The following is a 144,179-nucleotide window of genomic DNA, read 5'->3' as shown; positions in this document are numbered from 1 at the left end:
ATTATTTTTGAGACAGGGCTTCTCTGTCTTTGGAACCTGTCCTGGAAATAGCTGTGTAAACCAGGCTGGCCTCAAACTCACAGAGCTCTTCTTGCCTCTGCCTTCCAATTGCTGGGACTAAAGGCATTCATCAGCAACACCCAGCTTACTCCTAGGAAATTTCAATATGAAGTTTCTGCTTCAGGTATAGGTGGCCTTGCATTCTTGTTATTGTTTTTCTGTGCTCTTGTTTTCAGTGCTAAGGGCATTCTGAAGAAAGCTTTGTTCAGAATGTGCCTAGTTACTGCTCCCCCTTTTACCTGAAAAAAAAAATGCCCTTCTTTCAACTCTGTATCCACACCAAAGAAAAGAGAGTGCAAGTTATATAAATCTCCAGTTCCATACTGGTCAGAAACAGAAATCCAGATTCCTTTCTTTGACTATAAAGAATTTCTACACTCTAACCCAAAAGCTTTTTATATCATTTCTCCACCACCTGTACTTCCTTTCCTGATAAAATCTATTTTCATTGACTTCATGAGCTTTATTATTTTCTAGTTGTAAGGTTTTGTACAAATATATTTCAGTGTCCTGCTATGACTTACCATTCTTCCAGGAACTCTTGTTTTCATATGCATATTGTATTTAGAAGATTTTCAATTGACATTGGCTTTGCTGTTACTTTCTTCAGTTCAGTTTGTTTTCTTGAATTTGTTTTTTCATTACAATTAATGTATAATAACAATAGCTACTTCCACATATATCTTCCTTCAAAAGCAAAATCAGCATGCAATGTAGGTTGTTGTTTGTTACTTCCTTAATGTTCAAGCAATGTAGTATCTGAAAAGAATATTTTCTCAGTCACCATTAAGTTCCTTTTTCCACAAAAATGCCTCATGATGAATCACAGACTTTACACCTGCATCTGTGGACTTGGGGGGGGTCACATAAACTTTCTGAATTTATTTTCATAGAAAGTTTTGGAAATAGTAATTGGCATATAATGTTTTTTCAAGAAAAAAATTAATAACTTAATAACATACTAATTAAGTAAAATATTCAATGTTAATTATGTGATACAGTGTTAAGGTGAACACATTGTTTACTTTCAATTCTTTCATTGTAACTGAAAAGCACTTCATTTGGTTACCACATTCTCCTAAAATTTTATTTTTCTTTATTTGTCTCTTTCATTCCAAATGAAAATCATTTCCAAAGTTACTGTGTGACTAGTCTAAAAATCTGTTTCAAATTAACTTAGAAAATAAGGGTCTATGCCATTTTCTCTTCATTACAATTTTAAATACAGACTTTTATGAGAAGAGTGGAAACCTATACATTCTCCAAGAGAGTAACAGTATTAAAACCCAAAAGCAACCTATAGAAGGAGTCAGTGTCTATATTGTTCTGAACACAGAGTTAGAATGGCGCTTTTGTGATTATCAGTTCCCTCGAGGTTATGGTCAAGAGCTGAATGTGCTTTCTCATTGAGTAGCATTACAAAATACCCAACGACTTTGTATTCCTCTTCAAGTTTACCAATCGATAATGATAGGTAAACTTTCCGGATGTCCAGTCTGCAGTTTCGACAATAGACACCAAAAATCTCTTGTACTTTTGTGTCAAGTTCATCCTGTTCCTTGTTATTGCCTGCTTCAGGCGGAAGGATTTGACAAACTGGCCAGCCACAAAGGAACCTGGCAACACTACCACTGCATCAATCTCAATTTTGGTTTGGCGCCTGTTGTGGCTTCAGCATCACCTACACTTATAGGCCAAATAGTCCTGGAAACTCTAAGGGATGTGGGCAGCTGGTTGTTTTTCACATTTTAGCGGTTGTTGTGGGCAAACATTATCTAATGTATTTCTAAACTAAGCTTTTTTTGTCAACAATATCTCATGGATACTGAAAAACCTTTGAACTGTACCTTTTGTCTGTTCAAGGTCACCCAAATCTAGAAATGTATATGGCTATAAACATAAAAGTTTGAGAAGACTATATGGAAAATGTTATTACAACTGGAAACTGATTAACATAAGGTCAAATCCAAGTCAAGGTTATTTCAAGCTCACAAACAGATTTGACTTCACTTCTCCCTGAGATATGTCTTTACAACCACACACACACACACACACACACACCAAACACATGAAACCACAACCAAAAAAAAAAAAAAAAAAAAAAAAAAAAAAGGGAAGATTCACAAGTTTTATTTTTACTTATTGTGGTTTTCTATATTGGTCTCTGTTGCAACAATAAGATTCCTAAATAGGAGTGAGGATAAAATTGTTTATGGGTATAATGACAAATGTTTATGGATTTTTTGGTATTATTCTGGTTTAAATAAATTAGTGATTATACATTCTCCCCCAATAACCAAGATTTCACTATCACTTATTAGCTAGTGAAATTAAATAATCCAGTACTAGGCATCATCTTTTCCTTGTTGTGAGTCTTAATTTCAGAGGAAATTACTCAGCCCTGAAAATATACGTACAAGTAATATTATACAGAATAATATTAAAAAGATTTAAAATAATGCAATTAGGAATATATATGTGTATACAAATATATGCAGGCATGCAATAACATTAAAAAATATCTGCCATGAATTTGAAGGAAAATGGGATCGGGGGATTGGGAGTGGGTAGTTACATGGAGGGTTTGGAGGACAGAAAGGGATGGGCTTAATTTCATAATCAAATTATAATCTCAAACATAAACAAAAGCAAATAAATAATTAAGTAAAAAACAACAAAATTTGCATTTAAATACATTCAGTTAAACAAATTAATAGGAATTGTCAATACTAATATTAGAAAAATTAAAATAGCTATTATAGTATTAATTTAAATTTGTCCCTGAATGCAATTCATCTGAATAAGGCTCTATTATTGTCTTGACAACTATATCTACTTATCAGTCCTACTATTATCTCTAGTTGTAGCTACACTAAATTTCCTTTACATTGATATTCCTAACGGCAAGAATCACCAATAGGTCGTTAATTAAATCACATAATGTCTTCTTGCTCTCCTCCAAAAAACTATAAAACTTTTTATAATTTTACCAGATCTTTTTAAATAGAATTTCTATTCTATTACCTGTTCATTTTCTACTTTGATTTTCAGATGCTAAAGGCATGCTTTTGCAGAAAAATCCTTCCTGGCTTATAGAGTACTCTCTCCTCTTTTAGAATCTTGATTTTATAAATTTCAACCTTTCTCACACCATGTCACTGCTCTTTTATTTCTTGGGTACCCTTATTTGTTAGCTTTTAGGAATATTCCATTATACTTGATGGCACTCAGTATGTATAATTGCTATTAAAAATGATTAAGTCATGATCGCACCTGCTAAATCAACCTTAAGTGCCTTAAATTATTTCTGTCTAAATTTTTCCTTCCTTCAAATATATTGAAATCATGCAGAGAACATTTTAATTTTGTTCACGCTTTAAATATGGTTCTGTATATTCATTACACAAATACTTTGAAGATATTAGTTTGTCCCAGAAGAAAGTCAAAAGATATCAATAGTGAAGTCATTGTCATCAAACAGTCATAAATAAATAAATTGGTCCCTGATTGCCTATTTATAATTAAATGATTTTATTTAGCGAATGCACTGTCTAGGTTAGAATTCTTGTAATATGCTCTTAGTATTTTTCTCAAGAATTAGCACTCACAGTAATTATTTTGGAAATTTAATGTTTCCTCTATTTTATAAAGTATGCAGAGATTAAGTAAATTCTCCAAAAATATGACAAAACGACTAAAGGTAAAGTCAAGCTATAGATGCAGAAAGTCTTTTTAGCATTGTATCATCCTGACTTTTAAATTATTTATTTAATTGTGTGGACACATTAAGAATATTTCATAAGATTTTAAAACACACATTGAAATCATATTTAAAGAGACAGCTGACCTGATCAAGGAGGAGATAATGGGCCCCCAGACTGATAGCTGGGAATCCAGCATTGAACAGACTCACACTCCCTGAACGTGGGTCTCCGTTAGAAGGCCTGGGCAGACAAAGGGACCTCTGACAGTGGAACCAGGATTTATCTGTCTTGCACAAAAGGACTTTGGGAACACATTCTCCATGGAGCCATACTCCCTTAACCTAGAGGCAGGAGGAAGGGCCTACTTCCTACTCCAACTGACTTGACAGATTTAGATGACCCCCTCCTGGAAGGCATCACCTTACATGTGGAATGGAGGGAGAACGGGATGGGAAGTTGGAAGAGAGGGATGGAGCAAGAGAGGGAGAGGGGACTGGGATCTTTACATAAAATATGAAAAATTAATACATAAAAGAATTTTAAAAAATATTTTTAAAATCCCATCTGGCACCTGGAGAGATGGCTCAGAATTTCTGAGAGCTGGGTATTCCTGCAAATGACCCATGTTCAATTAACAGCATCCAAAAGATAGTGTACAGTTCTTTGAAATATATTCTCAGGGGATTTGATACCTTATTCTAATCCCTAAATGTGACACACATGCATGTTATATGACATATATGCAGGCAAAGCATTGACACAAATAACCATAAATAAGATTTTTAAAAATCTCAACCCTGTTTTCTAATGTTGTCAGAGTAAGTATATGAGATTACTTTTAAATATTTATACCCACAGTATTTAGAAACAGCCAAATAATCACACACTCTAATATAGATATGGAAATTATTTTCATGAATTGTTTTATTATCTTCTATAAAAATATAACACTTGTAATTGTTTAACTCCTATAACAACAATAAATAAAAAAAGATATCCATGGGTTTAACAGAGAGAAAGGTGGGTTATAGTGGAGGATTTGGAGGAGGAAAAAAAAACCAGGGAAATGACATTTATAATTTCCAAAGCATTTTTTAAAGTTGGGTATTATTTTTAACTTTTTTTTATGAATACAGTGCATTATGTTTCTGCTAAGCTTCAATGTTGCTTAAAAGATGCTCTCTAATAAAATGGCTTCTGTTTGCTTATTTATAAATTTTGAGGTAGGCTCTTTCTGTGTAGCCCTGTTGTCCTGGAACTCACTCTGTAGACCATGTTGGCCTAAAATTTAGAGATCACCCTAATTCTGCTTCCCAAGTGTTGGGATAAATGGCATTGCCATTGCTGATCAGCTTTAATGACCTGTATTTAGAGGAACAATCACTGTCAATAGATTACTTATGATGAGAACCCCAGCTCACACCACTCCATTAAAATACATACTCAGTTTCATAAAATACTTTTAAAAATATAATGTTCAGCATAGTCTGCACTGATAAAAAAACAACAGAAAGAAACAAAAGAAGAAAAACACAGATCTATGAAAACCTGGCAGATATTATCAGTAAATTCTCAGACATTGTGCAAGGCAAACCTTGACAAGACAGGACAGAGGATAAAATGGCTTAGAGACATATTGATTGATGGAGATGCAGCTTCTTATACTGATACCTACAAACTAAAATGTTAAATGCAGAGGACAGGAAAGGAGATGGGAATTAACTTCTAAGTGCTCAATAATGATCAAACTTAGCTTAGCCAACTGGCCAGCTTGGACATTTTACTTTTTCTTTTCAATTTGATAGCTTTAAAATGCTGAAATTCAGACCCTTTAAAAATATTTTAGATGTGTCTGAATCTTAAACTTAGCAATTATTTGATACCCATCCTTAATGTATGATAGAGCCTTTTTTTCCATTGTTGTTCTGTCAGCAAAGTCAGTCGGGCAGGCAAGTTACTGTGAGCTATTGATGTAGTAGCTGGATTTATACTGAGATACCTCTGATAGATTTAGGTTTTGTAATCACCATGTGAAAGAGAATTTTATGGAACATTCATAGTGCCTCAAAGCGATACTTCAATCCATATCAGTAGAATGCAGATAAAGAACTTCAGTATGCAAAGAATGTATTTCTACTTTCATTAAATATCCAAGTGTGATTTCAGTTCTTTGGACTCAAAATTTATTGCTATGACTACTTCCTTGAACAAAAGTGTCATTATGTATATAGAGAAAACAATTGTTTTGTTTCTAAAGAATGCATACATAACATGAATACCTACAATATGGGATTAGATGATTTTCTGTGTTTCCGTTCACTTACCATTTCCATCTTCATCAAATTAACAGGGACTAGAAAGGGCAATCCATGCTACTACATACAATATATTTGATTAATTTTCAAATAGAGTGACTTACATTTCCACAGTAAGTAATGGTGGAAAATATTTATTAAATTGACTTCCTACTTTTAAAAGAGAAAATTTTTCCCAATGTCTAAATGTCAAGAAAAAATTTGTGGCATGGATATTGTACTAAGATGCACTTTATGTAAGTGATTGAATGAAAGGAAAGGAAATATGGTCTGCAATGTTTACCCACTGAAAAGAAGTTTATCATTTTTGCATTTTAGTACTGGATAAATCAATATTGAATAGAATTCTAAGATATATGTTACTGGATTGTCTTTTATTGATTCTGGGGTGTCCTGGGGACTGTGCTTATATATATGGAACATGAACCTAGATGCCCCTCAATTGAATAATGGATAACGAAGATGTGGCACATTTACACAATGGAATATTACTCTGCAGAAAAACACAATAGAATCTTGAAATTCGCAGGCAGAGAGATGGAACTTGAATTACCTACTGAATGAGGTAACTCAATCACAAAAAGAGGAACATGGTATGTACTCACTCATATATGGATTTTAGACTTACAGCAAAGGATCACCATCCTGCAATTCACACTGACAGATAAAATAGCATACAAGGAGGTTTCTAAGAGATCTGTACAAGGATCTCCTGAGAACATTGGAAGTGGGGGGGGCAGTGAGTGGAGAGGGAGTTAAGAGAAAAGAAGGGGAGGAGAGTAGAACACATGGGACTAGGAAGATTGAGTTAGGGGAGGAATAGATGAGAGAGAGAGACAGTGACTCAGAGAGACAGACAGAAACAGAGAGAGACAGAGAGAGAGATACCATAAAAGAGGGAGTCATTGTAGGTTGAAGAGACTTACAAGACTGACCACAACTAAAAATTTGAGCAACAGTGGAAAGGCTACCATAAATGCCCTTTCCTGATAATGAGACTGATGACTAACTTATCGATCATCATAGTGACATGGAAACAGAAGCAGACACCCACAGCTAAATACTGAGCCAAACTAGAATCCAAATGAAGAGAGGGAGGCCAAGACCAGGCTACAGAAACACACAGAGACAGGTGAACTGAACAAGGAAAAGTTAATGGACTCCCAGACTGATAGGTGGGAATCCAGCATTGGACTGACTCAGACCCCCTGAACATTGGTCTCAGTTAGATGTCCTGGACAGTCTAAGGGAACTCTGACAGTGGTACCAGGATGTATCCCTGCTGCACAAAGAACTTTGGGAGCACATTTCCCATGGAGTGATACTCCCTTAACCTAGAGGCAAGAGGGAGGACCTAGTTCCTACTCCAAATGACTTGACAGATTTGGATGCATCCTGCTGGAAGGCATCACCTTATATGTGGAATAGGGCAGGGAGGGAATGGGATAGGAGGGTTGTTGGGGGGGGGCATGAGAGGGAGGGAGAGAAGAATGGAGAAAGAGGCAACTGGGATCTTTATATAAAATAAGAAAAATAAAATAAAAATGAGATGTCTGTTCAATGTGAGTACACAAGGAAGTAGTCATGGACTACTTCTTTTCTTTTCTTTTTTCTCTTATTTTACATATCCATCTCAGTTCACTCTCCCTTCCTGTCATGGTCTCTGGCTCTCCTCCTGTCCCATTCCTCTCCCACTCCACAGGGAGGGTGAGGCCTTCCAGAAAGTATCATCATAATATGTCAAATCATTTGGAATAGGGTCTAGGCCCTCCCTCCTTCTCTAGGCTAAGAGAGTATCCCTGCATGGAGAATGTGCTCCCAAATTATATGCATTACTTCTTAAGTCTGTTTTTTTTTTTTTTTTTTTTTTTTTTTTTTTTTGTGGATACTAACAAGAGCTTCAGGATCACATAAAGCAAGGGCAAAAAAGGTAGGAGAGTCTCTGTGGTCAATCAGTGCTGATCAAACTGAAAACTGAGATCATTTTCTCATATCTGGTTCAATGAGATCCTATCATCTCCAATGATATTACCAGTGTGAGAAAGGATAATTTAGTTCATGGGTTGAGGTTTATGCTCCAGGTCCGATGTTACCTTAGGTTCAAATCAAAAGTGACATGTTCCTAAGTATTCTAATGCTTGAAAATATTTTGATTTTATTTTATGTCCTCTGACTTCATGTGGAACAAGATATCATAGATAAATATTGACTTGTTGACCTTGAATTATCTATGAGTTCCCAAAGAGGGACCTCGAAAATTTTCACAAACATGATTAGGCAGGAAACTTCTCCTTTTATCAACATAGCACAAGACAGCTGCAGGCACAGATAGAATCAATGTTTTCAGTCAGGGGAACCCCTGAGTATGGCAAGATTTCATATTTCAGGTAACTTGACACTTGGTGTACCTGCCTCTACAATTTGAACATGTACACAATTTTAAATAGAGCATAAATTGACAGCATGGTACTAGTGAAATATCAGAAGTCTCAAGTATCTAAATCAATCAGGTTAATTAATCATTCATAAAAATAAGGTAATAATTCTGTCCTAAACTTTCTAATACTGAATTATATACAAGCTGAATACCAGAGATATATTAAAAAATAATTTGAAAATTGAATCTAAGGTATTTTTGTGCTCATTTTTTCTTCCTGGTCCTACAACAATGTTGCTACTTATAAACCAATAAAAATATTGAAAATTCATGATGCCATCTGAACTTTACAAAAACTGAAGCACAGTTTTTGATAGACCTTGAAGAAGTGTCTACACTCCACAATATAATGAATCTAACCCCATTCCCACTGATAATATCTGCTTGTTGAACACTTCTAATAAAAGTCTATGGTTTTCATAACAGTTTACATTCCTGAAATTTGGGGACTCAGTTTAGGACATTCCATCAAAAAGGCAAGTTTTACATGGAGGAGTTTGGGTTATCAACATCTTCTTGGACAATCTGAACATTGGGAATCCAAGGAACTATTAATAGGACAGATATATTTGACTAAACTGAAATGTCATATAGTATTCACAATATAAGAAATTCCTTTGAGTTATATTAGAGATATCTTTTCCAAGAAGAATAATTAAGTTGAACTTAAAACTGTCTGGTGTTCACTATTCACATGTAGACTCAGGTTAATTAATGACAAAAATAAACAAAACTCTGAATCTCTTCCCTGGTGCATTATTTAAATATAGAATCTACTAACATTGAGAAATAAATCCTCTGATTAATCTAAAATTACAACTGAAGTAAGACTATTTTTATTCCTTTGGCTCATATCATGGTTAGGCGAGATAACTCTGGAGGGAAGAAGTGATAAAGAGAAGATACATAAAGAAATATTAAGATAAAATATTTATTTCTTTTTTTAATATTTGAAACATGCTTGTCTTACATGTCTCTCTCAGTTCCCTCATCATCACCTCCCCATCCCCCACAATCCCTACCTTATCCCCTTTCTTCTCCACAGGTAGGATGAAGCCTTCCATGGGGAGTCTTCAAAGTCTGTCATATCATTCAGAGCAGGGCCTAGGCCCTCCCCCATGTGTCTAGTATGAGAAAGTATCCCTCTATGTAGAATGGGCTCCCAAAGACTATTCGTATACTAGGGTTAAATACTGAACCACTACCAGAGGCCCCATACCCAGTCCTCATTGCTAACAACCACATTCAGGGAGTCTGGGTTGGTCCTATTCTGCTTTTCCAGCTATTAGACTGATGTCCATGAGCTCCTCCTTATTAAGGTTGGCTGTTTCTGTGGGTTTCACCAGTTTGGTCTTGACCCCTTTGCTCATTACTCCTCCCACTCTGCAATCTTTTTAAAGCATTCTTGTAATAAGATAATATAAAACCAGTGCTTCAGTAATAGCAGAGTGTGAAAAGAATTGAGAGGAAAAATAGATGCAAATGAAAAACCCTATATGTATTTGCACTAATTTTTTTTATCTATGATATATCTTTTTAAGAGAATATCAATACCAGTTATATTTGTTTGAATTAGCTCTATAGGTATTACAAAAATTTTAGAAGTCCTAACAAGCATGAACATGTTACAAAGTGTCAACAACATCCCAAGGGTTCACAAATCATCAGAGAAATCATTCCACAATACAGGTAATCAGGTATAGCTCCTCTCATTAACAGAGTTGTTTCAGATATAAACATAATGTATACTATTATTAAATAAATATGATAACGATGAATTAGATTGAAGTGCTGTCCTTGTAATGTGAAACTCTGCAATCAGTGAAGCTAGATTCCGCTTTCATAGCTATATTGAGAAAGTGGCAATTTGAGACAGTTGATTAACCTCATCATATCTATTTTCTTTTTCTAAAAGACATGATGGTTACACAGTCATGGCGGCATGACTGCAGGAATTAAAAACAAAACAGTTTCCATTCTCTATACTGTATCTAAACATTCTAGTTATTATGTGAAGACATTATTATTATAATAGCCATTTCTCTGCTTTAGTTCAATGTCCTGGAGAATTGATAACACTCCCTACACTTTATATTTACAGACTACTGCTCAAATCCCAGAAGCAAATAGACACTACTTTAATTATTTGCTGATTTTAATAGAACTAGGTCAAACAAAATTAGGACTTAATGTCTGTAAACTAGGAGAGGTTTATGCTAATAGTCATGCTGGAGAAGAGCAGCCACAAATTAAAAAAAAAAACACTATGTTCTTGAAATTAATACAGACAAATAGAATTTGCATTTGAGGTTGAAGAACATGTGAAAATATGGGAAGATATAAGCTTGCATCAAGAATGTCATAGCAGATAACAGATAACTGTCACAGACTAATAACTGCCCTTATAGAATATGAGTTAATCCTGACAACATAGGGTAGATAATTTAGAAATTGCCCTAATTTTCTCTGTAAGCAAACCAGATAACTGAATAAATTTGAATTTTAAGTAGTAATTACTTAAGTATACATAGGTTCTCTAGAATGAATACATTCTCCCTCAATTTTTATCTTAACTTTCCCCTACATGTGCAAATGAAAAGCATATGTTAATTTAGAAAAAAATATATTTTAAATTAGAGGAAAGTATTTTAATTTAGAGTCACAGGAATTTTCTATGTATTATTTTAGACACAACCCCGAAGGAAAAAATGCTTGCTGCTTCTCCACAATTTGAGTTTATATTATTTGTTAATCTGGTAGACTGAATTTTCTGTATGAAAGCTGGAGAATTAGGCTAAACAACACACACGGAACAAAATAATTCCAGAGTCACACAATAAACACAAGACCAACAAGTGACCTAAAGGGATGGACCCATGCTGTACTTCAAGCTTGATCACAGAACTAAGACCAAGCAGAATTTCTGGGATTTTTCATGACTTACATCATGAAGAAAAAACCTGGGCACCACTGCTTTAAAAATTTTAGGTTCCTCCATTTCCCTCTAGGGAGATACTGATTGTCAGTCTGGAATAAACCTGAAAGTGTGAATACAAGAAGGAAACTGAACAGAGATCCATGTATATTCTAAAAATTTGTTTCAATCTAGTTCCCTTAACACTGTCTCCCTCAGAATATATTTTTTCTTTCTTTATTTATTTTTTTATTTTTATTTTTGTATTATTATTTTATTTTACATGTCCATCCCAGTATCCCAGGTCACCCTCCTTCCCTACCTTCCTCCCTCCCTCTCTCCTTCCCTCCCTCTCTCCTTCCCTTCCTTCCTCCAATCCTCTCTCTTTCCCTCCCTCTTACCCTCTCCACCCCCCAACATGCACCCTGACCACCTTTCCCTCACATTGCCCCACTCCCATTCCACTTGTAGGGCTATGCTATCCAGGTGGGATCATATAAATCTGCCAAGTCATTTGAAGTAGGGACTAGGACTACTCTCCTCTCTCTAGGTTAAGGGAGTATCCTTCCATGGGGGATATGTCTGCATGGTCCTTTTGTACACCAGGAATACATCCTGGTTCCACTGTCTGAGGTCCCTTAGACTGCTCAGTACTTCTAGCTGAGACCCATATTCAGGGGGTCTGAATCAGTCTCATGCTGGATTCCCAGCTATCAGTCTGGAGGGCCCTTTAGCTCCTCCTTGTTCAGGTCAGCTGTTTCTATGTGTTTCTGCAACCTAGTCTGTCCTCCCTCTCTCTGCATCTGGATTCTAGTTCGACTCAGTGTTTAGTTATGGGTGTTTGCTTCTGTTTCCAACAGGTACCATCTAGTCATCTTTTGTTTATAAATCAGCCCCATATCTATGCAGTGCTACCTATATGTTCATAGGAGTGGGCACATCCAGGTATGTAGGGACATTTTTTTTTTTACCTTACTTCTTATATTATTCTTTTTTAATGTATATATATATTTTTATTTCATTTTATATAACCAAGTCCATTTAAATGAAAACAAAATGTTATAGACAATATTTGGGAATTTGGGCATTGTTCTTTCCAAGCTACTTCCTGCTGGTAAGGGACTCTGTCATGGGGGATTCAAAGAAGATTCAGAAATCCTGGCTGTAATCTGTCAGGCTGCTTTGTCCAACTGTTTTGAATGTAGGATCACCTGGAACTCTGTTTCAGGTGGTCTGGCTTGATCAAACCACATTAGTCTGGAAGAAATCCACATCTTTTCATTTTCTGTGGAAACAAAAATAGAAATCCTTTTTCTCAGTAACTTGTCCTTAAACTTAAATGCTGGAGACAAGCATTTTTTAAATTTAATTTATTATTTTACATGTCGATCCCAGTTCCCTCTCCCTCCCTCCCAACCTCCCTCACTCCCTCCTTTCCTCCCTCCTACCCTCTCTACCCTCTCATATGCACTCTAACCACACTTGCATTCCCCTACCCCAATTCCATATGTAGGGGAATGTCATCAATTAGGGGTCAGGTAGGTCTGACGGGTAACCTAAGGACTAAGGCTTCTCTCCTGTCTCTAGATTAAGGCAGTTATCCCTCCATGGGGGAAGTGTTCACAGTCATTTTGTGCTCCAGGGATACATCCTGGCTCCACTGTCTGAGGTTCCTTAGATTGCTCAGTCCTTCTGGCTGAGACCCATAATCAGGGGGGCCTGAGTCAGTCCCATGCTGGCTTCCCAGCTATCAGTCTGGTGGTCAGTTAGCTCCTCCTTGTTCAGGTAAGCTGTCTCTATGTGTTTCTGCCACCTGGTCTTGTGCTCTCCCTCTGCATCTGAGTTCTATTTCGACTCAGTGTTTATGTATGGGTGTTTGCTCCTGTTTCCAACAGGCATTAGTTGAGGGATAAATTAGTTGTTGATCTCACTCTCCGGGAAGGGTATTTATGATGGCCTTTCCACGGAAGCTCAAATTGTTATTTGGCAGCAGTCTTGTAGTTCTCTGGACCTTTCTTTGTGTTCAATTTTATCTTCAAACCAATATTGGCTCCCTCTTTTATGTTCTCTCTCTCTCTGTGTCTCTGTCTCTCTGACTCTCTGTCTCTCTGTCTCTGTCTCTCTGTCTCTGTCTCTCTCTCTCTTCCCTGTCTTCTATTCCTAACCAGGCTAAATCGTCCTGGTCTCACATGTTTTCCTTTCCTCCCCCTCATTTTCTCCTACTTCTCTCTCCATTGCTGTCCCCCCCACTTCCCCTGAGCTCTGGGGGACTTGTCCATTACCAGTTCTGTGAAGGACTTCATATGAATCTCTTAGAATACACCATGTATCCTAGTTCCTCTGGTGGTGTGAATTATAGGCTGATGATCCTTTGATCTAGGTCTAAAATCCATATATGAGTGAATACATACTGTGTTCCTCTTTTTGTGACTGGGTTACCTTATTCAGGATGGTTTCTTCAAGTGCCATTCACTTGCCTGCAAATTTCACGATACCATTATTTATTCTGCAGAGTAGTATTCCATGGTGTAGATGTGCCACATCTTCATTAACCATTCTTCAATTGAGGGGCATCTAGGTTGCTTCCAGGTTCTTGCTTTTACAAATAGTGCTGCCCCCCCAGGATAGCCAAAACAACCCTAAACAATAAAAGAACTTAAGGAGGCATCACCATTCTTGACTTTAAGTTCTACTACAGAGCTATAGTTCTGAAAACAGCCTGGTATTGGCATAAAAATAGACAGGTAGACCAATGGAATCGAATTGAAAATCCTGATATTAACCCACACACCTATGAACACCTGATTTTCGACAAAACAGCTAAAATTATGCAATGGGGAGAGGACAGCAACTTCAACAAATGGTGCTGGCACAATTGGATGAGGGTGTGTAGAAGACTGCAGATAGACCCATGTCTGTCACCATGCGCAAAACTCAAGTCCAAATGGATCAAAAAACTCAACATCAATCCAGCCACATTGAACCTCTTAGAAGAGAAAGTAGGAGGTACCCTTGAACAAATTGGTATAGGAGACTGCTTCCTGAACATAACTCCAGGGGCACAGACACTGATAGAAAAAATAAACGGGATCTCTTCAAACTTAGAAGCTTCTGTCAGTCAAAGGACACAGTCGACAAGACCAAAGGCAACCCACTAACTGGGAAAAGATTTTCACTAATCCTATATCCGACAAAGGGCTGATCTCCAAAATACACAACGAACTTGGGAAAATAGTCAACAAAACACCAAATAACACTATTAAAAAATGGGGTAGAGAACTGAAGAAAGAATTCTCAATGGAGGAAATAAAAGTGGCTGAAATACACTTAAGAAAATGCTCCACATCCTTAGCTATCAGGGAAATGCAAATCAAAACAACTTTTAGATACCATCTTACCCCTGCCAGAATGGCTAAAATTAGAAACACCAGTGATGACTTATGTTGGAGAGAATGTGGAGAAAATGGAACACTCCTCCACTGCTGGTGGGAGTGCAAACTCATACAGCCATTTTGGAGATCAGTATGGAGGTTCCTCAGCAAAATGGGAATTAGTTTACCACAGGACCCCACAATCCCCCTCTTAGGCATATACCCAAAGGATTCACATCCATGCAACAAAGACATCTGTTCAACTATGTTCATAGCAGCACTATTTGTAATAGCAACAACCTGGAAGCAACCTAGATTAACCTCAATCGAAGCATGGTTAATGAAGATGTGGCACATCTACACAATAGAATACTACTCTGTAGAAAAAAATAATGATATCTTGAAATTCGCAGGCAAGTGGATGGCACTTGAAGAAACCATCCTTAATGAGGTAACCCAGTCACAAAAAGAGGAACACAGTATTTATTCACTCATATATGGATTTTAGAACTAGATCAAATGATCACCAGCCTATTATTCACATCACCAGAGGAACTAGGATACAAGGTGTATTCTCAGAGATTCATATAAAGTCCCTCACAGAACTGGGAAGGCACAAGTCCCCCAGAGCTCAGGTGAAGTGGGGGAGGACAGCGAATGGAGAGAGAAGTAGGAGAAAATGAGGGGAGGAGAGGAAGGCATGTGCAACCAGGAGGATTGAGCCTGGTTAGGAATAGAAGATAGGAAAGAGAGATAGATAGATAGATAGATAGAGAGAGAGAGAGAGAGAGAGAGAGAGAGAGAGAGAGAGAGAGAGAACATAAAAGAGGGGCCAATATTGGTTTGAAGATAAAATTGAACACAAAGAAAGGTCTAGAGAACTACAAGTCTGCTCCCAACTAACATTCTCAGCTTCCGTGGAAAGGCTATTATAAATGCCCTTCCCGGAGAGTAAGATCAACAACTAACTTCTCCATGGAGCCCTCAACTAATGCCTGTTGAAAATAGGGGCAAACACCCATACATAAACACTGAGTCGAACTAGAACCCAGATGCAGATGGAGAGGACAAGCCCATGCGGTAGAAGCACATAGAGACAGCTTACCTGAACAAGGAGGAGCTAAGGGCCACTAGACTGATAGCTGGGAAGCCAACATGGGACTGACTCAGGCCCCCCTGAATATGTGTCTCAGCCAGAAGGGCTGAGCAGTCTAAGGGACCTCAAACAGTGGAGCCAGGATGTATCCCTGGAGCAGAAAAGGACTTTGCAAACATATCCTTTCACATAATCATCAATCAGTAACTTATTAATATGCTTAATATGCTTATATTAAAGACAGTGATAAAGCAGAGGAAACAGAACAGAGTTACAACCATTAATGCCATAGATATCTCTATTTCCTCCTGAGTTCCCAGATTACATACAATGAGATTTTCAAAAATGGTAAAAAAAAAAAGAACAAAAACAAAAAAAAACACATATTGTTTGATTATGTGATTTTCCTATTGTCTTGACATGCTTAGTTGTGTGAAATGAATGGAGCTATCTTTGCCAAAAATGAATAATGTTCACTATGTAGTATTGATTCCATAGAGTGTACAAAACCAGCATCTGGTCAATAAAAATGCACACATGCCCTAATATATCTATTAAACTTCCAATGAATGAGCAAGAGTAGAATTTAGAATATATTTCCATCCAATAAAATAACTGCATCAAGTACTAGTGAGAAAACAGTACCATTTACTCCCAAAGAAATGATTCTTTATAGCTACAGTATATGTCCCTTTAAAACCTAAGTCAATATACACTTCTGCATATGATACATCCTACAAAACAAAAATCTAATCTATCATTAAAGCCTGTAAATGTAATAGAGAGGGAAAAATAGGTATACATAAAATAAATCTAAAGTTAGCTCTTAATGGACATAAAGTGTGTCACACAACCACCATGCTCACCAGTGTATGTTTCAAGTCAAATATCTAAAATATAATGCTGAATTTAATAGAATACTTTCAGTGTTGTGTGGAATTAATTGATATGTAACTAATTTTTTATTGATAACTCATACAACAGATGGCCAGAAAGCTGACTTCATTCTTTTTTTTTTAATGATTCGTTTATTTACGGTGTATACAGTGTTCTGATTCTGTCTGCCTGTAAAAATAGGGCTCTAGATCACATTACAGATGGTTATAAACCACCATTTGATTGCCGGGAATTGAACTCAGGCCATCCTCTGTAGAAGCAACCAATGCCCTTAACTTCAGAGCCATCCCTCCAGGCCCCTGATCTGCTTTCTAAATGTGTTTAAGGCAGAATAAATATACCTGTTTTGGAAGAAAATACCAAGTAGAGACATCAAGAGGAATCTCTTTCCCCATTTGGCCTTGTACCTTGCATCATCTAGCAAACTGAAACACAACCCAAGAGCCCTCATTCTTTCAGAATCTTCCTCAACTCTTGGACTCATTGAGCACATTCTCTTTTCATTTTTTTTTCTTTCATATCAAATGGTTTTCTTCATGCAAAAAAAAAATGCTGGATAGGTATAATAGTGATATTTTTGAAAGCTTAGTGTGGTTATTTTACATGCAATTAAAAAGACTTATAAAAACAATGACCAATAGTTCTTGCCCTGATTACCTTCACTAAAGCATGTAACAACTTGAAGGTAATCTTTAGGAAAGTTAACACACTGAAAATTACATGAATTTCTATCAAATTCTCAGGCTTAAAACAATGAAAAAAATTCTTTGACTTGGAATTTTAATTGCCTAAAATTTATATGAAAATAAAAGCACAAACTAAGCATGCCAAATCTGTGTCTGTGATCCTCGAGTAGCTTAAGCAGAATGACTGAGTCTCAGTTTTATGGTAGCCTGAACAATGTGCTCACTCCCAATATAACTTAATAAAAATATGAGGTTGTGCTTCAAAAACTAAACTAAGCAAACATGAAAATGCTCAAGGGACCTGTAGAGTAGAAGCAGAATGGAGATTAAGGGAGATAGTTAAGAGAAGTGTCTGAAAGTGCCTAAAATAAATGCTGGCATTCAAAAACAAAATTGTGATTACAATTCCCTAAAGAAAAATAAATGTCTACAAAATGTGATGAGTTCATTGAGTAAAACAGATTCTTTAAAAAAGAATTACAATTTTGGGTAAAATATTAAAATGTATTAATTTACAAAATTGTTTAAAATACATTTTGTGTCTGTATATGTCTTTGTGTGGTGAGTAGTGACATGAGTTGAAGTGCTCAGGAAGGCCAGACGTGGAGGTGTCCCTTGGAACATGAGGAGCAATTGTTTATGAGCCATAGATATGGTTCTGTTATGTGAACTCAGTCCTCTGAAAGAGTAGTATGTACTTCTTAATGCTGAGTTATCTCTCTAGCCCCAGAAGTTCTGTTTTACCTTGTGGTCATTAAAATTACCCTATTCTTGGAAACTACTTTCCCCATTTGTATTTATAAGCCACCATGGACATACATTAAATTTATGTATAAGATGATTTAATGACCTATATCCACACTACAATACACTAAAAAATAAGATTAAATTTATTGTCCACTTTTTGAAGCTTTGGAAGTGGACTAAATTCTTATTAGCGAAGTTTATCAGGTCAGAATGAAGTTCAGTGTTTTATTCTTTTTGGAAAGTGAAGGTAGTAGGATTTTCTATAGCTTCTTCTTTGTAAACAGCCATAGGTACTTGCCTAGGTTTGTATTACCAGGCATGAATTTATTCCAAAAGAATGATCTCAGGGACAACTAGGTAACTGCTGTTATAAATACCCCTGTTGCATCATTGGGGATTTCTTACCATGCTAGTCTTCGTTGTGGGTGTAGTGTTCATAGCTTGTTCTGACTACTGATTACTTTTCTTTCTTGGCACCTTAGAATCCTAAAGCTATTCTTAAGGAAAGAGGTTTCCAGGTTGGTTCCAGATCAATTCCTCCAAATTTTGTGACCAGAGCGTATGACATTTTCACCATTTGAATTTCACTTTCAAGTTGTGGGAAGATTATACACATAGATGTTTGCAGTTCTTTTCCATGACCAGAGAAGTCTTGTATTTTGGGAGGTAGTGACTACTACAAAGGCCCAGAAAATGCAGAGAACTACAACTGTGGAACAACTAGTCCTAACTGATATTTCTACCACACCATGTCTACAACTATGGCTCTGGGAACATTGTGGAAGAGAGTGAGGAATGATTGTAAGAGCAAAGATGAAAATGCATTTTATTAGATCATGCCTACTATCTATTTCGAGGCAATTGCTCCTATGAAATTTAAAATATATGCTCTCTCAATTAGAGTAATATCAACTCCAATGCAGATCAGGAAATTATCAGTCACTGGACCCTCTCTCCATTTACACCAGCAACATCACTAATAATAATTCAGTCCTGGATGAAAATTTCCCAAACAGCCAAGTATTAAATTTATTTTCAATTTCACCTTAGTTTATCACATCTTGGTTCATTTTAATGAAATATTCACATAATATAATAGTCTAATTACATCTATATCAGAACATAGTCACATTCAAGACTTAAAAAAGAAGGTTGCAAAATGAATGAGGAATATTTCTTCAAAAATATTAATTTTTAGGCAAAAATATTTTTAATTTTTGAATGTTTTTATAAGGTAAAATAATTTTAAAAACCACAAGAGATATAGACGTTGGATGTAATGCCCACCTATGATACTTCTCTTCAATATGTATAGAAAATATGCTTTGCATATACAAATTTTTCATCTACATCTGAAAACAGCCTATATGTTTAGTAAAAAGGACACTGTGAGCAGGACAAGATCATATTGTATCTGTCATTGCTCTTCATCTTCCTTCCCCCAACTCGATCTTTCTGATATCTCATCTTCTCTTCTCCCCTCCCCTATTCTCCTCTTCTTTTTCTACCTCCCTCCCCACCTTCCCCTATGATCCAAATTTGCTCAGGAGATCTTGTCTATTTTGCCTTCTCTGGGAGTCCATGCATGTCTCTCTTAGGGTCCTCCTTGTTTCCTAGCTTCTCTGTTGATTGTAGGCTGGTTATCCTTTGTTCTATGTCGAATATCCAGTTATGAGTGAGTATATACCATGTTTGTCTTTTTGTGTCTGGGTTACCTCACTCAGGATGGTTTCTTATAGTTCTATCCACTTGCCTGTGAATTTCAAGATTCCATTGTTTTTTTTTTTCTGAGTAATGCTCCATTACATAAATGTACTACATTTTCTTTAACCATTGTTCAGTTGAGAAGCATATAGGTTGCTTCCAGGTTCTAGCTATCACACACACACAAAATGTTGCTATGAACATAGTTGAACAGATGTAATTGTGGTATGAATATGCATCCTTTGGGTATATACCTAAGAGTGGAATACCTGGATCTTGAGGTAGACTGATTCCCATATTCCTGAGATTCTACCATAGTGATTTCCAAAGTGGCTATACAAGTTTGCATTCCTACCAGCAATGGAGGAGTATCTGTCTTTCTCCATATCCTCTCCAGAATAAACTGTCATTTTTGTTTATTTATTTTAGCAAGTTTAATGTGTTCTTATACTGTATTCTTCCTCTCTCTTCTCCCAGTAGGTGATGTGTCAAGACTCTGATGGAGGCAGAGGTTTACATTAAGTTACTTTGTCAAACATGCCTGTTTAGATTATTTTAAGTGAAGTTAGAATATAAACTTAAACTCTAAGCTAAAAATTTCAAGGGCTGGAGTGCTAGACAGAATAGAGAAGAAAGCTGGGCACAAACCTTCACTTTTTTTCTTGTTTTGATTATATATACAATGAAATTTGCAGTCACTGACTCCTACTGTCATGTTTTCCCCAGCAGTCATGAACTATAACAGTTTGAATTGAAAACTTTAAGGAATTGTTTGTCCTTTAACAAACAATGTAACTAATGCACTCTTTCTAAGATCCAGTTCAATACCTGCATGTTGATTTGTTGTAAAACCCTCAATGCTCAGAGGCTTAACAATGGTTTTTGGCCCTTCATAATATGTCTGAGTTAAAGATAATTTGTTCACACAGCCACTTCAAGATTTCTTGCTACTTCTAAATTCCAAGCTACATCAAATTAAAATGTCTTCAAAGATCATAAATATTTGAGAAAAGCCTGTGTTTGATTTTCAGCTAAGGGCTCTTCCTAAGGAAACTCAGTTCAAACATTTGAAGTTAAAATTTTGCTTTTACAAGTCTCTTAGGTTTTAAGAGGTCAATATAGTTTTAAGAAATATATTTGGCTTAAAAGGTAAATCTATTATTATATGTTTCTGAATATAGTCTTGCTATAATTGCTTATGAGACAGAAACACAGTTTTAGTTAACATATGAAAATGGAATACAATGCCAATATTATTCATAGTCATCATCACATGCAGCCTTTCTCTCTCACTGCAACACACATATAAGAATGTCTGAATAGGGTACAGTTAAATTATTGGTTATTCTCTTATACGTCATTGTTATGAGAAGGGAAATGCTGATGTGCTTTGAAACTGCTTATATTTCCAGACTCAGTTTCATGAATCTGGAGCACTTTCTTAGACAAGTTGTCCCCCACCCCCTTTTGTGCTGAGTACTTCTATCAGAGAGATCTGTGCAATGTTGGGAGTGGACTCAGCTTTAGGTTTGTTTATGTATTCCATCCCTCTGTGAGATTGGTATTGAAGGTTACAGGTTCTAACCGCAGAATTCTTTCAATAGTCCACTAATATCTGTGCTAATAGTCTCATGTGTAATGTGCTATTATGCTAATAGAATGGTAAGTACACTCCTGTCTTGTTCTTCCATCAGTGGCTTCCTGATAATGGCTTTCAACTGCCCTACATTTAGCCAACTCTGGTTTGATCCTCTTTTGCTAGCTAGTACATCTGTTGTAAGTTTCCACCGAGTTGGACATCTTATTGGCTTCCTTGTATCAAAGAATTTGGTGGTGGATTTGGAAATTATTTGTGTTTTTCTGTATTGCTCCAATTTTGACTATCTTTCCTGGGTTCACATCTCTACTAGAACAAACTAAAGGTATATGTGCCCTTACACAGGTGTGATCTCCAAACTAGGGATAAGATTTGTGATGAAACTTCTCACCTTTTGCCTTTGCCTTTTAGTGTCCTCAGGATCTGTCCATGTTGTGATTTTTAAACAAAAAGAAAACACACCAAGTTTGTGATATATTGATTATCTCTCCCTATCAAAGCAACACACTATATATGTTTCTCTTTTTGAATAACAATGGGCAAAAACACTAAAACATTGCTAAATAAGCTTATATAAAATTAGTAAGAAATAATAAAGACTAAAATATATTTCCTATAAGCTGTTATCTTTCCATAAATTTTAAATATTGAATTATATTACAAACTGTACTTTTGATACTGTAACAATATTATACGCAAAAAATTGTACTGGGCTCTCTCAGGGAATTCAAAACAGAGTGCATTAGGGTTAATTTCTTGTTGAGTAGTGTTTGAAGACTGTAATGAAAGTTCAGGAAGAGCAGGCACTATTTCTGTCATGTGGTTCTCAAAGGTAGATAAATGTTGCTTCTGAGTATAAAGGATGTTAATTTTATGATTTAATAAGGATTAAAATCAATTGAAAATTAACATGTCATGGAGAAAACATAATCTTACCAAATATATCTTAAATATTTTCATTACATTAATGTTAGTGTTTTCCCCACTTCTACTACTCTAATAGAAAATTAAATTCTTAATACCTAGTCATAGTAGCAACAGATACATTTTCACCCTAGTGGCTAGCAGGGTTAACATCCAACTGTATATCACAAACCTTTTGATTCTTGCTTATGAGCCTAGCTTTTAATGACTGAGTCATCACTTCTGCCCCAAACTTTCTGAATTTTAAAGAAGGTACAAGCCAGCATTGATGTGCTATAATACCAGGCTAATGAGTTGATAGCCACTAAGATGATTTGGTATGGATATCTCATTAAAATATACTTAATGTTTACATAAAAAACCATAGAAAAACTATATTTAAGGACTTAAAAATTCAAAGATGGGTAAGTAAACATTTTAAAGCACAAAATATTTACTCAACTGTATTCTTTGTTGTTGTTGTTGTTGTTAAGGGATCAGGGCTAATAGAACTTTAATTCTCTGGTAGTTTCAACTTATGACCTTGCACAATTTATTGGTTTTTTGAACATAAGATTACTGCCATATTAGTAATAAAATGTGCACATTAGTTATTTCAACTCTAGAAATTACAGCAACTACATTCTTAAGGTAATACTTTACTAAAGAGTGATGGGTCAAACTCCAATGATGCATCATTGAGTGTGGACTTCTGCACTTATTAGGTCTGTCTTCCATCTTGAATTATCTTTACTCTGATTATAGTGGTCCTAGGTTCCATAAACATACATAGTTCTGAGATCACATATTAAAACTTCAAATACCAGAGTCACTGGGAGTGATCTCTAAAGTAGTCACACTCCTTGTGTGTTCCCACTCAAAGATAAATACTTTTATAGATTTCTCATTAGTCACTTGGGTTTCCTTCAATTTAATTAGATAAATGGGCAATATTCAGCATTGGGTCTCAATAAACTACCTACTACTCCATTACCTCATAGTTTGCATATTGCTAATTCTTTCTTATGAGTCCTTCTTCCCATATCCTTTTCTATTGTTATAAATGATCATCTAGACATGCCAAACACTTGACTTTCAAAACTAGTTTTTGTCATTATTATTTTTGCATTTGAAATATTCTAGATATATCATTTAAAAATTTTAGAATGTCATGTCCAGGACTAAAAATCAAATAAGTGATAATGAGAATGACCATTTCACAAATATCAGGCATAGTACTGAATAATTGAGTTATGTTGTTATATTGAAACTTAAACTTTGGTTTAACCAGGACTAACACAGCATATATATGTTTGAAGCAATCAAGAGAAGTGGATAATGAACAAAAGAGTTCATGTCACCATTTTCAGCACTTATAGATTCTTCCTTGGAAAGCATGATTTTAAATGGTTAACTTGTGGGTAAAGGAAATCTACTTCATCAATATTTGAGATCATTATCAACAAGAGGCTCAGTAACTTCCAATTGCTGATTCAAGAAAAACATGCAAATTTAGGATACTACTGTAGTAAATGTTAGCATATACTTTCCATATTAGATATGAAATTGCTTAGTTATCGAAAGATCACGTTTTTAGAATTATTTCATCCAGTGAAGAAAAATACATCTCTTCTGTTCATCAACATATAAGAATCAGCAAGTAGCTTCAGAGTCTAAGATCATTAAGCATTAATAGCTAATCTCAAGATTTAAACATTTTCTCCTAATGAAAAATAAAATACAATTGAAATATAAGGAATGCTACAGGAGCAATTGTATTACTTTTACTTAATTCAGTTACAAATGTATAAACTAATCAATAAAAGACTGAGATGGTCTTATTTTTCTATTATTTTTTTAGACAAATGTATTTATTTATATGTCATGATTCCAGGCATACATTGTTATTTCACTGGTCAAATTAGCTTTCATTGGCTACTTGTGTTTCTGTATGACATGCAATCATCTTTTGAAAAACTCCTATGTTAGACACCTTTCCTCTTTCTTTAATACTTGTATGCAATATCTGCAAATATGTATGTGTTAGGAGTAAGATTTTTCCTGCCGCTAATCCCACCATGGTAACACTGCCATGCCAGCCCCAATTAACAAACAGAGACTCTGTATTTGATATGATTCTGTTGACCAGTTACTAGTTTCTTATTAGCCAGATCTGTCTTAATTATTAACCCATTTATATTAATCTAAGTATTTCCACGTGGTCTCATCTTAACTGAGAGAGGGAGCCGGCTGTTCTCCTTCTCCAGACTCCATGCTGACTCCTCCTTAATACTTCCTCAAATCCTCCTTATCTCCTAGTCCCACCTATCTTGCTTTCCCATTGGCCAGCAGTGCTTTATTCATTAACTAGTATGAGAAATATATTTACAGAATGACATCTCCCACTATCTCCTCTTTTCTGTCTAAATAAAAAGAAGGGTTTTAACCTTAACATAGCAAAATATATCACACAACAGTTATCAAATATGAATCACATTTAACAATATTTAGTCCGTTAACATTTAGTAAGATTTCAGAAAATATTCTATCATCTGTTTACTATAAGCATGTGGGTGCCTTTGGAGACTAGAAGAGGGAACCATATGCCCCAGTACTACTAGAGGAACAGACACTGTAAGCAGCTTGATGTGGTTGCTGTGAACTAACCCAGGATCCTCTGTAGGAGACACAAATACTATTAACCACTGAGTCAACTCTCCAGCCCTGGATAGTAAGTCTTCTGACCTCCTCTGTATGTTGGACAATCTGATGTCTTAAATACAAACCTGAAGTGAACTCACGTCTTGTATATCATGTAAGCTGCACCATTTCTAGGCTCCTTTCTTGCTTATTCTCCTAAACAAGGTAACTAGTTCAGTTCTAATTTCTTGGTGGATGGTTTTATTTCATTTCTACAAGGTCCTAAATAGGTATGGAATTACTGGTATATTAATGAGAAGAAATATGTGGTTTAAAAAGTGCAAACCTGTGGTCAAGGTCACCTTGGAAACACAAAGCTAGTTCAGATATTAGTACAGCAGCCATAATTTAAATGCTTTCCTGTTTTTTTTCTTTCTATCTCATTGTAGTATAGCAGTGTATGTTTGTCATTGACATTGCACAGTCCATTACTTATTCTAGGGTAACTGTTAGAGCAAAATATTACAACAAAATGATTTATGTTCTCTTTTAAAATTAACTCTATGTAAACAATCATTACAATTTGTTTTCACCTAGAGATCAAACTAAAGGTAAAAGATGAAAACAGCTTCAAACTTTGTCTCTTAAAGGTGATGTTTACTTTGCCTACATGAAATTCTAAATAAAACTTTAAATCATGCTTAGCTATGCTCAGAGCAAAAATATACCTTACCAACAAAATACAGCAAAATTAATTAATTAAGTTGTTTTTGTTTGTTTGTTTGTTTGTTTGTTTTTAAGAAAACGTGATCTGTCAGTGTCTGTGCCCCTGGAGTTATGTTCAGGAAGCAGTCTCCTATACCAATTTGTTCAAGGGTACCTCCTACTTTCTCTTCTAAGAGGTTCAATGTGGCTGGATTGATGTTGAGGTCTTTGATCCATTTGGACTTGAGTTTTGTGCATGGTGACAGACATGGGTCTATCTGCAGTCTTCTACACACCTTCATCCAATCGTTACAACACCATTTGTTGAGGATGCTGTCCTCACCCCATTGTATAATTTTAGCTGTTTTGTCGAAAATCAGGTGTTCATAGGTGTGTGGGTTAATATCAGGATTTTCAATTCGATTCCATTGGTCTACCTGTCTATTTTTATGCCAATACCAGGCTGTTTTCAGAACTAAAGCTCTGTAGTAGAGTTTAAAGTCAGGAATGGTGATGCCTCTTGAAGTTCTTTTATGGTATAGGGTTGTTTTGGCTATCCTGGGTCTTTTGTTTTTCCATATAAAGTTGATTATTATCCTTTCAAGGTCGGTGAAGAATTGTGGTGGGATTTTAATGGGGATTGCATTGAATCTGTAGATTGCTTTTGGCAAGATTGCCATTTTTACTATGTTTATCCTATTCAAGGGCATGGGAGATCTTTCCATTTTCTGGTATCTTCTTAATTTCTTCCTTTAGAGCCACAAAGTTCTTATTATATAGGTCTTTCACTTGTTTGGTAAGCGTTACACCAAGATACTTTATGTTGCTTGTAGCTATTGTAAAGGGTGATGTTTCTCTGATTTCTTTCTCTGCCTGTTTGTCATCTGAAAAAAGTAGGCCTACTGATTTTTTTTTTTTTTTGAGTTTATCTTGTATCCTGCTAGTTTGCTGAAGGTGTTTATCAGCTGTAGGAGTTCCCTGGTAGAGTTTATTGGGTCGCTTATGTAAACTATCATATCATCTGCAAATAGAGACAGTTTGACTTCTTCCTTTCCAATTTGGATCCCCTTGATCTCCTTTTGTTGTCTTATAGCATTAGCTAGAACTTCTAGTACGATATAGAAGAGATATGGAGAGAGAGGTTCTGCAGGGGATTCTTTGCTTTGGTGGAAGTTCCAGGCAGGTTTTGGTGTTCCCAGCAATGTTGGAGCTGTAACTGGTGGTGCTCCCAGGCAGAGCTGCCCTGGGACATGTGAAAGCTTAATCCATTCACCCAGAATAAAGTGCCTGCTGAGCTGATCAATTCCAGCTTGTTTACAGTTACTAATAATAGCAATTATCTGCTACCTGTTTTCTATTGAATACAAGTTAATTGCTACCACAGGAAATTGTATTGTTAATATTTTTATAATATTTGATTCAGTTTCTTAATGTATACATGATAATGTGATCATTGCGTCATTTTGAAAAATGTGGAATTCTACAGCAAGTGTTAACATTTTTATTAATGATACCCATTATATAGTTCATTTTCATGGAGTCACTAATGAAAAATTTTAGTCTTTGAGAAACTAGATTTATCTGTTCTAACATTTAAATTTACTTAGTTTTATTTATACCTTTTATTGATAAATTTGCAGACAGTGTTTTGCAATTTTCAAGAACAATTTCTTAAAAATAATTCAAGGGAAATAATAATGAATTGAGTAAATTGAAATAAAGAATTTAAAAGAGAAGTATTATATTTAACATAGACTTAAATTTCTTTTCCTACAGTCAGTGGCAATAATTTTATTTGGCTCGAGTGATTAAGAATAGAATAGTTTGTTTTCTTAAACATTAGTTGCCTAAGTCTATAACATTTCACAGAACTTCAAGCACAGTGGTTCATAAGTGTTCTGAATTCAAAATAGATCATATAATGTTCATTAATGCATTCAATACAAATTTTACTTCTTAAGCCTACAGACATGAGAAATTTCATTTCATTTTTTTTTCTTTTCTTCCAGCTTACTAAGCTGCTCTGAATGCTGTATAAAAATGTGGTGCCACCCTGAGAAGCACAAGTGTCTCTGTCCCGTTGATAAGTCTTGAAGCAGAAATAATCTACCTTACTCCTTTTCTGAAGAGTCATTTCAGTATATTACATAGGATATTTTCTGAACTATTCAAAGCCTGGAATAAATCAAAATAATATGAGACAAGAATGAATTATACATAGCAATGTAGTTATCCACACAGTTTTCATGAAAGTTGTCAATGTGAACTTCTCTGTAGATTGTGAAGTAGCTCTCAAGCCTAAAGGGATTTTCCTCAAGGAAAATATGTCAGAAGCTCTCGTGTACAAAGTTTAGCATCGATTTGAAAAATCTCATGAAGTGTCAAACTTACAGATTTTGTTTCAAGGAATGAATCAATTTTGTCAGGTTTTCTTCAACCTGTCATTTTTTTTTACACTATCATAAATATATGATTGACAAAATATACGTACACAGACATAGACATAATATATTTTTAAACTGTGTTTGAGGCAGAAATTTTTTATAATTTTATTTAGTTATAAAAATACATTGATTTTTAAACTATACAAAACAGCACTTTTATTTCTTAATCTTAAGAAAGTTACTGCATACAATGTGATTATTAATTAGCAGCTTACCTAATCTCTTCTCCAACTTCCTAAGATTATAAATGGCTAGAAATTCAAAATTGTAGTAATTTTGTTCATAAAATTTGATTTCAGATGATGATTTTAATTTCTAAGAATTGTTCTAAGAAAAGTTTTTAAAAGATAAAACTCTTTTGTGTGAAAATGGCTAAATTCTTAAGGTTCTTCAATATTATAGAGCTATTCCCTAAAGTTTTGCAAATAAAGATGATGAGGGCTTTCCCTGGTGGTCACTTTGGACTCTGCTCCTCACCATTAACTATCTCTTTCACAATAATGTAGATATACATCTATTGAGAATTCATCACTGAACCTTGCTTTTGTACTTTTTTTTTTTTTTTTTTTTTTTTTTTTTTTTTTTTCCTTGCTTTTATAGTAAGGCAGAATGTAGGGAATTTAACTGAGATTGCATGATTTGTCATGTTTCAAGATTAAATGAATGTATTATACTTGAAATTTTCTCTTTTCCACAGATTTACTGTTTGTGATACTATTTGTATAAAGACAACCAATGTTCAAGAATGACATAAAAGTGTGAAAAGAGTGCTTTTTTTTTTTTTGGCTATGCTGTGTTGTTGTACCTAGCTACAAAAAAAAAAAAAAAAAAAAAAAAAAAAAAAAACTGGCAGCAAATCAAACCAAAGCAGAAGGGAAATGTACTAATTGCTTCTAATAAGTTAGTACTATATTATATTTCTTTTTATGTTGCTGTAAAAAATGTTCAAACCAAATGTGCAACTTGATATAAATATAATATAATGTCTTTGCTATTTTATTCAGTCATGAAAAAAGTGATAACACTTTCATTTATCGGAAACATTATTCATAATATTATTGTTAGTCAATGTCAATCTAGTCTCAATATGAATGACATGAAGAAATAATAACAGAATGATATCTACAAAAAGACATTATTGTGTGTTATTCTAAGTTTTGGACTGAAATCATCCTTAACCCATCTTCTTCGTAATATTTTAAAATGTGTAAAAATTTCAGAAAAATAAAACGTTTTAGTTCTGAGCCAGATAGTATCTCAACATGGAGATTGGTGTTAGATACACAATTCTAGCCTAGCCATGGAGGTACTTCTAATTGCTAGCTATTGAAGATTATTATATTACCAGGTAAAAACTACATTACATCATTCATATGCAGGTTTTAGCCACATTAGATGGTGAAGATATTCCTTAAGTAATATACTCTACTTTCAGATATTGAAGGATGAATTGTAAAATTATTCCAAAGAGGATATAGTCACAGATACAATACAACCTGCTGTGGATCAGTAATTAACAAATTTACAGAGTGTGTAATATTTTACTTCCAGGTTAAGAAGTTTAAAAATAAAGTATTAGTTCATTGAAGTTCAAAGTACACAAATACCAATTGGTATCTAAAAATCACTAACTTATTTGTGTGTTAGGGTAATTTTGGGAATATTTGGGAAAAGAAGGTGAATATGTTTAAAATATATTTTAAGAAACTGTGGATTAATTAATGAAAATTTCAAAAGAAATAATGTTCTAGGATGGACAGAAAAGGAGTTATTAAAACCTGGACTCACAACAAAATTGTCAAGAATGATTTTATTGTTCATCAGCAATATCAAATTAAAATTTATTCATCAAATTTTATGTAAAATTTTATCCTTTTACAATCCAGTATGTGAATGATTTCAGAGCCCTCAAGATCTGATCATCACCCAGTGATGAATATTTTAGTTGGAAACAAAACTTGAGGACAACATTTTGGAAGCAATAATTTCAATGTTCCTTCCTCATTATGGAAGAGGAAATGGAAATCCTGCAATAGATAAGCATGGTAGGAGAGTACAAGGTAACAGTTTTGTGGATATAAAAGTGTAATTGCACAAATGCAATCACAGCAACCATGGTAGCACACCCAAGAACTATGCAAGCTCAAGTTATCTCAAATTCTCAGCATGGATAAAGAAGTAGTCATGAATTTATACCCATAATTCAAGAGTTTTGGCTTAATAAGTATCAGAAAATGGAGAATTAGCTTTTAAAGGGTGTAGCTTCTTAAAGGTATGACAAGTGCCAGTGAAGTCCACAACAAATGAAATATAACTCAATGCATTTAAAATCAAATGAGTACTGAAGTTCAGAGATGATGAAATTGGAGTGATTCTGGCATGATGCTGGGGAGGGGTGTATTAATTAAATGAAAAAATATTGAAAATAATGCTTGAATGGGAAGAGTTTAAAATCATATTTATATAATTGCTGAATTTTTAACAACTGGAAAAATATTGTAAATGATAAAAGCCTGGTATCATATTAGTAGAAGATGTCATTACCTATTTGAAAATTTCAAACATTCAAAAGGAAAAAATAATATATATATTTTAAAGGATGAATAACTGCTATATAGAATTTTTTAAAAACCAGAAATTAATTTCAAAAGATCATTAGCTTAGAATTTATCAAAAAATCTTAAGACACAGCTACAGAATTTTCCTTTCTTCACTATTATATTCCCTTAAGACATTTTCACAATTTTCTGAAAAAAAATTATCTTAAAAATTACTCATTCATATATGGGTAGCAAAGGATTACCAGCCTACAATTCACACCATCAGAGATGCCAGAAAGGAAGGAGGACTCTACGAGAAGACATACATGGTCCCCCAGAGAATGGGAAAGGTAAAGATCTCTTGAGCAAATTAGGAGCACGGGGGGATGGAAGAGAGGATTAAGAGACAGATATGGGGAAAAGAGGAGGGGAGAGGAGGGCATAAGGCAGCAGGAAGATTGAGTCAGGGGAAAGTATAAGGGAGCTTAAAAGGAAGTACCATAATAGAGGGAGACATTATAGGTCTAAAGTGAAATCTGGCACGAAGAAAATGTGCAGAAACATACAAGGATGACCCCAAATAACGATCTAAGCAATAGTGGAGATGCTATCTTAAATGTCCTTCTCTGATAATGAAATAGATGACTACTTTATATGCCACCCGAGAGCCTTCATCCAGTAGCTTATGGAAGCAGAAGCAGATACCCGCAGCTAAACACTGAGCTAATCTCCAGGAATCCAGTTGCAAAGAGGGAAAAGTGATGAGCAAATGGGTCAATACCAGGCAGGAAAAACTCACAGAAACGCTGACCTGTACAAGGAGATGCTCGTGGACCCTAGATTGATAGCTGAGAAACCAGCATAAGACCAACCCAGACCCCCTGAATGTGTTTGTCAGTAAGGAGGACTGGGTATGGGTTTCTGGTAGTGGATCAATATTTATCCATAGAATGCAAATGGATTTTGGGAGCCCATTTTACATAGAGGGATCCTTCCTCAGCCTAGACTCATGGGAAAAGGCTTAGGCCCTGTTCCAAATAATGTGACAGTAGCAGATTTTGAAGATCCCCCCATGAGAGGGAGAGGGAAGCTAGGCAGTGGGGGTACAAACCTACAATCCCAACAATAGATAGGAACATAAGGCTGGTGGAGACAGGAATGCAGTGTATTCCTTGTTCAGTCACTCTCAGGACAGGATGGTCCTGGCTTTGGTAGGGGTAAAAACTTTCTAGTGACTGGCTGCTTTGCTTTTGTGATCTTTAGCTTGAACCTAAATATTTGTCTCTTAATTTTTATTAGTTATGTTACAAATTTACATGTTAGACTGTGCTACACAGCAAGCAAATCTTCAATCCCCTATATGTATAGCTATATGACAGTAGACTACTCTACTCCAAATAATCCTTATGAAGTAGTTTAGAAGTCAGATACATCATAAATCATAACATGGTGCTTTTCAATGAGGGCAATATCTCTTTTTGTGATAAACTCGGTAGAGAGTTCTTGTGCCTGAAGGATAGCTCTTCCTGACTTCCTGTATAAAATATTTTCCCCCATAGAGCAAATCTATAAGGCAACATTTATTATGTTTACAACACTCTTTCCATATCTAAGAGTGTATAATCATGGTTTCCAAAAAAGATGGATTTATGCTTTCTAAGCCCATAGGACACCAGTGCCTTTATTCTAAAACTGGGGAGATATAAAGCTTATTTCTTGGCACAGCTGTCTTTAGGACAGACACTGATCATTTCCGTTAGGAAGCATTTGTGGCAGTGGTCATTTATTATTAAGAAACTGAAATATAGAGATCACCCATGTTGTGCTCAGTCAACTTTGCACATAAATTTAAGGTGCTGGATTGATCCAGTGATTAGTGTAAAGCTGGTTTAATTAAAGCACAACACAGGTAGGGACAGAATTAATACTCAATTCACTTACACAAAGAAGCTAATTAAAACACTATTGCCTAAAACATCAATATGATCTTGTGTAGATATGATGCATGGAAGAATAACAGCCAAGGGAATGTGTACACAGGTAATTTCATGATGCTGTGAAAGTTGTAGTAGCAACCATATTCAGTTCTATGTCCTTGATTATAATCACTGCCCAAGTTTTCTTCATTGCAGTAAGCATCAGTTTTCAGAAGCTTTAATTTTTATACATGCATGCAAGTATTATTTCAAATTATTTAGAGCTCTGATTTTCACTTTGCTATTACAAGAGCATAAAGAACATAATTTGCTAGAATGTAAAATGGGTTATCATATATAGTAGGCTAGGACTATGGTTTTCATGAGTAGTCAAATTGGTTGTGATATATACAGTCAGTCATTTGGGTAGTTTTGCATGTTAAATGACCAACTCTAAGCATATTTAAACAATAATGAGACGATGAATTGTCCTTGTTGGTAATGCCCAATGTCTGTAGACAAACATAGTTAAAGTGTGTAGGCATAGTATACATTTTTGTGAGAGAAAACATACAGTACAGGCTTGCTTCTTCTTTTATGTATTGCTCACCACTTATTTTTGCAATGTTATTTCAGAATTTATTTTTGTTTACTTAAGTGTAATTTTTCAGAGTCATGGCTTTCATGAATTCCTTGAATTATGAAACTATGATGCAATCCAAGAGTGATCTTGCAGACTTCCACTAATCAAACTGCTAAAAGTAGTTTCTTTTAGTCTTGACATAATAATGTAATCATATCATTTTGCCCTTTATTTTTTCCCTCCAAACCCTCACATATACCTCTCCTTTTTCTTATTCAAATTCACAGCAGCTTTTTCATTAGTTGCTGTTACCCATATATTCATGTTGTGTATACATATATTGCATATGCATGTATGTACATGTATAAGTACATACATTCCTAAGTATATAAGTATAATTTCACCCTTACAATGTTACTTGAGTTTGAGTTTTAAGCCTAAAAATTAGATTTGGATAACCATTGTTGTGCTCTTTTCTGGAGAAACTATTTCTCCAACTGTCAATATTCCCAAATTATCTTTTCTTCTCTGTGTAGAATTGTAGTCTCAGGATTTTTCCCCATTCACATGAGCATGCCCATTGACGTTGTACTTATTCAATTTATATATAGGGATTCATATTGGTGACACCTTATGCGTATAGCTTCTGATATTATTAGGAGACACAATTACACAATGTCTATTGCTCTTTCTTTTACAATTTATTGCCCCTCCTCCACAATCATCATAAATCTGAAGACTGGCAATTGCATTGTAGCTATATCCCTTGGGGGACTGGGCATTTTGATTTGTTATAATTTTTGTTCAATGGCTTCTGTGTTTTGCAAAGAGACATTTCTTAAATGAAGTAGAGGCACTACACTTATTTATGAGTAATGGGACAAATGTTTAGAATGTCATGACCAACAAACATAGTAAGAAAGAAATCATAGGCACCCTCCCATTTACAATAGCCTCAAAGAATATAATGTATGTAGCAATGTGTCTAATAAAGGAAGTGAAGCATATTTATGTGAATATTTTAAAAATCTGAAAGAAGTGATAGAGAAAAGAGAAAATGTAATGACAGCCCATGTTCATGGAATTATTTTAATTGTGAAAATGACTAGTTAAACAAAAGCTATTTACTAAATCAATGAAATCATAATCAGAATCCCCATCTCATTTTTCACAAACTAGAGATTTTTTTAAATGAAGCAGTTTAAAGATAAAAGCTATACTGACAACTGTCACTGTGCAATTATTTTTATTATGTTTTGCTAAAAGTCATAAGTAGATACAATTCCACTCATCTCCTTATGGCATAATGATGATAACTAAGAAGATTTAAATTCTAAGTTCTTACTCTCACATTTCCAATTTGAAAAGAATATGAGAAACAAATCAATACGAAAGACCTCCTAAACTGAGACATTTAGTCTGGGAAAACCACAACTCTACATGACGTGGGTACTGTCCAGCACAATAGAATGATCACATGTATCTTGCTGTTCCTTTCTGCCACCAAAAATATCTAGGTCACAGATATTAAAATTTTCTTTCAGTTATACTAAGTATTTTTTCCAGAAACCCGAAGTTCTTGGGGGAAATTAAATTGAATACTCTCTTCACATATACAGTGATAAAAATCACATGAAGTACTAGGTACAATTCAACCTGTTTTAAATGCAAATATCCAGGGAAATATGTGGATATTCTTTCCAATGAAAATAAATCTGCATTTGTATCTTTCAATTAGTGTGGTAATACCTACATTCTGTAGAAGCAGACTTTCCATGAGTTTAATCATTCTCACAATATGTCTATAGCTAAATCTTCCCTTTTTTGTAATCAGTGCTATGTGAAATATTTGTTTTATAAAGAAGATACTTAGCACAGACTTCAAGTAATATGAAAATATGAAGCTCATAAAGGAATCTTATGATTTGGTTTAGCAACAATGTGTAAAACAATGTTATGGGCAGCACAACAATTAAAATGTGTCTTGCATACTCTATCCCTTTAGATACATCACTATAATTCATTAATTTCACTCAAGAATCATTACAAACATACCTAGAAGAATAATGTAATTACTAAATTATTGAATGCATGATATGAACTAATTATGGTAGAGTCTATTAAACTCATAAAGGATATTTTGTCTGAAGTTATATTAATAATAGCCAGACATTTATCAATCAATTATTAAACAAGACTCTTTAAATTGCCTTGTATAAATATATTGTATAGCTAAGCAGTTCAATTTGTTAGCAAAGGCCTCACTGAAAAACACCAATTTAATTTCAGTTTGAAATATGGTGAGCACATAAGGGTGGTATGTCATTATATGATAAATGCACCTATAACTGACACGCACATTTTTTTTCTGGAGTCAGTGACAATTAGTGATTAGTTTAATTTTTAACATTAATGTTTAAGTTAATTTAATCTGAAGTATTCTATTTCTTTTTGCACTGTATAGTTAACTTGATTAAACAACTGAAGGGTTTGATAGCCATTAATGAACTCTGATTTTTGTAAATTCAGCCATAATTTAAACCTCTGCAAAGTTATACCGTATTGTCAAAGGAAATTATTTCTGATTGCTCTGTTGAACAACGCCTAATTTATAAAACTGAATATTTCTAAAGTGATTTTCTTATTAGGATATGTAAGATTCTGAAGTCTTATGAAAAATTGCTTGGAATAAAAATGATTATAACAGGCTTGCAGAGTTACAGCCATGGCTGTCTGTGTTGAGGGCACCCCTAGGAAAGAACACATTCTCTGCCTGTTTGACGTGGACGGGATCCTCAAGACAGTTCACCAGAAAATTGACCCTGAGGTATCAACCTTCCTGCAGAAGCTTTGAAATAGTGTGCAGATTGTTGTGGTGGGTGGCTCTGACTACTCAAAGATCTTTGAGCAGGTGAGTGATGGGGATGAAGTCATTGAGACATTTGCTTATGTGTTTGCCGAGAATGGGAAAGTGCAGTATAAGCATGGATGGCTCTGCTCAGATTGCCAAAGAAGCATAGAGTTCTGGAATGGCACGCTGAACATCCCGCCCATTGGCCGCAGCTGCACCTTGGAGGATAGGATCTAGTTCTTTAACCTGGTCAAGAAGGAGAAGAATCGGGAGAAGTTTGTGGAAGCACTGAAGACAGAGTTTGCTGGAAAGGGGCTACAGTTCAACAGAGGGGTGATAATGAGCTGCCAATGTCTTCCCCGAGGGCTAGGATAATTGTACTGCCTCGACAATCTGGATGAGGACAGCATCGACATCATCCACTTATTTGGCAATGAGAACAGCCCTGGTGGGAATGACTTTGAGATCTATGCAGACCCCGACTATTAGCCATACTGTGGTCTCCCCCCTCCCCAGGATACTGTGCAATGATGTCGAGAACCTTTCTTCCCAGAGACAGCACATGAGGCATGATGGTGACCACAGCTAAGCATTGGGACCTTCAAAGAGCTCTTGTCAGGCTTAAAGAGAGAACCATGGGGTGCCAAGTTTCCCATTCCTCTGAACCTGCATAGAGTATCATGTGGAGCACCACAAGGTCTACCCACACAGGACTAGAGTTTGTGACAACTGTCCCTAGCCAGATGGCTCCCAAAAAGACTTATTCCTGCACTCCACTGATGGCCCCTGGTTTCTGATGCTGCTGATCTTTGGGACAGACCTTCTTTTAATCCCTGCAACCAGGAGGCAGAGGCAGGTGGATCTCTGTAAGTTTGAGGCCAGCCTGGTCTACAAATCTACATAGAGAAACCCTGTCCCGAAAGACTTACAAAAAATAGGTTTCACTCCAGAGGGAACATGTGAGTTATGGTATGGAACCTGCTGGCCACAACTGACAAAGGGAAGAGTGTCAGAGAAGGGACACTACTCAAAGGACTGTCACAGATTATAGTTCTCAAGACAAGGTGCTTTTTAAAAAATGATTAAAACAAAATAAAATTTAGAAGTTTTTAGTCTTAAGGGGAAAAAGACAGCATTGCTCTTTTTTTTTTTTTTTTTTTTTTTTCTGGAAGATGCATACTGTCTAAGTAATTCTGGAATGTTTTCCTAGTTGAAAGACACAATATCAAGACTATTACTAATAAGAGGAGCACATAGAGAAAATATATGGGAAGGTTGTGGAAGAGTGACATTCTCTAAAGAGTGGGATATTGATTTTTCAGCCCACCTGAGCAGATTCAGCAGCTGGACCTAGGATCTGAGGGTCTGAAAGAATGGTGGCAAACTACAGACTAATGCTGTAGACAACCTTACTTCAATTACAAAATACTTTTACACATGAACGAAACATGAAAGAAAAGGAAGGCTACTTGAGTTCAGAAAAAAAAGTGATGACAAATACCTGATCTGAAAATCATGTAAATAAACATCAATATCAACATACTAAGCATGAAAGCAAAGCAGAAGGCCATATCAAGATATATAGCAATGTTCTGACATCCAGCAAGAATGAACATGTCTTATGAGTTGAATGTACTTATTTGTCACAGAAGGCAAGAAATCACATCCAAGAACAATCCAGGTAATGAAATGTACGTGAGGTAAAAGGCCCTCTCATAGTTCCCTAAAATATTGTTCACCATGGATCATTCTTTTGGCCATGTATCAACAGTGCAATAACACAAAAGTCATGGAAATGCAAACTTTAAAATGACTATTTATAGAACATTAACTTTGAAAATGAAAAAGAATAAGAAAAGGTGTTCTTCTATAATGGTTTCCAAGCTGTCAGTCTAGGGTCCATGAGCACCCTAATTTTGAAGTCAACCTGGCCCCCTAAATGTGAGTATCAATTAGGAGGCTTTGGCAGCCTATGGTAATTGAACAGCACTTTTACCTAGTGTAGGGATCGACATTGGGAGCCCATTCCTCATGGAGGAATACTCTCTTAGCCTAGACACACAGGGGAGGGCCTAGATCCTGCATCAAATGAAATGACAGACTTTGATGATCCCCTATATGAAGGCCTCGCCATTTCTATGGAGCTGAGGAGGAATGGGATGGTTGTTGGTGGAGGGGATGGGATAATGGGAGGGAAAGGGAACTGGGATTGATATATAAAATAAGATTGCTTCTAATTTAAATAAAAAAGGAAAAATTTGTAACAAAAAAAGAAAAGGTGTTCTTTACTTAAAATTAAATATCCCAGGAGTTAATTCTCCTGCAGTATTTGAGTAAGAAATAAAATTCAATCCCACACCCTACCTAACTGTAAGGAAGCTAGTAGTCTGCCTCTTATGCTGGCATAGACATAGACAAGGAATTCACAAAGTCAGACGTATAAACCAAAAAGCCAGCACTGATTTTAGGTTACCCTTCCTCAATGAATAAGATAGAGAACATTCAAGAAAGACTCTATGTAAGAACCATGTGCCTTCTCAAGCATGTGTACACATGTGCACTCACATATGTATGATTACATAACACACACAAATCTTCATCATCCTCATCAACAACAAACTGATTCAAATAAGAAAGCAAAGCAATCCAGAAAACATGGAAAAGAAATAAAACAAAAACAGTCATTGATAACCAATACAGATAACATAGGCAAAAACGGTTCCTATTTATTTTCAGATGTTTGTGCACTATAAACCCTACTTTTTAATTTAGTTTGTCTAAATCCATTCTCTTTCCAGAAGTTATATATATATATATATATATATATATATATATGTATGTATGTATGTATGTATGTATATATTCAACTGTACAATGGAATTAACATAATTTGATGGAAATATAGAAATCATAAGGAGTGTTGATGTGACAAATTTATCAACGTTCTACCTTTCTACATTTCAAAGCACTGATGATTCATTACAATCAAGGAACATCTTTTCTACAAAGAAACCACAAAACAGTTTTCTTCAAAATGCTTCTTTCTATGCATTTCCAAAAACCAAGACTCTTGATGCTGTCTCCTAACATGAAACACCTTTGTTCATTGCTGTTATCTGTCCTTCACTGACTCATAATAATTATTTATTTTACCTTCAATGCTTCTTCAGAGATTGCTATCTGGGTGATGTGTATCAATTTCAGATTGCCTAACATCATAGCTGTCACTTGTCATCATTGATAGCAATTCAACTCAAAGTGGGAAATCATTACAAGTGCCACTCCCATATCAAAATCTAGCCATATTCTCAGAGGAATAAGGCATTCAAAGAAATTAGCAGAGACCTGGAACACAGATCTCTGCATGATTTGAGTCCAAAGATTTACTTGGCAAACTCGGTTTTAGACTTAATTTTGTGAACAATTTTTTTTTCAATCTCAGAAGAGACAATTCCAATGCTGTAGCAGTCAGCAAATAGTATTTGTAGTATAGAAAATTTTTCTGTCTTTCTCAAAAATAATTACCTGAAAAGTTCTTATTTCTGGTTTACTTAAAACACTCTCATTTTGAGCTGAGATTTATTCATGAAACATGTTCTTAATTAAAGTTAATTAAGTGGTAGCAGTCTGAAAAGACACACATCTAGGAATGGCTACTTTTAATAGTAATAATATAGTGATCCTGTCATATATATGACTGTAATTGATGAACTACTATTGATGTTAATGGTATGGCTGCCAGGGGCCACCATCATTTTATTCAGACCTATGACCACGTAGTGTGTCTTTACATAATCTCTATTTATGAGGCAAAAATACTTCTCCAGACTGCACTAAATCAACATTTATAACACCATAGTGTAATGTATTAAATGAGTGTCTAGAAGTACTAGAGTGTTTATTTTTATCACCAAGTTTATCAGACTACTGAAGATTATTATATTACCTGGGATAAACCACTTTATATCATTCACATGAAGGTTGTAGTCCCATGTAGATGGTGAAGTCACCCCTTCTAAATATTATGATATATATGATATATCTATATATATATATGATATCTAAATATATGATATATATGATATATATATATGATATATATGATATATATATATATATATATATATATATATATATATATATCAAAGGATGAATTGCAAAATTTTCCAAAGGGTATATAGTCTCAGAGAGACTACAACCTGCTATGGTCAGTAACTAACAATTTTATAGAGTATGTAATTTTTTCCCTCCATTTTAAGAAGTTTAAAGTTTAAGTCCATTGAAGCTCAAAGTATAAAAATACTAATTGGGTTGTAAAAAGCAGTAACTTATTTCACAACTTTCTGAAGTATAGAAAGTCAAGAATAAGTATCAGTTTCCGGTGACTGATACCTGCAGCTTCATAGATATGTGTCTTTTGAATACTGCCTTGTGTGGTTGAGAACAATATTCCAATTGCCTCATCTTCTAATACTATTCATTGGGCTTTTGTTTTCAGCATATGATTTATTGGAATACAGAATAATGTAGAACATTCACTCATAAAGCTTGTAGTCATAAATAATATTTTTAAGAGCTGGAAAGATGTCTCCAAGGTTAAGAAAGTGTAGTTTAAAGGTTTTCAATGTCTAAAACATAAATTTATATGCCAATTCTTCTAAGATTTCTTTTTTTCTCTTGCTTATGAAATAAGTATGCATTATTGTTCTTGAGGAATACGCACACACACACACACACACACACACATACACACACACACACATACACACACACACACATACACACACACACACACACACACACACACACACATATATATATATATATATGTGTGTGTGTGTGTGTGTGTGTTACAAGTAGGTTTTCCCACTGGTCTGGTCCAACTGTCACGCCAGCCCCAATTCACACACAGAGACTCTGTATTTGATACAATGACATTGGCCAGGTACTAGTTTCTTATTAGTTAGCTCTATCTTAATTATTAACCATTTCTACTAATCTAAATATTTCCACATGGTCTTATCTTACCAGAGAGCTGGCTGGTGAACTGCTCTCTCCAGACACTCCATCTTGACACCTTCTTACTACTTCTTCTTTCTTCCTTGTCTCCTAGTTCTGCCTATCTTGCTTTCCTATTGGCCAACAGTGCTTTATTCATTAACTAGTATGAGAAACATATTTAAAGAATGATATTTCCCATCAAGAAATCTTTCCTAATTTGTGTTTTTGTTACTTATAAGAAAAGGATAGTGAAATGTTCTTATTTTTGTTTTTCTTAATGCAATGTAGTATATTTTTTCTAGAAATGACAGTTTCTATAAAGTAGGATCTTGCAAGATGTTAAAGAAACTTCAAATATGTTCTAAAATGTAGTTTTAAATCATGGGAAAAATAAATTTGCCTTAAGCTTCAAATGAACATATAATGTATGAATATATATAACACACATATATGAATGTAAAAATGCACACACATGGATATGTAACACATCATGTGTAGATATTTACACATACATATATGAACATGGGAATATGTGCTATATACTTATATTTGTATAACCACATAAAATTTAATCTTGGTTTTTAAGTTTCTCATAGAATATTTCCTCAGTGTGCATGAATTTTGAGCAGGCAATACATTTTTAAAATTAAATTGGTATTACTAACATTGCATTTGATAATATAGTTTTTCTTCTATTATATGTAAATAGTAGTCCATAAGCACATGTACACCTGTACAATATTAATACCTCAAAATTTAAGTTTTGATACATTTGGTGTGTGTGGGGATGGGTGTGTAAAGTTTTTAAGAGTGACATGTTGGAAAGGTAAATTTTAATAGTGCTACAATAGTTATAATCAAATATGTATTCATAATAAACTTCTATACTTATGGGGAATTATTTTCAATAATTGAATACATGTTTATGTACTATGATTATATTGCAGAATCAATTAAATAGCTCTATGAGTCCATGTGAAATATGCTATTTCAAGTTACTTTACCCTTGACATCTCTTACTGTCTTCGACAAAATTCACATTCATTTGACACAATTCATGTTTTAATTTCATATTATTTATGGTCCAAAAGCCCATAACTTTTTCAATGACAAATAATATTTTTTATGCTAGCATAACATGTAAACTAGTGATCAAAATCTTTGTGTGTATAATAGTGGAATTGCATAATTGTATGGGTATATATTGTCCTTTTATTTTTTTATAAAGTGAAACACAATCACTTGAATACTAGTAGAAATATTTTAATTGAAGTATCCAATTAATTTTTCAAAAGGCCAATACAATTGATATATGCAAAAGCTCTGAAGCAGTTTTCAACATTAAGGAAGTAGCAAGAGTCAATCTAAAGTGACTCATTGAATATATTTGCAAATTGCAATAATTCATAAGCAGCTTGTATTTCATCACTGCTAATTTTTCGACATAGACATATGAAATTTGCATATATATTATAAACTGAGACATGACTATGATATAATATTAAAATATCTTATAACTAATAGTATATTTCTAGAGTACATTATCAAGTCTGAAATACTGTTTCACTTTCTATTCATCAGCTGATATTCAGTTTGATGCCTATTAGCAATTTACTTGAGGAAATTAATGTTTTTCTCCACATTCTAGAACACAAAATTTTCAACTAGCGCAAAGTGCATCTTTCTTCTATTTTTAGTGTGAAAATAACAATTTTCATTTCTACATAATCTAAAGTTACTTAATATATATTATTTTCCATAGATTGCATAGATGGAATATGAATAGTATAACTAACAAAAATATAGAAAAAAAACATTCATATACACCTTAAGTTTCCTGTGTCTTTTCATTATACTTCTCCATGAAAGACTATAATGGGGACTGACTTGATTCTGTTAAAAAACTGTCAGTATCTTAATAGGTGATTGAAAGTATCTTATGAGAAACAATCATATAAAAGTAGATTGAATTCCTTTCTCTGCCTAATATGTGCAAACTTTAAAGCTCTGAGAAAAACTTTAGTATTTTTTATTTCTGATTGCATTTTAGATGGCACTGGGTTATATTAAGGTACTTAAAGACAAAACTAGTAGATCATATTAGAAAAGCATTCCCGAAAGTTTTAGGGAACCTTAAGCTTAAAAGCAAAACTGACTATAAAATAAAGGAGTTTTGGAACTGTATTTCTCTTTCATGAGAATAATTATTCCATTAGTAACAACTACTTTACTGTTTTTCATGGGTTTAATTTCATTATATATTATTATTGATTAATGTTCTACATGGCTCTTCTTTTTTATTGTACTATTCTCTGCTTTTTTTTTTTTTCTTTTATATTTTAAAATTACTACTAAGTTCAGGATATGCCCTAACCTCTTTGGACTTGTCTAATAGTGACTATGTGTTTCACTTGCTCTGTTCTTCTGGAGTATAGAAGAATGGAATAATTAACAATAATTAGTTCTTGAGTGTTTTCCTCTGTGTGCATGTGTTTGTGTGTGTGTGTGTATGTGTTTGTGTTCCCGTAAATATAATTGAGCAAATATTTACATATTTACATTTATATTTGTCTACACATTTTCTAAAAACATCTTTTCTACATATTTTAATTTTGAATCAATAGAGTCAATATTTCTAAATTCTGTCACATAAAGAATATCATATTTGGTTCCTGAAAATGATAAAAAAAAATAACAAGTGGTAGCAAATGCTATTAAATGGACACACATATTCCATTCCTTTCAGGCTAGATAATGCGGCTGTTCAGAAACAAAGCAAAGTACAGAAAGAAAATATGAGGTATTTTTGAATTCAGTCATTTTCTATTGCCATGGGATTTTCTAATGGCTTTTGACATTATCTCTGAAAGTTCTAAATATCATTGGAGCTGAATCTTTTATGAACTATTCAGTCTGTTGGAAGCAGAGACAAATGAGGCCATCAACCCATAAATGATTTCTATTCCACATGGTGATTTAAAATGAATTTCAGCTTACATTTGAGGATCTGAATAAAGAAACAATTTCCATCACAGATTCCACATATCAACACAGAAGATCAATAACGTTCGTCTGCATTTGAGAAATGTTTCAAATTACCCCAGACAAAGGACTAGGCAACAATAATGATGAATCCACTTTGCAAGAGTGTGATAATTTTAAATGAATTTCCTAAGTATGATAATTGAGGGGAAATATTTTAAAATCATGTTTTTCTTTCAATATTAAAGTGTATCTCAAAACTTTGTTTAGGAAAATATCAATATACTTCATTTTGTTCTCTAATATCCAACAATGACATCATGTTTGATTATGTAATTTAAAGAACTCTTAAATTTTTGTGGCTATAGAAGACACCCTTATGTAAGATCATGATTTAAGAATGAACATAACTCCATCTTGCTCATACATCCGTTATGAACATTGATTTTTCTTTAGTAAATACAGGATTGCTTTTCTTATTGTCACATTACTAATATTTGTGTTCTTTCTTATTGACAAGTACTATAAAGTTTCCCTAAGTCAATATTAAATGTTTAAAAGTAACAGTTACCTCTTTGTGGTTATGCACGTTATGATTTTTACAACAACTAGAGTTCTGAATTTACCTTTCCTTTCCCCATTTAGTAATATATAAGTCTCTTGGGCATTAGAAATATTATATTCACAAATTATTCTTTTCCTCCTTAATTTCAGTAATTGAAACATATACTTACTTTATTACCACCAGATCATATTTTAAAATGTTATCTCTTAATTTCCATTTTTAATTTATTTGATTAATAAATTTAATCAACTTCAGTAAATAAAACATTTATATTCTTTCTAATATTCTCATGTTTGCTACTATTACACATTGAACATTTCAACATCAATTAATACATACTATAAATTCCATGTGGGAATTTATCAGTTAATAAATTGCTAGCTATGAAAAACGGGGAGATAATGGGCCCCCCAGACTGATAGCTGAGTAACCAGCATTGGATCAACTCAGACCTCCTGAACATGTGTCTCAGTCAGAAGGCCTGGGCAGTCTAAGGAACCTCTGATAATGGAACCAAGATGTATCCCTGGTACACAAAAAACTTTGGGAGATCATTCCCCATGGAGGGATACTCCCTTAGCCTAGAGGCAGGAGGGAGGGCCTAGTTCCTACTCCAAAAGACTTAACAGATTTTGTTGATCTCTCCTGGAAGGTATCACGTTCCCTGTGGAGAGGATTGGGATGGGAGGGTGGTCGCTGGGGGGTATGGGAGGGAAGGAGAGAGGGAGGGAGAGAAAGAAGGAGGGAGAATAAAGGGGAAAAAGGAAGGGAGGGAGAAAAGGAGGGAGATGGAACAGGTATTGATATGTAAAATAAGAAAAAAAATTAAATAAAAGAAATTGCTACCTCTAATTCAACAGATTTTCAAGCAACTGTTTTTAAGTTTTGACAAGAAATAAGCAGTGTATTAAGGAGGTAAAACATTTCTCCAGATGCCTTTAAAATGACATTTCTGAAAATTCATATCTTCTTATTGTATTAATTACCTTTATCACTGCTAATAAAAATACCTGACAAAATAATGTACAAAAAAGGAAAATCTTTGTTCATGGTTTGACAGCATGTAAGTGATGGGAGATGTCATTCTGTATATGTTTCTCATACTGGTTAATGAACAAACCACTGTTGGCCAATAGGAAAAGACTGGGTATGGTGGCAAACGCCTTTAATCCCAGTACTCGGGAGACAGAGGCAAACAGATCTCTGTGATTTCCAAGTAAACCTTGTATGCAGAGTGAGTTCCAGGACAGATAAGAGTTACACAGAGAAACCATGTCTCAAGAAAATAAAAAAATAAAACAAACAAACAAAAAAAAAAAACCACAATAATAAAAAAGCCACAAATTGAGAGAATCTGGATACTGTACAGTATTATATTGTCTTTGTATTGTTTGACTGCTGAGGAAACAACAACTGTTACAAGAAATGCTACTGAATTAATTCAACTTATATATTTTAAAAATGCTTTAACTCAAAAATTTAAGTCTAAGGACCAGTTAATGGGGAAAAGGATTTCTATTTTTGTTTCCACAGAAAATAAAAAGCTGTGGATTCCTTCCAGACTGATGTTGTTTGATCAAGCCAGACCCCCTGAAACAGAGTTGCTGGTGATCCTACATTCAAAACAGATAAACAAAACAGCCTTACAAACTACAGCCAAGGTTTCTGCATCTTCTTAGGATTCCCCCATGACAGCTCCCTTTACCAACAGAAAGTAGTTTGAAAAGAACGACGCCCAAATTCCCAAATATTGTTTATAAATGTTTGTTTTCATTTAAATGGACTTGGTTATAAATGGTTAATGATCACAACCAATATCATTTTAAAGGTAAAAAAAAATTATGGTATAGATATGAATACTTTGTTTTGGAATGGATTTTCATTTATTGATACAATTTAAGGTCAATAAGGTGATAAGCATATTTCTCCTTTTGTTTAGGAATTGTGTTTATATAGCTCAGTTACAAATGTAATGTATAATATAGTACAGAGTATAGATACCTATGATAGTCAAATCTTAGAGGTTAGTTAGGTTTTTCAAGATACACAGAGATGTATTTAAGATAGATAGGAATTCTTCAAACCTCTCAAAGACCTACAGAATATGGCATTTAAAATGGTTTAGGGTTTTCGTGACAGTGAGACTTAAATGTTCCTGCAAACGCCACCTGCGTCAAAAAGAAAGATGGACATTAAAGAAATATGTTATGGAGTTTGCTTTCAATATTATAAGACTAGCCATCTGGACAAGATTCTACTCTTGTCTGGACTGTTTGACTTCATGCTGTATAAACTGGACATGCAGGACCCACAGAAACGAAACTGCTGATACAAGATGGACATTGCTACAGAGTTCCTGCTTCATGGAACAGTCTGCCAGACAGTTTGCAGGACAGAGAGGAAAGTGACTAACAAATTGCCAATACAAAAAGACAGTTTAAAGTTTCCCCCCTTGCTGAAGAGTCTGCCAGACACACTATGGCCTATGGGCTGAAGATGGAAGATTACAAAAGAATTTCAGATGACCAGGCAGTGGAATGTCTCTGTCATTTCTAGAGTTTATATACTATCCTTCTGTGGTCTTTAAGGGAGTTGAAGACAGATAGTTAAGGTTATAGTTTTCATTAGTATTAAAGATAAGTTACTTAGACTTTAGACACAAAGATAGGATAGATGATGGAATATTTTCTTCAAATCTTACTAAATGTTAATGGATTAAATATTGTTAACTGTGATTCTTACTTGATAACTGTTGTGTTATATATTTTGCTATGTTAAGGTTAAAACCCTTTTTATTTAGACAGAAAAGAGGAGATGATGGGAGATGTCATTCTGTATATGTTTCTCATACTGGTTAATGAATAAAGCACTGTTGGCCAATAGGAAAGGAAGATAGGAGGGACTAGGAGACAAGGAGGAAATAGGAAGTAGGAAGGAGAGTCAAGATGGAGAGTCTGGAGAAAGAAGTACGCTGGCTGGCTCCCCGGTAAGAGAAATACATAGATTAACAGAAATGGGTTAATACTTAAGACAGAGCTAGCCGATAAGAAGCAAGTACCTGGGCAATAGCATTATATCAAATACAGAGTCTCTGTGCCTTATTTCGGGCTGACACGGTGACAGGACAAGACCAGAGGCAGCAGGCAGAAAAACCTTACTCCTTACATGTCAGGTTAGGGAAGCCATCATGTCAGAAATATTTATTACGTGATTCCCCAGTTAGGAAGCAGAGAGGGTTGAAGCAAAGCTCAACTCACTTTCTCTTCCCTAGTCAGACTAGGATCCTAAAATCTGAATACCTTTAGTTAGGGTGAATTGACTCATTTCAATTCATATAATCTACAAAATTCCTTATAGTCATTCTCAGAAATCTTTTTTATTGGTAATACCCCAAATACGGAAGTGCCAACCAAATTCACTCTTGCAGATTTAAAGACCATTTGTTCCTCCTTTATACATTCCTATTTTTTTTTTTTTACTTTCATTGTGTTGAAGACAACATAGGTAAATTCTAGAGTTGGAATATTGTTGAGCAAAATAATTCATAAAAGTTCATGTTTGGAAATAGTTTTATTGTGTGATTTTCTGTGCCTTACATGAATATGCACTTTTACTTTCTCAGATTATAAATATCTCCAAACATATATCAGAATTTTTATTTTAAATTTCTAAGTATTTTTTTTTGTTTCCAGATAAATTTATTTATTCGTTTGTTTTATGTATTTGTGTTTGGTTGTTTTTTATTTATTTATTTTTTATTTACTCTTTTCTTATTTTAAATAGCGATCCCAGTTCCCTCTCCATCCCTTCCTCCCATCCTGCATTCTTTAGAACTTTAACACATTTGTTCCATTCAAATAATTCTAATTGTAAGAATGTCAATATTTTTATTATAATTATCACACAGTTTTGATTTTTTTCTTTAGGAAATCTTATTTTTTCACTTCTAATATTCTGATTATTTTATTTTAATATTCTATTTCTTTTTAATAATATACATATATAGTATCAGTTTTCTTCTTTTACAGTTTAAGGATAACAGGAAGAGTGCTTGGTAGTTGGACTATCATCTAAGGCATTACAGAGAGCCAATTGCCACAATCCCATAGTGCTGTTATTAAAAAATCAAAACAAATTTCATATACAGGAAGAATGAATAGATAGGATAAAGTCAGGATCAAGATTTCAGAGGTATTAAGGTTAAATCACATTAATTTCTTATGAATAAGGAGACTCCATATAATTTATTTTATTAGTATTACCTTTACCCTAAATAATACATCAATATTATCAGTATGTTTCTATATTTTAAGGAAAATATGTATCTATTCAAAACAATCATTAAAATAAAACTGGTAAATATCTGATGTATAATCATCACTAAACTAACCTATTTTAGAAAACTTAGGTGCATCTTAATCTACTAGAAAAGATTAATTCCCTTAAGTGTCTCTGTAAATTTGGATTTTACTAATTTATTATTTTAGATGCAAAAGAAAACCAGTCAAAGGGCTTCATTTTTTAAGGCTCAAATATGGGATGAACACAATTAAGAAGATGGGAACTCGACTTCGAATTACAGTAAGATGTTGGCAGCATAAGACACTTTGTTCAGTTAAAAAAAAAAATCAGTTTTAAAAGAGCAATGGGTATTTCAGCTTTTATATTTATTTTTGCCTTTATATTTCATTGATTTATTCTCACTCTCTCTTGTGTATGTATAAGTGTGGTGTGTGTGTGTGTGTGTGTGTGTGTGTGTGTGTGTGTGTGTGTGCGTGTGCGTGTAGAAGTCAGGGACTACATTGTGAGAGTGATTACTCTTCTTCTATTAAATGTGTCCCGAACAACCGAAGAATAATTCAAGTTACCAAGCTAAAGTGCCAAATGCTTTTACCCATTAAACAATATTTCAATTTTCCAATGTGGTTTTTAATTTCATGTTCTAAAATCATAGTACTATTTGTGTGAGTCTGAAATTAATTATTTGAAGTTGTTCACTGATTTTAATTGATACAGTATAATGGGAAACATTATTTAAACACTAGATATATTGGGGACCATTTAAAATATCACATAAATATTTATTGCTTGACATTCCTGTTCTAATAACTTCATTTTGCAAATTGTTTAATTCCAGCACACTTTAAGAATTCTATAATTTAGCATGATTATGTTAACTTCTGTGTGTTACATATCGCTCAAATGCCCATCTATCATAAGATTTTTCACTAAAGAAGGGTAATTGTGAAAGATTGAGGAAATGGAGCTTATTGGGAAAACTGGCATCTGTGAGGGTGTACCTTGAGAGCATTACTGTGGTCCCGTCACTGTATCTTTTTCTCTGTCTTATTTTCAGGTTGTTGATAAATGTAAAACTTGATTATTCTATACTTGTCAACTGATGCTAAGCTTCACAACAAGCCCAAAATTATAAGAAAATTGGTAATGGATAGAAACCACTGAAAATTAGAACAAAATGTTTCATTATCTTGGGAATTTTGTCACAGAAACGAAACATAATTCATAGCTGACAGTCCATGGAAGGTTAAGACTTCATTAAGAGCTTGTCTCATAATGGCTTTTCTTATTTTCTAACTATATTAAACATTAATTTCATAAATTGTGTAGCAATATGCAAGAGTGTTCATAAATATAACTCTCCTAGATGGATCAAAAATTAGTCCCCAATTTTTTACAAGAATAAAAATAAGCTATACATCATCAATATACAGGGATATGTTTCTGAATTATAGAATTATATATGTATTGCTTTTCTTCTTGTCACTATTTCTCTTTTCATTTCTTCAACAGTTTTATTTTTTGATAACATAGCGATGTATATACTTGGGCATTGCATGTCAGAGCACAAATGTGGAGGTCAGAAGATAACTTTTGAAATTTAGTTTTCTTCTACCAAATGGATTCTGGGTCATGAATTCAATTCATCAGTCTTACCAGATGATACTATTCCTTACTTAGCCATTTTGCTGGGCCCATTATTCCATTTTCTAAAGCTTCAAATTTGCATTTCTGACTCTTCGATTCATTTAAGAAAGGTAAAACATATACAAAAATGTTTATTTATTTACTTTTTGGACACAGTCTAGAGTAATTATCAGATTTAATTATGAGTTTTATTTCAGTAATACTTTTGTAAGCATGATAAGCATTATCACTTTTATGATCAACAGTTTCTTTAAGTTGATTGAATTCCATGACTTTGAAACAAATGGTGTATAATATTATATTGTTAACTAATTTTAGATTTTAATGTATATTTACTGATGACAGCAATGGCTGACTATACATTGTCTCATAATAAATATTATACATTTAAGTTAGTTAAATTTAAAGTATGTGCAATTTAATTTTCTTGAAGGATTTATTCATATTTATGTATATGACATTTTGCTTTAACTTATGCTTTAAAGAAATATAAATTTTTAAAGATTTTTTATGAAAGGCATTCAATATTAATTGTTATGTTAAGTAGCTTTCGTGTTATATTTTAGAACTGCTGAATTTAATTTAACCTGAAATGTAATAATGTAATATTATGTAACAGAGAGCATATTGAGAAGGTGTAGTAGATTTTCATTGTAGCAAGTAACAATGATATATATAATTAATATAATGTAAAATAATTTGGTGTCATTAATCTCGAAGATAATAAATTATTTTAAATCATAGCTATTTAATTTTACTATGAAATTAAGTAGATCTATAATTATTTATAATTATTATTAAAGAGTTACAAAATTTAATGCTCTTTGAAAAAAATACTTCCTTTATTATTTTACATTTCTTGAGTTTTTCTCATTAACTCATGTGTTTGGGAAATAAGCATTATTTATTTAAAACCAGCACCAAAATATATAATAACATCTACAGACTAATGATCAATAGTATTAAAATAAAAAATAATATGTCATATTTCTTATACTCTTAATTGTGATATCATATTTTGGTATTTTTTTTGTAAGGCAAGAATCTGAAGAAATAAAATTAGGACAAAAAAAAAAATCAGTTCTGAGGTCATTAAGAATGTACTCAAGGTTCAAGAAAACTTCAGGTACTTAAGAATAAACCAAAGCTGGAGACATGGGCTTTTAAGACTCATTAAATATTTAACAGTTATTAACCAAAAGCTTCTGGAAATATTATTTGCTGCAAAGGAACTTGCTACAGTACCTCTGTATGAAAATAACTAGGGAGGTTTGATTGATTTACTTCAGGTTTTGTTTATGAAATTAGTAACATAATTTTGCTGTCTACATTATTTTTTAAAGATAACGTTACTTTGGGTATAAGTGCTGGCAAATGTACTAATGCACACAGAATATAGTTTTAAAATATTATTTTGTATTGCTTTTCAATTCTCATTTACTACAAACTTCAATGGGAAACCTAATTTAAATTATAGTTCTGATTTCTTATGTTTCAGGAAAATGTTATTGGTGAGTTTATCAACAATTTAAAACAACTACTGACACAATTATGCACTATTGATGAATCACTGAGTATATACCATCATGCTAAAACTTCATTACTGAAATGAATGTTGATTATGCCACTGAAGTGAATATTGCTTATGAACTGCCTACCTGAAAGACTGTCATAACGGAAAATTTTAACAGAGACAAAATATACCAATACTAATTACTCTGCTAGTGTAAAATAATCTTCAGGTTAGCCATGCATCTTCTAGAAGTGATAGAACTGAATAATTATAGTTCAAGGATCTCTGAATACTTATATCATTCCATTTCTTTAGAATGTAAAAAGAAAGGGAAACACTTGGGAACAGATAATTTTTTGAAGCAATGTAGTGGCTGGCTATTATTAACTGTAAAATTGACCAAGAATGCCCAAGAAGGAGTCTGGAGAGATGGATCAGCTGTTAAGATCACTGGCTGCTTTTTCAGAGGCCCAGACTTCAATTTCCAGCAATTACATGGCTTCCAACCATTTATAATGAGATCTGGTGCCCTCTTCTGGCACGCAGGCATATGCAGTCATAATATTTTATACATAATAACTAAATAGATCTTTAAAAAAAATGCCCAAGATGCTGGTAGATTAAGACATTGGGTGTTTCCATAAACAGATTATGAGATCTATGCATTCATAAATAGCTTTCTTATTGATGAAATGTGAGTAGAATTTACAAGTCAAAGGGACTATGAAAAAAATGAAGACTTCTGGGAGTCTATTTACTTGTCATTGTGTGTTTAATTTGGCCAGGCCTTTCTGTTACAAACCCTCTCTCTGCTTTTTCTCTGTAATATACTGAACAACAGCACTCATCGTCTCGACTATGATATTCTGCATAAGCACAAGAAGGCCAAATGTCCATGAACCAAGTCCTCTAAAAAAGTTAGACAGAGAAAACTGACTTTTCAAAGGTAATTTACATAGTATTCAAAGTGAGACAGAGAAATGCTTAATTGGGTTTTGCAAATATCATGAATGTTATAATGTACCAAACCAAGAAGGTAAATACATTCTGAAATTAATAAACTTAAAGAAAACAACATTTAGACGGAACACAATTGTGTTGCTGAAAGCTATAGAAAACATGTCAACAAAGAGAATTTGAGAAATTATTAAAAACATCAACAATATTAGCATTCCCTTCATTCTTCTTTCCTGAAACAAGGCATAAAACAAAACCAAGAAGGGTTATCTTTGAGTTATATCTCTCTAGACTCTTGTGTGACAAATGCTATGTCCTCTAACAGAGGGGATTAATGCATCACAGACTGTCACTGAAATACATACAACAGCCTTTCATAGGCTGCTTCTAGTTTGTGACTGTAAAAGCACAGCCCTTTTAATCTGTCAGGAATGTTCTGCATGACTCTACAAGAACACACTCCTTGTTCTTCCCTGGGCCTTCATCTCTGAAAGCTTTTCTATCACAGGATAAACGTGAGTATATTTTTGCAATTTTTCTATTAAATTTTTCTTTATACAGTTATGGACCATTTAAAATTGGAGAGCAATATTTTGCTTTTTTCTTCTATGTTGCTGAAAAATGTCTATGAAAAATATATGGAGAAATATATATATATATATACATACATACATACATACATACATATATATATATATATATATTGGAAAATCCAAACAAAATGGGTCTGGCAGGGTCTTTTAATAAGTATTCTGAGTTGATATGTCATTATCCACAAAAACAAATACCACTATATGAGGGTGACATGTTTTCACCAAAAGATACCTTGTCTTGAATACAAAAGTACAATGCTATTGTAGAAATACACACCTCAACTGATATTTTTACCATGTGATTCTAGACCTAAGCTTTCAGAAGGCATCACTCTGGAGTGTTTCAAAAGACTGTAAGAGTTATAGTATCAGGACATCTGCTGAAAGGTTATGTTTCTACATATTGTAGGGAATCTGCACCCATGATATCAAAAATACCAGACCTAAAAATAGACAAAACCAACTGACATGCCACCAAAGACAGGAAAACACTCACAGACAACCTGTGGGTATAGACATACTGGCAATTGTTAAATGCTGATACATTCTAGTTCTATTGAACTAGAATTTGAGATTTCTCCTTCAGCCACTTTGAATTTCTGATGTCCTTAAAACAAAAGACTAAGCAAAAAAAAAATGTTTTAGAATGGCTGATGGATTCAGATTAGCTAGAAGAAATTGGATTGCTACTTCACCTTGGCAAGAAAGATTATGTGTGGAGTACAAGAGATCATTTAGATGCTGCCAGACCCTATGATTAAAGTCAATGGGAAATTACAAGAAAACAACTAAACCAACAAATCCAAGCATGTTGAAAGGAACCAGACCTTCAAGAATGAGAGCACTGCCCATAACACACACACACACACACACACACACACACACACACACACACACACACAAAGGAGCCAAGACCTATTGCAGTGCTTGCTGAGGGTGGAGTAAATGGAGGAAATACAGAATGGGTAGAAGAGGAATAACATTATAAATGCCAGCTAAGACGACGAGAACAGTTACAGAAGGAAGGATGATAATTAAAATGAGTGTTTCAGCCTTATTTTGTTAAGAATGAGTTTGTATAAGAATTTGTGTTTCTATTCTTTATTTATCAAGTATTATAACATCAATTAAGAGACTATTAGTTGTCAGTATATTTGTGTTTGATAACAAAAGAATGTACCTCAATGGGCATTGTCTCCTATACTGTAGTTGCTATTTTTGGTTTATTTTTATTTAAATTAAAAACAATCTTGCTTTATATAATAATACTAGTTTTCTCTACATCCCATCCTCCAATTCCCCCTATCATCTCCCCATCCCATCCCCAATCCACTCCCCAGGGAGTTGAGGCTTCCCATGCAGCAACATCAAAATCGATCACATCATTTGGGAAGAACCTCTGCCCTCCCCATTGTATCTAGGCTAAAAGAGGTGCCCTATATAGGGAATAGGCTCCCAAAGCCCATTCCTGCACAAGGGAACCTCTGCTTCTGCTACCATCAGTAACTGAATGAATCCTCTAGGATTGCATTAAGGTAGACATCAATCTCATTGTAGAGGACTGGCACTTAAGGTAGCCTTTCCACTATTGCTTAGATACTTAGTTGGTTTTTCCTTAAGCCCACAAAGGCTCTTTCCATCAGGGTACCCCTTTCCTTAATCACCTTCTCTGCTCTTATCCCAACTCACCTCCTGAATCACTCATATTCTCCTCCCTGTTGCAATAAAGATTGGGGAATTCTGTGGCAGGCAAGGGTGACCAAGGTAGAGAGAAAAACATGACAAGCAGACAAAGATTAGTGAGAATTTTTATTAGAAAGAATTTTTTCCACTAATTAGTAGTTCATTGTGTAAATGTACCACATTTTCTTTATCTGTTCTTCTGTTGAAGAGACATCAAGTTTGCTTACAGGTTCTGACTATTACAAACAATGCTACTATGAACATAGTTTAACAGGTGTCCTTTGAGTATGCATATGCATAGTTTGGGTATATGGCTAGGAGTAGAATTGCTGGATCTTGATTCCCATTTTCCTGAGAAACCCATACTGATTTCTAAAGTGGTTGTATAAGTTTGCATCTCCACCAGCAATGGAGGAGTGTTCCCCTTTCTCCACATCCACTCCAGCATAAACTGTTATTGGTGTTTTTGATTTTAGCCATTCTGACAGGTGTAAGATGGTATTCTGCAGTTGTTTTAATTTGTTTTTCCCTGATGGCTAAGTATATTGAGCACTTTCTTCAGTACCTGATGGGAGATGTCATTCTGTAAATATGTTTCTCATACTGGTTAATGAATAAAGCACTGTTGGTCAACAGGAAAGCAAGAGAGGAGGGACTAGGAGACAAGAAGGTAAGAGGAAGGAGAAAGGAGGAGTCAAGATGGAGAGACTGGGGAGACAAGATACCTGCCCCATTCCTGGGTGGATGAAAGCACGTGGAAATGGGTTAATAATTAAGACAGAGCTAGCCAATAAGAAGCAACTAACTGGCCAACAGCATTATATCAAATACAGAGTCTCAGTGTGTTATTTGGGGCTGGTGCGGTGGCAGGACAAGACCAGCAGCAGGAGGAAAAACCTCACTCCTTACATATTCTCAATACAGTATCCTGTATTGAGAATTTACTATTTAGATCTGCAACCATTTTTAAATTGGATTATTTTGAATTTTGGTGACTAGCTTCTTGAATTCTTTTTATATTTTGAAAATCAGCTCTCTGTCATATGTGGGGTTGTTGAAGATCCTTTCCATTCTTTGGGCTGACATTTTGCCTTGTTCACTATGTCCTTTGCCTTACAGAAGCTTTTCAGTTTCAGGAGATCCCATTTATTGATTGTCAATTTCAGTGTCTGTGCTACTGGTTCTATGTTCAGGAAATGGTCTGCTGTACCAATTCATTCAAGGTTACTTCCCACTTTCTGTTCTAAGTGGTTCAATATGACTGAATTAATTGAGGTTTTTAGTCTAGTTGATCTTTAGTTTTGTGTATGGCATTAGGTATGGATCTATCTGCAATCTTCTATATATCAGCATCCTGTTATGCCAGAACCATTTGTTGAAGATGCTTATTCTTATTCATTCTATGATTTTAGATTCTTTGTCAAAAACCAGGTCTTCATAGTTATGTGGTTTACTATAAGTGTCTTCAATACCACTGGTCTATGTGTCTTTGTTTGTGGCAAGGCCAAGCTGTTTTCATTACAATAGTTCTATAGTAGCATTTGAAATCAGGGATCGTGATGCCTTTGGAAGTTCCACTATTGTACAGGGATTTTTTGTTTGTTTGTTTGTTTTTGCTATCCTGCATTGTTTGTTTATTTCATATAATGTTGTGTATTATTCTTCAAAATTCTGTGAAGAATTTTGTTGGGGATTTTGTTGGGGATCACTATAAATCTGTAGATGGCCATTTTTCTTTACAATAGAAAATTGCTGCTATTTTGTATCAAAGATATACTTTTCCCATGAAAATATTCAGAGTAGAGATAATTTTCAAAATATCTGTGAAAAGGTAAAGTTCATTACTATATATGTTAGCAATGCATATTTTCTTTTTCACTAATATTTATGTACTATGTTTCTTTTTATTAAATTTGTTGGAGAATATTACTTGGGATGATCAGTTGTTATAGAAATTAACTGTGTGACCCTTTACTGCTAAAATTTGTTTTATCATTTCAAACTTACTTCTCTGAGTATTTCCTTTTTAAATGTATGAAGGAATTTATTTCTACTTAACATACATTTATGATGGCATGAATCTCCTATGTGACATAATTTTGTTGATTCTGTTGTATTTTATTTAGCTAAATTACTTTTTTTTTAAATGAAAACTCAAACACAGTTTAAATTTCAGTATATTTAATTTCTCCTGGAGGCTTGAAGGATACATGCAATTATGCTAATGGGATCTTCAAGTCCCTCTTGCATAGATGAGGCACAAGAAATATCTCTAGCAAGTATAAGTTGACTTCTAAAAGAAATGCAGATTTTTTTCTCATATTTCTCAAAGTGTTTAAGAAGTTTAGTCTATCTCATGAATATCATTTGAAACAAATGATTCAGTAAATTATACTCTCAAATAATCTTCCTCTGTTCTCTTGCAGAATGGAATATATTGCTTGTATGCTTCAGTGAATAATACAGAGAAGAATATCATATTGTGACTTGTTACAGAAATTCCCCAGTGAGTGACAATAATATTCATCAAGTGGGCAGAAGTTATTTACTGGTGGAACAAACATTAGGGACTTCCTTCTGAAATGTGAAACAGCTTAAAGACAAGCTGAAACCTGAATTTCTAAATAAGATCACCATTAAAAAAAAATCCACTCATTAAATCACTGAGGATAATTAGAAAAATTGAATTTTTTTTTATTCTTATTTCCTTAAGTCTCCTTATAGGCATTGATGTGTATAGTCAAAGGAAGGAATTTGGCTGGATTATAATAACACATTGTTTATGTATCAGTTCTTTATTTTAGCTATAAAGTCAATTTCTAGTCCATTATAATTGGTAACTTATTTGGATATCAACCCACCACATTGTCCCTGTCTGTAAGGTAAGTTGCCAGCATAGAAATAAATGTAATGAGACAAGGATTTAGCAAAATAAATTAATAAGTCTCCAAAACTTATTGTGCCCAACTGAATATACAAAACATAAGTGGCATAGAATATATGTACTTCTAAAACATGAGGCATGCATGATTGTGCTTTAGCTTTGACATAACAAAAAAATTACGGAGTAAGAAAGGTTATCTACAATCTAAGCAGTCGTAGAGAGGTTACCTTGAATGCCATTCCCTGATAATGCGACTGATGACTACTTTATATGTCATCTTAGAGCCCTCATCCAGTAGCTGATGGAAGCAGAAGCAGGCACCCACAGCTGAACACTGAGCCAAACTTCTGGAATCCAGTTGCAAAGAGGGAGAACTGATGAGCAAAGGGTAAAGATCAGGCTGGAATGTAAGGAGTATGGGTTTTTCCACCCGCTGCCGCTGGTTTTGTCCTGCCTCTGCGCCAGCCCCAAATAACACACTGAGACTCTGTATTTGATAATATGCTGTTGGCCAGTTACTAGTTTCTTATCGGCTAGGTCTGTCTTAATTATTCACCTATTTCTATGTATTTCCACGTGGTCTTACCAGCGAGAGGCAGCTGGCGGTTCTACCTCTCCAGACTCCATCTTGACCCTCCTTACTACTTCCTATTTCCTCCTTGTCTCCTAGTCCCTCCTATCTTCCTTTCCTATTGGCCAATAGTGCTTTATTCATTAACCAGTATGAGAAACATATATATAGAATGACATCTCCCATCACTAGAGAAACCCACAGAAATAGCTGATCTGAACAAGGGGAAGCTTATGGATTCCAGAATGATAACTGGGAAACCAGCATAAGACCGACCCCCTGAACAAGAATCTCAGTTATGAGGCCTGGCAAATATATGGTACCTCTGGCAATTGAACCAGGATGTATCGCTAGTGTAGAAATGAACTCCAGTAGCCCATTCCCCATAGAGGAAGCCTCCCTTAGCCTAGAGACAAAAGGGAAGCCCTAGGCTCTACCCCAAATGATTTTACAGACTTTGATGGTCCCTCCTTGAAGGCCTCACCCTCCCTGGAGAGTGGATGGGGAATGGGATGGGGGTTTTCTGGGGGGAATGGAAGGATGGAAAGAACTGGGATCTATATGTAAAATAAAAATAAATATTAAAAATAAAAAATGTTCTGAAACAAAAGAGAAAGATTATCTAGTATATGTGAATTCCATGGCTTCTAAAAATTATCCAACTCACCCAAGGTCCAACAGCAAGTTACTGTCAGGCGTGCATTTAGGTTTGTCTCTAGCAATAAAGCCTGAAATCATACTATATGTGTTTGCTTCAGTGCCTGCAATGCACATTGAGTCATAGTGACACTAACTATTCCATTTCCTTTATACTGTAACTCCAGTGAAAGAAATGACAATAGCAAGAATAAAAATAGGCTTAATATGTTGAATTTATATGTTCTCCTTTGTTACGTGTTAATATCAAAGTTTAATTTGTTTTAAGAAATAAACATTGCTAACAATTTTCCACCTTATAGGTCTTCTCTAGGGGGGAGCACACCAGTAAACAGATTAGTACACAATGACCAACTCTGAAAACATACATAAAATTTACAAGTAACAATAAACAGACTGAACAGGTCCCATACAAGAATATACATGTATATAAATATTCATATATGCATATACATGCATATTCTAACATATCATGAAACAGAGATCATGAATTTGAAAGAGAACAAGGAGGATATTTGTGAGAGATTGGAGGGAAGAAAAGACAGGAAAACATTCTGTAGTTATTTTTTAGTCTCAGAGATAAAATAGAAAAAAATAGTTAACTTAAAATTCAAAAATAATTATCATACCTACCTTTAAGTCTTTTGAAAGCCTATCCCCAGTACAAATTCCCTACAAAAGTGTTGCACCCATACTCTACCAGCAAGGAAGACACAACTCAAGGAGAAATCTTCTTCTAGCTGTTTATTCAGGATCCTTGAACATGCTTCTATTACCCCAGGGAAATTCCTGCACAGGCTTAAATCCCCTTGTGTTGACCAACCCCAGTGAACCACGTGGACCATGCAGATAGGCTGCTCTTACAGGGAAGCAAGCAAGCTAAACAGGCTTAGCCAAATAATGACTTGCTTACTACAAAGAGGGCTCACCATCAGGAAGGTAGAAGGCAGAAGCCAGCACCATCTTTAAGGTGCGGCACTTCACAGCTCTCTACACAAAAGGCCTTATCTTCTCATTCTTCTCAAACATTTCTATCAATTGGCAAACAAATACCCAAATATGTGAGCCTAGGGGTGACATTCCAATTTAAACCACCATTTCCTGAACACCTTCTCTGCTCATGACCATACCATAATGAAAAAGGCATTCAGTTCAACTTCAAAAGTCCCCAAAGTCTGTGAGAGTATCACCACAATTTAAACTCCATAGTCCAAATCTCTTCTGAGAATCAAGGGGACCTTGTACCTGATGTAAAATCCAAAGGCAAATTACATTTTTCTAACATAATGTGGCACAGAATATATATTATCACTTCGAAATGTGATGAGGCATCATAATGAGGAAATAATAAAGCAACAAAGATCGAAATCTTTCAGGGAAAAATCTCATGTTCTGTAGTTCTATGTCTGATATTAGAGGGTTTTTATGAATCTACCATTCAGACTTTGCTACCTGCAATGTAGTTCTTCTTGGGCTGGTTTTATTCCTGCTGCAGCTCTCCTTGGAAATTATTTCTTGCCTTTGGCACCCTAAATTGCTGAGGATCTCTACTGGATTCTAGGCTTCACTGTCACACTTTCACACAATAGCTTCTCAGCGCCTCTTTTCCAATCACAGCCTCTATGCAGACTGCTTTGCAGTCTGGTCTGATCTTAACAACAAACCATAAAAGGGAATACTGTATAGTTGGAGTTAGGTATTATAGTGTTTTAATTTATAAGTATATTTTATAATAAACAGAGTTAAATTTTGCTTAACATGTGGTCAAATTTTCATAGGTGGAGTGGCAGAGTAAGGATTAAGTAAAATGAAAATTTATACTAAATATTTGTGACTTTAAGTTATAATTTGTCTCATTTTACTTGAGTACTATACATATTGAAAACTTATATATTGTCCACACAGTTTAATAGAGTTGATGACATGGCTAATGGAAAGGTGTATAATAGATGAGATACTGTAGGAAATGTTTTCATGTCAAAATTAGAATAGCTTTAATATCCTCAGCTATCATGACCTGACTAGACACATGCTGTAGGATGTACATTCAAGATTTAGGTGTTGAATGGCAGGGAGAATATTACAATAATCTATGGTGATGTCAATCAGGAGGACAACACCAGCATAATGAAGCAGTTCATGGTCTATACTCAATGGGGAAAAAACAAACCTGTGACTACTGATGGTGCATTACATATTAGGATAGTGAGCGATGGTCTCTGGAATGGGAAATTCTTCTCCAAAGCTCCAACATTGGAAAAGGATAGAACTATCTGATGAGAAGTGCATCAGTATCTCCAGATGACCAGCTGCATCTTTCTTTTGGTGAATTATTCTGTGCAACATATGTCTTGTTAAAATCCATGGTTGCTTGTTCCCATTTCTGCAAGGGTGGTGTATGAATGTGGCAGGCAATACTTTTTTACATCAGTTTCAGATTGAAGTACCTGCCTTGTTGAATAAACTATAGTTGAAAACAGAAGTGTCACTGCTTGAAATGGCATGAGTTTTCATAACATTTCATCTAAGAACTGGTAAAGCTCATGCTCAAATGAAAATGTATCCATGCATATATATCAAAGACTAATTCTCTAGTGGTGTGTGGAAGTACACAACAATTCATTACAAAATGGGGAGTACAATTTCTTCCAGACTTGACCGTGGACTTTACCAGTTCTGAGATGACGTGTGAAGAAAATTCATGTGTCAACTTAGAGTACTGCATCCATAGATTTAAGAAGTAGGAGGTTCCTGGGTTTGTGCTTTATCACAATCATGTGAACTATAATGATAGCAGCAATTTAATAACAGTGTTGAGTAGAGTATACAATTTCCTTCTTTATTGCTCTCTGTCTTTCTTTGTATGATATTCAAGACCACTTATTAACAATGCTGCAATCAAACAGTAACATTTATCTATCTAGACAAATATTTATATACAAGTCATTTGGTGAAGGATCTTTCTTTGAATAGATTAAAATGTAGACACTTATCATAAACACTCCTAGCTTAAATGTAATAATTGAGTCATTATAATGTAATAAATTACTGTAATAATTGTGCAGATGCTTAACAAATACAATTTCCTATTATTAAATCATTAATGACATGTTAAATTTATGTTTCAAGTGGAAGCTCATGCTTTATTATTATAGTTGTCAATTATTGAGAGAATTTTTATGATGTCAAAATTCATTGACTTAAATTTATATATAACTGAATATTATATACATCTTAAAAGTTTATTCCAGTTTCTGTATAATTAAAAGAAAATTGACATGTCCTTTATGATTTTAACAATTTTACTACAAATTTATATATGCATGCTTCTAAGGCCAAGCTTTATTTATGCAAAGTGAAAACTGTTTATGGGAACTATTCCATAATAATTGTATTTCTACAATATAATATCAACAATAGACCTCAAAGTGTGATGGAGCCTATCTTCTTCATCTTGTTTCTTTGGCAACTACCTAAGGTCTGACTCAGAACTGAATTCTTGATCTGTGTTTACCCCCTCCCTCACCAAAATCCCTTGGATATTTCCAAATTTTCCAAGTCCCTTGGAAAATTGCTCAGCCCTGTTTCAGCAACTTGAGGTCAAGAAGAATGAGCTAAGTGCACTTTTTTTTTCTTCTCTTAAACTGCTTGCTTGCTCTACTTGCCCTTGCAGCTTTCAACAAGGATTTGTGTTATTTGCATTAGATGCTCCTGGCAGAAAGACCTGGGCCTGCTCTGTGACAACTCTTTTTATCCAGGCAGTTGCCCACTTGCTTAATAGAGTCTGAAATCTGGATTCTGATCTTGGTGAGTGTTTTTTGAGCCTTGCTTCACAACTGAAGGAATAACAAGAATAAAGGCAACATTGAAAAAAATAGAAATATTCTGACAAGAGGAAAAGTAAAGTTTAAACTATAGGGAAAATCCTGTTTACCTTAAAAAAAACTTTATTTCTCATAAATTTGCATCTTAAAGATCAAGTGTTTCTCTTCTCTGTGGGTATTTTCTATAAGATCATAGTCTTAAATGTAGAAATAAATGATATTGAGAAGGTATATTTTCTTTTAGTTGTGCTTTGTGTATTAACACTTTGTTCATGTGATTTATTTCTTCCTTGAGCTCCCTACTTCAACATTATTTCAATGGAGTGTTTTGTTTCTTTTAGAGCTATCGCAAGATATGGCAGAAGGTTATATGCTATGAAAGTTTGAGTATTTGAATGTTTTGGTATTTTAAATGGCAAAGACAGAGATGATGGATTAGATCAATCAATAAGAACTAAAACCTGAGTCATTTGTTCATTATTGAAACAATATTTTTGACCAATGATGTCACTGAATAGTTTTAGTAAAGACGGTACCAGTTTCTACTCCTGTCTACATGTCAGAATTGCATGTACTATTTATTATCAGACTAAATTGTTTGCTATATTAAGAAAATAGGTCATACATATGATTTCTACAGAAATATTTTCAGCTACTCCAAATGTCAACTAGCTCTTCAAAAATTCTCTTTGTGCTCATATTGAGTTTTTTTTTTTTTTTTTTTTTTTTTTTTTTTTTTCTGTGAACATAGGAAAAAAAATGTCTGGTAAATAGCTGAAGTAAAGATATTTATGCACAAATTATCCAAAGAGATTTATTTTTTCTGATTTTTTTTTAAAGTTTAACAGTGACTGGTAATGAGCTCTCGATATATTCCAGAGTCCTTCAAGTGACTATTTACATACCTTTCATTTTTTAATCCAGAAAATGTTTCATATAGTACCATCAATATAACCTAAGTAGTATCTCCTTTTCAGATCTTGTTTAAAAGTAAATTAACCTTGTCTAGTACCACATAGAGGCAATGGCCAATAATTACTTTCCTAGTTGTTCACAACAAGAGAATTTGTGTTCTTTTGTTCAATATGTGTATACTATTGAGTATTTAACTGCTCTAATATGTACTCCAGAGAAACAGTCAGTGGGAGGCTTATATGTACATCCCTTTCACCCACACACAGGAGTGTCAATGGGCTGACAAATTTTTTCTCAACCTTGCTAGTGTTGCAGGCCTTTAATGCAGCTCTTAATGTTTGAGTGACAGCAGGCCATAAGATTAATTTTGTTACTACTTCATAACCTTAATTTTGCTACTTTTTATGAATTGTAATGTAAATATTTTTTGTTTTCTGAAGGTCTTTGTCACCCCTGGTTAGTAGGTCATTCAACTCACAAAAGGGTCATGACTCACAGGTTACAGATTTTTGGCATAGCATTCTATTCCTCTCAGAAATAACATACTTGCATGATTTTTGTTTTAATGAAGTTTCCATTCATTGGTAATGTATCCTCCAGTTATTAGAGCAAATTATTCAATGATATAGTTATCTTTAAAAGCTAGATAATAGAAATGTTGCTTTAGTATCTGCTGCTCTTCTGTAACGTTAATCAAAATTACTACAGAAAAGTCCTCCAAATTTACTGCCAGGACATGGACAATGCTTGCTTCAAACAGGAAGCAGCAATGCCTACAAGTGAATAAGAGTCTGAGGCAGAATGACCTATAAAGGAGACTGGAACTGAGCAAGGAGGTGGTAGAGATGCTATAAAGAAAGAGAAATTGGATGATATAGAATAGATTAATGCAACATTTCTGACTTAGACACTGACAGCAGAAAAAAATTTTTTATTTGAATCATCTTCACTTCCTCTTTCACCAGGATAAAGCTATAATTGTAACTTTGAGGTACTTCTATAGTGTATTTCAACACAGTTTTGGGAGAGTCCTTAAATTTGTGTGTGTACACTGCTTTAGAGAGGAAATAAACATCGTAGCCTTAATCAATACACAGAACTTAAGCTACTGTATCTTGGTGCCATCTTGAGACTGAAGTCATTGTTATAGCTCATTTAGCTTCAGGGTTCATTAAGCTCTGTATATCCCCCTGTAAGTAGCCTACAATAGCCCAAGATAGTCACATAGAAAGCTGTAAATTTGAAAGTGTGGCAACATCCAGCCTTTCAAGTATGAACTAATATATTTCATTGACCACAAGAAATAGGTGTTCCAGCATAGCAGAGGGACCATATTTATGGCAAGTATAGCTTATCCTATTATCTCGATGTACTTAATGTTTATCACCTGAATCCACCTGACACTCATAAAACTATGACTAATAATATCTGCTGTTCCCCATACAAAGACTAAAGATGCATAATTATGTGTCCCATGCACTGAATGCTTCAGTTTCCACTATGGTAGTCCACATTGTCATTGGCACTTTCCTCTATGAGGAAAGAGGACACAGTTCAAGTTCTGTAACCATAAAGTGTTGTTCTTGCAGCCATTGATACTCTATCTTTGTGGCAACAAGGGGAACTCTTCTTATTGGCTTGTTCATTGTACTATGGTGAACATCACAGTCACCATTTACCTCTGTTAAACCTGAGGATGAATTTCAGTGGGTTTTGTCTCACTGCATTCACTCCCACTACAGTCACAGGAAAAGACAAACCTGTGAATATTCAGCAGTTCCAGCAGCATACTTGCCATCTACAATGTCACAGATATCATTGGTATCCATTTCTTCAGTTCCTAAGAAAAAAATTCCTCTGTAACCTATGCCTTTAATATGATGCCTATAGCTAATCACCAGCATTCACAGCTGTTTACTCTATGTCATGTCTCCCTTGTGAATCATATTCATTAATAAGGGATATAACTACTTTAGAAATGGCTGCAGTCAGACAACAGCTTCATTCAGAGTCTGCTAATATTGGTTATAGCTGAGTAAATTACATTGAGTAAGAAGATACTTCTGTGTGCATAATAAACAATGCCAACACACCTGAACAAGTTCCCTGTGACACATCTAAATACTCATAGCCAAAAAAAAAAAATCTATCTGACTAGTTTGGAAGAAACACTGACTAACTGAAAATATGTAAACATCATTGCAGAACATCAAGAACATACAAATGAAAGATCCATGGCATCTTTACATGACCTCAATTATTCTCAAGGATTGGACCTCATATTAAAAGTAATTGCAGTATACTTGAAAGGGAATGTAAAATATGACCTAGAGGAAGAATATTGAAATGCAAAAGGATGCAAAAGCACTCCAATAAGATGCAAAGTGATTATGTTGATGAGAAATTTAATAAAGAGAAATATTTAAAAAGATTCAAAAATGAAATCTTGGAAATAAAAAAATAGAATTAATAAAATAAAAAATGCATTTGGTAATTTCAATAACAGACCAAATAAAAATAATCATTCTCATTCCATCCCTCCCTTTGTTACCTTTTTTCAGTGTAGTATGGTTGGGGTCTCACAGGTGATGAGTTTGTTCATCTTGGTTACTTGTAGCATCTTTTATTGGGGCAGGTTCTCACTATACACCAAGCTAATCAATCCCAAAAGATGGGTTGGACAGGAAACCCAGATATTCCCCTGTTACCAACAACTCCATGCAGTAGTTTTGAGGCAGGGAATACCCTTGCAACATTTTTAATTTAGACTCTCTTTTAAAATGAATACCATTTTTCACAAGTAAGCAATTTTAATAGAAATTTTAGGGTGTTTTCTTGGCAGAGTTTTACTATAATTTCTGTTTATTGCATGAATATATAATTATCATGCATTCTTTAAATTCACTCTCATTGTTAACAACTTTCCATTTATTTATTAGCACATAAATGCAGATTCCTCCTGTCTTTTTGCTCTTCCTTAACTCTCATATTGTAAATTGGGGTAAAAGCAGTGAGCAATAGTAATGGAAAAACTTGAATATAAGGCTATCTTGAAATTCTTCTGCCAAACTAATTAGTTACACATTACAGTCTCATTTCAGTCCTCAATATATAGTCATAAGTGCATAAGATTCTTGCACAAAAAAATATGAGTTGCCTCCCCTTGAAAATCCTTGTCATAGTTCTTCACTATCACACTTACATTAAGTTTCTGGTTGTCTACTCACTCACCGTGATTGGCCATTAATACTTGATTACTGCACACTAAATTCCTTTGGCAAGGGCACAAACTTCCACATTTTTCTTTAATCCAATTTCAAAGGTCTATAGGTCACATGGTTAGAAGGCAGAACAAAAATACAATTTCTCAAAACAATATTCTCTATTAATTATTTTGGCTTATTGCTAGATAACATACATAAACTTAAAATCAACTTAGGGGAGTAAAAAGAGTTCATTTGAATTGTTGTTTGAGGGTGTAGTCCTTTATGAAATGGAAGTGGTAACATCATAACAACATGTCTTGATATGTTTTCTTCTATATTCTGATAGAAATGCAAATTGAATGCTAGCAGTCAGCTCAATAATTTTTTAGACTTCAATCTAGGAGCCTAGCCTTTCTTATGCCACCCACATTGGCCTCAGTCATGTCTAAAAATAACACCACAAACAGGTTTAGTTTCTTAGGGTTTATATTACTGTGAAAGACACCATGACTCTGGCAACTCTTATAAAGGAAAACATTCAATTAGGGCTGGCTTAGATGTTAAGAAGTTTAGTTCATTATTGTCATGGTGTAAAGCATGGCCACATGCATGCAGGCAGACATGATATTGGAGAGGTAGGAGAGAGTTTATTACATGTATTGACAGGCAGCAGAAAAAGATAGACACTGGGCCTGACTTGAGCATATGAAAACTCAAAACCTACCCCCAGTGACATATTTCCTCCAAGGTCACACTTCCTAATATATCTCATCTCTATTGGTCTATGGGGGCCATTTTCACTCAAACTGCCACAATTAGAAGTTGCTTTCCTAGGTTATTCTAAATTCCATGTCACAAATTGTCAAGAGTAACCAATTGCATTATTTTACAAATAATAAATCTTAAAGTCTTTGCTAAATTGTCTTAGAGCTGATGAATAAATGTATTCAAACAACATAATAAAAAATTAACATTTGAGCAATTAGAGTTTTATATATTAATGTCCAGTTTGATGAAAAATATAGCCATAAATTCTTGACCTAACAGCTTCTAACTCTAAAATCTGTAGGAATATATTTAAACAATGAACTGAAAGACTTAATGGTAAAAAAAAAATCAACACCAAAATATGAGTAAAACAGAAAAGTGGAAAGATATTTGGATTTGTGCAATAAAAAGAAGAATATTTCTAAAAACCCATATTACAAAAATGTGATATACATATTCATTTCAATGGCCCTAAAAATTATAGTGGAATTTAGAAAAAAATTGAAAAAGTCTAATGTTTATATACAACTATAAAATATAAGACAGCCATAGCAGTCTTGAGCAAAAAAAAAAAAAACCTGGAATTATCTCAAATCCATGCTTTAAGATTTACCTGTGGCATGACACTTGTGATAATGATTTTTCTGGTTGGCATATTTTCCAGGTTTATCAATTAATGGAGGCTTTCCCTGAGATTTCAAATTGAAGTCTGTGAGTACAAATGATGTGTTATGGGGTCAGAGATCTCCAAACATTTCTCAGCAGGACAATAACTTATAAAATTATAATGAAAATAATGGATGTGTAAACTATGTACTGCCTATCAATGGAGGTTTAAGGAAGGAAGAAAATTTGCCCTAGAGAGCAACTATGTGGTCTACACAAAAATCATAGGACCTGCAGTTGTGCATCACTGGGAAACTAATAACAAACCAAATTGTGCCCTAGACTGTGGGAATGAAATCAGACAGTAATGTTAGTTATGTCTTGTTCAGTAGTTAAGTCTATCACACTCTTAATTTCCTATTCATTTTTTGTGATTATTTATCACTTACCTTACTTAGAATTGTTGTTTATATTGTTGGTTCACTTTATTCAGTTTGTCTTAGATCACTTTGGTGAATATGAACTTCAAATTATGATCTCAAACAATTGCAGCATTAGGTTGTTTTTAATGAAATTGGTGCATTTCCAGTCATCAGGAATGTTATGGATTTGATGAGTTTTCTTCAACTGATTGCACATAATCATATAAGCTACCTCATTGGTTATAATATTGCCTTGCACAAAGGCACTGTATTATATGTTTATACAACAATGACTCTGGTCTGAGGTATGTGAAGTTTTAGAAGGAGAAGACTGTTGATGTTCATTAGGTTAATGGAGGTAATCTGTGCATTAATTATGTATTTAAACAATGGGAAGTATATTTTGCAGTTAACTTTTTCAATTTTATAATTATTTTTTACACACAGTAGGATGAGGGAAAAAATAGTAAATAAGCTACGGCTGGTTGGTTTTATTTTAAAAATATAGTTACCATCTAAACTAAAATATTCCTCATCCAGACACTTCAGAAAGAAAAGTACAAAAGGTAAAAGTAGCGTGACGAGATAAAAATTGTATAGAGTGAAAATATAGTGCAATAAATATAATACCTATGTGCAAGCACCAGGACTTTGGTTGAGATCCCCAGCATTCATGTGAAGGGCATGGGATGGTAGCCTGTGTCTGTATCACCAACATTGGGAAAGGAGAACAGAGGTGGAGGGAATGGCAAGTGGAGTGCACTACTCAGTTAGTCTAATGAAACCCTGACTCTAAACTAAGTGAAAGAGTTACAGACAACTGAATTATATTTTGCAGGTATACACATGTATGCATACTTGCATATGCCACATAAGCACACAATAAATTTGTTAAAAGTTCAAAGATTGCTCAGATTTAAAGGGAAAGTCCTACAGAAGCACTTGAGTAATTAGCTATGAGAGTTAAACATTAATTAACTTCCAGTATTGTCTTTGGGGTGGCATAATAGATAGTGGATCTAAAAAACTGTATTTGCCTTTTAATTTTCTGCTTACTTTCATCAAAATTATCCCAGGAATTGCTTGCAACTGAAATTTCTGTTTGGAGGTTTTATTTTAGAGTCCATAAAATTAAAGAGCTATAATTTTTAAATGTCTTAATTATACTATTTTATAAAAAACACAAGCTACATTTTAAACTAACAGTTGTAAAACGTGAAAGTTACCTAAAATGAAAAGTACACTTTACAGCTTTCAGTACTTGAGGAAATTGTAAAATACCAATAGAAAGGGTAGAAAGGGCCTGATATTTTCATCCATTACTATGTAAATGCTTTATTACATCCATAGGAATGTTAATTCTCTTCATACAGATCTTTTTCCTAGTGAATGAAGCTTGAGAAACCTGTATTAAAACCTTTGTGTGTGTGTGTGTGTGTATACTCATATATACGTGTGTATATATATATACACACGTATATTTTATGTATATATAGACTGCTATTCAGCCTATTAATTTCTAGAGAATTGCTTTATATAAATATTTGGTCATGGCAGGTAGATTTATTACCTATCAACATGAAAAATAGAGAAACACATAGATTTTCAGTTTTTTAAAAATTTGTAAAACAATTTAAACATATATTTAGATTGCAGTATCCAAACCACATCTGTATTTATTTTAAAATAATTTGTTTCATTATTCATGCAAATATCTAAATATTTATTAAACATATATTAGGCAAGTAAATTAATTATATAAACTCTCTGTGGTTGAAAATGATTTTTCAAAATAAATATTTACCTACATAAAACAGTTTCTAAAGGTATGCAATTTTTTTAAAAGTTGAAAATTACATTTTCCTTAATCTTCAATATTAACAAATAGTGTTAAATTTACAATTGAGATATAAAGCTCTTAAAGCTTCATTAAAGATGAATTTGGATGAAATTCACTTCCTCATTCATAGTTATCCATATTGACAATAATTAATATAACTTGACACTACTTTTCTTTAAATGCATTTATTTTGTTCTGAAATAGAAGTTATTTACATATTTTAAATGTAAACATGTTTTAGATTATTTTTCATAACATCTAAACCTAGTTTTATATAAAATATTAACTACTAAGCTATTATTATTGAGTAGAACTAAACTAATTTTAACTTGTAGACTCAGACTATTGGGAACGTTCTTTTAAATTAAAGCTTACCTTACATCCCAACAGTTTCAATGATACATTTAATTACTCTACAGTTTTATATGCTTCTTAATTTCATGAAGTCTTGAAAGAACATCTGGTTTGCTATACTCAAATCATTTTTTCATTTCTCATTTCTCCTGTAAAAAATGATTGATTTAATGGGACAGCCTTATCATTATGCTGATGGACTCCTACTTTGTTGTTGGATGCACCAGATGGCATGAAGAAAAAAATTGATGCACTTTTTCAAAATTATATATATTACCGCAAATATACTGAGTTTACTTCAAGCACTGTAAGTATAGCCAGTTAGTATTTAGGATTCTCTACAGCTCAGTTTTCTACAAACTTAATTCCTTATAAATACTGTAACATTTTTCCTTTGAAAGTCATTTATTCACCAGACTATGTGATAGGAAATACTATTAGCATCTAGTTAAGTAATTTATATAAACTGCAGCATGGACAATATGGTTATACATTTTTACATGATTTCATAAAATGATATAATAAAGGCAATAGCTATCTCTACAGTAAACTTTCTAATATTTCCTGACATTGTATAAGTGCATGAGCTTGTATGTAATTCTGCTTCATATTTACTCTAGTCACTTTTTATCTTTACAAGTAAACACTTGAGAAAATACTTAGAAGAAGAGAGATTCATGTTGGTTTCAGCCAACTTGATTCCATTTTGAGCCTGACGAACTTCTGAGTAAAATGCTAGAGAGTTCATAGAGCAAGGGAAGAGGCTATCTCATATCAACTTGGAAGCAGAGAGAATGGAGCAGGCTCTCATTATGACTTGAAGAGACATAGTCCCAATAAAATCTGTGTTCTTCAAATGAGACATAATCTTTTAAAGTTCTTAGTGTCTCCCCCAAATGCCCAAAGATGGTGAAATTCTTCAATACATGAGATTTTGGGGGAAGGGTCATATTAAAGATGCAAGTTACAATAACCCCAAAGTATTGTAGCTTTTATACTTTATGATGTACTAATTATAATAGAAATAGAGACATATTTTATTTTCTAGTTGTTTGTAAAATGCAGTTAAGGTAGACATAAAATAAATTATTAATTATATTGTCACACTGAAGAAAATTGTCACATGATGGATCAATCATTGGTTGACCACTCCCACAATTTCTGTGCTACTTGTACCCCAGCAAATCTAGTAGCTGGCCAAATCAGAGATTATATGGCTGGGCTTGTGTTCCAACCCACCACTGCAGCTTCAAATGCCAAGTATGGTGATACCCATGAGACATTTGCTCTTTTCAGAAAAGAAAGGAAGTAAGAGTGGGGGGGGAAGTTGCAAGAGGGAAGAGGGGGGGAGGGACTGAGAGGAAAGGAGAGAAGAGAAACTTCAGTCATTTTGTAAATAATAATGATAGTAATAATAATAACAATAATAAATAAATCAATCATTAAAACTACTGTGTATTGTAAAACAAAATAGCATAGAATGAAGCCTGATAACCATACATATATATGTATATATATATACATATATACATATATATATTTATCATGCAGTAAGCTCATATCAAAAAATTATTTATAGGTATTGAAATGGCTCAGAAATAACTATGTCATTTGTCTCTTGTATAAACCTAAATAAAAGTTATTTCTGATTTATTTATATTTAATATAAATGTTTTAATGTTTGACTCTGTATTCTTTTCTTCATGATTGTGATTTCCTTTATGATTTATTTTTATTTTGTTTATACAACTATTAATTGAATTACTTAAAATCTTTAATAAAATATTATCAAATAAACATGTTTTGTGATGATAAGAATAGATTAACATGGAATCAATGTGTTTTTAATCAAGTTTATGCTTAACATTATGCATAAGCATCCTCCTATCACTTGTGGTTTTAATCATACCAGGAGGGATATCTATTAGATTGGAACTAAAATATCAACTCTTCCTTGGATCTCTTAGTTACATGTCGTCCTCCATGTAAGATAATTATTCATAATCTCCTGAATTACTCTTTCTGTTTCATTTCTCCATAAGGTCACAACTTTTCCGGAAATCACTAAGATCATGCCAAAGAACCTGGAATGGAACAATAATTATCTTTAGGTTAAAAAATAATTATGTAATTTCAATGGGTAATTTTTGTATACTTTAGAGCAAGTTTAGAACAAAAAGTGGTTTTAAATTCACTGTTACTAATAACTTCTGGTTTTATATTGCAGGATTATATATAATGTAGACATTTTTATATTATGATGTAGTGAGATAGTCCTTCTGTGGCACTGACCATGCCCATTTGGGGGTGGATCCATGGGCGGAAGTGACCTGTAGAAGCAGGTCGGAGAGAGAGCCGGAAAAAGCTCTCTTGCTGGCGTGACTCGGACAGGAGAGCATCGGGTTGAATTTCCTGGTGTTCATCTGTCTAGGTTGTAAGTTGTTTCTCCCTGAATAAACATCTATTCGGCCTATTTGTTTATCCTGATCCTTATTTAACCGCAATATTATGACAGTTATTTGTGAATAAATCATAATTATATATGTAAAAATGTATGTGAAGATGTGTATATAATATGTAAATTTAAAATTACTAAAATTTATACTGAACTACTAATTTGATGTTAATCATATTTAGATGCATATATAAGCTTACGTATTTCCACATTTCCTAACATACCTCAAATGCAAAATAATTAGAATTAATTTTTTAAATACAAAGAATAGAAGTTTATTTCTTCACAATTGTAGAGATCAGTAGTTCTTCATCAAGGTACCAGTAAATTTTACCAGTAGAGTTTCCATCTGGTGAGGACTGCCCATCTCTAAGATTTTACATCAGACTTATTAATTGTGTGTGTGTGTGTGTGTGTGTGTGTGTGTGTGTGTGTGTGTGTGTTTATGCTTGTGCCACTGCCCACATGTGGAGGTCAGAGGACAGCATATGGGAGCTGGCTCTCTACTTGACTCACGTGGAGCTATATGTTCAAGCTCAGTTGGTCAGGCTTGGTGTCACGTTTCTTTAGTTGCTGAACTATCTCAGTGTCTCAGAATTATATTTTTTGAAATGACCTTATATACCACAAAGAAGAAACACAGAAATAAAAACAGAGGAAAGGGGGGAGTAATAGTTTAATATGATGTGATAATTTCTTGATACTTTTAAATACTGTTAAGGGACTTATGGAACCTCTTATGTAGTGTATTTTGGTGTATCACTCTATATAGTTTGTTTCATTTTCCAAAGGGTGACACAGTAAGGATATGCATACTTTCTAGGGTACCACTGAAGTATAAAAACCTTTTATTTAATGGTTCACTGAAAAGCTGGACTGATACTTTAATTGGCTAGTGTTGCCCTGAAATCTTAGTATCCCAAAGAGCATAATACTTGGAAAAAAACATTATGTTTTAATTTCTTTCAGTTTGATGTTTATAACATGACATATGATTATATGATAGTTGTGATTATTAAGTAGAATTAGTAGTATCAAGTTGTTGCTAAAGCAAGCTGTAGCATTCTAGGACTATATTTTCAAATAAAAGTATAGATACAATTCTGTGAGAAAAGAAAACAGACTTCTTAATAGAATTGAAACAAGAGGGAGATTTTTAAATAATTTGTCACCTCTAGTACTTAAAAGGATGAACTTATTTTTTATCAGAGATAATATGTTATTGTTTAATGTGGATTCAGGAAAATTTGATTCATTGGTTGAACACTTTCATGATATCCTCAGAAGTATCAAAATGTTTCAGTGTTGCCTTATGGAAAGAAACACCTTTTCTCAGATTGATTTGACATAGATGGAGCATAAATTCGAGTTCTCTACTTCTCTTCCTGGTTCCTTCTCTTCCTTTTTGTCTGCAATTCATGACTTCTGACTTGTCCATAGTCCCTTTTGTGTGTCCAGCTATGGCTCTATGGTATCTTATAGGCCTGAGAAATGGCTTGGTTCATGTTTGTCTTTTTGTGTCTGGGTTACCTCACTCTTGATGGTTTCTTCAGGTTCCATCCATTAGTCAGCAAATTTCAAGATTCCATTTATTTTTCTGCTGAGTAGTACTCCATTTTGTAAATGTATCATACTTTCTTTATCCATTCTTCGGTCATCTAAGTCACTTCCAAGTTCTGGCTATTACAAATAATGCTTCTATAAACATAATTGAACAGATGTCCTTGTTGTATGCATGTGCATCCTTTGGGTATATGCCTAAGAGTGGAATTGCTTGATCTTGAGGTAGACTGCTTCCCATTTTTCTAAGAAACTGAGAAGCTTGTACAAGGCAAAGGACATAATCAACAAGACAAAAGGGCAGCCGACCGAATGGAAAAAAATCTTCACCAACCCCATGTCTGACAGAGGGCTGATTTCAAAAATATACAAAAACTTAAGAAGCTAGTCACCAAAACACTGAATAATCCACTTAAAATGTGGGTTACAGAAGTAAATAGAGAATTTTCAATAGAAGAATCTATAATGGCTAGACTTATTTTTACATTCTTAAAATATGTTACTTCACTCTGGTTCTCATGTTATAAGCTAGAAAAACAGTAAGTGTTTCTATTTTAATTTATAATGAAATAAGACATTATTGAAGTGAATAACCCACTTAGATATGTTCACATCCTTTGTTATTTACTTGTATAGCATATAGATCATTTAAAAATTACAACTGAGCCAGAACATATTTTTTATTTGAAAACTAACGCTTATGAGAAAATGGTAAAAGATGTTCTCAGATGAATCTGTGAGAAGAAAATTCTCAGGTAATGGTTTCATAGGACTACATATAATTTTTTTTGACAGGTGAAGTGAACTTTATTGATAGTACTCATGAGAGTAAGGCTCCCTAATCCCCTTAATTCTGGGAGTCTGGGATGGAAAATGTGAGGGAGATTAGTATCGGGGGTTATTGGACAGGGACTGCTCAGCATCTAGGGCTTCTCTCTTGCTCATGTCCTTGCTGGGGGTGGATGGTCCAGGGTGGGCTTTTTACTCCTTGGAGGCCATGTGGTCCATGAGGTCCTCCGCCCTGTTGCTGTAGCTGAAAACATTGTCATATCAGGAAATAAGCTTTAAGAAGTAGTCATTGAAAGCAATGCCAGCCCCAGAGTCAAAGGTGGAAGAGTAGGAGTTACTGTTGAAATCCCAGGTGACAACATGGTCCTTGGTATAGCCCAGGATATTCTTCAGTGGACTGCCAGATAGCTGCTTCACCACCTTCTTGATGTCATCATAATTAACAGCTTTCTTCAGAGGACATGTCAGATCCAGGAGAGACACATTGATGGTAGGAATAGGGAAGTCCATGCCAGTGAGCTTCCTGTTTGGCTCTGGGATGACCTTGCCAACGGCCTTGGCAGCACGAGTGGATGCAGCAATGATGTTCTGAGTAGCCCTAAGCCCATCACACCACAGCTTCCCGGAAGGGCCATCCACAGTTTTCTGGGTGGCAGTGATGGCATGGATTGTGGTCATGAGTTCTTCCACAATGCCAAAGTTTTCATGGATGACATTGGCCAGGGGGCTAAGCAGTTGGTAGTGCAGAAAGTGTTGCTGATAATCTTGAGGGAGTTGTCAAATTTCTCATGCTTAAAACCCATCACAAACATGGGTGCATCAGCAGAAGAGGCAGAGATGATGACCTTCTTGGCCCGACCCTTCATGTGGGCCTCAGCCTTCTCCATGGTGGTGAAGATGACAGTAGACTCCACAACATTCTCGGTGCCAGTATCATCCCATTTGTTGTTGGAATCTTAGTCCTTGAAGATGGTGATAGCCTTCCTGTTGATAACAAGCTTTCCATTATCAGCCTTGACTGTGCCTTTGAACTTCCCATGGGTAGAGTCATACTGGAACATATAGACCATGAAGTTGGGTCAATGAAAGGGTCATTGTCCACTTTGCCAGATGTGAGGGCAATCCTGGTAACCAGGTGCCCTACATGACCAAATCTGTTCACTACGACCTTCACAATTGTGTCTCAGAAACTAGGCTGGCACTACACAAAAACATGTGGCTGTCTCTAGAACAGAGAGGAGCAGAGAGCTTACATATCATTCTTTCCATAAAAAAATTAAACTAATTTAATAAATAAATACAGGTTAATATAGCAAATGTTGATACTTTATGGTCCCATATTTATAGTCTTAAATATTTATTGTGTCCTCATTGTTAAAATTTTCAATATTTTTTCTAGAACATATGAAGTATATCATGTGTTTTAATTTACTTTTCTCTGATATATTAAAGATAAAAGCCACATATTCTGGTGAGACACTGTGAAATATTCAGTATGTTACACATTGTGTAAAGCCACTATTACATCAAGCACATCATCTTGGACTAGAGGCCTGGCAGTTTCAATGAGATTTAATATGTCATTATGGTGGAGACATCAAGAAAATAATTTGTCCTCACTTTCATGAGGTGTATAGTATATAATATCTATAATCATTCTATTGTGAAAGAGAACAGCAGACTACATGTTCACATCTAAATGTAGCTCTACATACTGATGAAACATTCCATTCCAGTGCTACCTACTTTCCCCAGCTTCTGGTAATCAGTATATGCTCTGTTTCCATAAACTTATTTTTCATATCTAGTATATGAATGCCATCATACCATGTTAGTTATTCTGTGTGCACTGTTTTACTTCATCATGAACTTGTATTTCCTCTTCATTGTTGGAAATATCAGGATCCTATACCTTGTCATCAGTGAAATATATTCACTGCATATATACCACATAGTTTTATTCATTCTTTTTTTGACAGACATTTATGTTTCTATTCCTGGCCTATTCTAACTGGTATTTCAAAATCCTTAGGAGAACAGGCATCTTGGAAAATTGATTTCCATTCACTTCATATACACATACAAGATTCAGATATGTGATTAGTTATACTTTTATGAATAAACTTGGGATTGTTTTTCTGCAAGACTTGAACAAAGACTTGAGTAAAAGTTCCATTTCTGCATGGCTGGTATTGCTTGCAATCTTTTGTCTACTTTATAATAGAAGTCCTTAGTGAATAGGTATGTTTATGGCATGTATTCACACTTCCTGATAGTTAGTGCTGTTAATCATTTCCCTTTATGCTTAATTTTAAAGTGTTTGACTTATTTTGAGAAATATATGCTTGGTTTCACTACTCATTTATTGAATTGCTCTGTGTATTTCATGAATATGAGTGACAAGTGTTTCTGCCACCCAAACTCAATTTAGTAAGACATTATATAATGCCATGCTTTTTTTCTTGCTCTCTGACTTACTGCCCTGAGATAGTCTCTCACTGAACTGAAATGAAAGCATTTCAGCTAGGATGGAAGGCCAGTAAGCTTTTGGAATTCACATATTTCTGCCTTACAATTCTTGGGGTTTCAAGTAAAATTTAGCCATGTCTGGTCATTTATTTCAGTGCTGAGGATTTTAACTCAGGTTCTTATGCCTGAGTTCACGAGAACATGCTTGTTCTCTTTCCCATTAGTTCCAAATTGAGATCAATATACATAGGCAAGAATTGATAAAGTATTTAGGTCTCTGTGCTCAGTATTAAAGGGCTAAATTCTTATTTTATGAAAATGTACAATTTTATGTGAATACACAAAGCTTACAATACCCAGAGTATTCACTTGCAAAAATTGGACATTGCACATTCTTTAATAATCCAAGCTTCTAGACATAGACAATCTATAAATTCTAACTCATCTTTGCTCTTGGTTTAGTCTTTTCAGAGTAAAGTAGCTTGATACATATAAACATTATATATATATATATAATGTTTATATTGATTTTATCAATATAAACCCTTTTTATCAATTATGGAAATTATGAAAATAGTTTCACCTTAATGGTGCAGGCAGTCCATCATATAGATGAATATTCTATCTTCATTTGGTGCTCTGATAATTCTAAATGCTAAGAAACAAAATGTATCACTGCCATTTGTAACTCTTAATCTTATAGACGATTTTCTATGAGTTGGAATGATGTGAATAAAAACATGGTCCTAAATATCAAATTCCACATCAGGGCTACATAGTGAAATACATGTTGTATTTTCAGATTAGGAGTTATAATGTAGAATTTTGACCTTACTCCAACTAATATTTTAAGAGTTTGAAAATCATTACTTGGCAGCAGTCTTGTAGGTCTCTAGACATTTCTTTAGTTTCAGTTTTCCCATCAAACCCATAATAGCTGTCTCTTTTATGTTCTCTCTCTCTCTCTCTCTCTCTCTCTCTCTCTCTCTCTAGCTCTCTCTTTCTCTCTGTCTGTCGCTCTCCCTCTTCTGTCTTCTATCCCTACCCTGGCTCAATATTCCTAGTCGCACATGTTTTCCTCTCCTCCCCCTCTCTTTCTCCTCCTTCTCTCTCCATTCACTGCCCCCCCCCACTTTCCCAGTGCTCTGGGGGACTTGTCCCTTCCCCCTTCTGTGAGGGACTTTATATGAATCTCTTAGAATACACCTTGTATCCTATTTCCTCTGTTTGTTTGAATTATAGGCTGGTGATCCTTTGACCTAGGTCTAAAGTCCATATATGAGTGAGTACATACCAGGTTCCTCTTTTTGTGATTGGGTTACTTCATTCAGGATGATTTCTTCAAGTGCTGTTTCTATGGCTTTTTCCAGCATGGTCTTGACCCCTTTCCTCATCTGCCTTCTCTCTCTACAACTGGATTCCAGGAGTTCAGCTCAATGCTTAGCTGTGAGTGTCTGCTTCTGCTTTCATCAGCTATTGGATGAAAGCTCTAGGATTTCATTTAAGATAACTTTTAATGGTAATATATAAATAAAAATATTACTAGCAAATTTAAACTTAAAATAATATTTTCAAAACTGTTTTAGTAAAGTTCAATAGAAATTATAAATTGGGTTGGAATGATAGCTCAAATATATAAAACCTGTGTGAGGTGACTGAGGTCTTTGTTTCAATTTTAAGTGTCAAACACAGAGACAGATGCATGAAATATGAACTAATTTGAAGTTATGTATATATCTAATATTAATTTTATCTTTCACATATTACTTTTACACATTTATACTTTTGCTGGTTAATTCTATGTAATATTCTTACAAAAGATCAGAAAAATCCATTAACAATTAAAACTGAAAGAGCAAATGGAAATTAGATTATTTTAGGAGGATGAATTTTTATAGTTGTTAAGGTGAGAAGACAAGAATAGATTCTTAGTTTATGTTTTGTATTATGACTTTGGTCAATAAGTAGAATTTGTGCAATGAACCAAGAAAGAAAACAGAGAAGCACAGGTTTAGGAAAGAGAAAAGTATATCCATTCACACATGCAGAGCTTTTGATTTTATTAGATAATTGGATGGGATGTTGTGTATTAAGCTGTTGGAATGTCACAAAGAAAGTCACTGGGATTCCAATAAAGCCACGAGAGTTACCAGTGCATAGAAAATGTATTAAAGTGAATACTAAAGCAAGTGAGATAATTGTTTTGAACAGTAGAAAGAATACATAATATGGCAGAATATTTTTTTCTAAGGGTGCCCATGAGAAGCCTGTTCTTTATTGAAAGGACTTTGGTTCATTTGTAATAATTAAATCAGAGTATTAGCTAGCTTTTTTTTCACTGTGACAAATACCAGCAATATTCAGTTTAAAGGATGAGAAATACATTTGTGTTTTATAGTACTATAAAATAGAAACTAGACAGAGACATATAAAGGAAAAAAGGGATAGAGAATGGGGCTAGAATGAAACCATGGGCAGGATATATTCCCTGAAGACATGCCCTTGGGAACACACTGCCTTTAAATAGGTCCCCTCTATAGAATTTTTGTCACTTCATCAAACCCCCATGAATTATGAATCTACCATTGAATTAATCCATTGATGAGGTCAGAACTTTCATGACCCATGCATTATCTACTGCCTACTTTGTGTATTGCTGTAAGGAGTATCAAGCCTTTAGTAGGTGAATCTCTGAGGAGTCTTTCCTGATTCATTTACAAAGAGCAGTCTCAGTGAAGTTCTGGGAGACTAAAACTGACTCCAAAAGACAAGTAATGTGAGGTAGAGTTAGACAAATACATCCATACTACTCTTTTTGAAAGTGTGACAAGAGAGCACATTTGTTGTTAAACAAACAAACAAACAATGTCCTCTGTTAAAATATATATAGTAATGCACATTATTTATAGGATCCTATCTTAAAATCAAGGAAGTAACAATGAGAAAAGAATATAGAAATTAAAACAGTTATGAATCTGGAGATATATTCCTAAGCAGGATAACATTTTTCTGTTCATGTTATAAAATGTGGAGTTATTGATAACACAGATTAGAGTCCCAAAACAAAGACATAAATATTCCCTGCTAAGAATGTAATTTGTAATCTCTGAAAACATGAAAGGAATAGTTTAAAGCTTTAATGAGAGAACTATAAAGTTTTGCCTCTAGAGATATGTAGGATTAATAAAAATATGACAGTGTATTCTCCAAGATATTGGCTTATAATAGGAGAAAGAGGTTGTACCCATGAAATCTTAGCCATGTGTTTAGATAATCAGGATTTAATGAAAACTCCAGTTAACATGACAATGTAGATGGGATAAATCTACTGATATCCGGCTCTAGAAAATGAACTGGAAGAAATTAATGGCTTGTAAGGGAGAATCAATCTTCTCCAGGGGTGAGCTGCCTGACTGGTGACATAATTATAGGTGCTATCTCCTAAAGATATACACTCATTCATTAACACACACACACACACACACACACACACACACATGAATTGGGGCATGGTGTAGATGGATGGGAGAAAATTATATAAAAATAGTTATTTGAATGAAATAAATAAGTTTATGTAGAATCTATTACAATTTTAAATCCCCCCTTCATACTCATGTGTTAACAGCTTGATAATCAAATTACAGGCTCTTAGCAATTTAAAGGGGCTACTTACTTTTATAAATTAGTAAATTTAATAGTGGATAGTTTAAAAAATCATGAGAAGTGGTGATAAGCTAAGTTACAGTCTATTTAAAAATAAAAAAAAAAGTTTATTTGGGAACACACAGAAATTCTGTATATTGTTCCAGGCCTCTTTCCTGTTTTCTTTAATTTCTCTTGGACCCTAATCTTCTTCCTCCTTTTTCCTATTCTATTTCCTCCCTCTTCTTCATTCTGTCTTTATGAAGTCTCTTTCTATCTCTACCTCTGTCTAGTTCTTCAATTCCAGAATGGTGTGATTTTAACAGTCTTTCTAGTCCACAGTGTATGTGGAAATAGAGCAATGCACTGAAAATAACATAGATTGAATTTTCTTATTAAATGTCATAATAAACTTGTTCTTATTTAATTTGAAGGTATTTTATTAAGTTATAGGAATTTGAAAAGCACTGAACTTCTTTTTATTAAAATATAAACAAATGATTGCAATTTTCATGAATTTTAACATGATGATGCATATTTTATCTTGTAATTTATAATATTAAAAAGGAATAGGGTTAGATAGGTGATGGGGGTCCAGGCCTTCAATCTCAGCATTTCAGAGGCAGAGACAGGCATAACTCTGTGAGTTCTAAACTACGCTGGTCGACAGAGTGAGTTACAGGACAGTTAGGGCTACTACACAGAGAAACCCAGTCTGAAAAAATAAAATTTATCAATAATAATAACAAAAGTAGTAACATTACCATAACCTATTATGAAAAATAAGTAAGGATTTTGGAAAGAAATTAGTGACTCATTTATTTTCCATGGTCCAAGACCAAGACCTTGTCAAAAGGCATGTTAATTACATACTCTGTCACTGGGCTGTACTGTGTACTAGACAGTGTTTTATTAGTCTGGGAATTTAAAGTATAGACTCAAGGCTTGCAGACCTCTTTAGTTTCTCTTTTACTTCATTCACTAAGTAAAAATATTGGTATGTCCATTATGGGTATGGGAAGGCATTAAATATATAGACAAAACCAAAGAAGTTATTTTACAGTACTACCGAGAATATGAGGAAAGCAAATCTGATGGGCTAAATTGACAGACAAGTGAATTTGTATTTGACACAAGAGATAATTCAAAAGACCAAGACTGACCAGAGAGGTAACATGAGTTGAATTATCGATACAGAGCACATTGGTGAGGGAAAATTCATGTTGAAGTTTTGAGTTTCTCAGACTGAACTTGAAGAGTGGTTATCATTGGATATTGACTTCTTTAAGTCAGTGTTATGCCACAGTTTGGAAACAAACTAGAGATTCTCTTTTATTCCTTATAAATCTGTACGTGATAAAAAAGATGGAATGTTAAATTAATATTGTCCATATAAAATAATACATCAATTGTCCAACTTACTTTGATAATAATCCTCTGGTACATTCATATATCAGTTTTTAATGAAAATTATGAAATAATGTGATAAAAATAATACGTGAAAAGAAATGGAAACATTTACATAAGATCCACAAATAAATAAGTTCAGAGGTTTACTTTTTGAATTTACTTATGTGTATGTGCATGTCTGTGTGTATATGGGTGTGTATATGTGTTTTTGCAATCTGTGTGGAAATGAGAGGACAACATGAGGAAACAGCTATTCTCACTGTACAATGTATATCCTTGATCAGACTCTTGGGGTCAGTTTGGCTCTAGGTGTATTTACTAGAATAGTCATCTGGCTAGAATAATCTTCTAATTAAATATGTGAACAAAAGTGTAAGATTTTTAAGATTGGAGGACTGAGAAAGATATATATGGATTTCATTTATATATATATATATATATATATATATATATATATATATATTCAAAATTTCAAACAATGGGGGAATGGTTTGATAACATCTAATATATTACAATTCAGAAAATCTAAAGGTCTCACATGTCCAACTATTAAACATAGAATAATTTTTGTAGGCTTTTAAAACATAGGCACATGTATTTCATGTTTTAAAAGACAGTTAACTTTTCCACTCATGCATTATATAAGCAGTGATTTTTTTTTCCTATGGGAACTGAGACGTGCTCTAATGATACATAAAGTTATTAAGTACTACAGTATGCCAGTATGCACTGGACAGACTATTAGTTTTTCTGAAAGTATCAACTTTTCATTACTAGTGGAATAGTCTGGAATAGCATCTTAGACAGTAAAGTTGAGTTTTTTAAATTTTACCTATGTATAAAATCTATCCAGGAACACTTGTCCCAATCTCTGAAATCCTGATTTGCAGTTTCTAAATTATATTGGAGGAATTTGCATTTTAACAGTCAAACAGATGTTTAAAATAAAATAAAATTGTAATAAATTCTTTTTAATTAAGAATGGCTGTATTCCAGGCTGATTTTTTTTTCTCCCACAGAAGTAGGGAACTGTGAAGAAGCTTGCAACATACACTTATTTTCTTGGCAATGATTTTTTTAAAGCAAGCTTTGTGTTGCACACTAACTTGAGGTATTTATTTATATAGCTAGGAAACTATATAAATTTATATAATTTAAATTCATTTATTAGGTCAAGTTGTTTACAATTACAAAAATACTAGTTAATATAGAATTTAAATTGAATGTTAGCACAGATCTTTGTCTCCTAAAAGTGTAGTTGTATGCAATAAAGTTTTACATAGACTGATACAAACAGCTCATCAAAATGTTAGTTTGGGAACATATTAATCCTACCTGTCTAATTAAAATAGGTCAAAATTTAACAAGGCCATTGAGCACTGGTCATAACTACTGAATGGGTATAATATGGGTGGCATTTAAAAGACTGACCTTTCATATCACACTGAAGAATGGGTTTGGTGATAAAACCCTTACAGCTACCAAGTACCAAATAACAGCTTGAACTTCCAGTAAAACACTATTAATTCAGTGTTCCTAAACTATTGCCAGAGGTGGACTTTATATTCATCTATTCTTGTTTACATCGCTAAATCCTAACCCATTGTCTGAGTTGTTTATTTTATTATTGGTATTGAGAACAAGCCATATATCCATTTACTAATTTAAACAAAATAGATGGAAATTTCAAGATAGTGCAGTTGGTACCTTTCTCTGATTCTCACTTACCACAATTTTGAGTTTTCTAAATATGTCAAAATGTATTAAAACTGTCAGCAACAAAACCAATACAATATAATACCATCTTTATCTATGATATAGAAACCATCTATATTTTCTAAAAGATATTGACTGAATAATTTCTTATTTGCCATGTGCACCTCCAATGACTGATGGCATTTCTGGACTTTAGACTAGTACACTCAGTTCTTTGCATACTTCCTAAAATATAATGCTGCTTAAAGAAAACAACTGAGCTTCTGCCTATATATCTGCACCCATCCTGGTTTTGTAGAACAGTAGAAATAACCATGCAATAAGAAGTCTCTTTTAGCCATTAAAACCTACAATAATTCCTTTGAAGTATGATTACAAAACATGCCTGGAACACACAACTCAGTTCATTACACCCCATCACTTTTGACTAACTTTCTATATAAAGTAAAATGTATTATAAATGTGTCCCTCTGCCCCATCCCTACTTCTTTGTTATTTTCTTTGCAGAAATATGTTTTCAAGTGTTTTTTTATTGTTTTTAACAAAAACTCAAACAGATTACAGTGGAAGTATTTGATATATTTAAAAGAACTGACTCAGTTAAAATGGTGAGCCCAGGAAAACAGGTAGTGAGAAATGAAAGCGATTACAGCAGAGTAGGAGATACAAGCTGACAAGATAGGAAGCATGGCAATCTTCTGAAAAACAAAGCCATCCTCAGCAAACTATGACTAGCTCTTGGAAATCACAACTCTCAGGTATCTACCTCCATAGTGCACCCTATTCTAATTTTCTGTTGCTGTTTTTTAACACCATGACCAAGAAAACATTTAAAAGAAACATTTAACTATGCTTGAAGTTAGAGATGGTTAGACTGCATAATGACAGAACAAGGACATTGCTGCAAAGGGCTGACATAGAATTTGGGAGCTCAAATCAACAGAAGGCAGAGACAGAGATGCACCCAGAGTGCCGCAAGCCTTTAAAAACTTCAAAGCCTACCCACAGTGACACACTTCTTCCAACAAGGCTACACCTCCCAATCCTTCCCAAACAGTTCCATCAATTGGAAAGCAAATCTTCAAATTTATGAACCTATGAAAACAATTCCATTTATATTACCACATAACTTCACCTGGGAAATATATGCTGGACATCATTGCATTTTAACATACATGCAATGATACAGACTGGACTCTAAGTATAATAACTCAAAAAAGTCACTTTGCACTCCAGTATGGGATTACCCCAGATCATCTGATGGGTAAGGGGTTAGATATGAAGTAACCTAGGGAAAATACATTTGCATCTTAGGAGTGGTGGGGTAAGTCTTTCGTTATGTTTCTCTTATTAATTGATGAGTAAGACACTGATTTGCTAGTGGCCAGGCAGGAAAGATAGGTGGGACTACCAGACCGGGAGAATTCTGGGAAGTGTAGGCAGTAAAGCCCTGGAAGAGAGGATGATTAAGTCACTCTCTAGTAAGCGAAGACCACATGGAAATACATAGATTAATAGAAATAGGTCAATAATTGAAAGAGTGCTAACCAATAAGAAGCCCAAGCCACTGGTGAACAGTTTCACAACTAATATAACATCTGTGTGTTTATTTGAGGCTCAAAGTCCATGGGACCAGTTGGAACAAAGAACCTCTCATAACATAGTAGTCTTTTCTACTGGTGATCAGAATGCTTATGTATATTAGATATCCTTAAATCTACAATGTCATTTTCCCTTATGTAAACCTATATTTTTGCACAAAGAGTCTGTATTCTCAAAAGGCCTGCCACAGTTATGATTAATCACACCATGGTCTTACTTCCCTTCCTTTTTTGCTGAGATCATGGGAGAAAGTACATGCAAATGAGATGTAGTCCAATTTGATTTAGACAGAAAAAAGGCTAATTTTTATAAGATGAATCTGAATTTATAAGCATATATTTAAAGTCCAGAATGTAGACAGACCCCACAAAGTTGCTTTTTTGACAAGATGTAGCACACTTCAATCTATCTTTAGAGAGATTTGCTTAGCTTTACTACCTATATGCTTTGCTCAATAAATGTCACTCAAACTATCTTATCTAAATTCTTTCCTGAAGGAAGACAAGAACAGAAGAAGTTATTGTCTGTGTATAAATGTCACACATTTATACCCCACAAACTAATCATCTTTAGCTCATTAGTCACAACCTATTTCATTTACTTAGGTAATTCAATACATTTTTAGTAAGCAAGCTTTTTCCACTTCTGCATCAGGTCAGAAACAATGAGCAGCTCCATGGGGAAGTAGCAGTCCTGGCTGTTAGAATATTCCTTAATGCCCTCTTGTAAGCTTCTAACCTTTCTAACAAAGTGCTTTGTTAAAGCTGACTCCTACTTGTCAAGCAGATCTTAACTTGAATATTATCATTTTTGAGAGAGTCTCATGTTGACATAAATATAAATAGCCACACAGTGGCTACCAAAAATTAGAATTTTAGTTTTAAGTATATTGCCATAATACATTTTCATAAAAACGATATACTCTATAAATATATTATAATGTCAATTGGTATTGTGTGTATCTTTGAAAAAGGAGCTAGTAGTCATCAGAACAGGAAAGTGGTTCAGAATTTTCACACATTTTGCTAATTCTTCATATAGTGAATGACTCACAATATGGCTTAATAATGTCTCAGGAGTGTACCAAGCTTAAATCAATTAATATATTGAAAATATTTTTATTTTTGTACTTATACACGTGTGTGTGTGTGTGTGTGTGTGTGTGTATTGGGAGAGAGAGCATATGGAAAATTTTCCTACCATAAAAATGTAGAGGGCCAAAGACAGCCTCTGGAATGGGCCCTTGCCTTCTGCCTTTTCTGCCTTAAGGCATGTTCAACTTTACATGAGTCAAGCTAGCTTGTCTATGAGTTCCTGGGAGTTCTCTTGGTTCCCATTCCTCACCTTGCAGAAAAAATGCTTTAGAGCTACTGAGTACTACCTCACCCCAATTCTCTTGCTGTAGGATGACTGAGTAATAAGCATATCAGTATTGCATCTGGCCTGACATTGACTCTGAGGATCTAAACTCAATTCCTTATACCCTTGCAGCCATTCCATTCACCAAAGGAGCTATTTTTCCATTCTCTGAAACAGATAAGTTCTATGAAACTTCCACAAAAACAAAGGAATTTTGTCTACTGGAAAACTGATAAGAAACAATTTGAAATAAAAAAAAACCCTGCAATTAGAAGGGTAAGCAAAATTAAAAGAAAAAACAGTATATTTTATTTCTTGAACATTAAAACATACAGACAAAATGTGTACTAGCTTCTGGGAAACAGAAGCTGGGAAACGGTAAGCACTAGCTATGAGCCAATAAAGGAACATATCATTTAAAAGTATAAGAATGATTTCTTTAGTCTGAGCTGAGATTTTTTTTTTTTTTTAATTCCATTTACGTCTCACTCATTTTGGAGTAAGAGAACTAGATTCCTTGTACATTCCTTTTTTTATTGTTTTCTATTTTTTTTATTTTATATAACCAAGTCCATTTAAATGAAAACAAATATTTATAGACAATATTTGGGAATTTGGGCATTGTTATTTCCAAACTACTTCCCCCTGGTAAGGGGCGCTGTCATGGTGGATTCAAAAAAAGATTCAGAAATCCTGGCTGTAGTCTGTAAGGCTGCTTTGTCCAGCTGTTTTGAATGTAGGATCACCTCTTACTCTGTTTCAGGCGGTCTGGCTTGATCAAACCACATTAGTCTGGAAGGAATCCACAGTTTTCCATTTTCTGTGGAAACAAAACTAGAAATCCTTTTCCCCAGTAACTTTTCCTTCAACTTAAATTTTGGAGTCAAAACATTTTTTTTAATTTAATTTATTATTTCACATGTTGATCCCAGTTCCCTCTTTCTCTCTCCCTCCCTCCCTCTCTCCCTCCCACCTACCCTCCCTTTTACCCTCTCTGCCCTCTCACATGCACTCTAACCACCCTTCCCTCCCATCCTCCCACTTCAATTCCATATGTAGGGGAATGCCATCCAGTTGTGGTCATGTAGGTCTGACAGGTCATGTGAAGTAGGGACTAGGGCTTCTCTCCTGGCTCTAAATTAAGGCAGTTATCCCTCCATGGGGGATGTGTTCGCAAAGTCCTTTTGTGCACCAGGGATACATCCTGGCTTCACTGTCTGAGGTCCCTTAGACTGCTCAGTCCTTCTGGCTGAGACCCATATTCAGGGGGGCCTGAGTCAGTCCCATGCTGGCTTCCCAGCTATTAGTCTGGTGGCCATTTAGCTCCTTCTTGTTCAGGTAAGCTGTGTGTTTCTGCCACCTGGTCTTGTCCTCTCCCTCTGCATCTGGGTTCTACTTTGACTCAGTGTTTATGTATGGGTGTTTGCTCCTGTTTCCAACAGGCATTAGTTGAGGGCTCCATAGATAAGTTAGTTGTTGATCTCACTCTCCGGGAAGGGCATTTATGGTAGCCTTTCCACGGAAGCTCAAAATGTTATTTGGCAGCAGTCTTGTAGTTCTCTAGACCTTTCTTTGTGTTCAATTTTATCGTCAAACCAATATTGGCTCCCTCTTTTATGTTCTCTCCCCTCTCTCTCTCTCTCTCTCTCTCTCTCTTTCTCTCTCTCTCTCTCTCTCTTTCTCTCTCTCTTTCTCTCTTCCCTGTCTTCTATTCCAAACCAGGCTCATTTACACAATGGAATACTACTCTGCAGAAAAAAATAATGGTATCTTGAAATTCAGAGTCAAGTGGATGGCACTTGAAGAAACCATCCTGAATGAGGTAACCCTATCACAAAAAGAGGAACACAGTATATACTCACTCATATAATTATTTTAGATCTAGATCAAAGGATCACCAGCCTATAATTCACACCACCAGAGGAATACACAAGGTGTATTCTAAGAGATTAATATAAAGTCCCTTACAGAACTGGTAAGGGACAAGTCCCCCAGTGCTCAGGGGAAGTGGGGGGGGCAGCGAATGGAGAGAGAAGTAGGAGAAAACGAGGGGGAGGGAAGGAAAACTTGCAGGACCAGGAAGATTGATCCTTGCACAGTCCTATTCGATATTTGACCTGTGGGATTTATCTGTTTTATTTTGACTACTCCTAATTCATGAAATGTCTCATGCAAGACTTGGATGATCAGACTTTATATACACTTTTTTTTGTGTGTGTATTTAGAAAGAGTTAATCACTTCTAATATTAGCTCCACTCTAGCCTGGAGTGAATACAGACATACAGAGTTGCTTTTTGAAAAAGGTGACTGAGGACCTATCTCTAGAAGGCAATTGCAAAATAATCATATTTGGAGAAAGAAGTAGACAGATGTTCAGCTGGCTGAGAAGAGGTAATGACATATGCGAGATGCAGAGGTAGACCTTAATGAGTCATATACAGCAAATGGTATAGAAATTTTTTTGGCAAAGAGAAACAAGACTTGTGAAAATGTTTCTATCTTTCCCTTTTCTGATTTATATTTTCTATTCAGATTTTTTAATGAAATGCAGAAGACATAGATATAGAACTCCAGTTTGGCTTGCTTTTTATTTTATTTATTTATTTATTTATTTATTTATCTATTTATTTATTTTTTGAGCTCCAATGCTGCAAAATCATTTTATGTTTTCAGAAGCTGCAGAAGCTGTCTTCTTGTTCTTGCAAAGGAAAACGTTTCACACAATCTATATGGTTATAATAATGTATCACTGGGGGAGACAGCCATCACTTTTGTGAACTAGCTGCATCAGGTTCCTCCATTCTCATTACATTAGAGAAGATTTGATGATTCACTTCACATCCTGCAGATAGAAGACACATACAAATGAGGCAGCTAGGCTCCTGGACTCCAGGCAGAAGGTGAAACAAGTGCCAGAAATTTATGACACATATCATTTATATATGCTGTGTTAACCACCATTCCTGTGTTCATAGCCTTTTGTACATGCAAGGACACTCCTTTTTTTCTGGGTATGCAAGTGATTATGATTTGCACAGACCAGTAAATCAAAAAATAAGAAAATAAACAAAAACATAAAAATAAGCAAGCTTTCAGATTTGAACTTATTTTTAGGAACCAGTGTTTAATTTACATAATATTGGAGTTTTAATTTAAGTCTGAACAAACAAAGGATAGCAATTTCTCTTTCACCAAAATATACTCACTTATTATGACTGATACTAAATAATGCTTAAATTGTCCTCCATTCTTCCTGTACCTCCTCTGTTGCAATTCTAAAATTCTAGTTTATCAAATGTGGTAGCACATAAGTAAAACTGACATTTCTTCTAACTTCTCCCTATAAATTTCTCCTGAAAGCTGAGGAAGACGCAATTTTGTCAATGCTATTATTTACCTACTTATTTTTACAATAAGCTAAAAACATAATTTTTTTTCTTCCTACTTTTCGTTAAATCTTCTGTCTCCTTAGACTGGTTACTTCAGAAGAAGTAAATGATACTCTTTACAGAAACAAATTATTGAACTTAATTATGGTTTCCAAATTAACTATTGTCAATGTGTTCTGTGATTTTCTTTCACAGCTGTCCATTTTCCTTGCTTTATACTAAATTAAAACCAAGTATAGAGATATTCCATACATAAAAATATATAATTAAGGGAAATTAATCATGAGAAAATATTCTATAATGTGATAACTAGTGAATAAATCATGGATCTTCGACCTGTATCACTTTTATATAATATACATATTGTACTACTCTAAACTTCATAATACCATTCAAACTTGCCCAGTCTCGTAATGTGTACCCTCTTTAATGACTGACACATCAACTTTGAACACTCTTTTATATGTAAATGTCCTAATCGATTTACCTTCCTAAACATCATTTCAGCTCAACTTCTTGCAACTGGTCCTTGTACAACTTCATAATAGACCTCATTATGAATTCTATGTTAACTGCTATGTTAGGTAAGTCCTTCCTTCTCATTAACATTAGTAGCCAATATTATCAATTTCTAACCAACTTCAATGACATGACAACTTTCTAAATTCTAGCCTGAAATTTATATTTTTCTGACATATCAGTGTTCTAATATTCCCTACAAGATATTCTGTTTGTAATACATTCTTGAATTTTATAGGAAACTTTTATTCCTCAAACGTTTATGTTTTCAAATTTCAAAAATATCATATTTAGTTGATCTAAGTAATCTCTACTTGATGTTATATAGACTTAGTGGCTTTCTTTAGGATATTTCTTTTCTAATGTAGTGGTTTTGTTTTTTATGATTATTATTGTTATGTATACTTTTCTTTCCAATTAAAACACACTGTGTTTCAGAGTCTGAGGGAATGCTTGAAACAGATAAACTGTGTAAATGATCAGAAACTACAGATACACGAATAACCAACAGAAAACAAGAGAAGGAAGAGAGAATCTCAGGCATTGAAGATACTAGGGGAAATAGATTCATCAACTGAAGAAAATCTTAAGCCCAACAAATCCATAACACAAAATATCAAGGAAATATGGAACAACACGAAAGGCCATACCTAAGAATAATAGGTATAGAAGAAGGTGAAGAATCCCAAATCAAAGGTGCAGAAAATATAGTCAACAAAATCATAGAAGAAAACTTTCCCAACCTAAAGTAAGAAATGCCATTGGAAGTACAAGAAACTTACAGAACACCAAAAAGAGTGGATGACAAAAAGTCCCTTTTCTTCATAATAATAAAAAAAAAAACAAAAAATATACATAATAAAGAAAGAAAACTAAGAGCAGCAAAGAAAAAGGCCAAGTAACATATAAAGGAAAATCTATCAGAACTACACTTGACTTCTCTATGGAAACTCTGAAGGCCAGGAAGTCATAGATAGACATTCTACCAACATTAAGAGACTACAGATGCCAGCCTAGACTCCAGCAAAGCTGTCAATCACTGTACATGTAGAAACCAAAATATTCCATGGCAAAATCAAATTTAAACAATACTTATCAACTAATCCAGGGCTACAGAAAGTTCTGCAAGGAAAACTGCAACCCAAGAAAATCAACTACACTCACACAACCATAGACAATACATAATCCCACTTTACCTAGAGCAAAGAGAAAAATGGAGGAAAATCCACACATACTCCCAACAACAACAAATCCAAAACAAACAAGAATTAACAATCAATGGTTATTAAAAACCATTACTATTAATGTTCTTAACTCTCCTGTAAAAAGACTGGCTAACAGAATGGATACGAAAACAGAATCCATGGTTCTTCTGCATACAAGATTAGCTCAACTTTACAGACAGCTGTTACCTCAGAGAGGGTTGGGAAAAGATTTTCCAATCAAATGAACCCAAGAAACAAGCAGGTATAGTAAACATAATATCTAATAGATTTTAAGCTAAAATCAATCAAAAGAGATTAAAAAATGTCATTTCTTATTCATCAGTGGAGAAATCAATCAAGATGAAATCTTAATTGTGAACATCTATGCCTCCAATATAAAGGCACCCACATTTGTAAAAGAAACATTACTAAAACTGAGATCGCACATAAAATCTTATAGAATTATAGTGGGAGATTGCAACACCCCACTCTCAACACTAGACAGGTCCACCAGACAGAAACTTAACAAAAAAAAAAAAAAAAAAAGAACTAACAGAAAGTTATTACCCTATGACCCAATGACATTCATCAAACCTTCCATCCAAACACAAAAGAATGTACGATCTTCTCCATATGAAACCTTCTCTAAAATTGACCACATGCTTAGTAACAAAGCAAAACTCAATAAGAAAAAAATTAATAAATAAATGAAATAACCCCCTGTATCTTCACAGACCACCATGCTTCAAAGTTAGTAGTCAACAACAACACAAATTGCAGAAAACCTAAAAGCTGTGGAAATTGAACAATGCACAATTACACTATTCCTGGGTCAAGGAAGAAATAAAAAAAGAAATTAAAGACTTCCTAAAATACAATGAGGATGAAAACTCAACATACTCAAACTTTTGGTACAGATTGAAAGCAGTGCTAAGTGAAAAGTTCATAGCACTTAGTGCCCACATGAAGAAACTGGAGAATAGTCACATTAGAGAATTAACAACACTACTGAAAGTTCTAGAACAAAATGAAGCAAATTTACCCACTTGGAATAAACTCCAGGAAATAATCAAATTGAGTGCATAAATCAATAAATTAGAAACTAGGAAATAAATAAAAAGAATCAATGTAATGAAGAGTTTGTTATTTGAGAAAAATCAACAAGATAGACAAAACTTTATCCAAACTAATAAAAAGACAGAGAGAAAACATGTAAATTAACAAATTCAGAAATGAAAAGGGGGACATAACAATGAACACTGAAGTAATCCAGAGCATCTTCAGGTCATACTTTGAAAACCTGTACTCCACAAAATTCGAAAACTAAACAGAAATGGACAATTTTTGGATATGTATCACTTACCAAATTTAAATCAAGAACAGATAATCAATTTAAATAGATATATAACCCCTAATGAAATATAAGCAGTCATCAAAAGTTTCCATACCAAAAACAAAAACAAAAACAAAACAAAACAAAAAAAAACCCATATCCAGATGGTTTCAATTTAAATGCAGAATTCAATCAGAATTTCAAAGAACGGCTAATACCACTACTCTTCAAAGTGTTCCATAAAATAGAATCAGAAGGTTATTTTACATATGTTTTATTGGTAAATTCCACTCCATCAGGCAAAACCGTGCTCTTGGTTACTTAATTTTTGGTATAGTAAATTATGCAAATGTTCTGTCAGATATCTATGGTATGAAAAATAATTCAGATCCAAAATTTGATGGATAATTGTGAATTGTTATTATATTTGGAATGACCTAAGATTTTCTTGTTTAGTGAATATTACCAGCTCTTCCTCTGTCCTGAAGACTCCTTTCTTACCCTTTACTCAACCAATCTACATCATACCATAGGAATAAAACTTCCTGGTTATGAGGGAACATATAACATTTAATAAATAATATGTATTCCACATACTCAAAACATGTAGTGGTTGGCCAATGGTAAGAACTGTAAACAAAACTTAATAGAAGCTCAGTCTAGCTGTGACCAAAACACTACTGAATGATATCATTTCCTGGATTGAATTTCAGCACTATGGAGAGACTGGATTATTACTTGTCTAGAAGTTAATTACTTTATTTTGGACTAAGTTCTAGAAATTAGGAACAGACATCCTCCTGCCCTGTCCCCGTAAAAATTAAAATATTGTGGTAGTAAATAAAACCTAACTTTGCAAAGAGCTATCTTCTGTGCTTCTATTAATCCAATATCTAAGAATGTCATTACATAGCTCTTTGAGCCAATAGAAATGCTTAGCCCATCTCAATGCACCCACCGATGTATTTTAATCTTGCCTTGATTTGTGACTTTCTGTGTTTTGCAAAACTATGAAAAATATTGTAATAGTGCTTACACAAAGGAACATGGATTTTGAATAACATAAGCCTGTGTTCCTGGACAACATTCACACAAAAAATTTCCTGAAAAAAGTATCCATTATTTCATTAAACAACAAAAATAATTCATCTTCCAGTATTGTGATAATAGAAAAAAAACATATATAATTGTGATTATTTCATTCAGGTTTGACATAAAAATTTCTTTATTCCAATAATATATCAACCCTTCATTATATGAAAATAGCTTTACTAATTTTATTTTATGTATGATGAAACATATTTACAAAATTTCTGGAGCAGAATTATGAACTAAAAAAATCAATCATTGTCTTATATCAAAAATGACAAGCACAGCCTGAATAGATGATTCAGCTGTTAAGAGGGTGCATCCATACACACATACTTTCCAGAAAATAAATATCAATAAAATTAGTATCACCTCTAATGCCTGTTCCAGGGAATCCAATAATTCTGTTTTCTTTGGATACCTGAACTCAGATACATATAACTACACAGTACACACACATACACACACACATACAGACACACACACACACACACACACACAGACACACATACAAACAGACACCACAAACACATACTACACACACAATTTATTTTCGCTGCTGTGAATTAAAAACAAGTGTTTGAATTTTCTGATCCGTCATTCTTCTAGTCCTCTATATATTTAACCCATCATCATAAATTATACTATTTAAACTTTTAATTGTTATGGTACATGGAACAAATATAAGATTTTATGTGAATATTACTTACGTTTACTTTTATATTCATTTTAGTAGGACTCTAGCTTTAACATCCACCAGCAACCCCATCAATTTATGTAGCCAAATTTTATAATGATCTCTTTATGTGCTCTTAAATTGATTTTGAATTTGATAGTTTTAAAGGAATATTTTCATATAAAATTAACACATGCCACTCAAAAGAGTATAGCTTTGAAAATTTCTGACATATTTGTGATATTCTGTTTCCTAGATAGAAATGTAACATTTCAATATGTCAGCATTTGTTGTAGAATTTAGAATCATCTGTGATTTTAATCTCAGAATCTTCTACACCAGGATTTAGTGACTTTGAAATATAACCTCTAGTACAATTCCTTTCTCATCTACTACTGAGAACTATACTGACTTACTTAGGTATAGTCTGAATATTTTGCTAATACTTGTTTTGCTGAATCTTTTTAAGTTCATACTTAAAACATTGCTTAAATAATTAAAGGTCTGTTTCTTAAAGTCACTGCACAAAGTAACTATGGCTCTAATTATATATCAGCATATTTACATATCAGTGTTAATTTCTACAATATGAAGTGTTGTTACAATAATTCTCTGTAAAATACTTATATTTTGCTTATTTCAATTAAATTTTGTAATGTTAAGATATTTTTGTTATGAATTATTTTGAGAAATAGTAGACATATATTCACTAGGTTGTTATAAATATTATGTAACACCTAGAATAGATGACATTGAAAATGGTGATTTTTCTAAAGGGTTCCTTGGTAAAGACAATTAGCAGGAGTGATTAAAAAGGGAGTGATATAACTGGAAACCATAATTCAATTTTCAGAAGAGTTGTTAACTCAGGCCTTCCTATGATAATTAAGCAATTAAAAGACAAACAGAACCAAAGCAAATTTCTCATGATTAATCTTTTCATTAGGCAGTGTTGCCCCACTTCTTTGTCATGTTGTACAAAAGGTGTTTCACTCAACACACAGACAATCATTCATTTTAAATTTAATTTACTATAGCTTTTTTGAAGCTCATTGTATTCTCCAGGGCTTGCTATGTGAGGCTCCTTTTGGAGCTACGCTGCTTGAGTCACTGGACTTAGAGTGTGTTTTCAGAAACTATCTTTATCAAGAAAAAATCCTTAATGAGAAATTCATGGTGAATACATGTAAACAGAACAGATTCTTCTTTGAGAAAAAGTTATTTATTTTCTATACTCTCATACATTCCAGGAGATCAAATGCTTCATCTGTGTGCTTTTCTATGAGGAGCATACACACATTTATGTTTATGCTGCTCATATATATGCTGTCATAGCTGGATAAATGTATAGTTTCCTGAGTACATTTAATGTTGCTTGCATATATATACTTTTAGGATTAATGACTTTGCATTAGGTAACCATTTAAGAGGTACATACCAGGGGATGTTAACTCTCCTTCAGAAAGAGGTGATATTGAAATAGATTATTGAACTCCCTGTTGTCATGTCAACTGTTGTTATTACCTTGGTGTGGTTAAGTATCATATCCTTAGATTTCAGAGCAGATTCTTTCCTGTTACATATAGAAGACCCAATCTCTGAGCTGATCTCCTGGTCCTCTGGTTTTTATATTGTTTTTATTCCCTCCCCACACTCTTCCACAAGCTTATATTTATGTTATAGATATGTCATTAGGGCCTGGGGACCATACTAGACTTATGTTCAAAGTATGCTCTTTTGTCCTAGCTATAATTTTCTCCTTCTCTCTGTTTCTCTCTCTCTTTCTCCCCGCTCTCTCTCACAAACATATACATCATACATACAGACTCACACAAAATTTAACAAAAACAATTTAACAAAGTCAAAAAATAATGATTTAATAAGGGATGAAACTACATTTATCTGATATTATAAGTATTTAGAATAAAGTTAAGACATATAGTAAATTCTACTTAGACAACTATGACCTCACCAGCCAAGTTATCAGGTTTAAAATACTAGGCATGGAGTTTTCCCTCTTCGTGTACCTTAAGTCAAATTTATGCCATTCAGTGATGGTCAATATGTAAGTGCCGCATTATGATTTTAGGAATAGTTTGACATGCTTGTCACTGTTTTGGTTCATACACATTACAGTTGTGTAGGACCATGGATTATGTTCCTTCCTTGGCAGTTTGCATATATTTTCTACTACAAAAATGAGATAAAAAAAAGAGCTCTGTTACACTGAGTCCTGCGTCTGAAGCATGTGTTGTGTTCAGTAATAGCAGCATTTCACTTTATGGGAGGCAGCACAGAGAAGCACAATGACCTTTGTAGTTGTGAAGGTTTTTGACTTTACTGACCAACAACTCAAATCATGTCTCCTCATGCTTCTTTCTGGGACTCTTGTTAGATAATCTCTAACTCTTGTGGGGAACATTATCACCTGAAGTAGCATAACATACACATATACATATGCAATGCTATAAATATACATATACATATATTCATGCATGTATGCATATATATATGTATATATATATACATACACACACACACATATATATATAAAGCACATAACATAAATGTGTATGTGTATGTGTTTGTCAATTATAGATTTTTACCTGCATATAATACAATTATAGTATTATTTCCTGAGGGTTTCTCAAACATCCTTGACATTCCCTTTCCCCACTTCCTCTTCTTCTCTCTAGCCCTTTTTCCTTCCCCTACCCCTGTTAGCTCTACTTCCCACATTTTTCCAATTTCTTATTTATAAGTACCTGCATTCTGCTATTACCCTCACTAATTGTTCCTCTTTATTCCTGGTTTTTGGAGTTATTCTGGGTTATGTATTCACATCTGAAGACATCTGAAGATTAGAAGCTAGAAAGCACAAATAAAATGATTTTTGACATGTATCCATTTGGATTGGGTTACTGTATTTAATATAATATTTTTGTTCTCTATTTACCTGTAAATTTCATGCTTTTTCACAGCTGAATAGTATTGCATCATTGTGTATATGATGAAGTTTTCATTATGTATTCATCAGTTAAGAATAGTTAGGCTATTTCTATTCCAAATTAGTGTGAATAGTCTGACAATGAACATAAGTAAACAATTATCAAGGGACTAGGAAGTTAAGTGCTTTGGCTATTATTGCAGTTAAATAAGGATCAGGATAAACAAATAGGCTGAATAGATGTTTATTCAGGGAGAAATAACTTACAACCTAGACAGATGAACACCTACAATTTCCACCGGATGCTATCCTGTCCAAGTCCAGCCAGCAAGAGAAAATTCCCTGGCTCTTCCTCTAACCTCCTTCCACAGGTCACTTCCGCCCATGGATCCACCCCCAATGGGCGTGGTCAGTGCCACAGAAGACAAAGTAAATATCTCACTACAGGGTGTAGGTTAAGGAGTGGTATACATGAGCTATATGGTAGATATCTTTAGCCTTTTGCGTGTTTTCACTGATTTCTAGAGTGTCTGAAGCAGTTTGTAATTCCAACAGTAGTTAATAAGGGTTCCCTTTATTTAACCTTTGCTAGCATTTGTTGTTATATTTTTCTTGTTGCAGTTTGACTACTGCAAAATGAAATCTCAGGGTTCTTTTATTTTTAAATGGCTTTGTATAACAATATTTTGTTTATTTAAAAAATAGTTATTATTAGAATATATTTCAGAGAAAATGCCAAATATAGAACTATTACCAAGTATGATAGCTATTTTAAAGACTGTTTATAGTTTTAAGTACAACTCTTAAATTGCACTATACACATTTGATTAAATATCATTTCTTTAAAAATAATTTGCAATGCTTTAGAAAATCATCTAATGAAATAGAGTGATTTCATAGACTCAAAATAAAATGCACATAGTTCTTCATGACTAGGCTGGATGGACACTAATGGGGTCATTCCCCTGAGTGCCAGAGAATAGACTTGCCTCTGTTACTTTCATTGCTGGGTTCAAATCCCTGACAAAAAGTAACTTGGAGAGGTTTATTTCAGCATATAGTTCTGTGCAACAGTCCTCCACGATGAAAAGCCAGGGCAAAAACTGAAATAGTAGGAGCTAGTGTAGAGACCATGGAAGAGTGCTGTTTACTGGCTTGCTCCTCCTGCCTTATTCGTCATAGCTCCTCATGGCATGTACCTTACATTTTGCTTGGCCTTCCACCTAAAAGCATGCACATCAACCAGGACAGGGTAACTAGTGCATGAGTTGCGGTGGGCATCAGGAGTTATGTACTTCCACAACAATCAACAGTCAAGAATATGTACTGCATGTTTCTCCACAGGTCAATTTTCTGGGAACTTTTCTTAGTTGATATTCCCTCTCCTAAAATAGCCCTGGCATGTATCATGTTGACATAAAACTAATCAACACAAAGAGACTCAGGTCTGTGTTTGCTTGTCCATCAGACCCCTAGGGCTAAACCTGGACTTTCTTCTGCTACATTATATTGCTTGGTTTTAATAAAAAGCCTATGTGGAGGCTACCAAATCATTGTAACTATTATATCCTGTGGAATATTTGTATTCAGTTACTTAAAGTAGTGTTATATTGATATAAAACATGCTAATATCAAATTTCTTGCATCATAAACTTCAATCAGATAACGTGTTTCTCAGTTAATATTGTATGACACAAACATGATACACATTATATTTTATCATGCTAAATATGAATATTTTATTTTTAAATTGATTCAATGTTATTTAGTTTTGTCTAATTCCATTCAGTAAAGTTTGTTATAAGTTGACATTGCATAAGTATGGAGAAATGAAAACTCAGAGATTATCAACAATCTATTCCTTTGAAACAGATCACTGAATATATTTCACCTGATTATAAATGAAGTTATATTTTGAAATTAATGGATCTTTGTAAATTATATAAGCACAACACTAAAATAGTGCTTTCTCTTAAGAAAACAGCTGTACTTTAAACATGTACAACATTTGATGATATTAATTTTTCTTGAATATTTGTTTTGACTTTGGTTTATATTCCTTGTTCTAATTTACTCCTGTGCAAAAGTTACATGCATAGTAAAATAATACAAAATAATCTAATTTATTATCAATAAATCTAATATTAGATTCTACTTTGTAAATAGCCATTCCTTCAGAAAATATTCCTTTTGTATTTTATAGTGAAATGTTTTTTCATACCATACATTCTGAGCATGATGTCCTTCTAGAATCTTCTCAATGACTCCTGTTTCTACCTGAATAGGCGTGTGTATCTTTGTGTCTATAAACATAAACAAACAACAAAGAAACATCCCTCATATTAAAAAACATAAACCATAATATACAAGCAAAGGATTAATGAGACTAAAACAAATGCTTATGCAAAACAAAAGGAGACAAAAGTAAACAAAAATATCATTAAGTTCATGTCAAATACCTCCTGAGTGTGTAAAATGTGGTTAATATGCCCATTGAAATGTCCATTGGAAATATTTAACCAATTGTGAACAATTGCAGATAGCTTCTTCATTTTGAATGGAAGTATTTGCTCACTTTCCCCTGTAAATGCAAGGAACATGTTTTTGTTGTTGTTTTGTTTGTTTGTTTTCATTTTTCTTTGTCCTTGTACAGACCCTATGCATGCTATGACAGTCTCTCTGACATCATATGTGCATTAGTTCTGTTGTGTCTTGAAGATACTGTCTCCCTAGAGTCAAATATCACCTCTGGCTTTAATTTTGTTTTTGCTTTCCTTGATTTCTGAATGGAGAGATTTGATAAAGAAATTCCATTTCTGACTGTGTGCTTCAAAGCTCTCTGCACATTGACCACTTGTGGATATCTGTGTTAATTCCCTTCTACTGAAATAGGAATCTTCACTGATGATGGCTCAACAAGACACTTACTTTTGAACTCATAATTTGAAAACATGCTTTTTATATGTGTATGACTTGTTCCTCCCATTTTCCATCCTGAGTAACTAGATTTATACATAATTCTTACAAGCATTAGATGTAGATTATGTCATGAAATGTTGCTCAAACATTATGCCTCACTATATCCACTACGATTAATATTAACTACTTATAACAAGTTATAGAACATATTGTAACATGTAGGCTATATATTGGCTCTTCCAACTTACTGAAGCTACCTATCACACAGAAACATCCATCTGTCAATATTACTCTTTGTGGATTTTTTTTTCATTTTTTTAATTTAATTTATTATTTCACATGTCGATCCCAGTTCTCTCACCCTCACACCCTCACTCCCTTCCTTTTGCCCTCTCTGCCCTCTCACATGCAACCTGGCCACACTCCCCTCGCATCCCCCCATCCCAATTCCACATGTAGGGCAATGCCATCCAGGTGGAGTCATGAAGGTCTGTCAGGTCATTTGAAGTAGGGACTAGGATTTCTCTCCTGTCTCTAGCTTAAGGCAGTATCCCTCCATTGGGGATGTGTCCACAAGCTCCCTTTGTGCACCAGGGACATATCCTGGTTCCACTGTCTGAGGTCTCTTAGACTGCTCAGTCCTTCTGGCTAAGACCCATATTCAGGAGGGCCTGAGTCAATCCCATGCTGGATTCCTAGCTATCAGTCTGGGGGCCCATTACCTCCTCCTTGTCCAGGTCAGCTATCTCTATGTGTTTCTGAAGCCTGGTCTTGTCCTCTTCATCTGAATCTGGGTTCTAGTTCTACTCAGTGTTAAGGTATGGGTGTTTGCTTCTGTTTCCAACAGGTATTAGATGAGGGCTTCATGGATAAGTTAGTTGTTGATATCAATATCCAGAAAGGACATTTATGGTAGCCTTTCCAAGGAAGCTCAAATTGTTAGTTGGTGGCAGTTGGCAGTCTTGTCAGTCTTGTAGGTCTCTAGACCTTTCTTTAGGTTCAGTTTTCCCTACAAACCAATAATGGCTCCCTCTTTTATTCTCTCTCTCTCTCTCTCTCTCTCTCTCTCTCTCTCTCTCTCTCATCTTCTATTTCTTCCCTGGCTCAATCTTCCTAGTCGCACATGTTATCCTCTCCTCCTCCTCTCTTCCTCTTCTCTCTCCATTCACTGCCCCCCACTTCCCTTGTGCTCTGGAGGACTTGTCCCTTCCCCCTTTCTGTGAGGGATTTTATATGAATCCCTTAGAATACATCTTGTATCCTGGTTCATCTGGTGGTGTTACAGGCTGGTGAACTTTTGCTCTCTTTGTGGATATTTAGTACTTCTTGAAATAAATATTACATGACAGTTACATAAGTGGCTCATTTTAGTTGTCTTGATTTGTTATTGTTAAGCCCAGCGTCCATCTATCACTTAGATTTTTGTGTTTTATTGTGACTATTGTCAATAGTCACACCCTCCTCATTTATTTTCTTTTTATTATTTTTTATTTAATTAAAAACCATCTTGTTTTATATAGCAGTCCCAGTTCTTGCTCCCTCCCTTCCACTCCACTATCTCCCCATTCCAACCCCATCCATTCCTCAGGGGGATGAGGCCTCCAATGGGGATCATCAAAGTCTGTCATATTATTTGGGGTACTATCAAGGCCCTTTTCTTTGTATCTAGGCTGTGAGAGTAGGCAACATGAAAAAAAAAACAGTTCCTTGACTAGGGATAAATACTGTTTCCACCCCTAGAATGCCCATGCATGCCCATAGACTGCCCAAGTCTACCAACTGTTACCTACCTTCAGGGGATGGCCCAATGGTTAACAATTGGCCACTTTCCTAAAGGACCTGGTTCCAATTCCCAATGGCAGCTCACCATTCTCATTTCAAACACTGTATTTTGATCATATCCACCATTTCCTTCACCCCTCTTCTCCAAGATCCATACTCTATTGCATACTAACCTTAATTTATGTCCTCATTTATTAAAAAAAAAGCTTACAGCATTTTATTAGTACTTTATATGTCCTCTTTGATATATGCCTATCTGCCCATAAACTATCAATTGGAAATATCTCTTCATGACTACATTACTCTTTCATGGGATTTGTGTCTTGTCTAGTTTGTCCATGCTTTATCAACTACAGTGAAATTTTGTGTAGTATTGTTGTTTTGTCTTGAAAACATTGTTTCATTATAATATTTGAAGGTATCTGGATCTGAAAAACTATTCCCTTGATATAGTTTAAGGACTCAAGTGTACCATGTCTCTTATTCAGGGCACTGATAATGCAACTATGGGTCATAGCAGTGTCATATAATCTATTTTCTTTATGAAATGTCTCTGTCTCCTAATGAAGGGTTCCAGCAAATCAGTCCTCAGGATATCCTGTGATTTAGCTTTCAATGTATAAATATTCCAACTGCAAAATAAAGAAATTGAATTGTATTACACAGTTGCACTCCAACTTTCAGGTCCTTCAATTTTCACAAAATAATGTCATTTATTCTGTTGATGTGACAAAGGACAAAGCTGGTATACACATTATTCATGATAACCCAGTGAGCAGTTCCCTCTAGCAATGGAACTGGGATAAACACAAGTGAGGAATTTTCATATTAAGGCACAGGCTTTAGGGTGCAGCTCTTAATTATGGCTTGGCTAAGTTATTAGTACTTCAAAAGAACATTGTTATATATGACTGGAAAGAAATTTAGGCTTTGAATCAGGTCATAAGTAAGTCAAGCTACTTTGTGTTGAATATTTGCCATGTAAAAATGACAATCAAATATTAAAAATAAATAGTCTTTTGAAGCAAGAATCTTGGTATTGTAATTAAGTCATTTATTTGGAAGTGAAATTTTTGGAAGTCAATTAACTATGGTAACATTTTGAAAGGTGAGTGGATGTAAAGTTTTATTGAAATTGAGAACACAAAGTTTTACTTCCAAGCATATAATATCATAACTGTTTATGGTGAAATACTAAGAAATCTATGCTATGGTTAAGATTAATGGGCAGTGAAGCAGACTACCTGATGGAGAATAAATGCGAATCAAGTCAATAAGAGGAAAACTTCTTCATGCCTACTTTCTGTGTAGTTGATGACTGATATTTAATTTATTGTGTTTGCAATATCTTAATACATTCTATTGTGAATATTTATGGTCTTTCTTTTCATATACTTTCATTGTTTTTAAAATATAAAGTAGTGGAAAAAATCTTACTCAACTCTAGATCCACAAAAGTACCTAGAGAAACAATTTTAATAAAGTAAACTATAGTATACTTTGATGTCTTTATTAGTTTCTTTAAGCAAGAATATTTTCTTTTGAGAAAGTATGGCTATATTATTTTTTAAGTCAAGTATATAAAATATATTAAAACATGTAGTTTGTGACTAAGGGAGAAAAAAAAGCAGTTCAGAATGTAAACCAACAAACAAAACACCAATTTTTGATATCATTAAAATGGGATTCTAGTATATGCATGTTACATACAAAGTAAACTTAAAAACTGAGGCAATTTCCCAGTTTGAGGCTTGAATTATCTGGATAATTGCTTCAATTTTCCATCTCACTTCCCTCGGGAACCCACACTCACCACATTTATTCTCAAATATTGAGAAATATCAGTATTTGCTTTTTATGTATTTATGAGGAAATATAAATTGAAACAATAAAACTTAATAGTACTATTGATAAGATTTAGCCTGAATATTCACTTAGTACTTTTAGGTATATATTTTAAAACTTGTATTCAAGTTGAGAAACTTGAATTCAAGGAAATATTTGCAATGGGTTTAAAGTGTGCAATTGGAATGGAAGTGGAGCGCTGTGATCAGCAGGGAGGTGAAGGGTTGCTCATAGTTCATTAAATAATGTGAGTTGTAATGAGGTTTACACAAATCAAACAGTGTGTTAGGTAATTGTGATGTTGCTAGGTGGTGAACCACCTGTCAGGAAGCACTTCCAGCCAAAGGCTCAATCTGCTTTCCTGCCTCCAGACGCTTTCTAATTAGTGTAAACTTCAGCTGTGGCAGGCTATCAAGAGAAAAAAAAATATTTATATGCTTCTTTTCCTTGTAGGATGTAGGAGAATAATTGATTTATGTTGAGCAATTTACTTTTTAAGACAATATTTGACGCACAGCCTTAAAACAGAAAAGATACACTAGGTGCCTTAATTAAGATGTTAATAGCACGGATGATTCAGAGTAGATGTGTCGGGTTAAACTACAGCTTTACCTGAAGCCAGAAAGAAAAGGAAATGAGGAAGTTTAGACAAAATGTCAGTAGAAATGAGTTTGCATTCTGTTATATATATTTCCAATTTCTAATAACTATTCTACATTTGCTGTCTAGCCAATCTAAAAATGTAAAGTTTTAAAAAACGATTTCTTACTTCAAAAAGAAACACAGATATATCAGTGCATTTGTAACATAAAGCAAATAAAATATTCTGAATTTAGACTTGGCAAAATTAAATCAAGCAAATGCATGTAGCTTGAATTGCCTGGAGATCAGGAACAGGTTCTTAAGACAACAGTATATGCTCTTAATCAATGTCCAATATATGGCATAGTTTCTTCCATGCAGATCTAGGATTCATGCAGTTAGAGAAGGGAATAGTTTCATTCACCCCTACTGACACACTAGGAAAAAAATCATCCTTCCTGCTCCCACACCCCTAAGTTCTGTTAGCCAGTTTTGGTTCCAGAGGTGGAAGTGCTCCTGACAGGAGCCACAACAAACATTCCATTGAAATGAAAACTCCTATATCACTCTGGTCACTTTGGACATCTACTGATGTTAAACTGACAGGATTAAAAAAGGAATAACAGTGCTAGGAGGTGTGATGATGCCAATTACCCTGGGGAACAAGCATTGCTTCCCCACAATGGAAGTAAAAAAGAGTGTGTCTCAAGTACGGGAGATGTTTTAGGGCATCTCCTGGTACTGCTAACCTCTCCTGTAATTAAAGTCAATCAGAAAGCACAACAACCTAATCCAGGAAGGATGAGAAATCAAGAATGAAGGTATGGGTTCCCCTCTAGGAAAAGAGCCAAAACCACCTGAGGTGCCTGACCATGGTGAAGGAAATGCAGAATGGATAGCAGAAGAAGGTAGTTCTAAAACTAGTTAAGGTCATGTGGCCTGCTACAAAAATGAGGATTATAGTGGACATGAGTACTTCTGCTTTATTTTGTTAAGAATGATTTGGCACATATATTTGTGTTTCCTTCCCATTTGTAAACATGTTATTATATTAATTAAGAGAATATCAATGAATATCATATATAAGTTTCATATATTAAGGATGCTCCACAAGGAACATTTCTCCCTATTCTAAATTTGTTAGTCATAATAATGATCTGGTTAAATATATGCTGTATTTGTTATATCATGTGGGGTAGGTATATTATATTTAGTGGTCATCATGACTTGATTATTGTTTTTATTTGGAAACTAATCATAACAGGAGATAAGATTGTGTACCAAATTGAGAAGAAGTGGACCTGTGATGGCTTTATTTGGGATGCCAACATGACTATATCTGGAAGGGACTACTATCCAGAAATGGACAACACACCTATGACAGATTTTCTTCTTGGTGTGAAATTGGTGAGTACACTGCTAGTTTGAAACTTTTAGGTAAAAATATTCACACCATTGTTAGAAATCTTGAGGCAGGAGACATAACTTTAACATGTGCCATCCTCACTGCTGAGAATCTATCTAGAAGAAGGAAGTTTTAACTCATTGCCTGCTTGCCCTTGCCTTGAGAGCAAATCCCTTCCTTCACTGGCATTGGTGCATACTTCTTTGAGATTTCAGTAAATATACTGAAGTTTAGCTAAGTCATTCCATCATTCTGTCTGTGAACAGAACAAGTAGTGGAATTTTGAGCTTTTTGTTCACAGCCTTCTAGGGAGAATATATATATATATATATATAATAGAGATAGAGAGGAAGAATAAGGGAGAGAGAATAGAAATTTGAATAAAAATGTAGGGAAGATCTAGGGGGAGTTTAGGGAAAGAATAAGTATTATAAAATTTCTGGAAATCCTTTTTTTAAAAAGGTTCTAAATTGGGGTGAGACTTCCTGCTGAACTCACTTCTCCACATTGGTATCTCCCCTGATCTTTCACAAATCATACTCATGCCTTAACAACTTGTGAAAGCTCATATTTGTAAGTAGTCTGACATGTCTAGAAAACAGTTTACTTGTAGCAACCTCCTTTCTTTGCTTCTTAGTCTTCCAGACATCTATTTAAAATGATCTCTAGTCCTTCAAAGGAGGCATATGAGATTTTCTGTAATGGGATCCTAAGGATTTTGTTTTGTTGGTTGTTGCCAATTGGAAATGGAAAGACTAGTGTGGGAGCTCATTTGAAGACTTTTAAGTTTGTAAAATGAAACAATTTATAAAGTATCATGGCAGAATGGGAATACCAGACAGTTTTGAGTAAGACTCACAAGGTGTTCTTTAATCCTTTCTTTTTTTTAACCATCTTCTCAGAGAGCAATGTTAAAGACCTATTGCTTAAACATTAAAACAACATGTAATTTATTTTCTATTACTCTCCTAGGGATAAAATGTATTGTAATATGCATTTCTTCTTCCATAGTATAGACATACATGCAAATTATGTTAATGTCCTTTTGACATAATAATAGTAATATAATAATCAGTAGGTTTTGAATATAGATTATAGTTTAAAAATAATACCATTAGGCTTGGCAATGACATGAAATATACTCTTTTATTAAACTACCTTTCTCTGTCTTATTTTAAAGTATAAAGCTATGAATATGAATTCATATGTGAAGTGAACTGGAGATCCATTTGAAATGCACAGTAACATAGTATTGTGCCTTACTTTTTAACAAGCAAAGAATTTGAAGTTTTGGACACTTCTTAAAAAGTCATTGGAAAGAGACAGATAGCAGAATAATTGAATGTGAATGAATTCCTATGGAAAAAGATGTGAAGGGAGATGGAATTGCATTAGTGATCCATTTCATAAATGTAAAGCTGATAGAATGAAAAGAGGGAGAAGTTGTGTGCATTGCCCTCATCTTCCATTTAAGTTAAAACATTTCTGGAGGAGAAACAAGATCAAATATAAATAAGTAATTTAATTCAGGTAGATGAATCAACTCAAAGACAATTTAAAATATGCTTAGTGTCTCAGTAAATGATTTAAACAATTGGAAGAATGGAAGATTGCCACAAAGGATGCTCCCTACATTAGATGCTCCTATCACACCTGCATAAAACAAACCTCTGTCACAGCTCAGACAAGTAATCTTTCCTACCTTTGTACTGGGTACTGGGTTCCCCTTCCTACTACTTTTTTTCCCCTTGGTTTTTCAGGACAGAGTTCCTCTGTGTAACTTTGGAGTCTCTCCTGACATTCACTTTGTAGTACAGGATGGACTCAAACTCATGGAGATCTACCTGCCTCTGCCTCCCAAGTACTGGGATTAAAGGCATGGGTCATCACTTCTAGGCATTCCTACTACTTCCTTTAAACTGACAATTACATTTGCCTGTGAACTCAAAAGGACCTAAACCTTTTTTTTTTTTTTTCTTGTCACTCTCTATATGACTACATAACTCCCCACCCCCTACCCCTCATCCCTCACCCCTGATCAAGAAGGTCCAGTTTGGGGAGGAAAAGAGAAGCAGAGCAAGGAAAGAGATAACTTTGATAGAGGGAGCTCTTATGGGTTTAAGGAGAAATCTGGCAAGAGGAAAGTTCCCAGGAAACCACAATAATGACCTCAACTAAGACTCTTAATCAATAGTGGAGAGGCTACCTTAAATACCCTTCCCCTATAATGAGTTTGATGACTACCTTAAATGCTATAATAGAGCCTTCATCCTGTAGCTGATGGAAATAGAAGCAGAGATTCACAGCTAAGCACTAAGCTGAACTCCTGGAATCCAGTTGTAGAGATGAAAGAGAGATTAACAAAGGGGAAAACTCATAGAAACAGCTGAACTGAGCATATGGGAGCTCATCAACTTTAAACTGACAGCTAGGAAACCTGTGTAAAACTGAAGAAGCCCCTCTGAACATGGGTGTCAGTTGGTACATTGGGGGGGCAGTCTACAGGGCTTCTGGCAATGGAAACAGTATTTATCCATAGTGCATGAATTTGCTTTTTAGAGTCCATTTCTTATAGAGGAATACCCTCTCAGTGCACACACACACAGGTTAAAGTCTAGTTTCTGCCTCAAATGATGTGACATATTTTGATGATTTCCCATAGGAGGCCTCACCCTCCCTGAGAGGTGGGGAATGGGATGGGGAGGTGGTAGGCAGGGTGGGAGGACATGAGGAAGAGGGAACTGAGATTGTATGTAAAATAAGACTATTCTTAATTTAAGTAAAAATTAATTTTTAAAAATGTCCCCCTTGAGCTAGAGGCAGAAGTCTCATGTGATTGTGCTTATCCAGCTCTAACTAAAAATTAATCTTTGAAAGTCATTTCTTAGAGGGTTGTGTCTTAAAATTTTGTTTACTATGTGATAACCATGGTCCATACCAGGCTATATTTTCCACATATACAGGGAATATACAGTGTTTGCCTTCCAATGCTTGAACAACACTGAGTTTTTAATGAACCTATTTTACCTGTCCACATAAAGAAAGATCTCTATGCAAGGAATCCTTTGTCACAAATTAAACGTATCTGGACATTTAACAGATAAAAGTAGTAGCCCAAAAGAATAGTGTCCTATTAAAAACTGTCTGTTTTTATTTAGGAGTGTCTTTGGTTTTTTTGTTTGTTGGTTGGTTTTAAGAGAGAGAGTGAAGGAATATGAAGTTTGGTAGTTATGTTGAGAGGAAATGAGAAATGCGAGGGAGGGAAATTGAAAATAAATGTGAATACTCTGGTCTGGTTTCCTTTCCATTCCTGAAGCAGCAGGATTACTAGTGAGTTGCAAAGGAAGCACAATTTAGTTGAAGGTTGTGAAAGCAAGCAAGCAAACAAAAAACTGTATGTAGTTAGTGGTAGAGTACTTGCTTAGTATGGGACCAACGCCAAGCACTACAAAAACACATACAAACAAGCAATAAATAATCAGTAGTCTTGTATGATAATTCTCCTAAAGAGTAATTGAAATCTTGGTACTTTGAGGAAACAGAGAAATCACCATTAAAATTTACTGCTGGAATGAAGATTTTCAGTAGTGATCTCAAAACTTCATGTATTTACCTCATATTTCATAGATATGCTTGTTGTTTAAATCTCTTTCTCTCCCATCTGATCAACTATAATTGATCCCATTACATAAAATTCTGTTTCTTATCATTCTTATCAACAATGTTAAGTTAGTTTTCTGAAAATAGCTCTGAATATGAAACATCATGACCAATTCACAGCAAACGACTAACCCCTTTATCTGTCAGGGTCAGTGTTTGACATCAGTGCAATGTTCAAACTTCAACACATACTATATTTCATTAAGTTTGAGCACCAGTCTGTTTTTAAATGCTTTTAGGTATTAGATACACTGTAAAATAAATATAAAGCAGTTTTTGATATTTAACTTTAAAGTATTATAATTATTCCAGATGTGTTCCCATAAAATGTTCCCCAATGTCATAAAATGATTATATATTTTTATATATTTTTTCTAGTTTATATAGCTGGCTCTAATCATAATATAATGGATTTGCTATTGTAGACGCTACTACAAAGATCACAGTTTTAAAGTCCATTTTATTTATTTAATTATTTGTTTGTAAGCTTGAGTTTGCATGCAACCATGCATGGGAATTGTTTCTCTTCTTCCAAATGGGTTGTTTTAATGGTCAGTGCTTTTATGCACTAATATTATTGTTCTTTTCTTCTTTTTAAAATTCACTCATTTTTTGTATATTTTAAAATGTATTTCTCCTCCTATACCTCCTACCAGTCCCTCCAAATTTATTACTCACATACATAATGTTCATTTTACTTTCACCAAAAATTAAAAACAAAATAAAAAATTGAAATGAAGATCAAAACAAACATATATTGATACACAAATCATGAATAAAAAGAGAAGATGACTTGTCTATGAATTCTCTTGACTTAAACACTTGTGAATTAAAAAAAAATAAATTATCTTTCTACATGCTCTTCACATTGTACAGTTGTTAGTCAGAGATTAAACATATGTTCAATGAAAACAGGTGATGATGAGTGGATATATCAGTCACATATGAGCAAAATTCTGGAAAACACCTAAGGCTGACAGCTCCTGGGTTAAGGATTTGTTGTACTACATAGGCAATAGTCTGTGTTACTTTCCTGACTTTTTTTGAGTAGCCTTTTCCTGTATTCTGTGTAGTGGGAATTTGATTCAGAACAACCTAGTGTTTTATAGTTCACATATTTTTTTTTTTAGTCTCTGATGCTAGGTTTCTTAAAGTTTTATATTTAGTCATTATGCATCTTCATCTTTAGAATAAAGCCAGACACTTCAATATTCCACACCTATTTAACAGGACTGTCTCTGTTCTCTCTCTCTCTCTCTCTCTCTCTCTCTCTCTCTCTCTCTCTCTCTCCATCTCTCTCTTTCTCAAGCACATAATACACAAGCATGATCCTCTATCCCTTCACTCTATTTTTGTGTCTCTTCAGATCTTCCCTCTTTCACTTGTTACTTATTTATAATTTGGACACTATCAAAATTAGGAGATCATTTGTCCAGTGGCAGAAGTTTTTAGCATATGACAGAATTTGAAAATCAAGAGTACTAATCTTTGTTCACTGATTGAGCTATATACTGAGGCCACACCTTTTTCAGTAAGACAGTAAGACCTTAGTAAAATATCTGAGTACAAGGAGGATGAGAGATAGGGTTGTAAGAGGATGTAGGGAAAATGGAAGCCCAGGAAGTCTTAAGGAGAAATAGAGCTAGTAGTTATGATGAGAAGAAGGCAAGGAAAGAGTTGAGAGCCAGAAGAGCTTAGCTGCAGGAGCTGAGGAAGATCCAGAAAAGAGCTCATAACATAAGTAGCCCATAACATAAGTAGCCCATAACATAAGTAGCCCATAACATAAGTAGCCCATAACATAAGTAGCCCATAACATAAGTAGCCCATAACATAAGTAGCCCATAACATAAGTAGCCCATAACATAAGTAGCCCATAACATAAGTAGCCCATAACATAAGTAGCCCATAACATAAGTAACCCAGTGGGTAGGTATAGTGGAAACAAGAATTTCAATTTGGGGCATCCTCAAGCAAAATGAGAGCATTATCAGAGAGAAATGTCACAGAGGAGAGCTGATCATTTCTACATGATAAGGAGCCAATAGGGCAAGGGGAGTGTCCTGGAACACCACCACAGCTTTTGTAGAAAAAGAAGACAAAGCAGAAATCCTCAGGATAATGCATATGCAGTGGAAGAAGACAGACATAGTTAAACCAGGTAGAGGAGTAAACCGTTGAACAGATAGACTGACAGACACCTTTGGGAAAAGAGCAGGGTAAGTGGCTTTGTCATAGAAATGGACATATGTAGGTTGCAGGCTAGAAAGATATAGAGATGCTTAGATATAGGAACCCCAAGAGGGTATAGGAGAATCCAGGATCCAGAGAGAGGAAAATTTGCATAAGTGCAAATGAGGTGTAGCTGGCTACAGGAGCTAGAGAGACACTTACCAGTTAGACCAGAAGAGAGGAATGATTAGGGCAGGTGGAAGGAAGATGGAGCTGGAGTATTGGACTCTAGCATTTGGAGTCAAGCTTTGTGCGTGGAAGAAGGAAGCAGAAACAAAGGCCCTGTATATACCTTAGAAGATTCAGATCAGAAGCTTAGTTTAGAGAAGCTGAGTCCCTTGGAAAGAAACACATATATGTATGTCACTCCCATGGTTTCAATATCAGATAATGAAAATTGACATGACTGTTCCTAGGTAAGCTTGAGGAAAATATTTTACTGTAGATATGAGGGAAAAAACAGCCAGAGGCACCTGCAAGGTTCCATACTAAACCAGGCCATGAGAGGAACATGGCAGCAGGGATGGCAGTAGCAAGGAGGGAAGAGGAGGAAGGAGAGAGGTGCTAAGAGAGAAGCTATAGATCAAAAGGCCAAGAAAGTAACTAGATGTCAAGAGAACTAAGCCCAGTATAACACTTCTTATACATGCAAAACATATTTGGTTTCCTTCTAGCAATAAACTCTGCATTATTTTAAAGATCAAGCACATTTTTAGCATAGGATATAATGGGCATTACATAAATACATGATAGTTTGGTAAAAAAGTAAATAGAAAAATTAATAAAAAATAGGTTTATAATTGATAGATGAACAAATCTAGATGTTTCGCTTAAAATCATGGTGATATTTATTGATTAATATTTGCAAATAGTAAGGTAAATATATCACTGTTCAATTTATGAAAATCAATAAGGATACTAGAACATTTAGAATCTAGCACAAAACAAAATGTTAATTTCAATAAAGGCCCCAAAGTAGAATTAGAGGTATCTTATCTCAATATAACATAAAAAAACTAAACATGCAACATTTTACAGAGTAGAAAAAAAAACTAAAATAATTTCCTCCAAATTCAGAAACTAGTATTTCCAGTCATTTATATTCAGTAGACTAATTAAAATCTTAGTTATAGAAATGCAAATAATTCAAAAAGAAGAGTGAAGAGTGAAAAATAGTGTTTTCTAGAAATAAAAGAGATCCTGGAGGACCCCAACTAACAATCTAAGCAATAGTGGAGAGGCTAACTTAAATGAGGTTGATAATGAGGTTGATAACTACTTTATATGCCATCTTAGAGCCCTAATCCAGAAGCTGACGGAAGCAGCAGACACACACAGCTAAACTCTAAGCTGAACTCCTGTAATCCAGTTGCAGAGAGAGAGAGAGAAGTGATGAGCAAAGGGGTCAAGACCAGGTTGGAGAAACTTACAGAAACAGCTGACATGAAAAAGGGAGGAGTTCATGGTCCCCAAACTGATAGCTGGGAAACCAGCATAGGACCTTCTCAGACCACCTGAACATGGGTTTAAATTAAGAGGCCTGGGAAATGTAAGGGACCTCTGACAGTGGAACCAGGATGCATCCGTAGGGCAGGAATGAAATTCAGGAGCCCATTCCCCATGGAGGGAAACTCCCTTTGTTAGACACATGTGAGGAGGGCCTAGGCCCCTTCCCACATGACTTGACAGACTTTGATGATCCCTCATGTAAGGTCTCAACTTCCCAGGAGAGTGGAGGGGCCTGTGGGGGACATGGGAGAATGGGAGGGAGAGGAAACTGGGTTCTATATTTAAAATAATAAAAAAAAATATTTAAATAAAAAGAGATCCTGTATTTGTAACACCATAAAAAAATACTATCTGGGAAACTCTAAATTCTCATAAACACTTTCATCAAAACAACATAATGCAAAATCAACATAACAAATACAGTTGCTTTCTGGCACAGGGACAGTGCCCTCACTGGAAAAAAAAAATGTGTAAGGAAAGCAATGCAATCAACAGTGGTATCAAAAACTGAAAATATAAACAACACTAAGAAATTAAGCTGTTAAATTGTCACTACTGCTAAACTATCAAATAAGTAAGGTACAGTGCCACATGGCACCAGTACTCAAGAACTGGATATGAGAAAAATTGTTGACAAATTTCTTCTAAATAATGAGAGTGAGGTCACACTGGGTAACATGTGAGGGTATTACAAAAAGACAAATTCTAAAGCAAAACAAACAATAAAATCAGCCACAAACAAGACAAAGGTTCTTAAAGTTATGTGTAATGAAAATTATGACAGAGAAAAGAACTATAGAGTATAAAAATACTACAAGTTGAAAAGAGTGACTACTTATAAGATTATTTAAAAGATCATATTGACAAAGGACAATTAAATCCTCCATGTGATATTCACCAACTAATGACAATCTTCAAAATTACCAAAAAATGTGGCTGAAATTCCCATGGAAATATAAGATCAACCCTGAGGTAACAATGGAAGTAGACATTGTTTCTGATTTAAACTGCAAGGCATTAGAGGCATAGCAATGTTCTCCATGTTCCCCAAACTCTGTCCTGCTGACCCTATCTTCTCCTTTCTAACCTATAGCCACTATATGACTCAAAACATGATATCAGGAATTTTGAGTCAAACTTATCTTACTTAACAAGAAGATCTTCAGTTGCATAGATTTAAAAGAAATGTATTCTGTTTTATGATTGAAATGCTAGCACATTTTCTATTTCTCTTTTGAGAAGAACCAAGTCAGGGGATATAGAGCTGGTTTATATAGGGTTTTGTTGCTATTGTTTTGCTTTGATTTTTCTAACTTAAGTACTTCAAAGCTAATTTCAATTGTAAGTAGACAAATTTACCTTCCCACCAACAGTATAAAAGTATTAATTTTTCCTCAGCTGGAGCTTGCTGGGCCCAGGCCAGATCTGCCTATCTGCACAGGAATATCTTGAGTCTCCAGGCCCCTGCCTGAGAAGAGACCACCTAGAGAGCTTGGACCATGCAGAGTTATAGACATCGAACTTCAGACACTCCTAAGACCACTGGGGGGGTGTATCATAGAGAGTGAGAGAAACCCAACCTGTACCTTCTTGAAGAAGTGAAGGGAAGGCAGTAATACAAGAAAGCACCTAACAATTGAAAGACAAGCATCAGACTCTAGGGACTCTACATCAAAGTAGATGAAGGAGAAGAGAACAACTTAAAATATATCTTCTTAAAAATGATAGAGGCCCACAAAGACACAAAGACAATGTGAGAAAATCCCTTAACGTAGTGGAAGAAAAGACGAACAAAAAATTGGAAGAAATGAGCAAATTCCTTAAAGAAAAAACAAAACAAAACAAAACAAACAAACAAAAAAACAACAACAACAACAAAAAAAAACAATTAAGCAGATGAAGGAAACAGTACAAGACTGGAAAACTGAAATAGAGACAATAAAGAAACCAAAAACTGAAGGACTGCTGGAAATAGAAAGACTGGGCAAATGATCAGGAACTACAGACACAAGCATAACCAACAGAATACAAGAGATGGAAGAGAGAATTTAAGGCACTGAAGAAAAACTAGAGGAAATAGATTCATCGACCAAAGAAAACCATAAATACAACAAATCCTTAACACAAAACATCCAAGAAATGTGGGACTCTGTGAAAAGGCCAAACCTAAGAATAATTGACATAGAGGAAGGCAAAGAAGCTCAAAGATGCATAACACATATTTAACAAAATTATTGAAGAAAACTTTCCCAATCTGAAGAAGGACATGCCCATGAAAGTACAAGAAGCATACAGAACACAAAATAGACTGGACCAAAGAAAAAAGACCAGTCGACACATAATAATCAAAGCACCTAACATACAGAATAAAGAAAGAATATTATGAGCAGTGAAGGAAAAAGGCCAGGTAACATATAAAGGTAGACATATCAAAATTATACCTGACTTCTCCATGGAAACCCTCAAGGCCAGAAGGTCCTGGATAGATGTTCTACATGTACTAAGAGTCCACAGATGACAACCCAAGGTACTATGTCAAGCAAGACTTTCTATCACTATAGATGGAGAAAAGAAGATATTTAATGACAAAGCCTGAATTTCACAATATGTATCTACAAATCCAGCCCTACAGAACGATCTGGAGGAAAACTTCAACCCAAGGAAGTTAACTATGCTCACAAAATATAGGCAATAGATAATCCCACTTCACCAGATCCCAGGGATAAAGCAGGGCAGATATTTTCACAATACAACTGCCAACAACAAAACTAAGACAAACAAGCATTAACAATCAATATGCCTTAGTTTCCACCAACATTAGTGGTATTAATTCATCTGTAAAAAGATACTGGCTAACAGAATGCATACGAAGACAGAATCTATCCTTCTGCTGCATACATGAAATACATCTAAGCTTCAAAGATAGATATTACCTCAGGGTAAATGGTATGGAAAAGATATTCCAATCAAATGGACCCAAGAAGCAAGCAGGTGTGGCTATCCTAATATCTAACAAATTAGACTTCAAACCAATATCAATCAAAATTGATGAAGACAGTCATTTAGTATCCATCACAGGAGAAATCTATCAGTACCAACTCTCAATCCTGTTTCTTTTACAAATATTTGCACCTTTGTCTTTGTAAAAGATACATTACTAAAACTAAAAGTTTACATAAAACCTCATACACTTATAGTGGGAGACTATAATTTCAATACTTCACACTCACTGCTAGACAGGAACACCAGTCAGAAACTTAACAAAGAAACAAAAGAACTAACAGAAGTTATGTCTCTACTAGGTTTACAAGACATATATACAACATTCCATCAAACACTAAGAATTACCTTCTTCTCTGCTCCACATGGAACCTTCTCTAAAATCGATCACATAGTAGGCAACATTAAAAAACCTCAACAGATAGAAAAGAATTTGTATAGTCCCCTGTACCTTATCAGACCACCATGCTTTAAATTTGGAATTCAACAACAACACAAACCGCAGGAACCCTACAAACCAATGGAAACTGAACAATGTGCAATTGCACAATACCTAGGTCAAAGAAGAAATAAAGAAAGAAATTAAGTACTTCGAAAAATTCAACGAGAATGAGGACACAACATAAATGAACTTATGTTTCACCTTGAAAGCAGTGTTACGAGGGAAGTTCATTGTACTAAGTGCAGATATGAAGAAAACAGAGGATCGTCGCATTAGAGAATTAATAGCACAACTGAAAGGCTTAGAAGAAAAAGAAGCAAACTCACCCCGGAGGAGTAGATGCCTGGAAAAATCAATTTGAAGGCTGAAATCAATAAAGTAGAAACCAGCAATACAATTAAAAAAAAAAAAATCAATGCAACAACAAAGAGTTTTTTTTTTTTTTTGAGAAAATGAACAAGATAGACAACCTTTATCCAAACTAACAAAAAGGCAGAGAGAGAGAGAGAGAGAAAGAGAGAAAGAGAGAAAGAGAGAGAGCATGCAATTTAATAAAATCAGAAATGAAAAGGGGGACATAACTTATGAACACTGAGGAAATCCAGACAATTTTGAGGTCATACTTTGAAACTCTGTACTGCACAAAATTGAAAATTCAAAGGAAATGGACAAATTTCTGGATAACTATCACTTACCAAATTTAAATCAGGAATAGACAACAACTTAAATTGAACTACAACCATTAAAAAAATAGAAGCAGTCATCAAAAGGCTTTGTACAAAAAAAAAAAAAAAAAAAAAAAAAAAAAATCCCAGATCCAGATGGCCTTCATTGCAGAATTCTACCAGAAATTCAAGGAAGAGGTAAAACCATAACTCCTCAAGATTGTGGTTTAATAAGGATCAGGATAAACAGATAGGCCAAATAAATGTTTATTCAGGGAGAAAACTTACAACCTAGACAGATGAACACCAGCATGTTCCACCAGATGCTCTCCTCTCCTTGTCCAGCCAGCAAGAGAGTATTCCCCGGCTCCTCCTCAGACCTTGTTCCACTGGTCACTTCTGCCCCTGGCTCCACCCCCAGTATGCATTGTCAGTGCCACAGAAAGAGACAAAGTGAATATCCAACTACACCTCAAATTGTTCCACACAATAGAAATAGAGTTCATTACCAAACTCTTTTTATGAGACCTCAATCGCCTTGATACCCAAACCTCACAAAGACACAACTAAGTAAGAAGTACAGACCAATATCCCTCATAAACATTGATGCAAAAATAGTCAATAAAATACTAGCAAAACAAATCCAAGAACACTTCAAAAAATCATCCATCATGACCAAGTAGGCTTCATCCATGGATTGCAGGGACAGTTTACATACGAAAATCTATCAACCATATAAACGAACTGAAAAACCACATGATCATCTCCCTAGATGCTGAAAAAGCCTTCGAAAAAATGCAAAACCCTTTCATGATATAGGTATTGGAGATATCAGGGATAACAGGAACATACCTAAACATAATAAAAGCAATATACAGTAAACCAACACCTAACATCAAACTGAATGGAAAGAAGTTTAAGGAGATTCCTCTAAAATCAGGAACAAGACAAGGCTGCCACCTCTCTCCATATCTCTTCAATATTGTACTAGAAGTTCTCGCTAAATCAATGAGACAACAAAAGGAGATCAAGGGCATACAAATTATAAAGGAAGAAGTCAAACTTTCTCTAATTGCTGATGATATGATAGTTTACATAAGCGACCTAAAACATTCTAACAGGGAATTCCTACACCTGATAAATACCTTCATCATAAGAGCAGGATACAAGATAAAGTCAAAAAAGTCAGTATCCTACTTTATTCAGACAACAAAGTGGCTGAGAAAGAAATCCGAGAATCATCACCCTTTACAATACCCACAAACAACATAAAGTATCTTGGGGTAATGCTTACCTAACAAGTGAAAGACCTATGTAATAAGAACTTTGTGTCTTTAAGAAAGAAATTAAAGATGATAGCAGAAAATGGAAAGATCTCCCATGCTCTTGGATAGGTAGGATAAACTTAGTAAAAATGGCAATATTGACAAAAGCAATGTACATATCCAATGCAATCCCCATGAAAATCCCAGGACAATTCTTCACTGACCTTGAAAGGATAATACCCAACTTTATATGGGAAAACAAAAGACCCAGGTTAGCCAAAACAACCCTGTACAATAAGTGATTTCATGAGGCATCACCATGCCTGACTTTAAGTTCTACTATAGAGCTATAGTCCTGAAAATAGCCAGGTATTGGCACAGAAATAGATAAGTAGATCAATGGAATTGAATCAAAAACCTTGATATTAAACCACACACCTACCAACACCTGCTTTTTGATAAAATTTAATAATATTCAATAGTAGGAGGAAAGCATCTTCAAAAAATGGTTCTGGCACAACTAGATGATGATGTGTAGAAGACTAGAAGACTGCAGATGGACATCTGTATATCACTATGAACAAAACTCAAGTTCAAATGGATCAAAGACCTCAACATAAATCCAGCCACACTGAACCTCTCAGAAGAGAATTGGAAGGAACCATTGAACAAATTGATATAGGAGACCTCTTCCTGAACATAACTCCAGTAGCATAGACACTGGGAACGACAATTAATAAATAGGACCTGCTCAAACTGAAAAGCTACTTTAAGGCAAATGAAAAGACCAAATGGCAGCCCACATACTTGGAAAAGATCATCACCAATCCTACATCTGACAAAGGGCTGATCTCCAAAATATACAAAGAACTCAAGAAACTAGACACCAAACCTCCAAATAAAGCTATTAAAAAATATAGGTACATAACTGAATAGAGACTTCTCAGTAATGAAATCCAAAATGGCTGAAAACACTTAAGAAAGTGCTCAACATCCTTAGCTATCAAGGAAATGCCATTCAAATCAATTCTGAGATAACATCTTACTCATGCCAGAATGGCTAAAATTAGAAACACAAATGATAACTTATGCTGGAGAGGATGTGGAGAAAGGTGAACACTCCTATACTGCTGGTGGGAGTGCAAACTTGTACAGACATTTTGGAAATCAATATGGTCTTTCCTCAGATAAATGGGAATCAGTCTACCACAGGACCTGACAATCCCCCTTAGGCATATACCCTCATTACCCACATCTATGCACAAATAAATGTGCTCCACGATGTTAAGAGAAGCATTGTTTGTAATAGAAGGAAACTGGAAGCAACCTAGATGCCCCTCATCTGAAAAATGGATAAAGAAGATGTGGCACATCTACACAATGGAATACTACTCTGCAGAAAAAGGAAAACAATGAAATCTGGAAATTACAGGCAAGTGGATGGAAATCGAGAAACCATCGTGAGTGAGGTAACATAGTCACAAAAAGAGGAACGTATGTAATCTCTCACAAATAGAGCAAAGGATCACCAGTCTATAATCACATCACCAGAGGAACTAGGATACCAGGAGGATTCTAAGGGATTCATATAAGGTCCCTCACAAAAGGGGAAGGGGACAAAATCTCCAGAGCACATTTGAAATGTGTGTGTGTGGGGGGGGAAAAGTGCAGAGGAAACTAGGAGAAAGGGAAGGAGGGTAGGTGAGGAAAGCACATGGGACTAGGAAGATTGAGTCAGAGGAGGAATACATGAGAGATGAGAGAAAGAGACAGAGAGAGAGAGAATGATGGGAGATGTCATTCTGTAAATGTTTCTCATGCTGGTTAATGAATAAAGCACTATTGGCCAATAGGAAAGGAAGATATGAGGGGCTAGGAGATAAGGAGGAAATAGGAAGTAGTAAGGAGGAATCAAGTTGGAGAATCTGGAGAGAATAGAACCACCAGCCATCTTTCGCTGGTAAGACCACGTGGAAATGCATAAAAAAGGGTTAATAATTAAGACACAGCTAACCAATAAGAAACTAGTAAAGAGCCAACAGAATTATATCTAATACAGAGTCCTGGTGTGTTAATTGAGGCTGGTGTGGCAGCGGGACAAGACCAGTGGTGGGAGGAAAAACCGTACAGTTTTCAAATGGTGCCCACATGGCTAATAAGGACTTACACTTAAAATTTAACAAAAGCTTAAAAAAGTGTTTTAGAAACAAAAGAACAGAGACAAGCAAGGTTTCTTGGTAACAGCGTTTTTCTCGGTTGGATTCTGATGTGCGAGAGTCAAGCAGATTGCCTGGCTCCTTTAAGAGAGGTTTCCTGATTCAGCATAAGCGGCAAAAAAACGCATGGCCTATAAGAAGCACTGCTAACAATTTATTGGTGTGTATGAGAGATGGCAATGGCAGCAACCACATCTCCAAGACAGCAGCATGCTTGCTGGATGGCAGCGCAGAGCATGGTGGTGGGCACAGCTTTCAGTGCTGGCAAAAAATTACCTGCTGCCATCTTTGGTAAACCACAGCAGGGACAAATATGACTTTCCTTTCAGCAATGTTGTTGTTTACCAGATAAAAGACTCATGGCCAGTAAAATATAAACATTTACATTAAAGGCAGACTCATATTATGAAAAACCTCTAAAGGTTTACATTGTGATTTAAAATATATGTAGACATGGAAAAAAAAATAAAATGGTTTTAAAAAGACAGAACAGCTGTGTGTGGTAGATCATGCCTTTAATCCCAGCACTCAGGAGACAGAGGAAGCAGATCTCTGTGATTCCAAGTAAACCTGGTATGCAGAGTAAATTCCAGGACAGATAAGAGTTACACAAAGAAACCCTGTCTCAAAAAAGTAAAAGAAACAGAGTAATAATAAAGCCATGTGAAGACAAAATCTCAGAGAGAATCTGGTTACTGTAAAGTGTTACACTGTCTGTGTATCTTTTGACTGCTGAGGAAATAACAACTGTTAAAACAAATGGTGCTGGATCAATCCAATTTATATATTTTAAAAATGATTTGACTCAGAAATTTAAGTTCAAGGACAAGTTACTGGGCAAAAGGATTTCTATTTTTGTTTCCACAGAAAATAAAAAGCTGTGGATTCCTTCCAGACTAATGTGGTTTGATCAAGACAGGCCACCTGAAACAGAGTCACTGGTGATCCAACATTCAAAACAGCTTGGACAAAGCCACCTCGCAGACTACAACCATGATTTCTGCGTCTTCTTAGGATCCACCATGACAGCGCCCTTTACCAGCGGGAAGTAGTTTGGAAAGAATGACGCCCAAATTCCCAAATATTGTTTATAAATGTTTGTTTTAATTTAAATGGACTTGGTTAAAAATGGTTAATGATCACAACCAATATCCTTTTAAAGGTAAAAAGGGAATTATGGTATAGATATGAATACTTTGTTTTGGAATGGATTTTCATTTATTGATACAATTTAAGGTCAATGTTGTGATATGAATATTTCGCTTCTTATTTAGGTATTGTGTATATATAGCTCATTTAAAAATGTAATTTATAATTTAGTACAGATTTTAGATAGTTACCTATAATAGTCAAAACTTATAGCTAGTTGAGTTAGGTTTTCTAGATATGCAGAGATGTATTTGAGATAGACAAGCAATCTTCAAACCTTTCAAAGACCTACAGAATATGGCATTTAAAATGGTTTAGGGTTTTTCTTGACAATGAGACATAATTGTTCCTGGCAACACCACCTGTGTCAGAAAGGAAGATGGACATTGAAGAAGCTCGTTATAGAGTTTGCTTCCAATATGGCAAGACTAGCCATTTGGACAAGATACTGCTCTTGTATGGACTGTTTGACTTTATGCTGTATAAACTGGACATGCAGGACCCACAGAAAAGTGACTGGTGATTCAAGATGGACATTGCTACAGAGTTCCTGCTTCATGGAAAAGTCTGTCAGACATTCTGCAGGACACAGAGGAAAGTGACTGACAAACTGACAATACAAGAAGACTGTTTAAAGTTCCTGCTTTGCTCAAGAGTCTGCTAGACACACTATGGTCTGTGGGCTGAAGATGGAAGATTACAAAAGAACTTCAGGTGACCAGGCAGTGAGTTGTCTCTGTCATTTCTAGAGTTTATATACTATACTTCTGTGGTCTGTGAGGGAGTTGAAGACAGATAGTTATGGTTATAGTTTCCCTTAGTATTAAAGATAAGTTACATAGACTTTAGACACAATGATAGGATAGACGATGGAATATTTTCTTCAAATCTTACTAAATGTTAATGGACTAAATATTGTTAACTGTGATTCTTATTTGTTAACTGTTGTGTTATATATTTTGCTATGTTAAGGATAAAACCCTTCTTTTTATTTAGACAGAAAAGAGGAGATGATGGGAGATGTCATTCTGTATATGTTTCTCATGCTGGTTAATGAATAAAGCACTGTTGGCCAATAGGAAAGGAAGATAGGAGGGGCTAGGAGATAAGGAGGAAATAGGAAGTAGTAAGGAGGAATCAAGTTGGAGAATCTGGAGAGAATAGAACCACCAGCCTTCTCTCGCTGGTAAGACCACGTGGAAATACATAGAAATGGGTTAATAATTAAGACAGAGCTAGACGATAAGTAACTAGTAACGGGCCAACAGAATTATATCTAATACAGAGTCTTGGTGTGTTAATTGGGACTGGCATGGTGACGGAATAAGACCAGGGGTGGGAGGAAAAACCGTACCCATTACGAGAGAGAGAGAGAGAGAGAGAGAGAGAGAGAGAGACAGAGAGAGAGAGAGAGAGAGAAAGCATAATAGAAGTAGCCATTATAGGTTTGAAGAGAAAACTGAACCTAGAGGACTGTCCAGAGACCTATAAAGTTGACCTCAAGTAAAAATCGGAACAACAGTGAAAAGGCTACCATAAATGTCCTTCCTTGATAATGAGATCAGTGACTAACTTATCCACCATCATGGAGCCCTCACCTAGTAGCTGATGGAAACAGAAGCAAAAACCCACAACTAAACATTGAGTGGAAGTGTAATCCAGATACAGAGAGGGAGGATAAGACCAGGTTGCAGAAACACATAGAGACAGCTGACCTGAACAAGGAGGAGCTGATGGACCCCCAGACTGATATCTGAGTATTCAGCATGGGACTGACTCAGACTCCATGAATATGGGTCTCAATTAGAATGCCTGAGCAGTCTAAGCAACCTCATTCTGAGGAACCAGGATGTATTCCTGGTGCATAAAAGGACTTTGCGAATATCCCATGGAGGGATATTCCCTTAACCTAGACACAGGAGAGAAGTCCTAGTCCCTACTTCCAATGACTTGATAGATTTAGATGACCCTCCTGGAGGGCATCACCCTACATGTGGAGTGGGGCGGGATGGGAGGGGAGGGTGGTCGGGGGGCGGAGGGCATGAGATGGTGGGAGAGAGGATAGGATGGAGGGAGGGTAAGGGAACAGGGATTGATATGTACAATAAAAATCAAAATAATATATTAATTAAAAGTACTAATTTTCAGCTACACTTATAGTCTTGCCATTATTTGTAGTTGGATATGTGATTTTTTTTTCTATAGCCAATTTGACTGAATGAGATAGAATTTAAGAGTAATTATCTTCTGCTTTTTCCATGATGGTTAAGGATATAATGTTCATATTTTCAGCATCACAATTACATTGGACTTCCATTTTATACCTTCTGCAATGACTATCATCAACCAAACACTACAACAAATTTTGACGAGAATATAGGCTTAGGGAAACAAACTTTTAGAAATCTTTGTTGGGAGTGTAAATTAGTCTTCACACTGTGGAAGTCAATAATGATATTTACCCAAAATTGAAAATAAGACTGCCATGGGATCACATTATACCACTCCAGAGATACCAAAAAGAAAAAAAAAAGGAACATATTTTATATTAGAGACAGTTGTAAACCTATAGCATGGGAAGGAGCCTAAGTACCTATGAAAACCTATGAAAGGATGGGTTTTTACAGATTGTGCTATGTGAACCAGTGGAGACTATTGGTTCGCAAAGAAAAAATTTTGTCATTTTCAGGAAGTTAGATGGAATTTTGGAGAATTGTTTTAAATGAATGCATAAAATCATATATGACTCATAGGAATGACCAGGGGCAGAAAGGCCATAGCAAAAGAGCAAGATGTGGTGAAAGGTTAATGAAGGGAAAATAATGAAGTTTTGTTACATACATGAATAAAACATTATAATCAAAGCACTCTTTTATATTATATTATATAATATATATATATTATATGTTAGTGAAATAATTACTGGGATTCAGTTATCATGACATTAAGGCTCATATTGTTAATGACACCATGATCCTAAGACTAGGTAAGTCCTAGGTTCTAGGGAAAGCCAACTATTATTATTCTGCTGAACTCCTAATGAATTAATGGAGTAGCCATAGATCAATGCATCACCTAAACCTCAAGAGAAGTTTCTTCTTGCAGTAGATGTTAACAAGCACAGAACCCCACAAAAGGACAATGTTAAGCACTCAGCACTAAATGGAATGTCTATAATCACAGCTCTGCCCTCAAATCTCAGGGATTTATAAGCTAGAAGAGGATGAGAGTTTGTGTGAGTCAGAGGTTTTGAATGACTCCAAGCAACATACATACCTACCTACCTACATACATACATACATACATGCATGCATGCATGCATGTATGTATGTATGTATGTATGTATGATGGACTGATACACATATGAATTTAGAGACTGTGACAGCACATGCAAGACCTGCACATGTTTAAGATTGATAAAATGATGTACCAAGAGGAGGGAGTGGATATAACAACTTAGGCATAAATGAAGAAGATATTTGCAATTGATACTAGCTTGATGTAATGAAGGTGGAATGACACATAATTTCCTACAATGGAGTAATACGTATATTAACAACAATTAGAGCAGGCCTCATGATCAGGTGTAGACAGATGATCATCACAAAATGTTCTTCACGTTTTTATGTGCTTTTTTTTGTTTTTCTGTCTTCCTTTTCTTACTTCTTTCCTTCCTCTTTTCCTTCCATTCTATCTTCCTTGCCTTTCTTTCTTTCATATTCAAACAACCTGAAATTAGGCAAGGGGAAATGTATCTTGAAGGAGCTAAAAGAGATGAAATAATGTAAACTTATTTTATGAAAATTTAAAAAAAACTATCAAAATAAGCAATAAAGTGATTGATGTTATAACTACATGAAATTTCTAATATACCCATATTTTCATGTTAAAATAAATATTACATAAGAATTTTAATTCCTGGTGAAGTCATATTTTTCCTCATAGATTTTTATATAAATACTAATAATGACTTTAAAAATTGTTTAATAAATTCCTGAGAAATCTGCCTTTTATACATGTTATAGAGTCCCCATTAACAGTGAACTAATCAGAAGGTGGCCTGTTTGTGCTTACCCATGCAAAGATCCAAATACTATGAATACAAAGTAGCAATGCTGTTTCCAAAGTTGAAATTTACTTAAACTACTTTTTAGCATTTCTTAATACACACATATGCACACATGTCTTACTTACATTTTATTGTCTTATTGTTTAATTTATATTCCATTTCAGGTTAGTTGGAGCTAGTTAATGAGAACTTGCAATGAAAAAATCAAAAATAAAACAAAAAAAAAAAAAAAAAAAAAAAAGGAAATGGCAAATGCAAATAAAACCAGACAGAAACCTCTTAACAAGCCCTTCAGAATTACAGACTGGTAAAATAAAGTGTATGTAATATAAATGTTTCCTTTCTAACCATATTTTCAGAGAAGATAATTAGGGCATTTATGTTGAGAATCCCCCATTGCAATTCTGTGACCTTTAATTAATTGATTATCTTTTTAACACATGTTTGTTGCTCAGGTAAAATAGTTTTAGCTCAGTTCATCACTTCTTTGTGAAAAAGGAAAACATATACCAAACCCCTTCATTGGAAGAATTAAAGTAATAGGCCCTTTATTTGAATAGCCCTGTTACTTAAAGCATTGGCTTTTATATGTATTAGCAGAGTAGAATAACTTAATTTTATGTATAGAAACATATTACACAAACCTCATCTAATTATGGATTTGTCTTTTTTTTCCCTTTTTTAATTTATATTTAAAACAAGATTGTTTTACATGTCAATCCCAGTTCCCAATCCATCCCATCCCCCCCTATTACCGCACCAAACCCCAGCCCATCCCCTTTCTGCTTTCCAGGGAGAGTGAGGAATTCCATGGGGAGTCTTCAAAGTCTGTCATATCATTTGGGGGAGGGTTTAGGCTAAGAAAGCATCCCTCCATGTAGGATTGGCCTGCAAAGTCCATTTGTATATACTAGGAATAAATACTGATCCATTACTAGTGGCCTAATAGACTGCCCAGTCCTCCTATCTAACACCCATAATCAGGGGGTCTGGATCAGTCCTATGCTGGTTTCCCAGCTATGAGACTGGGTTGCATTTGTGTTTTAAAGTATTAAAGGAAATCAGTACTAGAAGGAAAAACTTTTAAAAGTTGTATATGTTTTGTTAGAGGACAATCTGTTATATTGGTCTTTGTTAGCCTAAAGAATATCAAAATGAGAACCTTCAAGACTGAGATTAATCAAGGCATGCTCAGTCTCCACAGCTGTTTTCACTTGCACAGTGATTACAATAACGGCAAAAATAACCCCCCTACAGTTAAATAACTTGCCTAACTTGATAAGTACCAGTAAAAATTTGAATGAATTCAAGGTTATAGAATATATTTTTAGAAACTAAATTGTATTGATTAGGCTAAAATCTAAAGATAAACAATCAACCTCCCTTCTAAATAGAAAATAGAAGAGACATATAGCCTTTGATTTTCTTCTGAAGATTCTTTGTATTATGAATTACATAGTCTACAAATTCCATACATGAAGTTCTTTAGATAAGTTCATGTGTGCCTGGTTTCCAACTGAATTACTTTGTGACATTCAGTAAGAACCCTGGTGCACAAAAGGACCTTGCTAACACATCCCCCATGGAGGGATAAGTGCCCTAACCTAGAGACAGGAGAGAAGCCCTAGTCCCTACTTCGCATAACTTCTCAGATCTACATGACCCCAATTGGATGACATTCCCCTACATTTGGAATTGGGGTGGGGGGATGGGAGGGGAGGGTGGTTCAGGTACATGTGAGAGGGCAGAGAGGGTAAAAGGGAGGGGAGGAGGGAGGGAGGGAGAGGGAACTGAGATCGACATGTAAAATAATAAATTAAATTAAAAAAAAAAAAAAAAAAACCAAACGCTTTGACTCCAAAATTTAAGTTGAAGGACAAGTTACTGGGTAAAAGGATTTCTATTTTTGTTTCCACAGAAAATGAAAAGATGTGGATTCCTTCCAGACTAATGTGGTTTGATCAAGCCAGATCACCTGAAACAGAGTATGAGGTGATCCTACATTCAAAACAGCTGGACAAAGCAGCCTTACAGACTACAGCCAGGATTTCTGAATCTTCTTTGAATCCCCAATGACAGTGCCCCTTACCAGCAGGAAGTAGTTTGGAAAGAACGATGCCCAAATTTCCAAATATTGTCTATATTTGTTTTCATTTAAATGGACTTGGTTATATAAAATAAATAATTAAAAATGATTTTATCTCAGTAAAATGAGATATTTTATGACCATTTAAAATTAAATTTGTTCCTTGACATATTCACACAGGTGTATTATGTTTTCTGACCACCCATATCACTCACCATCTCCCACTTTCCTGCTACAACTGATTACACCGTCCCCTTTCTCACATCCATTGCTTTTGCTTTGTAATTTAGAGTACAATTAGGGTAATCTGTGTAGTGAGAGTTCAAAGCTGTCCATTGAATCTCACTGCCTTGTGAGCTCATAGTGGATTTATAAGTCAAGACAATGAATCGCCCTCTCCAAAAATCTTTTAGTTTGGACTTTTCCCTATTTCTGTTATTATTGCTTGGTTTTGTTAATAGAATACACCACTAATAAATGGATTAGCACAGTAGTGTAGATAGAAGTATGTCTCAGAAGACAACCTTGCTAAGAAAGTAGTAATATTTCAATATTACCCATGTATTATTTTAAATAAGTTTAGCATGAGAACTGCATCATTGGGGGGATATAAAGCCAAACTCCCAGAGTATTTGATAAGAATTTAGACTAATCACAGAAATGCTCTTCTGTTCGAACCCTATCTTGGTGAAATCTCTAGGACATGAGCCCACAAACTAAATTAATAATGTCATGAAATGGAGAAATAAGTATTAGAAAAAGTGAGTAAGCAATTGTTTCTTTTTTAATTTATTTTATATAACAAAGTCCATTTAAATGAAAACAAATATTTATAGACAATATTTGGGAATTTGGGCGTTGTTCTTTCCAAACTACTTCCCCCTGGTAAGAGGCGCTGTCATGGGGGATTCAAAGAAGATTCAGAAATCCTGGCTGTAGTCTGTAAGGCTGCTTTGTCCAGCTGTTTTGAATGTAGGATCACCTCTTACTCTGTTTCAGGCGGTCTGGCCTGATCAAACCACATTAGTCTGGAAGGAATCCACATCTTTTCCTTTTCTGTGGGAAAAAAAAAAATAGAAATCATTTTCCCCAGTAACTTGTCCTTGAACTTAAATTTTGGAGTCAAAGCATTTTTTTTATTTAATTTATTATTTTACATGTAGATCCCAGTTCCCTCTCCCTCCTTTCCTCTCTCCCTCCCTCCCTCCTTCCCTCCCTTTTACCCTCTCTGCCCTCTCATATGCACTCTAACCACCCTCCCCTCCCATCCCCCCACCCCAATTCCATATATACTGGAATGCCATCCAGTTTGGGTCATGTAGATATGACAGGTCATGTGAAGTAGGGACTAGAGCTTCTCTCCTGTCTCTAGATTAAGGCAGTTATCCCTCCATGGGGGATATGTTCGCAAAGTCCTTTTGTGCACAAGGGATACATCCTGGCTCCACTGTCTGAGGTCCCTTAGACTGCTCAGTCCTTCTGGCTGAGACCCATATTCAGGAGGGTCTGAGTCATTTCCATGCTGGCTTCCCAGCTATTAGTCTAGTGGCCCTTAGCTCCTCCTTGTTCAGGTAAGCTGTCTGTATGTGTTTCTGCCAAATGGTCTTGTCCTCTCCATCTGCATCTGGGTTCTAGTTCGACTCAGTGTTTATGTATGGGTGTTTGCTCCTGTTTCCAACAGGCATTAGTTGAGGGCTCCATGGATAAGTTAGTTGTTGATCTCACTCTCCGGGAAGGGCATTTATGATAGCCTTTCCACGGAAGCTCAAATTGTTAGTTGGTAGCAGTCTCTAGACCTTTCTTTGTGTTCAATTTTATCTTCATACCAATATTTGCTCCCTCTTTTATATTCTCTCTCTCTCTCTCTCTCTCTCTCTCTTTCCTGTCTTCTATTCCTAACTAGGATCAATCTTCCTGGTTGCACATGTTTTCCTTTCCTCCCCCTTGTTTTCTCCTACTTCTCTCTCTCTCATATAAAGTCCCTTACAGAATTGGGAAGAGACAAGTCCCCCCAGAGCTCAGGGGAAGTGGGGGGGCAGCGAATGGTGAATGGAGAGAGAAGCAATTGTTTCATTTTATACTGAGTTCTATATAAGAGTACTGATAGTATTAAAATTTTGAGGGCATGATAGTAAAGAAATCAATTATCAATTGACATACTCACTATCAAAAGAGGGAACACTACACATTTATGTTTTGGTTCATGTTTTCTTTCTTTTTTTCTTTTTTTACTTTTTTTCTGCAAATGATCTAGTCTCAACCAAGAGTAACTTTTATCTTTTCATCTACACACTTTGTTTGATAACAGCATAAACTTTAAAATATTTCTAGGTTCTGGCTACTACAAATAATGCTTCCATGAACATAGTTGAACAAATAAATGGCATTGTGATATATGTGTGCAACCTATGTGTGTATACCCTGGAGTGGTATTGCTGGGGCATGATTTAAACTGATTTCCAGTTTTCTGAGTAACTGCCATACTGATTTCCAAAGAGTCTGTACAAGTTTGTACTGCTGCCAGCAATACAGGAGTGTTTCCTTTACTCCACATCCTCTCCAGAAAAAAAAAAAAAAAACTGTAATCTGAAAGTTATAAGGTGGTTTCTCAGTGTTGTTTTGATTTGTATTTATCTGAGGAGTAAGGATCCTGAGCAATTCTTTAAGTATCTTTTAGACATTTGAAATCCTTTTGTTAAGAATTCTCCTGCTTAGATCATATCCCATTTTAAAAATGGATTATTTGGTATTTGGATGTCTTCTTGCTTGAGTTCTTTATTTATTTGGAGGTCATATCTCTGTCATATGCAGGGTTGGTGGAGATCATCTCCCATTCTGTTGACTGTCATTTTTTTCTTATTGACCTAATCCTTTGCCTCAAAGAAAGCCCTGTGTTTCATAAGGGCCCAATTATTAATTGTTGTTTTTAGTGTCTTTGTTACTGGCATTATATTCATCAGATTAACTTTTAGCCATGAAATGAGATGATACCCTGGAAAAAGGAAAGGAAAGGTATTATCATTGTATAAATACTATGACAGGTGCTGGTAGCACATGTCTTTAATCCCAGCACTTGGGGGGGCAGGGAGCAAGCTTTCTCTGTGAGTTTGAGGCCAGCCTGGTCTATAGAGCTAGTTCCAGGACAGGATCCAAAGAAACACAGAGTATCCTCATCCTGAAAAATCAAATCAAAACAAAACAAAGAGTATAAATACTTAGAACCAAATGTTCCTAAAACAGAATTGAATTCATCAAGTTACTATGCATACATAAAAACATGAATAATAATCTCTGCTAAGAGACTTAAGTTTGCAGCTTATAAGAAGTAATACCAATTATGTTTTTACTTCTGAATATTGTTTGTAACTATCTTTAAAGTCTATATAAGTAAATAAGATAAAGAAATAACAAAACTTCTGAGTTCCTGAATTATTCTGAATGAAGAAGACAAAGGCATCTGCTGAGTGTTTGGTGAGAGTGCAGATAATGCAGCAAGGTCAATAAAACTGCTGCCTTTTACTTAAAAAAAATTTAATAATGTATTTTTAAAGAGGTGTAAAATGATTTGGCTCTTTAATTTATGCAAATTCCCATTTGATGAGATGTTCATTGTGACAGAAAATACAACATCTTAAATCAATACAATACTTACTATATGTCCTGGACAGAATTTATTGTGAGAAATAAAATCAATAATTTTCTGTATTATTTGACTACAGGAAGATTTAAAGGTCTTACAATTAATTGATTAAAGTTCTTCTTTTCATCAACCCTATTCAAAAACAAACAGTAAACATTTATTTGTTTTAAATGTCTCAGGCAGGTATGTCTGCTGCAAAAAACATACTAAATACACACAGAGCAAAATAGACATTAGTTTCTTGGTCGCTGTGAGAAATCAGTCCATTAGTTTAGATTCAGTGTGTAGTGAGTATAAGGGTTCTAGAGCACATAGAAACCGTCACATGTCCCTAACCCAAATCCAGAATCTTGTGAATGAAAATTTGAGGTTTTTTTTGTTTTGCTTTAAGAAATTTAACTGGAAAACAAACTAACCTCTGAGGTTAGCCATAGATTGCCAAAAGGAAATGAACTCAATGACATTTTGGGGAGATTCCTTTAATCTTAAAGTTGTGTTAAGCCTTACTTTTTCGTTTTTTTTTTTTTTTTCAATTTTATCCTTTTTATTTATTAATTTTCACCTTTTAATATTTTTAGTATAAATTAATACCTACTCTTTGAGTATCTTCCTCAGTTATTATTACTACTATTATTTATTTATTTATTTATTTCTGATATGTTGGTCATCATTATGGCCATGTAAAGAAAAAATAGGACATTTAAGAATTCAGCCTGGAGAAACCCATAGAAAGTTCTTACCTGAACAAGGGGGGAGCTCAAGGACTCCATTCTGATAGCTGGGAAACCAGCATAGGCTCGACCCAGACCCCATGAATGAGGGTGTTAGTTAGGAGGACTGGTAAGTCTATGGGGCCTCTGGTAATGGATCAGTAGTTATCCCTAGTATACAAATGGATTTTGGGAGCCCATTCCACATAGAGGGATAATCTCTCAGCCTAGACACATGGGGGAGGGCCTGGTCCCTGTTCTACATAGTATGACAGATTCCAAAGACTCCCCATGGAAGTCCCCATCTTCCCTGGTGATGGGATGAGGGTTGGTGGGAGGTACAGGAGAGGACTGGAGAGTGAGGGAACTAGTATTGCTATGTAAAACAAGCTTGTTTCAAATTTAAATTTAAAACAATTATTTAAATAAAACGTATTCCACCTATGGACATTGCAGTGCTGGCACACACATGTAAACACAGCTCTTAGGAGGCAGAGACAGCCAACCTGGTCTACAAAGTAAGTTCCAGGATAGATTTCAAAATTACAGAGAAACCCTTTCTAGAAAATCCAATAAAAAAAAAAGAGAGAAAACAGAATTTATCCTGTTGGTAGAGTTATGCTGTTTTTGGTACTGCACTTGAAAATAGTTGATTTTTCCTGAAATACTGCTGTAGTTCTATGACATCAGGTTAATAGGAAAACAGTGAGTCTAGGTTTCTAGTGCTTCCTGCTTTGTGCCTTTATATTTAATTGCCCATTGTCTTCATCACCTTCCTCCTTGCCAGGTACGTGCTCCCAAAGCCAACAATAGCTGAGTATGAACATATGTGCACATTTTACATTGGACAATAAGCCTACATAAATATGAATTAAATAAACTGAACATCTTTGTGGATTATTGAATTTCAGGTATTTTTGTATTAAATACAGAGTAATATGAATAATATGAATGAATAAAGTTTTCTATTAAAGTAAATTTATTTTTACTTAAAACCAAATTCATGAGTTATAAGTAATAGGATAAAAATAATTATTTACTGAATTAGAACTGTGATGAAGGCAAAAATCATATCTGAAGTACAAAATGAAATTGATAGGTTTGCAATAGACAGGAAATCTTTCCTTTGTTTCTGTAATGCTGAACATCACCTCCTAGTCTTCTTAATCATTGCCTATCTCTGGCACATTAGTTACACAACAATAGTTACAACTTTGTCCACTATGTCTGTAGTTCAACACTTCTTACCCTACTCATTGTGGTATTTGACCACCATAAAAAAACTTCATTTTCTTCTTATCAAAATCAGCCTCAAGAACTATCCTTTATCTGATTTTTTTTTACAAGTTTTCTGTAAATAACAAAGTCTGCTGCAACTCTATTTTTGTAATTTGTTGAAGATGTTAAAATATTAGTTAATGTAAACAAAAAAGTATCTGCTTGTTTTTAATTAATTAAAATTTACTTCACATAAAATGTCCCTAGGTCACAAAAATATTGTTAAGCACACAGGTGACTTCTTGAATCAGGTTTTCTCTTAAACATGCTTTTCAAATATGACATATAATCAAAATACACTACTTTCTCCCTTGAACTTCACCAAGATGTATCTTTATTACTACGTTATTCAAGATTCCTTCAAAGTCTACAAAACTAGGGTAAAATATGCAGGGTCTGGGGACTCTATGTTGCAGGAGAACGAATGGTTCTGACAACCCAGGAAGTGAGTTGTGAATGTCCATCCATGCCTTGTGAATACCCACTTACCTTTCTTCATCATGGTCCTTATGAGCACTAAAATTTTTGTTTTTGTGTGAAATCTGAGTTAAACCCTGTGCCTCCCCATCTTTTTTCTTCCTTTACATTTACTTATTTGTTTTAAATTTACAAGTATCTTATTAATAATTATATGCCTATTACAAATAAAATTGCATTCATTTTGTTTTTTTGATTATGTCACTCCTATTAATGCAAAATGATTTATCTGCTAGCAGAAATTCATCAGAATGTGAAACTTAAATAAGTATAAATTTCACTTGATTAAAAACTGTGATCTGACATGACCTAAAATCATTTGATGTGTTTTTGCTTTTTGTGTGTGACATAATGAGTTAAATTACAGTTATTTGCATGAACACTAGAGAAAGTGCATTTACTAGAGCATATATTTTATGTTGTCATTCTAATAATTTTGAAAAGACATATTAAAAATTCAAGGAATCAAAATCAGGAATTTAAACAAAATAATTAATGTGGCCAATTTAATGTAAAGGTTATTATAATGATTAAACTTCGTAAATATAACATAAGGAAATTATTTGCATAGAAATCTGTGAAGTGAAATATATGTAGGAAGCATGTAAAATATATTAAAGGTTTTTAGTTGGTTATGGACATTAGTTGATTTATTTTTTTCCTATATTTCTCTGTAATAACTGTTATTCATTCCAAGAACCAGCACAGAAACTTCCACAAGGGAGTTTTCTAGGTGATGAAAAAGTATCTAAGTCTCTAAAAATACAATTCTAGACAACTTATCATAATAACTATCCAACTCAAGTACATTTTTGGCATCTTTGTACAGAAATTGACTTGCATTATTTAGTGATGCACCAAGGATGTCTCACACCTGAAACAATTTGGCTAAAGGACAATGCCCAGTCCATTAGGGATTTGATAATGGCTTAGGCAAGCAAAACTTACATTATTCTATTATCTGCATTTTAATGTATACTTGTCATTTAGTTACTAATATGATTTTTTTAAAAAAGGCTAATTACAACATCTAAAGTAATGTCAACTGAATTTCATCATTCTGTTCTATTTGCTTCATCAAACAATATCAAGATTAAACAGATATTCCTCATTCCATGTTCTTCAGAATATATTTGAGTATTTACTGAAAAAAAAAAAAAAACAAAAAAACAAAAAACAGACACACACTCACACATACCCAGGAGATTTTCATCCTTCATAGGAAACACCTAATGCATTGTAATATGCTACAGCTGAATCAGCATTAAATTTTGACCTTGGGAAAGACAACACCAAAACTAAACTTTATTATGGTGATTCAAAATTATAAGGAAGCATAATACTTCTAGACTTATTTATTATTCAGTCATTTACTTATTTACTTTGCTCTGGTGCCTGCAATGATACACATGTGGAAGATGGTACAGAGTTGCAGAATATTGATGAAGAAAATATGATATAACCTTTCAAAGAATAAAAAAAATGAACATTTCTAATATATTAGTTCATTCTTTTGAAAATATAAATACATTCACATTCACATGTATTTATTGCATATGTGCTTGTGTGTAACTCTTTTTTGTGTGTTCATGTATTCATGGATGTACATGCACATGTTCATGTGTACACAGAAGCATAGAGCATATCCTCCACAATTCTTCCAAAGATTCTTTTTTAACAAATTAAGTAAGAGCTAACTAAGTAGGATTTCTCAGAGACATACATGTTTTCTTCTCTTTGGGATTTGGATTACAAACATGAATTTACATGTTTACTTTGTATTTCAAGTAGTTTCAGGGGATCAATGTCAGGTAATCAAGTTTGATTGCAAGATAAATGACTTTATTAATGAAGCATCTCATTTTTCCCACAAATAATTTTTGACATTCATTTTATACATTAATTACATAAGGCATCTATCAGTGGTCTTACTTGGTTATAGAAATTATATTCTATACTAGTGACATTCCAAGAAAGGTAGACACCCACATATAACAATGATATTAGTGATATGTGATTAACTAAGAAATTTTTGATTGAAATTGAAACATGTTCCATGAAAGATAGTACATATTTGTGACTGTAAAGCTTGTCAAAAGCCCATATTTCAGAATATCTCAGGCACAAAAGGAGAGTTTTCTAATAATAATTCCCTAAGTGCACATGGAGTCTAACTGACTAATAATACATGCCTGTTTTCCCATTAACTGTTTTACCTTTAGTCAGAAAAACAAAACCTTTCCACCACTTATGAGTAACAGCTAAAGCAAAAAACAAAACTGGACAAAAGTTAAGAATGAATTACTGCTGAGTGTTCTACATAACCTGGACACCTATAACTTTTCCAAGGCCAAGAAAACATTGTAGAAATGGACATGGGGAGAAATGTAAAGGGCTGAGAATGGGGAGGAATTGTATTAAGTGATCTCTACTTGCTATGATGGACAACGTACAATCATGAACATACAGAAACTGTGGCTATCTACACAAATCCTGTTCATAATAGGTAAAAACACAGAAAAAGACAAATAATCTCCATGGATATTAGTTGGGAAATGTGGGTCATCAAAATTGTGAGAGTGATAAGGGAGGGTAATGTTCCATGACTATATTATATATGTGTATAAAACTGTCAAATAAAAATGTTTTGCAATGTGAATAATCCTCATTCCATTAATTTATTAAGGTTATTCTCTGTGACTATCTGTAATAGCATTCCTTGAAACTTTTGAAATTTTCTTTTTTTGTGATAAATAGGAAAAGAAAAACAACTTAAGTTGAAAATTCATTTTAACTAAGGGTTCTATGTAGCTATCATTCAGGAAGTTGAGGCAAGAACTCAGTGCAGGAATATAAGAGAAGGAACTGAAGTAGAGACTCTGGAGAAGTATATATATATATATGTATATATATATATATATATATATATATAGTTTATTATAAATCATCTTATATCAATCTAGTTACCTCTCCCTTCCATCCTCCCATTTCCCTCACCTATCGCCCATCCTATCCCCTATCCACTATCCAGGCAGGGTGAGGCCTTTCATGAGATATCATCAAAATCTGTCAAGTTATTTGGGGTAGGGCCTGTGTATCTAGGCTGAAACTGTATTTCTCCATTGGGAATGGGCTCCCAAAGCACATTCATTCCCTAGAGATACATCTCAGTTCCACTTCCAGAGGACCAAACCCTGCCCCCGCCCAGCCAACTGACACCCACGCTCAGAGTCTCTGTTTTGGTCCTATATGGCTTCCCCAGCTGTCAGACTATGGTCCATAATTTCCCACATGGTCAGATCAGAAGTTTCTGTGGGTTTTTCAATCAAGGTTTTTATCCCTTTGTTTGTTACTCCTCCCTCTCTGAAACTGTATTTCAGGAGTTTGGCTCAATGCTTGGTTATGGATCTCAGTTTCTGTTTTCATCAGCTACTAGAGGAAGGCTCTAGGGAGAAGTGCTTCTTACCAGCTTGCTACTCATGGATTGCTCAGTATCCACCATTAACCAGTGGTGGAAACACCCATAATCAACATGGGTCTTCAATATCCATCATTAAAATCAAGAAAATGTACCACATATTAGTGTGTGTGTGTGTGTGTGTGTGTGTGTGTGTGTGTGTATGTGTGTGTGTGTCTGTGTTTGTATTAGCTTTAGTGAGAAATAATTTTGTGGTGTAATGGTTAATTCATAGAATACATTTATTATCTATCTATCTATCATCTACCTATCTGTCTATCATCTATTGCGTGTGTCCACTCTAAGCTGAATTTTAAACTCTTATTTACTAACATATTTTGCTAAAGATACTCTATGGAGTAGAAAAGAATATCAATAATTAGAATTTGTTCAGTAATATTAATTTACTGTAATAAGTGTTCACATTTAAGATATATACCTTAATTATAGAGTAGATATATCCTATAAATAAAAGGTTTTCATTGTTTATATTAGTGTAATACCCAAAGAAGATAAAGGTATTATCACTGTCATTAAGAAATATATACAATTATGTGTAAATAAAATGTAAGGCAAAAGTAATAAAAAGATATAATTTTCAACATTAGATGAATTTCTTTAAAATAAAAAGATAACTAAACATCAAAAAATTTTCTTTGGAATTCTAATCATTTGAAACTCAATGTGTCTTCTTTATTCACAATTCTATTAGATATCAGTCCTTTGAATGACATAGTCCTGAATGATAAGCGATGAATATCTACAAGACTGATTGATATCTCCTTTTTCACACAATGTCTACTGCGCTAACACAGACCATCAATCTTTTCTCAGTTTTCCTTGAGAAGGGTTCAAGAAAAGCTTTTCTCTTTCAAAAGTAAAACTCCCATTTGAATTCTTTCTTGTCATAGATACATTGAGAGAATGGAACTGTGAACACTACTTGATTAGATCTGTTGGTTCAGTCTTTGCTGAGCCTCTCAGGAATTCTCAAAGAGTAGATTGAAAAGGGAAATGAATATAGCATGCTTTTATTAATACAATGCTTTGCTAAAGTGTAAAAGGTAGTAGATAAAAAGTCACAGTTTAAGTTATTAAATGATAAAAGCCACTGATGTTTATATATTTTAATTAATTCAAGCAGACTATAATAGTGTATTCTAGTCTTTGCACTGAGGCTTTCAGAATTTGGACACTTTCAATTCAAAATATCTCTATGTTGATTTTGAAGTCTTAGTTTTGTTAGTTTAATATGCATCCTTTCTTAACAATTGTAAGTTCTTTGGAGGTATAGAGAAACCCCTGAATATTTGTCAATGTACATATTATACTAACAAAAGCCATATATTCTTTTTGACAAGGGGGATATGTCCCTAGGATATCTGTGTCTAGGGATTGACCATATTTTGCCCAGGAGAAATTCAAACTTCTGTGAATTCCTTCATGATGTTCCTTCAATGTCTTTATATACCAGTTAGTGTTCCATAGAATACAAATACATTTTAGGTTTGGAAGAATCTGGCAAATTAATTCACAATGTATGCCTTGTATTCTTTTTTTATTTCACAGAATGTTTGAATTAAGGAGAGAAGTAAACATATAAAATTATTATATATATATATATATATATATATATATATATATATATATTTTAAACTCTTGGTCACATGATAATATATATAATACATAGAAACAGAACAACAAGAACTGGATGATGTATGCATTCAGAGCATCATAAGGAAGACACATACCATTCACCAAGCATCAGTTATAACATATTTTAATGGTTAGTTCTTTATAATCTAGTGCCTAGAATCATTTCTTACACAGCCGTTGGTATTATTAATGAGTGTGGTGACTTATTATTTATGATTTATTAAAACTTGCCTGAGGATTTAGAAAACAAATTCAGCTACAAGCCATAAAATCCAGGACACACCTTTCAGCCCAGCAGTCAGAATTTAGAAGGTATTATTATACACCTTTAATCGTAGAACTTTGGATTAAGAGGTAGATGGATCTCTGTGAGTGCAAGGCTACCCAGATCTACACAGGATTGATCCAGTTCTAAAGTGAAACAGCTCACATAAAGATGATCTCAGCACCTGGGATCACACACCTGTTATCTCAGAATTAGGGAGGTATACAAGACAGGAGCAAGGTCTTAGTATCTAAAATCCATTCTAGCCACATTGAGGATAGGAGGGATTCATTCTCCAGCTACATTGAGGATAGGAAGACATTCAGTCTCAGGATTTTCCAGGCAAGCTGAGGAGAGACAGCAGGATAAGCTTATCCATCCCGAGGCCTGTTAGTTTGCTTTTCTGATCTTCAGCTTGATATTTGAATCTGAATATCTGTCTGTCGGTCTTTTATTTCTCATTTAACAAATGAAAAATTTTAAACTAGTCAATTTGAATCCACTTTGAATTTTGTTCAGCAATGTTTTTATGTATATGGGACGATTCACTATGTAAAAAAATCCATCAATATATTTCACCATATAATCAAACTGAAAAAGAAAAACCACATGATCATCTCATTAATACCAAAAAAAGCCTTTGACAAATCTAACACCCTCTCAAAGATAGAAAAGAAATTGGGAAGTAGCATTGAATATATTGGCACAGGAGAAAACTTCCAGGATATTATATCAGTAATATAGACACTGAAATTAACAATTAGTAAATGGGACATCTTGAAACTGAAAGTATCTGTAATGCATTGGACACAGTTGATAAGACAAAAGAGCAGCATGCAGACTTGGTAAAGATCTTCACTAGTTCCATGTCTGAGAGAGGGTTTATCTCTACTATTCATATAGAACTCAAGAAAGTAGGCATCAAAATGCCAAGTAATCCAATTTTAAAAGGCTGTAATTATGGGGGTTGTCCTTCTGTAAATATATTTCTTTTATTGGTTGATGAATAAAACACTGTTTGGCCACTAACCAGGCAGAAAGTATAGGTGGAGCTATGAGATGAGGAGATCTGAGGAATGTAGAAAGAGGGCAAGAGAGACACACCATATATCAACCAGGAAGAAAGTATGCACCCAGTGTTCTCTGGTAAGATAAGGCCATGTAATATATAGATTACTATTTATGGCTTAATAATTAAGAGAGAGTTAGCCAATAAGATGCCAGAGTAATGGACCGAACAGATTATAATTAATGTAAATCTGTGTGTGTTTATTTGGGGCTCAACAGCTGAGGGACTGACCAGGAGGAAAAGGAAGGCTCAACAGAAGATTTGTAAATGGTGGAATGCTGAAAGACATTTAAGAAAGCCTTTTCCTTTTCTTCCTTCCTTTCTTTCTTTCTTCCTTTCTTCCTTTCTTTCTTTCTTCCTTCCTTTCTTTCTTTCTTTCTTTCTTTCTTTCTTCCATTCTTTTTTTGAGACAAGGTTTAACTGTATGGCTTTGGAGCATGTCGTGAAATTTACAGAGATTTACCTATCTCTGCCTTTCTGCCTCCTGAGTACTGGAATTTAAAGCATGTGCCACTACCACCAGTCTAAAAGTATGTATTTTTAAATGTAGTTAAACATACTCACCATGTGAACATAAATGCTTGCTTAAATACAAGTAGTTTGGGCATAATAAAAATTTATCCATTAATATGATGCTAGATAAAACAAAGTAAACCAAATAATTTCAGAGTCGAACTACTATTTCTAATTTAGGAATATTACCACAGACATATTATTTAAAAGTTAATTACAGGTGTGGTTACTCTAACAAATGAACAGTAATCCCTTATTTTAAAAATTAAAATTTTGTATTGCATCCCTCTTCTGGATATTAATCAGTATTTTTCATTTGTAAATGACATTAACTATCTCGTACTAAACATCATTTATTTTGGAACTTTGATCACTAGTCTACTTATTAAATAAATCTGTCATATGACAAATGTCAATATTCGCTATATAGACCTATTTGTAATAAGGAAGGATTTTTTTTTTATTGAAATGAAAAAAATCCACTATGTATGCTCTTTGCAAGGTCTACCATCTTCCTGCTGAACTACAATATTTTGATGATTTCTGCAGTGATACTGGGGCAAATGCTTTCAAACCATTATTCTTCTTATAGAAGGATGGGTGCAGGTAATTTTCATTTTTTTTTTTTTGTCAGTATCATTGGGTTAAAGAGGAAAATGCTATGTATTAATATAAAGATATATGTAAGTTTCCTTTTCTGTAAAAAGAATATACATATGCACTTGCATAT

At 34.5% G+C, this 144,179-nt stretch overlaps 2 pseudogenes; one reads left to right on the top strand and one right to left on the bottom strand.

The window, feature by feature from the left end:
- Window positions 1-35,984: 35,984 nt before the first annotated feature.
- On the top strand, window positions 35,985-36,683 carry LOC127232979 (phosphomannomutase 1-like; annotated as a pseudogene).
- Window positions 36,684-76,462: 39,779 nt separating this feature from the next.
- On the bottom strand, window positions 76,463-136,514 carry LOC127232899 (glyceraldehyde-3-phosphate dehydrogenase-like; annotated as a pseudogene).
- Between the last annotated feature and the right edge of the window lie 7,665 nt (window positions 136,515-144,179).

This window comes from Phodopus roborovskii, unplaced genomic scaffold (assembly GCF_943737965.1).
Source record: "Phodopus roborovskii unplaced genomic scaffold, PHOROB, whole genome shotgun sequence".
Classification (NCBI taxonomy): Eukaryota; Metazoa; Chordata; class Mammalia; order Rodentia; family Cricetidae; genus Phodopus; species Phodopus roborovskii.
The sequence above is the reverse complement of the archived record's forward strand: the minus strand, read 5'-3'. Positions and strand labels throughout refer to the sequence as shown.